This window comes from Pinus tabuliformis, chromosome 1_1 (genome assembly GCF_031772625.1).
Source record: "Pinus tabuliformis cultivar Carrire ecotype Pingquan chromosome 1_1, CPIR1, whole genome shotgun sequence".
Classification (NCBI taxonomy): Eukaryota; Viridiplantae; Streptophyta; class Pinopsida; order Pinales; family Pinaceae; genus Pinus; species Pinus tabuliformis.
This window is the reverse complement of record NC_142297.1, coordinates 808,812,985-808,957,163: the sequence shown is the minus strand read 5'-3', so window position 1 is coordinate 808,957,163 and position 144,179 is coordinate 808,812,985.

Here is a 144,179-nt window from a genome sequence, read left to right as displayed (position 1 = left end):
AAATGTTCAGGGTCATATGGTGACCAAAGAAAACTTTGTTTCAGCTTAAGTTTCTCTCTCAGAATATTGTCAACTTCCTTCCATGCTTCTTCCCTTTTATTGAAGATAAAAGGGCCCAATTAATGCCTTATCATGAGCTGTTCTTTTTTCCTAGCACAATAGAAATGAGTCAAATCTGAACTACTGAATTTCCGGTAGTATTCCAGGGTGAAGAGTCTCATAGGAACATACTTCGACAGCTTGTAGGGAGCTAATTGACAGCCATAGATCCTGATCACTGTGTGGTTTTGGTAAAAATACCAGTCACCAATACTGTATTCCTTTGAGAGATGTAGGATTTTCTGCATTTCAGCAGAGAGCGTGGCAGGAGGAGTCGTTGACAAAAAACAAGTGGCTGGATATATGAAAAGGTCAATAAACTCACAATATGTATATGGGGAGCTATGAACTTGATGGAATACTGAGGACCAAAATATTACAGAGCTTCGCTCCCCCTTAGCATCCAATTTTTTTAGGGAAACTGGGAAACTATTCGGTTGATAGTACAACAACAAATGATATATATATGAAGTGTACTTGGACACTCTTTCTCTGTCTAAATTCATGAATTGATCGTGAATTTTGTTAGCTATGAAGGTGGCATAAGCATACTTGACAGCAGGGGGCTGTCTTGGAGCAAACATGGACATCAAAGCAAAGACAGTCTCATCCAGAATTTCACTGTTCTGAATCCCAGGATGTAGGAAATCATGTCTATGAGCACTTTTCCAAGCTCATCAAACCAGGCATGGTGATAGGGAATTGTGTATCTGGAGTAGCAATCTGGTGGCATGAACATCTTGGCAATTCGGTCAACTTCTGCAGAGGACAACTTGGAGGCTTGATCCAGCAAATGTTTCATGGAGAGAGGGACCAAAGGCTGAGTTGGCTTGAAGTGCAACATCTCATTTATAGACTGAGGGGTAATGTGAAAGAGGACATTTCCAGAAGGGTCCATCACTGCCCTTTGAGAAGGCTCATAATTAGCACAACATTGATGGATGAGGTCAAGGAAGACATTCACTAAAGGCAGGTAATATATAGGCATATTAGACTCCCAGATTCTGAATATGTCAGCTTTGTTCCTGTAGCTATTCCTTATTTCACAAAAATCTTGAAGGTGAGGCTTGTCACCCTCCATGTCATCAATCTAGAAATCTCTATCAGCAAGAGGTAGCCACTCCAACTCCTTATGTGGTGCATTCAAGGGTGCAATATTCAGGGCCACTAGAGCCTCCATTTTCAGTTTGTTAAGTGACCTTTTAACTTGAAGTTAGAGCTTTTGGAGCAACAGACGATAGAACACTGGTTTTGGTTTTCCTCAGGAAATCACAGACTGAGTTATGTTTCTAGAAATTGCTGCTTTGGGTGAAATTCACAGTAACAACAGAGTTTGCAGAATTTGATCGGGAAGCTGGAAAAAAGCAGGGGAAAGGGCACTCCTTTTACAGGTGTCTTTGGGCAGAATTCGCTTAGTATTTGAGCTCTTTCGGTGATTTACAAGTAGAAATGGGTTTGAGTTTTAGTTTTTATGGTTAATTTGCAGAGGAGCAGAATTCACAGGACTTCTTTGAAAAAATGGGCAAACAGAGTGATTTACAATATAAGGTGCACAGGCCACAGCGTAATTCAACTGGAATTCTAACTGTTCGGGCGATTTTAGCAAAGAAAGTCGAAAAACAGGGCTTATTAGTGATTTTTTTGGTAAATACCTATTCTATGGGTGCCAGGTGCTAAATGCGGGTTGAGGAGCAAGGTGAGGGGCCGAGTTTGCGGACTGAACTCCTCAGGGTGGCGGACTGGAGCTATGGTGGCGAATTGGTCGTGCTTTGCATGCGTAGTCGTCATAAATCAACAGGAGGAAATAAACAAAACTATCGCTTTTGCGACCTTTTAACGAAATTTTGGGTTTTTTCGGGCTTTTTGGTGCTTTTTAGGGATGACATCAGCATGACGTAAATTTGTCCTGTAGCGGGGTACCGAAGGTGACGTGGCAGATGACGTGGTCCTGACATGGACAAATGACACGGTGGACATGGCGGATGAAACAGTACCGCGGGCGCTGGAGTGGGTGTAGACATGGTGGATGACGTGATCAGTGGAAACAGGAGGCGGTTTGTGGTTTCCATCGGACCGCTTTTTGTACGGGGGCGGTTTGCGTCAGAATGGGCCCGATGCAATAGAAAGGTGACACGTGTCCTAGGGTACAGCGGGAAAACCGCTTTCCATCGGGAGCTAACTCTTGTACGTCGGAGCGGCTCCGATATCAACAAGATCCATTGGATCTGGAGGGCGCAATCCAACGGTTGACGGGAGGCATAGATGGCGGAGGTTTAAAAGAAAGGGACTCGCGTTAATATTTTAACATTTTTCGAAATACATGCGGGTCAAAACTTTGGTTAAGAGGGTTTGTATGGTTTATGCAGGCGAGTTAGGTGTGGCTATTTATTTAACCGGGTGTTAAATAAATTCCAAATACGCGGAGGGTTATTATAATGTTTCTGGTAAATGTTACAATTCCCAAAACTTTTCTATAGGGCTATAGTTGCCAGGGGTAGGGATATTATATGTTTTTTGGGTTTCTTATGTATTTTTATGTATAATAGGGGAGGGGAAATATAAGTGGGAGTTATAGAGTTAACATGTTAATATGAATATGAGGGGAAGTGCTAGGTGCATGAAATTGAATCACCTAGGCTTGGGGGGTGTGGGGAGAAATAAAACTTTACACAAGAAATGTGGCTTTGAGCTTTTAAGTGAACCTAAAGTTTCACTTAAGTTTTTATGGAAATGGAGTGAAGTTAAGAGTTTGAGCAGATCCCAATCTCTTGGAGGGATGTTAGTGAATGATTATTGTGAGGGGAAAGAGAGGGAGTTAGACATTCAACATCTGATCACACCTTTTCCATGGCACTTGAGATATCCATGAAATAGATCATATTCAAAAAGATGACACTGTCGATAGACCTGTTTCTGCAACTTCAATCTACTTACCCATCCTACAATTCCTAACATTTTTTCCTCATTTTGATTGGGTGCACTTGAACTAGCAAACCTTGATTTTCCTCTTTTCTTTTGGCTGCCCTCCTATCTAAATCTATCCTTATTTCTTCCAAGGGCTCAGATTAAGCAGTTGGGCCCTTTATTTTTCTACCTATCTAGTGATCTGCCAAGCTTGAACTGTTTGGACAGACCTTCATTCTCTATTCTACAACATGAAATTTAAATATGGACTGGCCTAGATTGAGCTGTTGGGCGATCCATCAAGTGTGATAAGAAACATTGTTTGCATGTTGTGAACTTGCTTTGCACAAATAGGATAGTAGTGGCATTTTGACTGGCCACTTTCCTGGTATTTCTTTGGGGTTCATTTTCTTTATCTTTTGTTGACCAATTCATTTTTCTTGCCCTTTGATTTTTCTTTTAGGGCATACCCTCTTTACATTTTTAATTTTCTTTATTTGTTTACAAAAGATGGAACCTTTGCAGCATGGAAAGGATGATCATATTTGGCACTTCCATAGTCAATCATGAGAAATGACACCTATTGGTATAGGAACCTAACACGTAGCACATAAGAAATGAATTAAGGCGCAATATGATTGTAATTTCAAGCCCCACATACTCTCAGAAGGAGATTTGGTCTTGCTTTATGATCAGGAAGCTGATAAATTAGAAGTAGGAAAATTTGAACCACTATGGATGGGCCCCTATATTGTCAAGTGTGTTTTGGCAAAAGGTTCTTATGAGTTGGTTGATTATGATGGAATTCCATTGTCACAGCCCCGCAACAGGTTGTGCCTTAAACGTTACTATGCTTGATTGTGCATTGTAAAAAACACTATATATATGATTTGATTGCGTGTGTGTGTCACAGCGTGATTTTTAGAGTGTTTTTATGTGGTTAAGTAATCTGGTTTGCATTTGTTGCAGATGTCAGAATCTTTGGAACCATTTGTTGGTTATGCCAATATTGCTAGTCGTAGTACGCAGAACCTATCTTCTGTAGCATGGGTCATATTTGCTCCAAGTGGTGAGTTAGTGAGTTTTAAAGGGATTTGTATCGTCATTCTACGAAAAATATCACTGAGTATATCCCATTGATCGAACTCCTCTCTGATGCTATTTCACTTGGCATTCGTCAAATCATCATTAGGCTAGACTCACAGCTTGTCGTACTACAACTTACGAATGTTTATACCGTCCAAAATCCAACTATTTATCGTATGTTCCTTAGATTTCGTCTCTTGGAAAGACATTTTGATTACATTCAATATCAACACATTTCCAGGAACTTTAACACATTGTCTGACTCTTCAGCAAACTATGTGTTAAACATACATTTACGACATATGTAAAAAGTAAATTTTCAGTTCACATCAACAGTTGAATAGGATTACACATAACCATACAAAAACACTGAAAGTAAAATAGATAGATGTTTAAAGTCTTTACAAAAAATTGTGTCCAAGACATGTTGGTCATCTGACCTCAAAACCTCAAAATGAATACAGTAAATCATCCTAATTAGATCTAACGATGCTCATGATAACAGGTCACTGCCTGAGCTATCATGCGCAATAGCCTCATCCAACGACTAAGTACACCATTAGTCTGGCGCTGTAGTCTCATTGGTAACTCCTCGATCCGAACATCGATATACCGAGGTTTAAACCTTCTATATGATCCTACATCTCTGCTAGTGTCTCGGTCAGATCCAAATCCCGGAGAACTTCTCTTCTAAAATTTCTCCTCACTGGTTCACCCGCCTCCTGTTGATGACCCATTGGTCGAACAGTGCCAACATCTGTATGCATGAGAACATTTTTAGTTTATTCTTGGAAATATCAAAAAACATGAAAACATGTAAAAACCCAGAAAATAAAAACACATGGTCAAAACAATTTACCTATAGCACCCCATTGAGCACCCACTGGTAATCTCAAATCTGGATCTCCACGAAAATCCATCCCTGCATATGGATGCTCCTCGATGACAATGTGTTGTCGATGGAGCCAACTGAAGAATGTAGTAGGAAATGAGATTGATGACTGACCAACATGTCTAGCCATCAACTCGACCCATCTCTGCATCCGTGGATCTCTGACACATGCTGAGGTTGCATCAATGGAATTCTCTCCAAAGTAAAAGCAATCAAGATCGAACCATAGCCAAAATTTTTCGTCTTACCGCTCTTTACTTTAGTCAGCTGCTCTTTCATCGAAGAAAGTACTACCTCACACCAGTTGAATATAGTTGGCTCAAGACACTCAAGCACATACTGCATGTATGATCTATTCACCAAATGAAGTGTCGTACTACCCACTAACTTTGTGATAGTAAAGAGGATTATTTGCAAACATCCTTGTTGTTTATCTTCCCATCTTTACTAGGTTGTGTACCTGGCTGACAGAATTATTGAATGTAATCCCTCACTGATTCACCCCCACAGGTAGAACCTAAAAGAGAAATGGGGGAACCACGTCTCAAAAATCCTGTAAGGAAGTAAATATATCGATCAATATAAGGAGCACTTTGCCCCCTATGTAAAAAGCTTGTTCCATTGGATCCCATGTATGAACCAAGAACTGCAATAGTTCTAACTGTTTCCTCATCCTAGATAATCTGAAATATTTGATTAACCCACAATATCTGAGGGCCTCAATAGTACCAGGATAATTTAGGGCAACCATATCCTATTCTTCATGTTCTCTTTCACGCCAAGTAATAGCCATTCTGATTCGATCAAAGTCTGAAATCACACCATAGTCTTAGTTAGGATCCATTTCATGAAAAGAACTGGAGAGATTTTGGGTAAAACTTATGAAACAAATTTCTAAACTGTGCCCAGTGTAGCCTTGATCTTAAGACAGTGTACCGCAGAGAAGGTACCCTTCTTCTTGAATGCACCGCAGTGCAATTTTCGATGCATTGGGTTGTGTTGATCCCAGGGCGAGGTATATTTTCCCTAGGGACCCCAAAACCCTAAAATTTTTGCCTAAAATTGAAAAAGAATGACCTTAAATGAAAGAGAAGAGGTAGATCTCCTACCTAGTCCTGACAGCATGAAGAATGATCAATATAATCTCTCACAATCAGCTACTGAAGTTCGAGGTAAAAAACTAGTTCAGAGCACAAACCTGAATGGTAAATATCAAATGGTAAAAATGACTTGGTAAATTCTTGTTTTATGCTTATTTCATGTTCATTAAATGATTAAACTATAGCTTTTACCTATTTTTACCAATGAAATAGGTATGTTTAATCCTTTTGGTGGTTATTTGAGTAGGTTTCCAGCTGAGATAGTGAATTTGATGTGCATCATCGTGAATTGTACTTTTGACCACAGATATCTCTTTTTCGAGCTCTGTTAAAAATTGAAAAAGGAACCCTCTGGAGTCCTCTTTAAGCTCTTTTTAGACTCTCAAAATATGAAAAGGTTGCCGAGCGCTTGTCCTTTTCATCTCGTAAACGGATTGGAAATGACATCTACTCAATGTAAGTTTAACACTTTTTGAGACAGAGATAGATTACTTACGAAAAAGGAATACATTGATTGAACATTGTCAATAGGTTCTCTCTTGTATTATTTTATGCTTTTTCAAACTTGAGAGACAAATTTACGAAAAAGAACTTGTGGATTTTTCTTTTTTTTCCCTTTTCAAACTCTCTAAACATGAAAAGGACCGAGTTCTCATAGTTGTTAAACTCATTAAAACATCAAATAGCGAAAAACTTGTCCATCATGACAAGACCGAGTTTCACCTTTGCTAGACTTGTTAAAAAATCACATTAGCAATGGATTCACCTGAAGCGTAGAATTATAGAACAAACATATGTTATCCTCCTCAAGCTTGTTAAAAAATAAAGAGGTACTAGTCAGAAATGACTGGGGAAAATGGGAAAAGGGATAAATCACTTTATAGTAGCAAGTCTCTCTTGAACATGACACTTTCACTTCATCTTTGTGACTATTCAGTTTGGGTTATCTGCTTGATGGTTATCATACGTATGGTCTATCACACAATCCATGATTTTGGTTTTGGGTTAATGCTACCAATTCATTCAGTGTCACTGACATGTTCAAGAGAAGTCACTCAGTAAACTTCATCCTTTGCAATACTCATAAACCTTCATTTTCATGACCGCCATTCCTGAAAATTGTGTTGTCTGTCACATTCTGTCTTCAAAATCATGACACTCATTTCATGTTGTTGATGGGAGATACATCAAGGCCCTCTTGGGATGAGTCGCTTCTTGTCGACATCAGCACATTATCAGCGAAGTTGACTTAGAAACACCCTTCCAGTACCTTGAGGCTTGCATACATCAATGGCAAGTTTCTCGCTTCCGGTGATAGGTTGACATCACAGGCCTTTGAACGAAAGACTTTTTATGGTGTTCGACATCAAAACATCTATTCACACCATGCAGAATGTACTATAGTACCTTGAGAATCATTATCATTATTGGTGATTTCTCTCGCGTCTGTTAACAACTTACATCATTGGCTGGTAATCAGACGATGTCTTCCCATGTTCGACTTCAGATCACATTTTCACATGGTTAGAATCATACTTGAGTGAAATATTGGACGAGATAGAAGACCCCGAATCTAGTTTCATCCATCCAGGCTGCAATTTCAGGAGAGTACTAAATCATCTATATGATGGCTTTACACAGATGGTCATCCTATCATGGGTCTATATCTGTAGACGACTATCTGATTTATGTACATGTAATGAAAAGTTTATATGCTGAGCATGGGTATGCCTCCCTTCAACAATCCATGAAGAATTAAAATATATCATGATATTATGCATTGTAATTGATGTAGGTCACCGTCCGCTTTAGATCCTCCTCTTCACATCATAAAGCATATCACTCAACATTATCATTTTCAATTTCATGCTTTAGGGGGAAACTATTATAGGTCTATTTGGGAATATCACTTCCGACAATCAGATCAGTACAATTAGGGCTCATCAAACCCTAATTCAGTTGCTACATGCCCTAGACAAGTCATCAAATTGAATGCTTTCATCCATGAAATTTTCCTAGCTTGAAACCTTGCTGAAGTGCTTCCTTAGGACACTAGCGCAGCCTTGATGAGGGGAAACTGTGCTGCAGAGTAGGTAGGCCCATTCAGACCTACACTATAATGCACTGAGGCCCACTTATACCTGTTGGGCAAGAATGAGTGAAATTGGCATAGGATTCTGGGAATATTTCTTGATTTTAGAGCATTCTAGAAGGATGCCCAACTCTTATCTCATCATATGAGCTCGACTTTCGATAGGCAATGGATCAATTATCCCTCTATCCTCTCATCCATTTCTCCATTGAAACTAACTCCAATTATGGAAAACCATTCAATACCCTATTTATGACAAAACCACTTGCATTTCCCTATAAATTGACCACTCATCATAGTGATCAAGGGGGCTAGAATTTGGATATTGTAGTGAAATACTATTGGTTTGAGACTTGAAATCATTGTCAAGTAATGTTATGCTGATGGAATGATGTGATATTGTTGTGATGAGGGTTTGGACTAAGCCGGATGAGTGACATGGGATCGAACCACATTGGGTGTAACTCATCCTTCTATCAATCAATAAATTTGTTTTTTCCTTTTCCCATATTCTTGTTTATATCTATGATGAATATATGTTCAAATTTTTTCGATTCCATTTTTTTATAGTAGATAGGTCATATGCTTTGATTGTTGTTGTCTTCTGTTTATGTTGGCAGGTACCAATTGAGTGAATTTAGTTCGAGCGAGTGTGACGAGAATAATTCAAAGGAATTCAAAGGAAGTGAAAGATCACAAGTAAGTTCCTTCATCTCATCTATCTATTGTAGGAAAAGGTTAAACCACTTTCCTTTTGTTTTTTTTAGTGTAACTACCCACTTAGGGAAGATGTACTTATCCATAGGTATAAATTCCATATAACACAACCCAATCGACATCCATGTAGGCCTTCAAGTTGAATTCTTCACTCTTAGCATACCACAGTCCATACTATGTTGTTCCTTGAAGATATTTGAAAAAACTCTTGACAACAACAACATGAATCTCTTGTGCAAAAGCCTGAAACCTGGCCAAAATTACCACTTCTTGCATGATGTCTGGCCTTGGAGCTGTCAGATACAGTAAGCTTCCAATCATTGACCTGTATTCAGTCTAATTTACAGGGTGGTGTTCCATCTTCTTTGGACAATTTGCAGCATGTAGTCATGTGCGTATTGACTAGTTTGTAATATTCCAGTCCAAATTTCTTTAGGGTTTCCTTGAGATATTTTGATTGGGATATAAATACTCCTTTTGGATACTGAGTAATTTTTAGACCCAGAAACAAGGATAGTTCTCTGATAATGGACATTTCAAACTCTTTTTTCATACATTTTGCAAATTTATGCCCCAACTATTCCATATCGTTGCCAAATATTATGTCATCCACATACACAACTACTATCAGTAGATGGTCGCCTTCAGATTTTACATACAGGTTACTGTCAACTGTGCCTTTCTTAAACCCTTTTTTCTGAAGGTACTTATCTAGTCTTTGTACCAAGCTATGGGGGCTTATTTCAATCCATACATGGCCTTCTTTAGTTTGCATATGAGCCCTTCATCGGAGGTGAGTAGAAATCCTTTCGACTGCTCAATGTAAACTTCCTCTTCTAAATCTCCATTGAGAAATCTTGACTCCACGTCCATCGGATATATTTTTATATTATTATGGATGGCAAGAGCAAGAAAGATCCTTATAGCTTCTATTCGAGCTATTGGTGCAAAGGTTTCTTTGAAATCTACCCCTTCCATTTGGGCATACCCTTTGCAGATCAATCGAGCTTTGTTCCTGATTGCTTGACCTTTCTCATTCAGTTTGTTATGGAAAATTCATTTGGTTCCGATAAATTTTTTCTCTCTTGACTTTGGAAAAAGCTCCCATGTATCATTATCTTCAATTTGGTCAAGTTCTTTATTTATAGCTTTCACCCAAAACTTGTCTTCACTTGCTTGATAGAGGTTCTTGGTTTCTATTTGTGATAACAAAGCCTACATAACTTGTACCACCCACAAGTTTCCTTCTGGTTTGGACACCATGTCTTTGATTTCCAAGAATATGAATCTCAGGATGCTCCTTCTATACATACTTGGAGGTTGTCTTTGGCCTTGAAGACATGCTTGCTTCCTCACCCTCACTATTTGAATATGTTTCATTTAAATCAACGGACCTCAAATCTGAGCTTTCTTCATCATCTGAGTTCATATTACTTTTAGAGGATTCAGGTTGTGAACCTACTTCATCTACTATTATGTTAATGCAATCCTCAATCTTCCTTGTCCACTTGTTGTAACACTTATATCCTTTGCTTCGAATAGAGTATCCGAGCAATATTCCTTCGTCAGCACGTGAGTCAAAATTCCCAGGGTTCTTTTCATTCCTTTTAATGAATCACTTTCTCCCAAACACCTTAAGGTGTTTAAGTGATGCAGGTCTTCCCTTCCATAACTCATAGGGATTTTTATCACTATTAGGCCTGAGTTGAGTTATGTTTGACAGATATACTGCTTCTTGGGCTACTTCTCCCTAGAAGTTGTGAGACACTCCTGCTTCATCTAACATTACTCTGGCCATTTCCTGGATTGTTCTGTTATTCCTCTCTACTACTCCATTTTTTTAAGGAGTTATAGCCACTAATTATTTCCTCCTAATGTCATGCTCTTAACATAATTCCTCAAATTCTCTTGAGGTTTACTCTCCCCCTCTGTTTGATCTTAAGCATTTTATCTTTAAGTCTTTATCATTTTCTACTTGAGCTTTAAACTTTTTGAAATGCTTGAATGCTTCCGATTTTTCTTTTAAGAGAACAATCAAAGTAGTCCGGGTGAAATCATCAATGAGAAATATCAAATACTTCTCTCTTTTTGAGGTTTTTTCTCCAATTGGCCAACAAATGTCTGTGTGAATGATCTCCAGAGATTTGGATGAGGAGAACTCTTTAAATTTGAAATTAGTCATGGTCTTCTTGCCAAACTCACATGACTTTCATATTGTGTTATCAGTCTTTGAAAGTCTTTTTAATCCTATCACTACTCCCATCTTGCTTATTGTTATCAAACTATCAAAATTCATATGCCTAAGCCTCTTATGCCAAGTTGTGCTTCACTTGTTTTGCTCAAATAACAGTTGACCTTGGAATCCTTAAACACATATATATTATTGTGGTTCTAATTTCTTTTCCCACCAGTTTTCCATTCTTTGTGTTGGGGATCTCACATTCTTTAGATGGAAAGGTCACATCATAGCCATTATCACCCATCTAGCTAACACTGAGTAGATTGTGCTTGAGACCTTATACATATAGCACATTATGTTCTTCTGTATTTTTATCAAGTTTGACTACTCCTTTTCCCTCGATTATTGTTGGAGTATTGTTTCCAAAAGTTACATTGCTTCCTCTATCCTTTTCCTTAAGCGACATAAATTTTCTTTTATGCACTGCCATATATTTGGAACAACCATTATCCACATAACATTTGTTTTCTTGATTATGAGTTGATAAGGAGAGTCCACATTGCATGCTCTTTTTAGTCCTTGGTTTCCAGCTCCCTTTTTCCTTTTGGATAGCTGTATGTCTGACATTTTGGGACCTAGACATGTATTCAAACCTACTTCTACACTCATTGGATTTTTGCCCAAAATTATTTCATTTGAAGCATTCTACTTCACTTAGCAAGGGAGAGAAGACATTATGATTTCTGAGAGAAGATTTTTGAGACATAGAAATCCGATGCGTATTATATTTGGGATTTTCATCTCTTTCAACTTTGATCCTTTTACAATCAATGGATTTATGTCCAAAGATTTGACACTTATAGGAGTGACCATAAAAAAAAAGGCATGCCTATTGTTGGAAGCATTATGATATTGTGCAGGAAAATACCTTGGTTGTCTGATTTATTGCTTTGTTCTCCATTGACAATTTCCTCTTTTCCTAGCTGCTCTTTTGTATTCATTAATTCTTTGATGATGCTTCTTCTCATGGCTCTATGATTCTTTGAATCCCGTGAACCTGAATTGTATCTTCCCAATAGAAGATTCTTTTGTATTAGAGTATTCGAGACCGATTGTGATTCCTCAAGGCCTTTGACTATTCAAGATCTTATCTAGTATGCTTGTCCCTTTAACAAATTTTTCATTTAGACCCTTCTTGGTCTTTGTTTTCTCAATATCGGTTCTCAGAGAGACAATCTCTTCTTCAAGACTCTAACAGTTCTCTTCCCATTCTTCAATCAGGTCTTGAAGAACTTCTTCTTTTCATTTGCCCTCCTCTAGCTCAAGTTTAAAAGACATAATATGATATTTGGATATCTGTGAGATTGTTCCCCTTTTTAACTTGAGTATCTCTTGTTCAACTGCTTGTTCTCCTCTTCTAGTCTCTCACAGTTTCCTTGTTTTTCTTTCAGTAGAAGGAATAGACTGTCCTTACTCTTAATAGATTCTTCAAGATTTTCTTTTTGATAGGCAAACTCCTCATTATCATAGTTATACATACCATCCTCTTCACGCTGTAACTATTCCTTCAGTTGCTTAAGTTTCTTCCTTGCTTTCTTTAACTCATTGGGGGAACTGATGAGTTCCCCTTCAAGGTCTACTACTCCTTCTTATTATTCCTCTTCAGAGTCCATAATACACCATTTTTTGGAGTCTATTTCAAAACCCATAAGAATATACTTATCTGAGTCATTCTCTAATGAACCTTCACACTCTAATTCTGGTGCTGAGATATCCTCTTTGGAGTAGAACCCCTTCTTCTTATAGGGCTTTTTCTTCTGATGTGTCTGAGACTTGTTTCTAACTTCCAGATCCTCTTCCCTTTCAACCTTTTATTTATAAGGACATTTTGAAGAGAAATTTCCAACTCTTCCACAATCAAAACACTTAAAGGGAAACTCCACTTTATATTTCCTAATTCACGCTTCAGTTTTCTAGCTAGTTGAGCCAGCTCCTGATAAGATTCACAATTGGACTAGTCTTGATGATATTTTTTCCCCTTGCCTTTTCTAGATACTTTGAATGTTGTTTCGTTTGGTTTGAATTTTTCTATTCCTACTCTCATCTCATACGTTGTGAGAGTACCATGCAACTGATCCATCTTGAGATCCTTAAGTTAACCATTTCCTCAATAACTGAGATTTTGGCATTAAATCTCATGGGTAGAGGTCTTAATATTTTCTAAACAACCATCTCTTCCTTGAATTCTTCACCAAGTCCTCTAATCATATTAGTCACTTCATCAACTCTGAGGAAGCATTATTTTATGATTTCATTCTCATTCATTCTCATGCTTTCAAACCTCATTCTGAAAGTCTAAAGTTTCAATTTTTTGACTTTGTCATCTCCTTCATGACTTTGGTTAACCTTTAACCACACTTCCTTAACAGACTTACAATGCATAACTTTTACAAGTTTTGATTAACTAATAGCAAAAAGAATTTCATTATCCCTTTAGCATTGTTCCCATATAATGTTTTACCATCTGCATCAGTGGGAGGAATACTAGGGACATTGTAATCTGCTAGTACTGAAGTCCAAAACATATACTTCGAGGGATATAAGATATGCTTCCACTATCAATTTCCAAAAAACATAGTTGGTCCCATCAAAGACTGGTATTCTACTTAAGTATGCCTCTTGAATCTATTGCCTAGACATAATTCCTTATAGATCTACCTTCCATTGTTTAAACTGTTGCTGAAGGAACCTCACCCCGATACAAATTGTTGAAATAAGGAATTTTTGAGTGGGGGGGTGGATAAATAGTTAAGGAACTCTTTTATTTTTATTATTATTATTTTAGACCCTTCTTACATTATTTAACTCGTGAGAGAATTCATTCACAAAAAAAGTGAGCCAACGATATTTCAAACACACATGTTCAAACAACAATCACATGAACATAAGACATTTGACACCGTGTTTTTCACGTGGAAACCCAGATGGGAAAAACCACCAATTTTATTATTTGTTTGTGATGTAAATTAAGCACCCACTTAATTACATTTGTTTGTTTGTAAGCACCCATTCACAAGAGGCACCGACCCCCTTTTGTTAGCATTAACTAACTTGTCAAGAGGCACCAACCTCTTCGGTATGCAAGCACCAACCTGCTCTTTCCACTACTCTTATATTTCATACAATTTTCAAATTGAAAATAGAGGCATACAATTATACAAGTAAAATACAAACAATGGTTGTTCGTAGATTTGACTTCTACACTCTACCTTCTATGCTCACTTGCAGTATATCTCCTCTCACTGCTTACAACAACACTTTCTCTACGCTCTTCCTTCACTGCCAAGGGATCTACACCAACTTCAGTTCAACACTACCCTTACAATTCTTTACTCAATCCTTTCACTGCTCTTGTTTTTGTATTACATATTGTCCTCTCAGGTGCTTCAACCTTTCTGCTTCGATGCACATTATCACAACATTTCACTCTCACACATATGATCACATCCCCCTTCCTTTTCATTATCGGTGATGGTTTTATTCCATTGAGGCATTCTACACAAGGGAGTCTCTCCTCTCTATCCTCTAGCTTCCAATCTGTACTTAGGAATGGCTTCACTTTCGACTCTTGCGTCTTCTGATAGTTTCTTATCACAACCAAGAACATAGATGGACCTTATAGTTCTTCATAGTCTGACTGCACAAAGCTCTTGGGCTGAAATTAATTCTTAGGTGACCTACACACTCCTCAGAGAGTCCCATGCTTATTTATCATTCCACAAATCTTGACAGTCCACAAAGATGACTGTTCTATTCTTATTTACCACAACCATTCGTGCACACAAAGTAGTCGATTTCTTCCTTCACGCATTGAATTCATCTCTGCTACAAATGTTGTCCTTGGTTTCTTGTTACAGAGTCTTCCATACGATTAGCCCTTGTCAACTACTAACTCCTCTGTGCCTTTATTCGATTTCACAGTTGCCTTATCGGAGAAACTCCATATTGCAACTTCACAATGGTGCAATGTTGCGATACTCCTCAGTCTCAGTGTCTTTAGCTCCTTTTCCGCTTAGCTCCTTGAGAATTTCTCCTTCATGGGACTGAGAGTTGTGACCTATAGCTCAGCACTAAGGTGCTACGACACTTTGTTCGTGTTGGGACCAATCTTCCTTTGCTACTACTCTACGCCCTTGGCTCTTTGGATTTACATGACCAAGAGCCTACCCAATATCGTAAGCCCCCTCCATCGAAAATTTTCAATAACCAACTATTCTAGAGTTCTGATATCTTAATACTTCGACATGTCGAGATACGATATGATGTCATCACTCCACTTGGTGTCTTTATAGCAATGAAACATGTCACCTTGATTTGGCACACTAGGGCACCCAATATGATTGAGTCATCCTACTACATGTCCTGTTGTACTACTACGTCATGTTGATGTCATATGACATTATAGCTTGTCGGAACCCATCTCATCCCTCCATGTGTCCTGCCGGGATGCAAGAGAAAAAGACCTGTCAACCCTTGGATTTGAAACAAAACCCTTTGTTAATATTGTTTGGCATTACTCGATACTTTTAATAATATGAGAACTACTAGACATCAGGACTTCTTAAAGTGCCTCAGTTAAGAAGTTCCGATACTCCAATGTCCTGAACCTCTGATATTCTGATATTGCGATGTGCCACTGTCCTTATTTGCTGACCTCAAGGGTTTCGATATGCCAATATACCAATGTTATTACCTCCAGGGTTTTGATATCCAATGACTATTGTTCGGATCGCGAATATGCTAATGCATCGATATCCCAAACCTTCGATATGCCAATATTCATTCCTTCCTAAGGCTTCACAACCTCGTCCTTCAGCAAACCATATATTTTGATCCAGGAATCCATTTCTAAACTTCTGCATATCATAGGACAACTCTTCTAGAGAAATTTGCATTATATAGGGTTTGATGTAGGCTTTGAGTCCTTCTACTGCTTGGAATATAACTACAAACTTCTCTTCTTATTGACTCTTTGGACAACTGAACTCACAATCACCATGGTGATCATTTTATGGATTTTTCAGTAAGCCTACTACTATGATGATTCTCTACAAGAATCTTGCAACTACCATGGAGTTCCATTTGGCCCATCACTATAATCATCATTTTCTGGCTTCTTCAGTAAGCCAACTACTGTGATGAATTTCTACAAAGCACTTCAACAACCATGGGATTCCTCCCAAACACCCAATCATCATGTTGACCCTTGTTTGACATCAATGGAAACGCTTACACAACCACCCATACAACATCAAATGTCCAATAAGAACCTTCTATTTGAGTTGTGAATTATTGCATAAGTATAAGCAATATTGGTACCGCAATAAGTCATCCTTTAACATAATTTTTTATACTACAACGTGGTCCTCCCGTAGATGTTAAATGATCTTGCATACCTTCTCATCTTCCATTCTATCCTTTATTCTTCCACCCAATCAAATTGTGGAATGGAAATATCACATAGTAAACCCTCCATGCCTTCCTCTTTCCTTGAGAGTGCATTTGCCACAATATTTTGTTTTCCTCTGTTGTACTTAATTGAAAGTCATAACATAGAATTTTTGTAACTTAGCGCTCTACCTAGGTTGAATGATGTTAGTCTCTAAAATTTCTTGAGCCATACATTTAATCTCATTATCTTGTGCATATGGATAATTGTAAGGCCTAATATTAGGAGTTGCACTTCTAGATTGCAAATTAATAGCATGGTCATGATCCCAAGTAGGTGGAAGACCCCTAGGCATCTCTCCAAATATATTGGAATGATTTTTGATGAATTTCTGGAGATCCACTAGAGCATATGATAGAGATGTCTTAACATCTAATGAACACAATTACGAAATTACAACATAATGTCCCATTTTTAGATTTTTTTTAATGATATTATAGCTTATCGCTGAATGCTTTACCTTGGATACCTCTAAGATCAATTTCATTTCCTTCTAAGGAAAATATTATGAAACGATATTGAAAATTAAGGAACATTGTTCGAAATGATTGTAACCATTGGAACCCTAACACAAAATAAATACCACCTATTTGCATTGCAATCATGGAACTATCCAATAAATACTTCCCTCAACTTAATATTATGGAACTTCCTTAAATATTTTATGGTCCCTCCATCTACAATTATTACTTAAAATTTTGGTGTTGGATATACAAAGTTGTTAAGAAGTTTTGACAATTTGTAATTTGATGAAGTTATGGGTATTACTTGAAACAATTGAAACTATTTCCTTTTTCCTTTTTATATATCCTTCTATCCCGAGGGTTTGTGGAGCACTAATTCTGGTCAATGCATGGGTCAATTAATAATATCTTCATGATCCCAATTAGTTTAAAGAACCCTAGGCATCTCTCCAAATACATTAGAATGATTTTTGATGACTTTATGGAGATCCCCTAGAGCAGACGATAGAGATATCTTTACATCCAATGAACACAATTGTGAAATCATACCACACTGTCGCTTTTTTAGAATTTTTTTTATGATACTAGAGCTTATCACTTAATGGTTTACCTTGGATACCTCTAAGCTCAATTTCATTTCCTTTAAGGAAAATATTATGAAATGATCTTGAAAATTAAGGACCATTATTCCCATTGATTCTAATCATTTTAACACTAACACAAAATAAATACCACCTATTTGCATTGCAATCATGGAAATATCCAATAAATACTTCCCTCAACTTAATATTATGGCACTTCCTTAAATATTTTATGGTCTCTCCATCTACAATTGTTAAATTTTTGGTGTTGGATAAACAAAGTTGTTAAGAAGTTTTGATAATTTGTAATTTGATGAAGTTATGGGTATTACTTGAAACAATTGAAACTATTTCCTTTTTGTTTTTTATATATCATTCTATCCTAAGGGTTTGTGGAGTACTAATTCGGGTCAATGCATGACAACATATTTTCGGAGTAGTCTTTTCTAGCTCTATAACTATTGATGGTTCCAATTCTTTATCTTCTTCGTCTTCACAGTCATTTTAGAGTAATTTCTTCTCATCGCATTTATGCCCCTTAATACTAAACTTGTTTTCATATTTGAAACATAGTCCCTTTGCTCTTTCTTCGTCCATTTCCTAAGGTGCCAACTTTTTAAGTTTAAGAGGGGGAGGATGATTTTCTCTATTGTTACTAATGACAATTTTTATAGTAACCATATTTTTACTTTTAACTTTACTTACTAGACTAAAAACATGCTCTAGGGATTTAGATTTAAATAAACACAACTCATGTTGAATGTATTCCTTTAAACTTCCCATAAAGAGGTTTAACAAATTATCCTCTAAAATGTTATATACCCTAAGACTCAACTTTTGGAATTATTGAATGTGTTGTAATTGGACCTTTTCATCAAATATTTACCAATTGACTAAAGAATGTATTGCTCTTATTATCCCAATAAGGTGCTATCAACTCCTCTTTAAAAATTTACCAATATACAATAGAATCTTTTTTGCTTTCACAAAGTCATTGACACCATAAAAATTGATCTTATTATATATACATGGATGCAATATATTCCTTTTATAAGGAGTGCATGAACCCTTTTTGAAATACCAATTTATCAAGTAGCATTTGCTAACTAGAAGACAACCATGAAATCATGGTGGGGTATGCTCAAAATACTAAGAGGAAATTATGTAAGAATTCCCTCATTAAAAATCTAATATCTAGAAATGATATGAATGCATGAGTTGTTAGAAAAGTAGAAGATGGGACTTACTATGTTTTGGGTAGAAACATAAGGTTTCCCGATGATTCCATGTCACATGGAATGCTCATATAGAAAATGGGCAAGAGTGGTATTGTGATGATTTACTACCACATGAAATAGGGAAGCTTGTTGGTGTATATGCCTATGAGATTGGTCATGGGAATGAGTATACTACCTCACAAGATAAGATGACATTGAAATAAGATACAAATTAAATGATGACATGGAACATGTGCAAGTACTGCACTTGCATGACGATATGTATGTTTGAGTGCATGACTGAAGTCATTTTTTGAATGCATGGTTGGATGCATAGCCAAATGTTTGTGTATGATTTCATCTATGTCACTAACTCCTTATTTTCTTAATATAATGTTACATAACCTTAGGCTAGTGAGCTAGATCATATGGCCAAGGGCCAAAGCTTTGCATGATAAATAATGTACATAAATAAAATAATAAAATAACATCATGGGTTGTGTGAAAAAAGGGATAAAAATAATATGGGGAGTTATGACTACAGGAGAGGGGAACAAAAGGGGGAAAATCTAAATAATTATATTATTTCACCAAAGTACATTACCTTAGTCTAGGTAAATGACAAACCAACCTTGGGATTTGTATCCAAATAGTCGAGAAAATTATTACTAAATTTCAAAGAGGAAAGATGGTTGCATGCATGATTAACCTTTGCCATTTTTTCTAGGGTTAATTCTTAGTGATTAATTCCTATTCATTCACAAAATTCAACTTGTTTTTGAAGCTGAATAAGGGAAACATGACAAAGAGTTGAAATGCATCAGTAACTAGTGTAAAATTAACATAAAAGCATCTATGGTGTCCTAGTATAGAGAATTTATTGACTAGCCTACACTTGAGCCATGTCATAGGGAGTTAATTTGAGGGACTACAATGGTAGAGAAGGGTGATCCCCTCTTTGTTTGCATGGGTTGAGCGAGAAACAGAGCAAGTGTTAGAGATTGGTGATGAAGTGATCATCTTGTGAAACCAAGGGAGTTGGGTTGAGTAGCTAAGTGCTCTTATTAGCCCTTATCATGTCATAGGCTTATCTTAGGAGTGGCATGCTATTAAGAAACGTAGAGCAACAATGCCTAAGGTTGGGAGGAACATCCTTAGTCCAAAACCAATTAGTGATTTTCTTGAACATAAGTGTATTCTCTTCTATATGATTAACCTGGTCATTTATGTGTAATTTTGATGCAAAATATTGTTTTTATTATAATATGTATGTGATTTTATCTTTGGTAACTATGCTTTAATTATCCATGGTAGTGTATTTGGCTAGGCCTACATTCTAGTGCGTATACAAGGCATAATCATGAAATTGTGTTTGAATTACATTTATGGAAATTAAGATCCAAGTTACATGAAAGAATTCAAAATTAAATATTCAGAGCCAAATTTCAGAAGCACAACCCACCCTGGGGTTGGATGTGTATTTTACCAAGTGGTAGTAGAGTTTAATTGAACCATGATAAAGAGAAATTTTGGAATTGGGTTATGTAGAGTAGTAATTGTTGTACATAGTGTTACCATTGACGACAAGTGCCATTGATGTCAAAAGGGAATATATATGAAAGCAACAATGTCATCTATAAAACAATTTGACAACTTGATTCCTTGTTCACTCTCTTCTCTTGACATCCAATAAGTTGAAGACGATGAAGTTATTTATAAAGTTATTGTACCCTAATTAATCTATGGATAGCATGGTTGGATTGTTCTCGTTAAGACCTTTCCAAAGGCATATTATTCCTTGAAAAATACCCCTCAGACAAGAAGTTATGGTGGTTTCAAATGGAGGACCAAAATATGGGGCATTAAACCCAAAACACCAAATTTATTAAAAATGTGCATGGGTCATGGTTAGATGAAATTTCGAAAACATGTCCATATTCTAAACCCAATGTCAAGGGTGTTGGGAAATGTAACTAGTTTTAGTCTTCAAAATTGTTGTACTCATTTCAATATGTATCCTATATAACAAACAAGAAAAGAAGAAATAACAAATATTATTATTAAAATCATGGGTTTCATGCTCAATATTGATGGTCTTATAGGTAAAAGCATGTTATTTGTGATTCTATGGTTTGTTAGGTCCTAGAATTTATTTTCATGAGTCAAAGAAGTCAACATCATGTTTATAAGACCCTTCCAAGAAATTTGTAATTCTAAAAGAATTATTTTTTGAGTATAGAAAGTCCCAGAATCTCCAAAAGTAAAAGTCAGCCCTAGGATCATCAAGTCAGCCTAAAGGAGGGAATTTGACCCCTTGAGAAGGCTATATAAAGGAGAAGCTCGACTTCATTTGTGACACACTCACTCACAAGTTTGACCTATAAGAAAGAGTTTGATCTATAGCTGGGAAAGGCAGAAGAAGGAGAGCGAAGGTTTAGAAGAAGCTGGAAGGAAAAAATTTCTTATTTTTGGGCTTTATCTCTCTCACACATGTGAAATATTAGGGTTTTTTGGTTACATAAATATGTTGAATTTGCAGGTTTGAATTATAGAAGGATGAAGGGCAGACTTTGGTAGTTGGAAGAGGAAAAATCCTTATCTTGAACTCATTGAACTTGGGAGAGTGGTATTTCTCTAAGTAGGTCTTAAGAGGAGGCTATATTAGGGTTTCCAGGAAGCTTCTAGGATGATGTTGTTGGGTTGAAGTTGCAGGGGAAGTAGCAGTGTTGTCACTAGTAGGTTGAAGTTGCAGGGTGTAGCACTTTGGTGCATAATAAAGGAAGGCATTGAGAAAGGGCCTACTTGGTATTGGGAGAAGGACTTGGTCTAGGTATTGGGTTGTTGTATATCATTTGAAGTAGATTCTAAGAAGAGGAGAGTTTTTGGGTTTTCCCCCTGGAGGGTTTTTTTCCTGGATGAGAGCCTATATATGTGTCCTCTTTTGTTACTTTTATGGTTCTTGATATTGTTTGATGAAAGTTCTAACTAAAGACGATAAAGAATATAAATAAATACTCATAAGCACTATCGAGGTTAAGGAAAATAAGATATAATAGATGTGATTTTACATTTTCTAACATGGTATCAGAGTTAAGGTGAACAAGGAAGGCAACTGGAAGGGACACTAGAAAGGATTACTGATCAAAAGATAGGAAGCTCTCGAAGCCTAAAAGAATAAGAATACAAAATTGTCTTTTGAAGGGATTTGGTTAAAGACTCGTTGGTAGAAGACCATTCTAGGGTTTCCACATTAAAGAAGATAAAGACTACATCAATATCGCAAGGTGGGCATTGATATCAAGAAGTCTATTTGTAAGGCATCAATCTTGGAAGTTGTTAGAAGAGGAATCCTAGGGAACATCTTTCAAGGACATCATAAAGAAATCTCCAAAGGTCTTGAAAGAATCAAGAAGGTTGGAGACATCATCAAGGAGAATCTTGTTCATCAAGTAAGTAATGTATTATTACATCATGGTTGAATCTTTATGTCATATGGCTATTTCTGCAAAGAGAGAAACAAGATCACCAAGGCATCAAATTATCTAGCATGGAAGAGAAGAATTGACTTGATACTGACAGAACAAGAAATAATGGAATATGTTACTGGGGAAATTACTGAGCGTGAGAAAGATAAGACAAAAGAACTATAAAAAAACAAGAAATGGGAAGTAAGGGAATAGAGGATCATAGTGGAATCCATTAAATATTCTCTTGTTCCATTTGTTGTAAATTTGAAGACTTCCAAGGCCGTGTATAACAAGCTAGTGAACTTGTATGAGGTAAGTATAACAGGTCAAAAGATGTTGTTAAGAAAAAAGTTGTACAAAATTAAGAAGTCAAAGGGTGAGGATGTGGCATCCCTCCTCATGACAGTCTCTCAACTAAGAGACCATCTGTAAGGACTTGGGGAACCAATCAATGATTTTGAGGTAACCATCTATGTACTGAATGAATTTATACCAAAATGGAGAAACTTTGCAAAAAACATATACTTCAAGAAGGATTCAACTCCATTTGATGAATTGTGGGTGCAATGGATATTAGAAGAATCAAGGGTCAAGGTCAAGGATGATATTAGATCTCATGAGAAATCTCAAGCCTTTTTAGCCCGACTAAATAATCTGAAGAAAAGAAAGTTTGGTAACTCTAAGAAGAAAGACATGTCCAAAGTGCAATGTTTTGGATGCGATGAATTTGGAAACTTTAAGAGGGACTGTCCAAACAAGTAGAAAAATAAGATAAAGGAAAGGAGTGAAGCTCATGTAGTCGAAGTTGTGGGAGACCCTGAGAAGAAGGCGAAGAAGGAAGAAATTAAGGATCTTTTGTTGGAATTATGGTTAATGTGTTGTCCTTGATGGAAACCTACTTGCTAATGATTTACTTCATCTCAACATTTTGATAATATGGTTATTTTGGGATTCATGCAGATTGGCACAAATGTTATAGAGGACATGGATAGAGAAATGGAAGTTTAGTGACATATGGATAACAATAGTGATTTTTGAGAATGTATACGCGGGTCCTATGAAGAGGGCTCACGAACATATGCATTTCCTGTGAGCCAAAGTTGCGTACATAATTCTAACCATGGAAATATGGATACCAGGGGTCATTACCATGGTAATTATCCATAGTAATTGGGGCAACAACATTTATTTGATCCCGTCAATGAATACTAATGAAATTACCAAGGGATTTACCCAAGGTAGTGGCTAAGGAAAAACCTATATAAGGAGACATAGATCAAGGTTCTAGGTGTGAAAGTAATGGATTATTCATATGTAATATGATTTGGAACATGTGTGCACTAGGGAATAAGGATAAGAATTAGATTTACAATATTTGAAGATATGTTGAGATATATGCTTGATTTATTGGTTGCAAATGTATAAGTAGCTAACAATGATAGATCTATGGTTATAATGATGTTGTGATATGAATGTGTGGTAATGAAGTTTGTGGAATGCAAATTGTGATATGTAGAAAAGGTATGATTAAGTAATTTAAGATCTGTAAGCTAGCTTGATTTTGGATAGCTACGTACATATGCAGATATGGATCAACATTGTCGTGTATAAATCTTGTGATAAATTATTAAGTGTGTTGATATATATACACAGGTGTTGTGCATGGTGATCATGTACATATACTAATTTGTCTTATGGAATTTGTGTATATGTACTAGGGTTTGATTTGTTTCTTGATGTTAACATTTGACCATGTTTGTTCTATTTGATGTTGTTTGTCAATGATGTCTTGATCATGCTAATCTCTGTCAGGCAGTTTTGATTGGGTTGAATTAGTTGTGGGTTGAAATATTGATAAATTTTAATGCTGCGGAAGTGTGACAGGGTATGGTTCAATGAGCTGTGAATGGTTCAATACTTGATTTAGTTGTTGATTTAGAGTTACAATGATTCAGTGTTCAGTAATATGTTATATGTAAACAGGTGTTATATATAGGAAAAACGTACATACACTGGTATGCTAAAGAAAAATAGTGTATACATTATCAGGGTTTGCAGTAACAACACTTTGTTTCTGTGATGACTAACAATGTATGGCTTGGTATATTGATGAGTGTTTGTGCATTGGTATGATATGGTTATGGTGATTCAATATTATTTGTTTCAATATGGTATCTTGGTTTGTTCAGTGATTGGATGATTTGATTCAATATTTGGTTTGAGAGTTGTTGCGTGGTATTATTGTGTGCGGGTCCAGTTTGAAAATATGATGAAAGGTGGCCTGCATGTTTTGATGTGTTTTTGAGTTAGGTGGATCCAGTGTGAAACATTTTGAAACGTGGTCCATGAATAGATGCTGCGGTTTGGAGCCTTCAGTAAGGGAGTCATAGATTCTTTCTAGTGGTAGCCGGTAAACTTGTTTAGGGGGTAGGTGCTCCCTTTCGATAGGAGCCGATAAACGAGATGAGAGGGTTGTATCTCCCTTCCAGTGGGTGTTGGATAACGAGTGGGGGTTGTAGCCTCCCGAAGGTGGGTTCCTATGTGATGGTAAGAGTCTACACCAGTACAATATGTAATGGATTTTACTTTATAATAAAAGAAGAAGACAAAGACAATGACATCAGTGGTTTCTTCACACATTGGGTTTCCACCTAAAATTGTGGTGTTCCATGTGTGTTTCTTATGTGTTGTCATTTATCTTTTCTTTAATGCATTCTTGATGGTTAATGAATTAATTATGCAGTGGTTAAGTTAACTCACTGATGGAATTTATGTCAAATTAAGTTATCTAGATATACATTGTTTTCCTTCACTAGAGTTGCGTACAGGCGTTGGTTGCATTACAACCAATAAAGTACATAATTTAGAATATGAAATGAAAAGTTAAATCGAGATAAAAATATTGATTCACGCCCAACCCCCCACCTCCCCCCCCCCCCCCAAGTATTTTTCCTGATAATCAATATTAGAGCAGATCACTCCAACAAAAGCTTAATCGTGTGAGAGTGAATCAAGGACAATGCGAAAGAAGAAAAAAAAGAAGTAAACTCAAAGGAAGAAATTAGATCAAGAAAATTGTGGCAATGAAAGGGATATATCAAATGCAGATGTCAGCAAATATTCATATTCATGAACTCCCCATATTCTATTGATCAAGAATGAAGAAGATAGTAACAAATAATTGGCAAGTACTGGTTCTTGTTCTAATGGTGGTCCATTTCCCTATCTATGTAGTAGCGATGATAGTGAAGATGACAATGAATCAACTAAAATTTCTCTCATGGGTAGAACTGAAAATAGTCATTCTAAAGAGAAAACATAAATGGAAAATAAAGGTATGCTTATGCTTAGTGAAACTTACTATTGAGAATGGAATAAAAATATGAAGTCTAAGTTAATGAACCTTGGTTCTGATGTTTGGAGTTTAGTATGTAATGGTTGCACTAAAACTCCCTCATCTGGTGAAGAATTGCAAATAATCAGATAGTAAATGAAATCATTGGTAATAACACTAGACAAGGTTATGCATTGCGTAATTGCAAAGGAAGTATGGGATAATCTACAAGAAATCCATGAAGGAAGAAAAAAGGAATATTTTTCATCGAGAGAACCAACAGGTAATCTTTCTTCTAAAGGAAATAATGATGAGTATGATATGTTAGATGGAGCTACTGATCCAGAAGAATAAAGGTTAGAGAAAACACTTAATCTTAGAAGAAAACTTGTTTTTGCTTTAAAAAGGATTACCAATATTAAGAATAAGTTGCAAACATATGAGAATAGGGATCATGATAAATCGGAAAATACTGCAGTAGAATCTAAACAATATTGTGAAGGAGTTGAAGATGAGAGCGTCTCTTTAAGACCTGATCTTGAAAATTCAAACAAACAAATGAAGTGCTACTCCAAGTATTTGGAGAACAAGAGAATGGGATTAAGGAAGAGATTATCTAATTGAAAGAGAAATTTAAAGAAGGAAGAAAGGTTGAAGAAGGAATGAGGAAGAAATATTTGGAAAAGGAAGAACAATGTCAAAAACTGGAGGTTGAGGTAGACATTCTAAAAGGTAAATTAGAAGAAAAGGATAAAAACCTAAGATTTCAATATTGTACTAAGATTTTGGATAACATTCTTAGTATTCCGAGGTCTCCTTCTATTAAATTTGGTCTTGGTTTTCATGAAGTTGTAAAAGGAGAATCTAGCTCACAAGGTTGTGCAAACAAGTATGAGATTAATAAAGCAAACTCTGAAAGACCTAGTAAAGAATTAAGAATTCAACCAAACCAAAAACCAAGGAAAATGAATTTTCAAAGGAAATAATTTGCTCCCAATAATAGTAACATTAATCGATTCTCTCCTCTGATCAATGATGTTGAATGTTTTATATGTCATAATTATGGACACATTGTAGCCAATTGCAGAAGCATAATGTTTCATCTCAAGTAAATAGCCACTTCATGAGAAGATCATCAACTCGCAGGGATTCAAGTTTCTTTCTGGGTTACTGTTTTACATGCAATATATTTGGTCCTAAAGCTATTAATTGTAATAAGAGAAATGTGAAGCAAAAATATTATGATGTTTCCTTTTCTATTCATGTAAGATGTTATACTTGTAACAAGTTTGGGCATGTAGAAAATGAATGCGGAAACAATTCAATGGATTCACACAAACAACAAGTTGATTTTCTCCAAGGCAAGAAACCAAACAAGAATATTGTTACTAAAAAAGATGGATACACCAACACTTCTCATATTAAGAAAAATGAAGAAGAACAAGTTAAGTGTGGCCTTGCTCTATGTTCATTTGAAGATGAAAATGAATGGTACATAGGCAATGGATGCTCTCATCACATGTATGGAGATAGGAACAAGTTTGAATCTCTCAATAAAAATAAATATGGTAAATTTATTCCTGGAAATAGTGCTCTAGCAAAAGTTCTAGGAAAAGGTAGATCCAAACTTGATAAGTATACAAAACCAAAAGATGCATTGTTAGTTCAAGGGATAAAACAAAATATTCTAAGTGTAGGCCAAATAGTTGATAAAGGACATATAATTTTGTTTACATCAACTAAATGCAAAGTTATAGAAGAAGACACTGGAAAGGTTATAGAAAGAGGATTAAGAAATGTAGACAAATTATATATACTAGTAAAGAAGAATTCAAGAGAAATAAGAGGTATAGCTCCTCTTCTTCAAATTTAGAATAAAACAAGATCGTCCCCTTCGCAATCTATTTTTATCTTTTAACAGTGACTGTAGAAGTGAATGTGAGGTACATAAACTCATGGAGAACATGTGATGATTATCAGGTCCATAGGATCAGTGGTGTATGATCTTAGGTGTGGATATGCATGTGTATCTTGAGGATAATTTCCTACGATGTTTTCATATTCTTTTGGTGATGTGTACATTACTGACCTTACTTCTGATGAAGTAACAGTGAATATGAACTGACAAGACAAGTTCAAGGGTAGATGTGGCTATAAAGAATAAGTAGTTTAATTTCTATACATGGTTCTTATGAGAGACAATCGCATGTGTATGTGGGGTTTGATCTAGACAATTGCATATGCTTCTCAGTAATGAAAAAGAAGTGGCATAGATTTAGGGGGGAATTCTCATATGCTTACATCGGTTCATGATTATCATTCTCGTTCTAACATTGATTTATTATATTCTGTTGATAATTCCCATATGTTACATAGAATAATAATAGTTATGAAGTTGTTTCTACTATTGAAATGGTTCTTTGGTGCACTCGCTGATTGATGAGATGGATATGATCATATTTGATGATGAGGAATTGGCACAGTTTTAGGGGGAGCGTCTGGTATGCTTCTAATAGTTCATTGTTGGAATTATGGTTTCTTGAGAATTCCTTGTTGCATTATGATGAGTACATATCATTGCTCGTTATCAATATTTTCGAGTGAACTAAATTTTTTCGGCTCAAAAATTATTTCAGCCAAAAAATCGTTTATATATATGTGGGCCATGTGCTCATTGCAAAATTTTCACTTTATGTTTTCTACATCGTTTCCCACTGAAAAATTGCGACCACATAGTCATTTTCATTTGGTTTCGGTGTTAATGTAGAGGTCACGTTCACTAGAAAACTATGAACACTTTGATTTTCATTTGGCTTTAGTGTTTGGTTCTAGTGTTAGGGTGGAGGCCATTTCTAGCCTTTGGTTTCAATGTTAGGGTGGAGGCCATTTCTAGCCTTTGGTTTCAATGTTAGGGTGGAGGCCACGTTCACTAAAAAAATGTAAACATTTTTTTATTTTCATTTGGTTTTGGTGTTAGTGTGGAGCCAACATTTTTGTTGTCCACATTCAAGTCTTCAAGTTTTTGCAAGTCGACGTTATGCTAGTGTTTTTGTTTTCTACATTGGATTTTTTAATTTTTTGAAGGTCAACATTCTGTTAATTTTTTTGTCTTTGCAGGTTTGTTGGGATGGATAAGTTCAACGCTATAGGAGTTCAGCACAGGTTTGTTCGGCCCTGGGGTAATTCTATCAACCACTCCACAATAACTTACCTTTGTTGATGCATCCATCATTGAACAAACATGAAAAATATATTGTAATGTCATGTTCTTATGAAACATTGTAAAAAGGATATTAAAAAAATAGTAAAGATATCGCCACTCCATACAATTTGCTGGTCATGGTCTGTGTTTTTATAGGTGAAGATATTAACATGAAAAATAAATATATCACCACTCCATGCAATTTGTTGGTCACAGTCTGTGTTTTTTTAGGTGTACTTGGATAAGGAAATATTGAAAATGATCAATTGACCTTTTTTGTTACATAAAAATTAATAAATATAGTAAATTTCCAAAATACTATCATAGCTTTGAGTGGGTAATTAATCCCATATTGTCAAGATAGCCATTAATCCTTGATTTCATGAATATGAAAATTACTCCAACAATCTCAAACTCTTTGACTTGCTTCCATGCTTCTTAGTACATCACCTCTCTATTTTTTCAAAAGATCCTGTAACACTGGAGCAGATTACCACACCATAATCGCCATGACATATATTTTCTATTAATATGAAAGCTCAATGATTGAAAATGGGTCTACTAAGATTTGAACTAGACATTTAAAGTTTGATTATAAGATGATCTAATTAATTATGGGTGTTTATTTGTAGTTTTCGGGAATAATTTAATTCTACTTCTGTGAAACAAAAATTGTAGAAATTAATGTGTAGATTCAATACTACTCATGAAAGTTAATAAATCACAAGACTTGAAGCTAGTCTACTTATCTGTGGAAGTTAATTCACTATCTAAAATAAGAATCATAAGCATGAAAAATGAAATATCACACGTGCACAAAGATTTATCTAGGGGAAAGCAACTGCTCAAAACTCTTTACTATATATATTGCATTAATTAGAGAATAAAGATGAAATACATATGTTTGCTCAAGCCTGACCACACCGTGCAAGTCTATAGTATATCCCTATACCTAAATGGTTGACTCTGGCCAACACTTAGCCAATTTTCAAGCCTTCCAAGCTCCTATTTCTTTGCGTTGTTCCCTTGAGAAATTGCTCCTATTTTTTAGGAATTTCCCACCATGGAATTGTGCAATTACCTTAGGTCCTTCGTCTAACTACACGCACCACTTGTACACATTGGAATATGATACAACTGATAGTACACTACATTGGAATCTCCATCACCACTAGGTAACTTGAATTATCTACATGAAAAAATTATTTTGAGCTGATCAATCAGTTAACTGGTTGATCACTGAGTGTGGTTGAAGTTCCACTTCCACAACTTGACCTCCATTAGTTCTTCTAGTAGTTAGACCTAGTTAAACTGACAATAACTCAAATTAACTGAAATAGATTGCTACAAATTAGCAATCAAACATACTGAACTGAAATCAATCTTTCCCAACTTGAATTAACTGATTTAACTGAGTGACAAGTGCCATGTCACCTCAGTTACCTACCTCCAAGTATTCTGCTAAAACAAAAATTTAATTTTTCTCTAGTTTGATCAAGGAAAAGTCAAACTGAGAATTTCTTGCTGCATTTTCAACACTCCCTCTCAATAAGAAATGGATTATCAACAACCCCTATCATGTACCTGTGGAACTCGAACTTCCCTCTTGACAAGGCCTTCATTAAGATATCAACATCTTGTTCATCTGTCGGAATGTACTACAACAACATAATCCACCTCTACACACAATCCCGTAGATGGTGTTGCCATATATAAATATTCTTGGATCAATTGTGAAAAATAGGATTCTCAAAGAGTTTGATGCAACTCTGATCATCACAGTAAATCACAGTATGATCCATCATCTGACCAAACAAGCCAATGTCAAGTATCTTTCTCATACAGATCGCCTCACATGTTGCTTGACTTGCGACAATGTATTTTTCTTCTACTGAGCTAAGTGCCACTAATCTCTTCTTCCTGTTGTACCAAGAAACTGCAGCATACCCAACACTGAAAATTCCACTTGATGAACTCTTCGGTCTGATGGACTTTATGCCCAATTTTCATTTGTGAAGCCACACAGCTTCACTCCCTCTGTCCATCTATACCAAGGTACAAAATGGGTAGTACCGCTGAGGTACCGTAGAATATGATTTGCTGCTCTCTAAAATAGTTTGGTTGGCCTAATCATAGCTTGACTCATCTGGTTGATTGCATAGCACATATCTGAGTTAAGGCTTATGTGATCCATATATTGAATAACGAGAAATCTTACAGTGAAAATCACATCATAAGAGCTATGTTGACGTGTTTCGAACCATCTAGAGTGGTTCATCGTGAGGACAAGATGGAAAATCAGATCATGGCACCAAATTAAATAAAGAGGTAAATGTGGAGACCCTTAAAATTTTTAATGATTAAAATAAATAGCTAATTTTAAAAAAGGATTCTAAAATATTAAAAAGGACTTAAGTCAAATAATTAGATTAAGTCAAATATTTAGATTCTTACTATTTATTATTATTTTTAGATGAAAATATAGTTTAAATTAATATTTTAATATATAAAGCCAAACTTTAGATTAAAAATTAATTAAAGAAAATTATTAAATCATAGTCAAATGTTAAGAAGAGTACTAAATATAGATTGAGTTAAACCTTTAAATAAATAAATTGAATTTAAAATGATTTGAGTGAATTGTATTATAAAATAATTTTCTAATGTCTAAAGACAAAAATTAAGATATAAAAGAATAAGACTAATAATTAAGATAGGGACAAAAAGAGTAAATCAAATTCCTTATAAAGAAAAATAATAAATAATAAGAGATATAATAAATAAAGTAATAAGAATAACTATGAATATAAAAGAGAAAATATTATCTAAAATCAAGAATACAAACCAAAAGGATAGAAGTAACAAGAAATGATATAAGGTTACAATAATAATAAATAGATAAAAAATAATTTAAAAGTCATAATAAATAATAAATTAATTACTTAAAAAGTAAACAAGAAAGGGTGGGACCCAACAACTGGTGATCTTCTAGCCATCATCTCTATTTAGATTGCTTGACCTCCTTTCAATATCTAAGGCCTCCCTAAACTTACGGTGATGGAAAAAATCTATCTTAGCAATGACCCGAGCGTCTTCATTACATATGTGGTGTTTTTTCTTTCCCACATGTTTCGCTAGTGTTGAGGAGCAAGTCCTCCCATGTTTGATGTCGGCCGCATGCTCATGAATCCTTTGATTTATTGAGCGACAGGTCTCACCAATGTAGAGTGTCCCGCAAGAACAAGGGATTAAATAAATACCTTTAATATACTTAGGGTCTACCAGGACTTTTACAAATCTGTGTTCACAAGATACATGGGTGAACCCACCAACTACCAGTAAATAGTTGCATCCACTTCCTCACCTGAAGTGACATCCTATTTCCTCCAGTTAGTCGCTAGAGGAGTCTCCATGGGTTTGCACCTATCCATGTGGAACCTCTAAAGTAACTCATTGGCATACTTTCCTTGAGAGACAAATGATTCCCCATCACCTTTCCATACTTCTTGTTGGGTCGTGGAAAAGGTATGTTTTATCCTCATATTAGCTTAATTAATCATTTGTATTTATGTATTTATCTTCGTTTTAGGAATAAATATAGAAGGAACAATCGCAGAAGCTGGATGAAATTGATCATTAACAAATTGGGTAAATCTGGGCATGAAAAACTAACTTTCTCTATCTTTATATGTAGGGACATGAATGGAACGATTGTTGTTCAAATGATAGAAAAATAATGACCAAGAAAGGAAAAGGATAACATCTTAATTATGAAGGACAACAGAAGACTACGAGGATCAATTCTGTTCTGTGATGAAATCAGATCATCCGTTGTGAAAGAGATCCTGAGGATTCGCTTTCATCCATTTATCTTTCCAAAGTTATATAAAGCCACCAGGTGAATTGAACAGTTAGTTAGGAATTTTAATATTGTAACTATTCATTTTGGACACAGAGCACTTTCATTACTATGACGTTGTAACGCCATTATCAAGTTTAATGAAGAAGACTGTGTTTTTTTTTTTCTAAGTTATACTAATTCTATTAATGAAAAAAGGGTATCATACACCGAGGCCGAAGCCTGTACTTAACCATGCCAGAGGAAAGGCATCAACCAACAAAAATCTAGATTTGAACTGCCCAGAAGGGAAACCAGTTCGTAACCAAAGAAGTTCAGAAAATTAGCTTGCTGCCCACGCAGGGGAAACCAGCAAAGCATCCAGTTTTGTATCATTGTATCTAAGGAGACCAAAAAAAGTAAACCCAACTGAAGAGCCTAAAATTTTAAGTTTTTTCCCCAAAATCCCATTGAAAACAGAAAGCTAAAAAACATAGTCCCAATGAACCTGAGACACGTGGCATGCTGAGTGGCAGTCTACGAGGTAGGCACATGGCATGTTGAGTGGCAGCAAGGTGGCAGACCAAGAGGTTAACACACGGCATCGAGGTGGCAGGCTAGGGATGTGGTGGCGATGGAGGGTGCTCCTCCACGATGAAGCATCTGTACTCGTCCATGTCACCACTTGCCAGCGGCGAAGTCTCCGTGTCGCCAGCCTGCAACTCTGGGTGTTCTTCCTCGACGAGACAGTAGTATTCGTCCATTACCCAGTTAGTTTGTGGAGCCTCGTTCACTTCCTTCCCTGCGCGTCTGGTCTGCTGCTCCTGGCTCCGCTCCTCTATGCCTTGAATACTCGTCTGAGCCAGTTCTGATTTGGCTTTGGTGTGGCTTCCCCCCACTGTGGTGCGCCTGCCACTAGCAATGTTCGAAATCCCTATTGCTCTGGTTCGTCCACCTCCCATTGTTCCTTTCTCCTCAGTTGTCGTGATTTGTCCTCCAGCCTCAGTGTCTTGTGCCTCAGAGCTCTAATTTTTCTCGTGAAAGCTTATGGTTATGGTGGCTGTGATCAGGGGCTTGTTCAAGGTGGAGCGGAAGGTGAATTGGGCATTCTGGGAATGCAGCTAAGGAGCGAGAGAAGTGCCTTTGGGAGATGGGGCAGAAGTGGAGGGGAAGCTGCTGGGAGGCAAGGCAGAGGCCACCGAGTGGAAGCAACCTCTTCCACTTCACGTGTTTAGGTAACGACTTGTGTTTTGCTCAGCCAGAGAGGAAGTGGTCTTTGAAGCAGAAGAGCGCTGGGAGTGACTTAGGATCCCTCGGTTCACACTCCTACGGCTGCGCATCCTGTGTCACACCATGCTGTCTACAGGTGGATGCGAGTTTCGTTCAGAATTGGGCACAATGGGATGTAGCGTTATAGTGGAGCTAGCAGACAATTTAGTAGAGGGGTGAGCAACCAGGGCCGAAGGGATGATAAATTGATAATTCAGGCTGTGGGTGAAGTGGATGCCCAAGCCAAAACAATATAGCAAAAGAGATTGCAGCATCTCCCAGTGGTTGTGCGAGAGCTGGGTGCCATCACTACATGAGGGCAGAGGCATTGCAGGGGCCAAGGTTGCAGGGGTGGATAGGAAGGAGCAAAGGTGATATTTTCCCCAGAGTTCAGCCAAGGTTGATGGCGGTTATCAGAATGGTGGCAGTGCTCACTTAAGGTGCATTTATGGCGATGGTAAATGCCATTTTTGGACCACTATGCCGCCCTGCAGGAGGCCATGTGGTCTCGCTACACGCCAACCCAGTTGGCGGCCACCTCACTGTCCTCAATTGTCACCCGCATCCAGGAGAAGAAGACTGTGTTTTACCTATCATTGCATTATGAATATCTTTCAGCAGTGACTTCTGGAGACTTTGGGCCCAGTCGATAGGAGATTTACTGCTTTAATTGTGTCATATTCATTTATGCTTATTCTTATAATTGTTTATTACTATTAGTTCATGAAATTAGCATTATTTTGATTGTTGTGAGTATTGATGATTATGATTTTCTTTTGTTGTTCAAACTAGATTCTAGATCTTGCCGTGTTTTACATCCACATGTTAATCTTTATTGAATTGATTAGGTTCATTTAAGTTTTCAATTGTTGTTCATTCTAAAGTAATGTTACCAGAGATCTCAAGCTTACTAATGATTGTTTTCCATGAGATGTTTGCATAGTTACTTGTTGTTCAATTGTTGTAGCTTTCCTTCATGCTAAACGAATTAGTGTCAATACCAGTTAGATTGCTAAGAGTGATTCCTTTTACTTGCATTTCGATTCAATTCCTTGCATAATATATTAAAGTAGATTTAAACATGCTTTAAAGGTTTCTTTCATAATTGTTTTAGATTGAAATTTGAGAATTAGATATTAATCATTGCAACGACTCTAAATTATTTCATTATGAATTAGCCTCTGAATTCACTTGCATAGATAATGTTGAACACTCTTGAAATGAACAAACTTACCCTAGGTTGATGATTAATGTAGGTATTAAGGTTAATTATAATAGTCATGTTAGTGCACCAACATTTTGGCATCATTTCCAGGGAGAGTGTTTCAAAGTGATTATTATTTTTTTGCTGTAAAAGAATCGGGTTTTAAAAACGGGAGGTAAGAACCTGTGTAACCAGCAAGTAAAGTTCTTGCTCATCAACCCACTTTTCAACAATTGCATAGATGTTAAGTAGGAGTAGGGATTTTTTATGAATGAATAGGAATAAAAAGATAGAAAAGATCAGAACCCCCCACCTAAATCCAAAAAACTCAAGGGATCATTGAACTTTGGGAGATCAACTTATATAGAAAAAATCGTAAGAAAAGCAAAGTTTCAGGCATCAGTAGGACCCTAGACTATATCTAGAAAAATCCCTACTATAATCCCTTAGGCAACAGGCTCACCATCTGCAGCCTATGCTGAGATTCATATCCAAATTGGAGGGTCTGAACAAAGATTTCAGGTTACATAAATTTTACATTCTAATCCTTTACAAGAGGGAAAATTATGCAATTTAAGAGGAGAGGGAGAAACTAGTGGAGCTGCTAAGGAAAAGCCACAATTGTCTAAACTAGGATCTCCTATGATCCTAGATCTGGGCAGTGCTGCAAAGCCATCTCAGATTGAGAATACTCCACTTACTCAAATAGCACCCCCTGAAGTCCCTGAAGGATATTGGCACATTTTCAACCAAATGGTGAATCAACCACCTCAAGGTCAGACCTCGACATTGGAATACCCCATAGTAGACCTAATAGCCAATGCCCCTATGAAATCCATTCCCTTGCAAAACCTCCCAACCTTTCATGGGATGACCACAGAGGATCCATATGCCTTCTTATTCGAGTTTGACATCCTCTACAGAGGATATGATTATACCACCAACCCTCAAAAATTAAATTTGTTCCCTTCTACTCTAAAAGGAGAAACTTTGAGGTGGTTCATGGGTTTAGGTGGATGCACTATTAATTCTTGGGATGACATGAAAACTTCTTTTCTCACAAAATATCAGGACTATTGTAGGACTAGGGAATTAAAAGATGAAATCTTTAAGATGTTTGCAAAGGATAATGAAACTCTAGAAGAATATGTCGAACGGTTTCACTACAATTTGCAGAGATCCCCTCACTCCACATTACTAAAAGAAGTCCTGAAAGCCATCTTAATTAAAGGAATGAAATAAGAATGGATAGAAAATCTAAATTTGATGGGGAAGGGAGAAATTTCTCAAGAGGATTATGATGAAATCGTTCACTTGTGTATCAGGTGTTCACGAGGTAGTACACACACCGGGTCAGGAAGCCAAGATCTTGTGACTAGAGGAAGCAAACCACACAGTGGAGGCATAACAAGAATGGAAATCGGTAACCTCCTCGAGGACTTCAAGATGTATTTCCTGTTGGGCCGTGCAACAGGTATAAATTTACTCTTGATTACACTATATTTTTCCTCCTTTTTACGCATTTATGCCATGATGTAATAAGGTTTTAATAAAATCTCGATAGAAAGTTAACGAAACTGCTTTTAATGCGATTTGGCTGTCAAAAATAACTTTCATTCCTTTTTATGCAGAAATTGCCGAATGGAACAGTTGTTGTTCAAAATATTGAACAACAAAGGCTAAACAGAGAGAACAAAGTGCGTCTTGTGCGGTCAAATCAAGAAGCGAATCAAGAGGATCAACGTAAGATGAAAGATTGTCTGATAATAGCATTTGTTTGCAAATTCCTCAGGATCTCCTGATCCAGAGGAATCACATTTATCTCTTTGTCTCTTTGACTATAAAAAGGAAAAAATGAATAGAATTTGGAGACTTAACTTTTCGCTTTTCACCTCAGTTGTAATTTTAATGTACAGAGCGTTATTCTGAAGGAAACATTGTGCTGTAATGACATTTGGATTTGATGAATAATATATAATTCGTGTTGATGTTCAATCACAATAGTCTGAAGTAATCAAGAAGTCATCATTGGCGGCTTGGGCCTAGTCATTAGTGGATTTCACTATTGTTCCCTGTGTTATATTCTTACTTTTCTTTTACTGCAAGTTTAATTACTCTGTTTTATAGCTTTACGATCGATTTGCTTTCACTAGTGTTGAGTTGTGTATTCATTGAATTAATTCTTATTTCTGTTGAGTGGTTTCATCTATTTATGTCATGAGATGATTTAGTGATTAGATAAGAATCATTCCTTGTTAATTGAAAGTCAGAGTGTTAGATCAGGTTTATCACTTTTATTCAGAAGTTTAGATTCAGCTGAAAGAGCTCTTTTATCGCTACGGTGCACTCGATTGATGTAATTGCAATTAGAATCTCTTAATTCAGATTGAGTTTTGGTATGATTGAGTTTTTTTATTTGAATAGATTAATTTCCTTGAAGTTACAAGATTGATATTTATGGTTTGATTCGTTTACTCTTGTATTGTAATTAATAAGATATCTTAAAACATTACTCTCTATAGATATAACGATTTCCATCACCTGCACATATTGTGTACACTCTTGAAACAAAAAGACTTGCCCAGGTTGATAATTAATGTGAGGCATTTAGGAGTTCTAAAAGACACCTTATTTGTGCCCAAGGTAGTATTCTAGAGCAAGGTAGTGCTGTGAAAATCATTTTAAAAGTATCTTTTGACTCCCCCAGGAATAGATCTCTAGCTCCAGAAATCCTTGAAGAATATTGGCATATTTTTGACCAAATGGCTCATAATCAGCAACAACCTCAAACCTCTACATTACAATACTGTATTGTTGATACAACTGTCAATGCTCCCATGAAAGCTATACCATTACAAAATATTCCTACCTTTCATGGGTTAACTTCAAAGGATCCTGATGCATTCCTTTTCAAATTTGATGTTTTATGTAGGGGATATGATTACACTAGTGACCCCTAGAAACTAAAGTTGTTCCCCTCTACTCTTAAGGGAGCAGCTCTGCATTGGTTTATGGGGTTTGGTGGAGGTACCATTAATGACTGGAATCAAATGAAAACAACATTTCTAAAAAATACCAAGTCTTTTGCAAAACTAGAGAACTGAAGGATGGAATTTTTCAAATGGTAGCTAAGACTAATGAGACTCTTGAAGAATATGTAGAACATTTTCAATATAATATCCAAATATCTCCTTATGCAAATTTGCCTCCTAAAGTTCTTAAAACTACAATGATCAAAGGAATGAAAGACCAATGGGTAGAAACATTAAATTTAATGGGGAAGGGTGATATTTATCAAGAGGATTATAACAATATTGTACAATTGTGCATTAGGTGTTCTAGAGGCAGTACAAGGCTGAAACCAACCAGGTGTGATGCGATTACCAGATATAGCAAACCCTCAGAAGGAAGCATTACACGAGTGGAAATAGGCAATCTGCTAGAAGATTTCAAGACTGATATCTTGGGGACCTTGACGACACAATTGGACATCATGCAAGCCAAACAAAAATAGGTTGAAGCAGAACAAAACCTGACCATTTTCTATCCACGTTACAGAAAGAAACACAATCACAGAGAATGTCCGCTAGATCTGATACAAACATGTGCCATTTGCACTAAGGATCATGCTACAGAAGGTTGTCCATCGCTTCCTGGATTAAAATAAGTTTTCAAGGAAGTAGAAGAGGAAGTGGAACCAATATATCTAATGAACCAGTGCCATCAATGGCAAGCACGTTTGACAGGTATGCCTACAAAACCCTCTTCATTCTTTTCTTCCTCGCAATTTAATTCTTAGCAGTATTTAGGGGCAGCATGGCAGAACAAACAATATTTCTCTACTTGGCCACCTCAAGCATTCTCTATGCCATCATGGCCCAACCAATCAAATCCAAACAATAATTTGCCAAATCCCTCTTACCCCCCACCATTCTGGTAGAACAACCCATATTCCTCTCAATGGTCTCCTTTTACCTCACAAATCAGAATTGGCAATCGAATTGGAAACGATCCACAAGCTAGCCTATGGGAATAGTTCCTCTACCTCAACCAACCTTGCCAGCACCTTACATGTTGTAGAAAAATCCTCAACCTAATATACGACCGTAACTCCCAGCTCAACCAACTCCAAATCCTAACAACAGACCAATCCAGTCAGTACAAATTATGGAGAGTTTGGATCCTGAAGTTGAAATGAGAGAATGTAATGAACTTAAGTTAAGATCTAGACACTTAATTGCTCCAGATGAGGACCAAAATATACAACTTGAAGTTAAAGAAACATATTAGAATAATCCTTTGACTATAGATAACTAGCAAACAGATCAGGGAGAAGATGCAGTCAGGCAAAAATACCCTAAACAAATCATAACCACTTCTCCCCCATTCCCAGAAAGATTGATAATACCTCGACCCGAATATCTTGACTTTGATCTTCTGGGTGAACTCAAAAATCTCTGTATAAAAATACCCCTCTTCCAGTCCATTCAAGACATTCCGATATATGCTAAAAACATTAAAGAGTTGTGTGTAAAGAAGTCTGTGAGGAAAAAAAAAATAACACCAACTTTCCATGTCGTCGGGAATTTGTCTGATTTATTACTAGGCAAAGAGACACCTATAAAATATGAAGATCCGAGGAATCCCATTATCACAGTTGAAATAAATGGCTGCTCTTTTCCCAATGCTTTAGTCGACTTAGGGGTAGCCATTAACATTCTCACAGCAGAAACTTGCGAAATGCTTGGCATCACAGCCTTAGAACCAACCTCTACCTTGCTGGAACTTGTCGACCGATCAGTCATTAAGCTAGGAGGAACGTTATAGGATGTGATGGTTTCTGTGGACACCTAGGAATATCCGGCAGATTTCTTGATTATCAACCCTAGAAACCGGCTAGATGAACATCCCTTAATACTAGGAAGGCCTTGGCTAGCAATAGCTGATGCTTATATAGGCTGCTGAATAGGCAGTATGACCATAACCAGAGGAAGTGATGTAAAGAATATAGCTTTATATCCTCCTGCTCAGCCAAGCCTAACCATTGTAAGAACTAGGAAACAACTTGTAACATATTTAACAAAAAATATTCGTTCATCGTTGAGTGTGGAAAATGCGCTTGAGTTCAAAAACCAAACAAAAGATGATGCCATTAACACCTTTATCAATCACCCTGCTGCAGTATCTAATTTGAAATGTCATATGATTAAAGAACCCCTTGACAATGATAGTGAAGAAGATTCCTTGAGAGACATCAATGACCAACCAATACCAACAACCACTGTCTATAATAGTAAGCCTATTGAAATCGAGCCAGGGAAAATCCTGAACATTAACAGTAATTTAAGTGATGACCAACAACAGAGACTTATCCAAGTTCTTAGGAAATATAAAGGGGATTTTGCATGGGATTACCCAGACATGAAAGGGATTGACCCTCAGTTATGCATGCACCACATCTACACTGAGAAATATGCAAGACCCATTCGAGAGCCGCAGTGTAGGTTAAATCCTCACCTAAAGGATGTTGTGAAAGAAGAACTTCAAAAACTGTTAGATGTGAATTTTATATATCTTATATCTGATAGTAAATGGGTTTCTCCATTAGTAGTTGTCCCCAAAAAGAATGGAAAATGGCGGATATGTGTTGACTATAGAGAACTCAACAAAGAAATGAAAAAAGACCATTTTCCCCTTCCATTTATCGACCGAGTTCTTGATACATTAGCAGGAAAGAAGTTATTCTCTTTCCTGGATGGCTTCAATTGCTACAACCAAATTCAAATTGCCCTTGAAGACTAGGATAAAACTACTTCCACCTGCCCTTGGGGAACATTTGCTTACAGGGTATTGCCTTTTGGATTGTGCAATGCACTTGCTACATTCCAAAGAGCCATACTCAGTAATTTTGCAGACTTGATAAATGAGGGATTGAAAGTGTATGTGGACGATTTTACACCCTATTGGGATGACTTTGATAAGGCATTACAGACATTGGAGAAAGTCCTAGAATGGTGTATTGCTACTAGACTATGCCTAAGTCATGAGAAATACCATATGATGATGACAGAAGGCATGATTCTGGGTCATTATTCAACAACTGGAATTCAGGTAGACCTAGAAAATATATAGGTAATCCTCTTATTAGCTACCCCCTGCACTCAAACAGAGGTACGTAGTTTTCTGGGATTTGCTAGATATTAGCGTAGATTTATAAAGAACTTTTCACAAATTGTTGCACCATTATATGCCTTGACAAGAAATGTTGATTTTATATGGACTGATAAATGTGATATTGCCTTCACATATATGAAATGGTTAGTATTGATATCACCAGTATTACAAGGCCCTAATTGGGATATACCTTTCCAGATTTCATCAGATACATCAGATACAACTATTGTAGTGGTTCTTGGCCAAGAATAAGATAAGAAACCCTACGCTATATATTATATCAGCAAAAATCTAACTCCTTCTGAGTTGAATTACACTGTAACAGAAAAGGTGTTTTTAGCTGTTATTTATGATATCAACAAATTTAGACACTATATAACTAGATACCCTGTAGTTCTGTATACTGATTAATCTGCTATTAAATACTTAGGCAATAAACCCATTACAAATGGAAAAGTGACTTGTTGGATACTACTTTTGCAGGAATTTGACACAACTATAAGGGATCAACTAGGGAAGGAGAACCTCATGGCATAATTCCTCTCTCAAGTACCAAGAACAGACGATACAGTAGTGATGGAGGATCAATTCCCAGATGAACATTTGTTTGTTGTGGCTATAAAAACGCCATGGTATGCGGATGTGGCAAATTACTTAGTAGTTGGAAAATTGCCCAAACATCTAACACCTAGAGAAAGGAAATTGATTGTGCAGCATAAAACTCGTTTCTCCTGGATTGGAGGATACCTTTTCTACATGGGAGCCGATATGCACATCCACAGGTGCATCAATGAGGACGAAATTTATGATATCTTAAAAGCTTGTCATGATGGATCTTGCTGTGGACACTTTGCAGATCATAGGACTGGACATAAAATTCTATAGATGGGCTACTACTGGCCTACTATTTTTAAAGATGCAAAGAAATTTGTCCATGCATGTGATAGTTGCCAAAGGATGGGCCGCCCTGGCCAATTTGATGAAATGCCCTTGCATCCATAGCTGGTGATAGAACCCTTTGAGCGTTGGGCATTAGATTTTGTTGGGCCGATCAAACCATCATCCAACCAGAAATTGTATATATTGGTTGCAACATAATACGTAACTAAGTGGGTCGAAGCAATAGCGTTACCATGAGCAACCAAGGAAACTGTTATTAATTTTCTTTTCAAAATTTTTGTGCGGTATGGCTTACCTAGAGAAGTAATTACTGATGGGGGGCCACAATTCGGGGGTCACAAGATCGCTACTACACTAAAGAATCATCACATCAGACACAAAATTACTTCTCCGTATCACTCACAGGCGAACAGGCATGTGGAGTGCACCAACAAAGTTATCGAAGCTATTCTAACAAAGATAGTCTCATCACATTGACAAGGCTAGACTACTTGATTGCTAGAGGCCTTGTGGGCGTCCCACACAACTTGGAGAAACACTATTGGATACTCTCCGTATCAACTAGTATTTGGTAAGGAACACATTTTTCCCATAGAATTTGAAATACAAACACTAAGGACAGCCCAGGAAGTGGGATTGGATTTAACTGAAGCCCAGGTTAACAGGTTACAACAAATGAATGAATTAGATGAAATTCGACTACTGGCTCTACAACATACTACACTCATTCAATAGCAAAGAGCCAAATGGCACAATGCCTTGATTAAGAAAAAGGCATTTCATGAGGGTGACTGGTTACTTCTTTATGACTCCAGTTTTCAAGACTTCCTTGGCAAACTGCAGACTAGGTTGTTAGGCCCCTATGAAATAAAGAATGTGCATGACAATGGGACTCTTACGCTGGCCACCATCGATGGGTCTGGTTCTTCTTTTAAAGCAAACGGGCGTCAGGTGCGCCTCTACCAAAAACCACTTAGTAGAGAATATTTCTATCAGCAGATACGTGAGGACCTCACCATGTAAGTTTTAGCTGCAAAAGGAAATCCTTCGGTAGCTTCATCTTTATAAAATTTATTTCTTCTTTGTAAAATATGTAAATATGATTGCTGATTTGATTTTTTTTTTCGTGCATTTTTTGCTGTTCAATTTACTGAATAACACTTTCTTTCTTTTTGTCGTTTTTCTATTCAATTCATTGAACAACTGCTATTCAATCTATTGAACAACACTTTCTTTCTTTTCGTTGTTTTGTTGTTCAATCTTTTGAACAACTGCTGTTCAATTTATTGAACAACACTTTCTTTTCGTGGTTTTGTTGTTCAATTTATTGAACAACTGCTGTTCAATCTATTGAACAACACTTTCTTTCTTCATGTGTTTGCTGTTCATTTAATTGAATAACTGCTGTTCAATATATCGAACAGCTGTTGTTCAATCTATTGAACAACACTTCTTTTTGTTTTACGTGTTTGCTATTCATTTAACTGAAAAACTGCTGTTCAATCTATTGAACAACATTTCTTTTCTTTTTGCGTGTTTGCTGTTCATTTAATTGAATAGCCGTTGTTCAACCCAATTGAATAAATGTTGTTCAATCTATTGAACAACACTTATTTTCTTTTTGTGTGTTTGCTGTTCTTTTAATTGAACAGTTGTTGTTCAATCTATTGAACAACTGCTGTTCAATCTGTTGAACAACACTTCTTTTCGTTTTGCATGTTTTCTCTTCATTTAATTGAACAGCTGTTGTTCAATCTATTGAACAACACTTCTTTTCTTTTTACGTGTTTTCTGTTCATTTAATTGAACAACTGTTATTCAATCTATTGAACAACTGTTGTTCAATCTATTGAAAATCACTTCTTTTCTTTTTGCGTGTTTGTTGTTCATTTAATTGAACAGCTGTTGTTCAATATATTGAACAACACTTCTTTTCGTTTTGCATGATTGCTGTTCATTTAATTGAACAACTGCTGTTCAATCTATTGAACAAAACTTCTTTTCTTTTTGCGTGTTTTTGTTGTTCATTTAATTGAACAGCTGTTGTTCAATCTATTGAAAATCTGTCGTTCAATCTATTGAACAACACCTCTTTTTCTTTTCGCATTGCTTGCTGACCATTTAATCGAACAACTGATGTTCAATCTTTTGAACAGTCGTTGTTCGACCCAATTGAACAACAAAAATTTTCTTTTGTGTGATTGCTCTTCGCTTATCTCAGCCCCATTTTTCTTTTGTTTTTCATTTTTCTTTTCTTTTCATGGTACGAAGTACACTACTTTTATGAGGACAAGAATTTATGAATTCTATTGAAGGGTGTTAATATCATTAATGTTATGATATTTAACAAGGCAACTTCTTGATGATAGATCATTTTCAAGAAAAGGGACACAGTTATTTATATACTACTTTACTGCATCGTTTTCTGCTGTACATGATACTGATTGATCATATTAATACCATGATGGTTCCACCCTTCTTGGTTATAATCTTTTTTGTCTATAACAAATAAGACTATGGGTATACTTTTTCTATTGACATATTCAAGTTCTTCCACCATCCCTGCTCTTCAGGAGTATTGAGCCTCCCTCTATTTATCATAAAAATGTGTAATAACAACAAAATTTTTCTTTTAGATGGAGGATAGGGGGTCTCATTATGAGCCAGCCTACCATGCTCAAAAGGCTGTAGAAAAGTGACATTCCCATTATGGACACCACACCAGGGTTATGATCCATTGGATAGCCAAATTGTCCTTGGAAAAGGAGGTCTCATCACGAGCCGAACTGATCACTTTTTCTACATCCTAGTGAATGGCAGTGTGGTTATCTGGTTACCACGCCAGCACACTGATCTTTTCTGTAGAACAACACTGGAACTCTCTATCTATAAATTGAGGATTCTAGCTCATATGGGTTAAAAAGCAACCCTACCGAGGCTATGGATGCCTGCTGGCAGCAGAGGCTCAGCTTATGGTATTGAAGTTACATTTTATTGTCAATTATTACTATAATACCCTCCTCTTATTATTTCTTTTATAGGAGAAATTATTTCCTTAATTTTTCCCTGTTTAGAACCTTTACGCATGAGATACTGTCTTTTGATCAATCGTATCATTCTCGACTAGAATACCATCAGTAGAGTATCATTTTTGCATATTGCTATCCTTTTCTTTCTCGCATAACTTATCATCAATTCAAAGCGTCCTATCTCTTATTCATAACTACCTTTACACACTCCACTCTCATTATAACCATACCTCTTTCCGTCCTATCATTGACATGCGTACTCTGTTTCATTTACTACCGTACTGTTCACTCCCTTGCCTTGCCGTCAGAACAACTCTTTCCTTGTCTACTCAGTCGTAGGAAACCTCTCTTTTTAAGGAGGGGGTGGATTCCCATTACACCTTTTCATGCGTTGTATTTATTCCTCTTATTTGATATGTTGTTGAGATATCCCACGATCAAATGGCATGTGGCAGCATGATAGTCCTTAAATTAATATTATTAATTCTCATGGAAATTCCACTTAACATTATGAAATTTAGTTGCTACATCTACTTGCTATTCTATTGTACCAAAACAATTGCTGTTCTTTGTTGTGTTTTTCTGCTCTGTTAATATTTGAAATTGTAGAGTGAATATTGGAAGAATTCGAGCATTATGGGTGGAAAATCAGTTCACCGAGAACACTTAGTGTTGGAGATTTCTGACAGAGCCAGGGAAATTCTAGTGCATGCAAGATGGATATCATATTTCACCAGACTTCAGGCCCCTAGCGAAGAAATCACTATCGAGTTTTTACAGCACTTACAAGATGGGCAATCCACAGTAAAAGGTGTAAGGATAGCAGTATCGGAGGCTGTGATAGCTGAAGTTACCAGGTTGTCGGCAGGAGTAGTATGGCATAAAAATCACATCATTTTTCATGAGGTGGTGGAGATTTTCAGAGACGCAAGCAAGGAATTAACAAAAAAAGGCAAGGGCATTCAACTGTCCTCTCTTGGAGAACCATGGTGCGAATTGGCAAGCATCGTCGAGAAGTAAATCACCTGTGATGGTCGATGGGATGTGGTAAAACCACGAAAACTTAAACTCTTAGCCATTTTAATGCAGAAGCTTACTGTAAATTTACCATTTTTCTTAAATTCATTATTGCATGACACAGCTGATAGAATAAGACGAGCTAGACATCCTGAGACTATAGTTAGTCATCATGGTTTGATCAAACTGATTGTTAGTCACAGTCTTGCCCAACAAAATTTAATTTGGGATAATTTTATAGTGCCGCTAGAGATAGGGACAAACCCTGTAGTCCAAACCCCTGCAACCGTGGAAATTGAACAGCAGAACCATATTCCAAAGAGGAAATGAACTACTCATACAGCAATAGGACCCCATAAGCGCAGGCGTTTAGTGAGGCTAAACCCAGTTCAGAGGAATTTTGTAGATCCTCAGGGTAGCGCCGAACGATTGATAGAACCATCTAGTCCAATTAATGTACATGACTCTGAACCAGAACTAGAGGAAGAAGGTAATTCTGAAGCAGAACAAGAGGAAGAACCTAATTCTGAACAGGAACAGGAGAAGGAACACAACTCTAAACCTGAATAGGAGGAGGAACCCAATTCTGAACCTAAACAGGGGGAAAAACCTAATTCTGAATCAGAACCCAAGGAAGAATGCAATTCTGACCCAGAACAAGGGGAAACACAACATTATTTTCAAAATGATGATGAACCAGAAAATGAAGCAGGGCCTTCTCAAACACCACCTATGAGCCCCCAAGATAATTTCTTGCAGGAATTTGAGGAAGGGATGGCCTAGGTTCTTGTAAATTTGAATGCATATATGCAACCTGGAGGATCACTTGACTAGAATTTGAACAAAGCTCAATCCTCAGAAGATTCTGGTCACACAGAAATTTTTCCTTCCCCAGAAGCTGCACACTGGGAAGAGGAAGTAGACACAGAAATGATTCATGAATCTAATAACTAGTCAGGTGACATGGTTATCGTGGAACATAGCCAAGACGAGCACCAAGAACCCTTAGATACAAAGGGTATTGATCAACCTGTTTCTACAAAGGATGCTCCTCAGAAGAAGCGAGTAGCCGAAACAAAGTTAAGGAAGCTGAGAAAGAAATATCGAAAGCTTCAGAAGACGATTAAGCGGCTATGTTGGAAATTGAAAGCAACTGCAAATAGGGAAGCTCAAAGCACTACTCTTGAGTTAGTCACTGTCGCCACTCAAACAGAAATATGTGAAGGTAGGGAAATAGGAACCCAAACCGAACCTATTTCTACTCAGACAGTGGTCACACAAACAAGCTTTCATATAGATTTCATAGATAGGTTTACTCATACCAAGGGTTTACCCTCTCAACACAAAAGCACCCAGACTAAAGAAATAGTCAATAATTTTCCATCATGCAGTGGCCCTATTCTTTCAGAGTTACAAGAGGAGTTGGTACAAGCCCATCTTGCTTTAGAGTAATACAGGAAGGAGACAGTTCCTCTGCAAAAGTATCAGGAGTTATAGAAGCAATACAGAGAATTGACCATAACTGAAAATGAAACTTTTGATAAGTTCAGGCAGGAGGAATAAAAGCAAAGGAAAGTAAAATCCAAGCTAGATAAGGCCGTGGGTCAGATCGATGCTATTTTCTCTTTATACTCTGATGTCTTATCTTGCAGGTCTCTTGCTACAAATTATGCTCTGTTTTTATTGGAAAGATATTTGCTATTGAAAATTAAAGCTGTTAAGGCCGGAAGGTCAGTTGAGTTGAAGACAATCGAAGAATTTATAAACTGTTGTAAGGAGCATGAAATAAAAGTCCAACGTCTTCTCTGTGAATTTTATTTGCTCAATTTTGTATTAGAAGGGGAGGTAGATAATAATCCTAGCCCTTTTGTTGGGGACATTCAGTTCCAGGCCTTTATTTCTTTTGTAGAAAACCAACTCAAGTGGTCCAAGGCTTACAACACATTTCAAAGGAAAGAAGATGGACTGGCTTTTTGGGTAAGGAGTGAAACTACTCACCCCTTGCAAATTTTTCCTAGACACAAGAGGCTCATGACATAGGAGGGCGTAACCAAGATTTTGGGGCCTATGCATAAAGAAATTGTGCAAATAGAAAGGGAATATTTCTTATCCATTCAGGAAAGGTCCTTGATTGCATCCAAACAGAGATGGACAGTCTCAACCAATAATGTCAAGAACAGAGAACCATTTAACTACAGGAATTTCAAAGTTGTCGCGGGCTGTTTTGTCACATACATTAATATTATCTTGAAGGAAGGACCGTATTGGCTAGGGTGTCGATTTAGGAGCCCTATTATTTGGTACCCTCCTAAAGGATATCGTCCTGATTATGAGTTGTTGCAAGGTAATGAAGAGACAACCTTTGAAATTTTAATACAAAAGCACGGTTTTAGGAAGGATAATGAAGAAGTCTTTCCTGCTTACTCTTTAACTGCATTACATAATAACTACTTATTTTTCATGAGGACATGAAACAAGCTAAGCAAGGGAGTATATTGGGCTGTGCAACAGGTACAAATTTACTGTTGATTACACTATTTTTCTCCTCCTTTTTACTCATTTATGCCATGATGTAATAAGGTTTTAATAAGATCTCGATAACGAAACTACCTTTGATGTGATTTGGTTGTGAAAACTAACTTTCGTTGCTTTTTATGCAGAAATTGGTGAATGGAACAGCTGTTGTTCAAAAGATTGAACAACAAAGGCTAAACAGAGAGAACAACACACACCTTGTGCAGCCAAATCGAGAAGTGAATCAAGATGATCAACACAAGATGAAAGATTATTTGATAATAGCATTTGGTTGTGAATTCATCAGGATCTCCTGATCCTAAGGAATCACATTTATCTCTTTGTCTCTTTGACTATAAAAAGGGAAATATGAATAGAACTTGGAGACTTAACTTTTTTCTTTTCACCTCAGTTGTAATTTTAATTTAAAGAGCGTTATTATGAAGAAAACATCGTGTTGTAATGACATTTGGATTTGATGAATAATATATGATTCCTATTGTTGTTCAATTGCAATAGTATGAAGTAATCAAGCAGTAATCATTGGCAGCTTAGGTCTGGTCATTGGTGGATTTCACTGCTATTCCTTGTGTTATATTCTTACTTTTCTTTTACTGCAAGTTTAATTACTCTGTTTTATAGCTTTATGATTGATTTTCTTTCACTAGTGTTGAGTTGTGTATTCATTTCATTAATTCTTATTTTTGTTGAGTGGTTTCATCTATTTATGTTGTGAGATGATTTAATGATTAGGGAAGAATCATTCCTTGTTAATTGAAAGTCACAGTGTTAGATCAGGTTTATCACTTTTATGCAGAAGTTTAGATTCATCTGAAAGAGCTCTGTTATTGCAACAATGCACTCAGTTGATGTAATTGCAATTAGAATCTCTTAATTCAGATTGAGTTTTCGTTTTGATCAAAGAATGAGTTTTGGTATTTGAATAGATTAATTTCCTTGAAGTTACAAGGTTGATATTTATAATTTGATTTATTAGCACCATCAAATTCGAATTCATGGAGTTATAGGTGCCAAATAATGCTTTAAATGTTTAGATAAGGTTGTTGTAATCATAATAAGGAGTTACACTCCTAGTTGTATTAGGTCTCTAGGACTCCTAGTTAGCTGTCTTTTGTATTAATTAGTTAGTTTTAAGTGTCAATAGGTGTCAAATTAGGAGGAATTCGAATTCCCCTCATGCTGGAGGAAGGAATCTACTTGAACTCTATATATGGGAGAAGAACTAATGTATTAAGGGTTGAAGATTTTTCAAAGAAACTCTCTTATTGTGCTTTGGTGTAATACTTTGTTTCTATTAATACAGTACTTGGCTTTGCTTCTTAGGAATCAAAAGGGATTCAATGTTCAAAATGTCTTGTGTTTTTCTTCTCTTTTTATCTACAGTGGTATGAATGTGTGATTACTCAGAAATCACTAACAGTGCTCTAATTTCCTTCATGCATTCGTAAACTGTGTTGGTCCTTTGTATTTCTGGTGTTTTCTACATGCATTGAGTTCTAAATGCCCTGACTTCTATGTAGAGCTAACCTTATTGTTAATACTGAAGCATATCTGACTCCATAAGCCCAATGGATACTTTCTAATTGTGTTTCCACCACTTACATTTTTATCTTTGTTTCATAAGAGTTAGCCATCTTAATCATAATCAAAAATCATTAATCCTTTGAGAGAGCCCTCTCAGGTTGGGGAGGCTAAGCCTCAACCTAAAGTAGGTTTGAAATAGTTACTTAAGGTCTTCCTGGTCAACAGCCTTCCAGGGTCTGATTTTGAGATAACAGATTCATTAACTCGAGCCTTCATGTGGAGTTGCTGGAGAGCGAAATGTAGCTAAGCAGAAGTCCCCTGAGTCGGCTCCAGATCAAGTCCTGCACATAAAAAATACAAGCGTAATAATAGCATAAAACCTTGATAATGAATACATAAACATACAAAAGGCATCTAGTTGCACATAACTAAGCCACTCATGCTAAAATACATTGAATAAACATATAAATGAATTATAGTACCAACATCATGGAGTGGACAATACAACTACAATTCTATATTAGTGTCGAAAGAGTGATTACAACCATTAGTTGCATCAGTCTTCCCTTACCCCTCCAGCTCCACTCTCTCTCTCCCTTTTTACCAACTTCTTATGCTCAAGTTTGAGACTCTACTCAACAATCAAGTAAGCTATCCTTTCAAATGATATGACCTCTTTTACAATAGCCCTAGCTCTACTTATGTAGCATGTGAGGTTAGGGTTGCCAAGTTTCTCCATGAGTTTCTTTAGGTAAAATCAATGATGTTGCCATTCTTTTTGAGCTCTTTCCCATTTTCATACTCCATCAGGATTAGTAATCCCCCAAATAGGTCGAACTTTTATGTTTCCTTTCTTTTCTAAGTTGATTTAGGAGAGAATATAGGGATATTTCTTAGTCAATCCGCTCCTTTGACCCTTGGAAACTCACTAGGGTTTACTAAAGTTGTTCCCGAGGTAAAAAGTAGAGTTACTTAGGTCACTAACGCACCCTTAGGCTTGTTGAGAAGCTTTATAAAGTAGGTTGCTAGTGTATAGGCAGCATTAGCTTGGAAACAAGGCTTGTGAACTTGGTCATTGCTTCAATCATCATGTCTTTGCCCTCTGAGCTGATGAGGAGGTCATTTTCCTATATAACCGATTGTACATGGCAATAAAAGTAATCCATAGTTGTATTCTCTAAACCATTTAAATATAAACGATTCAAAGACTCATGTACAATCCAACATATTGTATTAAATGGTTGTTAGAAAAAAACCCTCAAAAGAAAAGAAGACAAAGATCTTTTTGCAATAGGAAGCTTTATGCCTTCCTATAACTTCAAACTAGGAAGAATCTATAATCATAGTTTCATTATAAAAAAAAACAAAAAAACAAAAAAAAAAAAACATAGCGGAGTCAGAGAAGCTGGCATAGGAAGCACGAACACATGAACTAGGAGCTAGATGTCTAACCTAGTGAGTGAAAATGAACTCCATTGTCGAGGATAAACAATATTCAGAAACATCGAAGAAAAAAATAAATTGAAGGGAACAAATAACAATACCTAGAATGAAACAATACAATATTTAAATTAGTAATAATTTTTTATATTGGAAATTTTTTAGAACAAAAACATGAATCAGACGAATTCATGTTTGGGGCTAAATATTACCTATGAATAATTAGAAAAAGCTCAGTTATTTCCTTCACTTGCACACAAATGAAAAGGAATTATTAAAATGAGTGGGAAAAAGAATATTATATAATTTTTTAGTACAAAAAGCAAGATTAATTAAAATAGACATAGTACACCCTACAATAGCGAAATATTTCGAAATCCACAGGTATTCATAAGGTACTATTCTACTCCTATCGAACTAAGAAGATGGGAAGTATCGTAAAAAATGTACAAAAGAAATTGTGAGGGAAATCAATAATAGGTTTTACATACATGTGAAAGTACTCAGAGGTATGAAAAATGTTGAAAAAATATAGTTATTACATGGTATTCAAGGTTCGAAAAAAAAAACCCCAAAATATCACAAGTTACAACATTTTAATTTGATAAGTTAAGTGCCAAATGAAAAAACTTGTTAGAGTACGAAATAAATTGTTATGCAACCAGCTCACAAAATAGAAGAAGAGATAGATCAACGACTTCAAAATTAGCCTCTTCGAGGGGGAAACCTCCTTTGCATTACACAAATGAACAATTCTTGGATGAGGCAAATGACAAAAGCTCCTTTCTATATATAGGAGTCTAAGATCTCATAATATAATCAGAGTCGACATATCAATAATAATGTAAGGGCACAACAATAACAATAGTGGGCTTCTATGGGGAATACTATGGGTACTACATGGCCAACAAAATAATAATAAGGGGGATACACTAACAATAACAATGAGAGAATACATTAGTATTATAGGGACCTAACATGCCCCTCTCCTTCAAAAATGTGTTGTCCTCAACCCTTGACTAGTTTTGGATGCTTTTGTATAAAATTATCATCCTCCCATGAGGAATCTTCAGTGGGTAAGTTCTTCCACTTGATGAGATACTCTGAAATTGATCAATTTCATAGTTGTTGAGTTTTTGTTTCCATGACTGCTTCAGGTTCCAATAAGAATTTTCCTTCCTTATCAAGTTTTATCAATATTATTTGAACTGGGAGCTTGTCACCTATAGCCTTATTTAAGCATGAAACAAGGAAAATTGGGTACACTCGAGAAGATGCAGGAAGCTCCAATTTGTATCCCATAGTACCAATCTTTTTCAAAATCTTGTAAGGACCATAATAATTTGGTGATAATTTATTATCCTTCTTAGATTACTTGAGGGACATTTGTTTGTATGGTTGTAGCTGTAAAAATACTCAATCGCCTACATCAAAACTTCTTTCACTGCGATGTTGATCTGCCTGTTGTTTCATTCTATTTTGCACCAAAGTGAGGTTATCATTTAAGAGTTGGAGAACTTGTTGTTGATGCTTGATGTGATCTTCCATTGCTTGAACCTTAGAATTTTATCTTAAAGATGAAGTGATGGATGGTGGATGATATCTATAAAGTGCCATAAATGGGGTCATTTTTGTTGTAGTATGGAAGGAAGTGTTATACCACCATTCAGCTAGAGGTAACCATTTGACCCATTGTGTCTGTTTATCATAAACAAAGCAACAAAGATATCCTTCCAAACATTTGTTCACTATCTCAATTTTCTTATTAGATTGAGGATGATAAGATGAGTTATGAGCTAATTTAGTACCCAAACAAGAAAATAATTTCATCCAAAAATTTCCAATGAAAATGGGATCTCTGCTAGTTACAATAATCTTTGGGTTTCCATGTAGATTTTGAATTGTTTCCATAAATGCAATAACAATTGTACTAGATTTAAATGGATGAGATAATGCAAAAAAATGTGCATACTTGGTAAGTCTATCCACTACCACCATGATGATGTTGTTTCCTTCAGAGTTGGGTAAAATTGTGATAAAATCCTTTGAAACCTCCTCCTAGAATGGATAAAGGTTGTTCATTCTTTCATTCATCCCTTGCTTCAGTTATCCAATCTGGTTGGAAAATACAAATGAAACAAATCAATGCTTCCACATCCTCATCCTTTCTTGAGAGTGCATCTGCAACAAAATTTTTCTTCCCTTTTTTGTAGATGATTTCAAATTCATAACCCAACATCTTTGTGACCCAATTTTGCTACTCTTTTGAAGATAATATTTGTCCTAAAAAATATTTAAGACTATCATGATTCATTTTTACCTTGAAGTGTCTTCCCATTAGGTAAGGTCACCATTTCTTAAGTGCATGTAGTATTGCCAACATTCCTTCTCATAAATATCTTTGTGTGAATACTTTTCTTTGATTGGACCACTTTCAAAAGTAATGGGTCTTCCTTCTTGCTTTAAAACAACACCAATTCCATTTCCTACGGCATCACATTTCACAATAATTTTTTTGTGAAGTTTGGCATAGCTAAGACCGATGCTTGGCACATTCTCTTTAAGATTTTCAAAAGCCTTAGCTTCTTCTGGAGTCGAAGAAAATGCATATTTCTTCAGTAATGTTGTTAGAGGTGTAGTTATTCTCCCATAATTTTTTACAAACTTGGGTTAATACCCTGTCAACTCGAGAAGTCCTCGTAGATGCTTTATGGATGTGGGGATTTTCCATTCCTTAATGGATTTAATTTTATTAGGGTCTACTTTAACACCCTCATGAGATACAATATGACCTAGATATTCCACCTCATGTACTCTAAAGATACATTTCAAGGTTTTTGCATATAATTGTTTCTCCTCCAAAAGGTAGAACACCTTGTCAACATGTTGAACATGATCCTTCCAAGACTTGTTGTAGATTAGTATATCATCAAAAAATAATAACACAAATTTTCTAAGGGTGGGTTTGAAAATGGAATTCATCAAACCTTGAAATGTAGAAGGTGCATTGGTAAGGCCAAAAGGCATGACCAAAAATTCATAATGACCCTCATGAGTTCTAAATGTTGTTTTCAGAATGTATTTAGTCTTCATTCTTATTTGATGTATCCTAAACGAAGATCCAACTTGGTGAAGTAAATTGCTCCATGTAATTCATCGAATAATTCATCAATGACAGGAATGGGAAATTTATCTTCAATAGTGATCTTATTGAGCTCCCTATAATCCATAAACATGCACCATGATCCATCCTTCTTATGAACCAATACTACTAGAGCAGAGAAAGAATTTTGACTAGGTTAAATTATTCCAGCCTCTAACATTTCTACAACCATACATTCAATTTCACTCTTTTGGGCATAGGGATAGATGTTTGGAGGAACACTTCCTAGAATCAAATGAATAGCATGATCATGATCATGAATAGGTGGGAGGCCTTTGGGAGTCTCAAAAACCTTGGAATGATTGTCCAAGACTTTTTGGACATCTGGGGAAATATATGATTTCACTGTTTGAACCTCTAGTGAACATAATTGTGCAATTACGCCCTATTGTTCTTTCTTTAGAAGATTTTTCATGCCATTAGAACTAATTATATTTCCTGGTTTCCCTATGATACCCATTAATTCAACTTCATTTCCTTCCCCAAAAAAATCAAGAAAAGTTCTTGAAAATTAAAAGCTATTGTACCCAAATATTGTAACCATTGGACTCCTAGTACAACATTAGTACCCCCCATTGGAATGGAAATCATTGGTCTATTAAATACATATTCTCCCATGGATAGCTTGATATTATGATACTTTTCATAGAAATTTATGGTTCCTCCATTTGCAACTATCACTTGACACTCTGGCGCTAGATATAGGAAGCAATTCAATTCCTTGTTTATCTTACAATGAATAAAATTATGGGTACTACCTGAATCAATCAACAATATTAATTTTTTCTTCTTGATATGTCCTTCTATATTGAGAGTTTGAGGAGTGTTACTCCCCACCAATGCATTACAAGATATGGTCGGATTCATTTGTTCTTTCTCTGGGGTTGGTTCCTGGTGTATATCCTCCTATTTTGATGCTTCTTGTTCCTTTTCTTCCTCCTCTTCACAATCTATGTAGAATAATTTCTTCTCAGCACAATTATGACCTTTAGTGTATTTTCTATCACAATTGTAACAAAACCATTTTTCTCTTTTTCCCTCCAATTGTTGTAGTATCAACCTTGTAGGTTATTGAAGACTATGACCAGCAACACTTCCATCTTTATAGTTGTGAGTGGTAGACTTCTTTTTTGCCATAATTTTTCTTTCAAATTTTCTTGCCACCCTGAATGCCTTCTCCAATGAATCGGGTTCCCAAAGGCAAACCTCATGTTGGATTTTATCTTTTAAAGTCACTATGAAGACATCAATCCTATTCCATACCATAATATTCAATTTTTGGAAGTCTTCAATGTGCTCCACCAATAAACCCTTTTGTTTGAGATTTATCAATTGGCTAAAGAACGTGTTTCTCTTTGTATATTCATAATGTGCTATCATTTCCTCTATAAAAATTGACTAGGTGACAAGCGGTTTACGAGAACAAAGCTATCTATACCATACAAACAGATTGGATTCTAAATATAAAGATGCAATACATACGTTTTGTGAGGGTTTCACATCATGTAGATCAAAATATTGCTTCATCTGTAGTATCCAAGTTACCAGATCTTTGTCATAAAACTTCCTCATATCTATCTTTGGAATGTGGTGGTCGTTAACCCCCACATTGGAGTCTCTAAAATCATAATTGATATTCCTTTTGTCTTCGTCATGATTTTCATGGATTGCTTTGTCACCACTAGGACACCTTTCTTTTAGAAACTTTGCCAAACCTTCCTTCAACCCCTCTATATTGACATTCATCATTGATTCCATGTCTTCTTTTAAACCATGATTCAAAACTCCCGTGTCCCTTTTTATATCATCTATCTTAATATTCATTATGGCTTCCAATTCATTTTTCGTTACTTTTTGTGAGAGCGAAATTTATTTCACTTGGTCTCGTAAATTTGATATATCATGTTGCATTTCTCCCTCTTCTTCATGTGTCATAGTAGAGATTTTGGGTTTCTTACTAGGTGTTTCCATTTTCTTTCTTTGGGTCATCAATTAATGATACTTATGCTTCACTATGCCCTTTGAATTACTTCAAACTAATTTTTTAAACAAAACTTATGCAAATTTTAAAACTACACACCTTTTTTTCACTTTGTGGGAGCTCGTTATTGAATCTGTTCTATATCTGTAATTTCATACCTCCAAGGTATGAAATTTCATCTTTTGGTACCCCTCTGAGTGCTTTTTCCAACTGCACAATTCTGATCGAGATTCGATTCTTCAAGAAAGAGTTATGCTTAATCTCCCATGATGACCTGATTATAGACTAGTTCAGTAGAGAGAAATTGTACGAAGTGCCACGTGTCATTGTTTCAACCATCAGCCCTGAAAATATTTCCCAAAAAACTACGTTCCATCCTATTTCTGTCACTATTTATGAAATTTAAATCTGATGCTAAGAGAAAAGGTTATGGCGATGTTCCCAAGGTCACATGTTTGAGATGGAATTTTGGAGCCTGTAAAAACCCTAACTTCCTTGGATCATATTTCTGAAAATATAGCAAGACAAGATCTCAAATTCATACATGAGGTTCACCAAGATTTTATATCCATGTAGTTTCAATTTAAGCTTCATAGAAAAAACGTTATAGCAAAAATTCCACGATGACCTGTTTGAAGCAATTAAAGCCTAGAATCCAAAGCTCTGATTCCAAATGTTATGCAACGAGCTCACAAAATCGAAGAAGATATAGATAAACGACTTTAAAAATAGCATTTTCAAGGGGGAAAACTCCTTTACATTACACAATGAACAATTCTTGGATGATTCAAATGGCAAAACCTCCTTTCTATCTATAGGATTCTAAGGGCTCACAACATAATCAGAGTCGACATAACAATAGTAATGTAAGGGCATGTTATGGTAAAAACACAACCCCCCCATTTTTCACTTAATTCTCATTATGGGGACCCTTTAATTGAATGGTTGGTCATATTATTGTTTGATTTTGAGAGTTTAGATTGCTTCAATGAGTTTGATATATTCTTATCTTCCTATTATAACTCATTTGATCTCATTTGGACATTTGGTTTGTAAATGGCGCCTAATTGTCGATTGAATATTTTTCACTACCTTGGCCTAATGATATGTATATAATGTATTTTACCTTTTTTTTATAGGTTTTATTTCTTTATTTTTACTTTTATTTGTAAAATATTTATTTATATTTGTAAATAGTATTTTTATTTTTATCCCTTACATAGCCCCCGAGACCAAGAATCATACCTAGGCTTTAAGCCTAAATCATAAAACAAGTGGCATATATATTAATACCATATATCAGAGCTATGGGTGATTAGGATTTTGATATCGGAAGAATCCCTTTAAGAATCCTCGAAATCAAAGTCTGAGCCATTTTATAGAGGGGTTTAATAAAACAAATTACCAAAGTTCGAACCATATTAAAATTGAAATTATTAAGTGGTTTGAACTTCGTATAACCCAAAGCCCGACCATATTATAATATAGCCGATGGGAGGACCCACCTACCACATCATTACTTCTACTCCCGAGTATCGACGATCGGATATTTTCAACTCAACAAGATTTTAAAAACTCGGAAATCTGATAAGCTATATTCGTATCCCATCGATATCTCGATATGTTACTCCATTTATTTTTCGATAACCAATTTTTCCAACCTCTGATAATCATCTCCCTCAGATCTCCGATAATCATACCCCTCTGACTTCCGAATTCCGTTATTCCACTCACCTCCAATATCTGGACCCGATATACTATTTAAAATGATTTCAAGAAGATATCGCATCCACTCCATAGCACAGCCTCCTAATATCAGTGAATCGACGTTTTTCTTGTTTGTGCACATTGTAAAAAGTTTTGATGTGCTTACCTCTGATACCACTCAACTCTTGCCATGTGTATCATCCTCTGACCACTATTATAGCCACTGAATTAAAATTAAAAGGTCTTGGGGCATAATTAAAAGTCATGTGTATTGAGTTTTCAGTCATTTTAAATGGCTAATTTTGATTTATTTTTTACAGGGAAACGCCTGGGCCAAATCAAATAGTTCATTCAATCAACATCCACTCAACCATGTGTCAAGATCCAAACCAAAATAGACAGAGGAGGTTAAAACAAAAGCTTAAACGAGGACTAATACCATGAAGAGCATGATCTTGTCAGACAATCTTCTTAGTGGTAATCAACAAAAAATATATCGAACTCAATAGCAAGCTAAAATGGACACTTTATCAAACATAAGCAATCTACATGTGGCTTGTGATTCAACAGAAGAAAAAACCAGCTGATTTAATTTCTTTTATTATCTCGTTTGCTGAGAAATACATGAAGTTGTTGTTATTTTCATGATTTCACCTTAAGCTCTGTATAAATACAATCTCCTTAACAGAGATAGAGGGAAAGGAAATGCATGAGATAGAGCAGAGAGTATATTAGAGAGACATTATTAGAATAGGCAATTCTTTCATAGATCTGTGAATTATGTGATTGGGATTTTGTCTCTTTCAATTCTAAGTTGTGTAAAGTGGAGCCCGGTTTGCACTATTCTAACTATTTTTCTATCAGTAGAGTTTGCGACTTGGAGGAGGCTTGTTGAGGATTAAATATTGTATTGATTAGGAGAGGGGTTTGATTATTTTTTCTAAAGATACTATTGTTTTTAATAACGGATTGCATTCCTTTTTGGTAGCAGAATTATGTATATGGAATTTATATTGTGTACTACTATCAAAATTGATTCTTATATTGTAGATTAGCTATCTGATCTTCAGTAAATAAATCTGTTATCATTTATCTCCTTCCATTACTTATTAAGATCAGATTTATGAGTAACTATTTACTAAAAAATATGTTATAGTTTCCTTATTTAATAACCAGTAACGTTATGTGAAATAATTCCTAATGTTATTGGCTCATAATTTTTATTTTCATTAACATTATGTGAACTACTTCCTAATGTTAGTGATTCAGTAGTTATGATTAATTGGTCTCTTAAACATAGAATGATAAGTAATTACAATGTTAGTTAAATGAACTATTTCTTTAACTAGATATTCATCATAAGCTTTTCATGTTAAAATCCCAATTATTATTAGTCTTGCTCTTCGTTGCATGGAGGACTAATCCTTCATCCAATCGAGATAGTCTTAGGGAATATAGAGTTATATTTGCATTTAGTTTAAAGACCACATTTCTTGAAGTCCTCTTCTTAAGGAGGCAAATCATTAGAAGTGGTTCGACTAAGCCTCAAATCAGCTTAAGGAATTACTTTCTTACCAAGCTAGTAGCAAAAGAGTCATCTTGATTTCTCTTTCTCTATTCGTGAGAGAATAGAGATATTATAAGCGAGAAAATATATAGAGAAACGGTAACTGAACCCAATAAAACTAGCTGGAACCACCATTCAACGGATATAGATCTAGGTTACATATCTTAACCGGGTGGTATCCTTAAAATGTTGATTAGGCCATTTTTGGCGATCAACAGGGCACAACAATAACAATAGCGAGCTTCTATGGGGCACAACAATAACAATATGGGTACTACATGGGCACAACAATAACAATAAGGGGGCTACACTAACAATAAAAATGAGGGAGTACACTAGTATTATAGGGACCTAACAAAAACTTAAGAAATAATAGATGGAAGTATCAAAACCCTATTGTAAATCTTCAAAAAATAATACAACAAAAATGAACTAGTGGAGAAGTGGCTTCTTACAACCATATTTTTCTATATAGAAATTTGTATTGAAGTTGTTATGACTTAGGTTGTCCCTTGGCTCCTTAAGGGATACGGCCGAGGTAACCACAAACCAATCTTTGGGCTGCAGGTCCTAGCCTACCTGCAGTCAGAGAGGGTTCTCTCTTTATGATTTAAATTTGCTTTGGGTTGATTTTAGGCTAGTTATGGTGTACATGGGTTTTGTTTTGATTTTGGTGGGAAGGATGATGTTTTCAAGTAGAGTTGGGATGTGTAGTGTGAGAAGTTCAAACCATTGGGCATGGAGTCATGGATTAGGGATTGCTATTGCGTTTTCTTGGTCACAAGAGGAATACGGAGCAGGATAGCTACACATAGAACAATATCAGGCTGGAATAAAGATGGAATGAAGGTCAGAGATGAAAGGCAACTAAGAATCTTTCATTAGCTAACAGAGAGGGAAGGTGAATGACAGTTTCTCTAGGAGCAGTCAAGAATTCCTAAATAACAGTCATATGTGAAAGAAACAGGGTAAACATGATCATTTAAGTATGCATATTCATAACCATTTATGAAGAAAACATATAGAAATAACAGGAACTGAGCATAGGGTGCAGTCAAGCAAAACCTAAGCTATTCTTTTTTCTTGCTATTTAGATGGTAACACAATGGTGCATAAACATATGTAAACTGTAAACAGAGGTAGGAAAACACTTATTGAGCCATGTAGTAGCACAGGAATTCCACAGTCACTCTTTGGCCATTAAATAACACAACAGTCAGTTCTTCATCCAAAGCATTCCAGCAGTCTTTGATTACAGAGCTTCTCAAAAAATACAGCGCAAGTCCAGAATGAGGATTATCAACCAACCAACCCTTTAAACAATGAATTAGGGTGGTTTATATAAAGAAAATATCCAAAAATATCTATTACAGAAGACCTTTAAACAAGTCTGAGGGAAATGAGTTTTTTAACCTAATCTTGTCCTGAAATTAATGCAAGAAAATATCTTTTTGAGCTGCGCTGGAGGTAGCTGTATCAAAATGAGTTAATATCTGTCCTTATGGCTCTGTGCTGTTCATTTAGCCATAACTGTGCTTTGGGCTTTGATCCCCTGCACTTGAGTGGCTTTGATGTGCATTAATTGTGATCTGAGAGCCTTAAATGGCTTCACCGCTTTCTTTGACTTTGCTTGGGGGTCTTTAATGTTCACCTGCTTTGGTATTGCCAATCTGATACTCTTTGCCACTTCACTGATACTCTTCAATTTAATTTGGGCTTCATCTTTCCTCTGATACTCTTTTACAGTTGAATTAGGCCACTTTCTCTCTATTGATGTGCTTGAAACTGTCAAATCGTCCCTTTAGGCAAAAAGTAACTGCTGCAAATGTTTTTTGTGGCCTCTCAGAGTGCTATTGACACTGGCCGATGGAATAGGAACATACATGAAGAAATCCTGTGAAATTGTGAATTTTTGGGTTTTGCAGGTAGCCGAGCAGATAGGCAGCCTTCCATTTTGATCATTTTTTCTTAGCGATGCGCGATTAGCGCTAATCGCGCATCGAAAACTGCCTTAGTTTTTCATTCCGGGCATCCTTTGCTGCGAATTTCACCTCTTCGCGCCTTTTTCGGTGATGACATCAGCATGACGTCAGCGGTGGGTCCCGGTACGACAGTGACGTGGCAGGGTGACATGGCAGTACGGCAAGGTGATGTGGTAGGGGGGGTCGATGCAGAGGTGACGTAGCGCTGATGTGGTGCTGACGTCAGGGGTGGGGAGACAAAAGGCGTTTTGCGGTTTCATCGGACCGCCTTCTGTACAAGGGCGGTAATTGTCAGAGGGGCTCCGATACAATCAAAGGTGGACATGCGTCCTTCTGTACGATGGCAAAACCGCCGTGCTATCGGATGCTAACTGTCGAGTGACGGGGCGGCCCCGAAATCGCTGAGAGCCGTCGGATCTAGGCGGGCGGATCGGAGGGCTGACGGAGTGCGGAGCTGGTGGTAGGTTTATGTGCGGGGGCCCGCCCGAATATTAAATTAATATTGCGACGGGGCTTTCGAACTTTGGGTTTGTGGGTAATGTGGGTTTTTACATGGTTTGTGCACCGGGGGTACAGTTTAATCAAAATATTTAAACCAAACCCGAAAATGTGAGCGCGCAGGGTAAAACATCAAGGTTTATGGGTAAGAGAGGGGAAGGGAATGGTTATTAGTTTAACCAGAGGTTAAGCTAACTCCTGGCTAAGACGCGGATGGGTTAATAGTAGCCCCAGGTGGACTATCATTTCCCAAAACCATATATACATAGCTATAATGCTATAAGGTGGGATATGTATTATTTTTGGAATTTTATATAGTTTTTTGTATAATAGGGGATAAGGAAATGATCTAGGGAGCTAAATAATAGAGTTAGGAGTTAATATGAATTTTTGAGGTGAAGTGTAGGGGAGAGGCTAAGTTTGTGAACTAAAACTCAGACATAGGAAGTGAATGGACTGCGAAGACATGATTTTTACATAAGGAATGTGGCTTCTTTTCACTGAATAAAGTCAAAGCTTGACTTAGTATTTTACAAAAATGAAGTGATAACAGGACTGGTTGGGCAGATCCCAAGGTCCTCAAGGGGATGTTAGTGAGTGATTTGGGGAATAAGAAGAAGGGGGAGTTAGACATGCCTCGCTTGAGCTCCTCCAAATGAAAAGGTGCCTCATATTTGTGATTTGAATAGATATAACACTTGAAAACATGAAATGGATCACATAGCTTGATTCTGTAACCACAAAACTACTTACCCAGCCTACTTACCTAGCATTTTTTCTTCTTTTTGCATGGGTGCACTTAGACTTGCAGACTGTGATTATCTTCTTTTCTTTTGACTACCCTCCTATCTAAGTGTACCCTTATTTCTTCCAAGGGCCCAGATTAAGCAGTTGGGCTCCTTCATTTCTCTACCTAGCTACTGATCTGCCAATCTTAAGCTGTTTGGACAGATATTCATTCTGTATCTTCTAAAACAAGCAATTTAAACCTAGGGAAGCCAAGATTAAGCTTTTTGGCTTTCCCTTATCTGTAAAACTCTTCAAAAATGGTATAATTCTTCAAAATGGAACTTCTTGGAAATATGGAACCTTGTAGCATGACAAGATGACATATTTGGCATGTAAAACAGTCAATCATGAAATATGAAACCTATTGCAATAGGAAGCTAACAGTGGCTCCATTTGGGAATGGTTTTTCAGGATGAAAAGCCAAGAACAGCAAGTCAGAATGCCTTGATCTTCACTTGTTGCTATAAACTAAAATTCTCCTTCTTGTCAATGCCTTTAACTGAATTAAGCTGATATGCAGTATCCTTTTGAGCTGAATTGCAGAAAAATTACAGCTCTACTTCTTGCCTTTGGTGCTTGTAAACATATTGCAATCTGCTTGAGCACTTTTTTGTAATTATTTCAAAAACAGAGATCTGAAATAGAACTTTCTTTGATATTTCCTTCAAAATTTGTTGCGTTGTTCCCTCTTATTGGCCTGCTTATAAGAAAAACTGCTGAAAATACAAATATTAATGTACAGATAATATACAGAGCTGTGTTGTGTTCAACAAAAGGGATCATGATAATGCTTTAGCATTCGGCCATTGACAAGGCCTTCTTCAGCTGTGCTGCCATCCAAATTTTTCAGAAAATATGTGTTGTTGCTTTGAACAGCAGAAATAATAAAGGGGCCTTTCCACAGGAAATCAAACTTGCCATGCTTTCCTTTGTCCTCTCTTCTTGAATGCCATCTTAAGACTTTGTTACCTATGCAGAAATCTTCAACCTTGGTTCTTTTGTCAAACATTTTCTTGAGCTTCTCTTGTAAGATCTGAGCTCTGTCGTACACTTGCTCTCTTGTTTGTTGCAAATGGATGGTTTGATTTATTCTTCTTTGGATATCATTTTGCTCTGCCTAAATCTCTTGCAGCAATTTGATAACAGGGATACCCAAAGAAGAAGGGAACTTGGCCTCCATACCATAGACTAACTCATATGGGCTCATCCCAATGGATCTCTTGGTTGACACTCTGTCTTCCCATAAGGCATTTACAAGCTTTTTGTGCCAGTTCTTCTTGTTCTCCTCCAAGACTTTCTTAATGATGTTAATCAGACTCTTGTTCGATGATTCAGCCAAGCCATTACCTTGAGGGTAATAGGCTGTGGAATGACCTAAGGTAATGTGGAATTTGTGGCAAAAACTGATCATTTTCTTGGATTTGAAGGTAGCATCTTTATCTGTAATGATCTTCTCAGGACAGCCAAATCTGGTCAAAATGTTGGTTTCAAGGAATTGGATGATGGTGGAGTCATTTGCCTACACGGGATGGCTTCAATCCACTTGGTAAAGTAATCTGTGGCTGTTAGAATCCACTTATGCTGGCCAGAAGAGGATGGATGGATTTCTCCAATGAAGTCAAGACCCCATTGTTGAAAAGGCTTCTCGGTTGAAATGGGCTTAAGGGGCAAGGGCAGAAGCTTTCTTTTGCCTTCAAAGATTTGGCATTTGTGGCATGAAACAGCAAACTTTCTCACATCAGCAAACAAAGAGGGCCAATAGAAACCAGCCCTTAGTATCTTATCAGCAGTGGACTTCCAATATAAGTGCCCTCCATAGTCCCCTGCATGGAATTCTTTCATGACACTGTCAGTTTCATTCATAGTTAGACAATTCAGCAATATTCCTTCATGATTTTTCCAAAACAGGGCACTATCTAAGACACAAAACTTTGATGCTTTCATCTTTAAAAATCTCTTTTTGGTTCTGGACAACCCTGGAGGAGCACACAGGTTTAACAATATAAAACATATATCAGCATACCATGGGGATTGCAAAAAAGCTTGACTGATCTGTGGAGTCGCCAGCTCTTGTTCATTGTCCAGTTGATTAATGTCTAAGGCTTGAAAATTGGTTTCAGACATCAGTTTGGCTAAACCTTGTCCCTTTATCAGCTTGGTGGGTTTTATCTCAATGTCATACTCAAGGATATTGCCAATCCATTTGTCTCTTTTGCCTTCTATGCCCTCTTGAGTTAATATGTCTTTTACAACAACATTTGGTACATAAGCAATCACATGTGAATATAAAATGTAAATCCTGAAATCTTTGATTGCTTTAACAAGGGCATATGCTTGCTTCTCCATGATTTGGTAATTCAAGGGTGCATCTCTAAGGGCTCGGCTGAAAAATGCAATTGGCTTTTCATTTCCCTGATCATCTTTCTGCAAAAGGACAGCAGCAATGGTGTGTTCAGATGCAAATGAAAAAATGATGAAATCCTTATCAAATTGAGGACTTGTGAGGACTGGGGCTTGGGTTAAGGCGGATTTTACGCCCTCAAAGCCTTGCTTGGCCTCTAAAGTCCATTTTACCTTGGAATCCTTCTTTAACATGTTATTTAGCATTCTTATCAGCTCAGCCAAGTTTGGGATAAACCTCCTTAGGAAATTGATCATTCCTAGGAATGCTTGCAATTCTTTCATGTTTCTTGGATAAGGGATTTGCAAAATGGCTTGGATTCTTTCCGGATCTATTCTAATTCCATCTTTTGAAATGATATGGCCTAGCAATTTGCCTTCTTCAAGGCCAAATAAAGACTTTTTGGGGTTCAAGGAAATACCATATTTCCTACAGGTTAGGAACACTTGTCTCAAATGTTTTAGGTGCTCTCGATCAGATTTTGAGAAAGGAGTAAGGTCATCAAGGTAAACCACTAGGAAATCATGGATTTCCTTAGCAAATGCAATGTACATGGCCCTTTGAATGGTAGCACCTGCATTCTTTAGTCCAAAGGGCATTTTCACATATTTAAATGTTCCCCACAGTGTTGTAAAGGTTGTCTTGTCTTGGTCATCCGGGTGAACAAGTATTTGATTAAAACCTGAAAAGCCATCTAGCAAAGAAATTCTTGAAGACCCCACTACTCTTTGTAGAATGTGGTCCATATTTGGCAAAGGGTAGTGGTCTTTAAGGGAGACTTGGTTCAGATTTCTTAAGTCCACACATAGTCTAATCTCCCCTGTTTTCTTCCTTGTGGGAACAAGATTGGATACCCATTCTGAAAATCTAATGGGTGCTATGATACCAGCTTCAAACATTCTTTTCACTTCTTTCTCAATCAAAGGGAGAAGCACAGGATTGATTCTCCTTAGTTTATGTTTGAAGGGCTTTTGATTTGGCTTTAAGGGAATGGTATGTTGAATAACGGAGGTGTCATAGGACTTAAGGTCCTCATAAATCCAGGCAAATACATCTTGAAACTCTTTAAATAAATCAACATATTTTGGTTTTTGATTGGGAGGCAAAGACTTGGACAGTTTAATGATTTTGAGCTTCTCTGCTGTCCCAATATTACAGTCTTCCACAACAGCGTTTAAGGGCTGCATCTTTGGCCTTTTGGGGACATCGTTTGAATCAAATATGTTTTCTAATGGAGTGAGGCCAGCAGGTAAAAAATTGTCTTTTAAATCAATGACTTCAGCCTCTTCTTCAGCTATTTCATCTAAATGCATTTGCTTCAGCTCTTGCATATTTTTCTCATAAAAAATGGTTGGGTGCAGCATTTGATTTGCTGCTTCAGCTGTTATAGTTTGCTAATTTTGGCTCATTTGTTGTTGTGTGTCATCCATGGCATCTTCATCAATGTTTGAGCTTGAGAATTCTTGCTGTAAGGTAAGAAAATTTCTGATTTGAGCGTCATCCTCAAACACTTGCCAATCTTTAATATTGTTAGGGACAGTATGCCTGTGCTTTATCTCAGTAGTAAAGTGGTAATTGGGCTCAAAGGGTAGCTTGCAAGTGCTAGCAAAAGTAGCTAGACTATGAGCATGCATGTTATGGTTTCTAGAAATCTTAGCAATCTTAGATTCGGTGAAGGAATTGAGTATTTCTGTGGCAGCAGACCTATAAGCTCTTAGTCTATTGTCATTCGCAACGAAGTTACCTTTCATCTGTTGAATGATCAAATCGGAGTCACCTAGAATGGACACTTTTGCAGCTCCTAGATCTTTGAGCAGTTTAAGGCCTAAAAAGAGAGCCTCACACTCTGCCATGTTGTTGGTGCATTTGAAGTTCAGTCTGTAAGAATGACCCTCTGCATGGCTGTTATGTGTATTGTGAATCCATATTCCTGCCCCTTCCCCTAGCTTATTAACAGAACCATCAAACTCTAAATACCATGTGATTTCTTGCTTGTGGTTAGTATTAAGAGTTTCAGTCATTTTAGGATTGGGTAGACCTAGGTTTTGTGCTTCATGTGGTTCTTCTAGTATGCTGGTTGCACTAATTGTTTTAACAGTTTCACAGGTATGGGCAACCGACTCTTGATTGATGCATGTTTCTTGTTCTAAAGGCAAAGGCTTCTCATCAGTGGGAGGGCCGCTATCATCATTGAACAATATAAAGGAATCCATATCAGAATGGATTGAGAAAATGGGAAAGTTTTGGGGTTTTTCCTCACTACTTACCACATACTTCATCAGTGTTTCTCTATACAGTCTCTTTGGTTGCCCAAAGACTGAAATAGTGGCATAGGAGAGGTCTATTTGGAGAGATCCTTGGAGTTTTGCTCCCCAAGATCTTGATAAGAGCATGCAATACTTTGGTGGAATGTCAGCAACCACCACGTCCATTAGAATCGTTTTGTTGGGAAATTGGACTAAAGACACACAAATGTTTTTGATTAAGCCTAAACACTTGACCTAACTAGAATCAAATGAGAATAATTCTTTGTAGGGTCTAGTTACATCAAGGTTTAGCTTCTCCATTACAGCTTTGGGCATTAAATTGTGTGAAGCACCTGAATCAAACATAGCATTGTGCAACACTTTATCATGAATGTGCAAACTGACATAAAAGGGTAGAACAACCCCATGTCCTGATTCACCATTGACTTCAGGACCAAAAAGTAATTCAGGTTGATTATCTAAGACATTAACATCATCCCTGTTCTCTGGTATTTGCAGTGATCTTTTGATTTGTTGTCTGTACACATCATGTTTGGCAAGCTCAGAGAGAGGAATAGATATCTTTAGTTTACCAATTTCTGTTTCTAAATCAAATGGTTTTTTTGACTGCGTTTTAGTATTGTGACTGGCAGATTTTCCCTTTTCAATTGTATCTTCAGTGATCTTCTCTTGGTTATCAGTGATTTCTTGAGATTGTTCTGTTTTGGGAAGGCTTTGAGGAGTGCTATTTACATTGTCTTTTGAGGGAAAAGGATACAAAAGGCAGGTTATTAGAGGGCTGCATGTCAGATACATCCTCTATGGTCACTTCTTTTAATTTTAGGTCTGTTTTATCAGCAGGTTCTGTGATAGCGGCCTTGTCCTTTACTTTTTTAGCTTGCTTGGCATCCTTTGGCTTGATGGGACTAGACACATCAATGATTCTTGTTCTCAATTTTTATTGTTTATGGACTTCGTAGACAGCTAAATCATAGCCTTGTTTGAAGTCAAAAGACTCTCCAGACTTGGTCTGAAATTGATTTATATCATGGTCATCTTAGTCTTCTTGGGTTAGAAATACTTGTTGTTCACTTTTCAAACCCATCAAGTTTATGTGAGTGTACTCTATCTGATCACTAGATGTGTATGCTTCAGCATAATTTTCATGAAAAGGAGGTCTTATATCATGGTTAGGACTTGCCCTTCCAACGTTTGGGTTCTGATTTTTTTCTAAAGTTTGGATTTCTGATAGGATTGTTTTGATGTCCTTCCAACGTTTGGGTTCTGGTTTTTTCTAAAGTTTGGATTTCTGATAGGATTGTTTTGTTGTCTTTCCCATGAGGCTTTTCTTTCAATAGTTCCCATTCTATTTTCAAAGCTATCCATACCTTTGATGATTGTGTCCAATTTTTTCTCAAAGGCTGAAGGTTCATCTTTAAAAGTGGTTCTTCTCTCAGCTCTTGCTCTATTTCACTTGGCAATCAGATTTGCCTCCACACTAACAGCTACATTCTGCATGTCTGCTAAGGTTTGAGGGGCTCTTTCCCTTAACTGATAAGCCATGTCTGAATCAAATCCATCAAGGAATTTGTATAAAGCAAGATCAGGTGGAGGCCTAAGGTTTTGTGGAATAGCGTTGTAAACATTGTTAAACCTGGCACAATATTCTAAGACAGCTTCTTGAGGGCCTCTTTTGATAGTGTCATACTCAGATAATATGTGCAGAGGGTCCTTCTTCTTCTCCCATCTGTTAAGAAATGTTTGGTAAAGGGCCTCTGGGTCAGCTATGGAATTTGCTGCAAGAGCTCTAAACCAGGGCCTTACATCTCCTGTTAAACTTTGGACAAAAATCTTCATTCTTACACTATCATCATCTATTTCATAACTCTCAAAATAGTCCTGCATTTTCTTGGTTTGTTGCAGGGTTGTGCCAGAACTAGTAGCATCAAAATATGTGATTTTGGCTTGATAATCCTGAGGCATAGCCCTTGGATTTGCAGGTAACTGTAAAGGTGCATATCTGTTAGCCATATTTACAGGGATAAGTGGAACAACTGGAACAGCTGTAATAACAGTGGTGGTAGTGGTAGTATGCGCAGTGAATGGAGGTGTGGAAAAGGTGCTTGGAGAGGTGGATGATGAATAAGGGGAAGTGGGGTTTGAACGAAACAAAACTTTAACAGGGGTTGGAAAACAGCTTGGCTGAACTGTTTTAGGACTAGAATCAACAAACACTTCTTGTTTTTGCTTGCTAAGGTTTCTAGAGATTAAATTTGGATTTTCAAAAACAGCTGGTGGATTTGGGTCTGGATTTGACCTAGTATTACGTGCTTTCTTCTTGGGAGCCAGCTTCTAACTTGTTTTTTGGAATTTTCTGAATAAGTCCCCAGTGGAGTCACCAATTATGTTATCACTCAGGTTGTCCCTTGGCTCCTTAAGGGATACGGCCGAGGTAACCACAGACCAATCTTTGGGTTGCAGGTCCTAGCCTACCTGCAATCAGAGAGGGCTCTCGCTTTAAAATTTAACTTTGTTTTGGGTTGATTTTAGGCTAGTTATGGTGTACATGGGTTTTGCTTTGATTTTGGTGGGAAGGATGATGTTTTCAAGCAGAGTTGGGATGCATAGTGTGAGAAGTTCAAACCATTGGGCATGGAGTCATGGATTAGGGCTTGTTGTTGCGTTTTCTTGGTCACAAGAGGAATACGGAGCAGGATAGCTACACATAGAACAATATCAGGCTGGAATAAAGATGGAATGAAGGTCAGAGATGAACGACAACTAAGAATCTTTCATTAGCTAACAGAGAGGGGAGGTGAATGAAAGTTTCTCTAGGAGCAGTCAAGAATTCCTAAATAACAGTCATATGTGAAAGAAACAGGGTAAACATGATCATTTAAGTATGCATATTCATAACCATTTCTGAAGAAAACATATAGAAATAACAAGAACTGAGCATAGGGTGCAGTCAAGCAAAACCTAAGCTATTCTTTTTTCTTGCTATTTAGATGGTAACACAATGGTGCATAAACATATGTAAACTGTAAACAGAGGTAGGAAAACACTTATTGAGCCATGTAGTAGCACAGGAATTCCACAGTCACTCTTTGGCCATTAAATAACACAACAGTCAGTTCTTCATCCAAAGCATTCCAGCAGTCTTTGATTACAGAGCTTCTCAAAAAATACAGCGCAAGTCCAGAATGAGGATTATCAACCAACCAACCCTTTAAAAAATGAATTAGGGTGGTTTATATAGAGAAAATATCCAAAAATATCTATTACAGCAGACCTTTAAACAGGTCTGAGGGAAATGAGTTTTTTAACCTAATCTTGTCCTGAAATTAATGCAAGAAAATATCTTTTTGAGTTGCGCTCGAGGCAGCTATATCAAAATGAGTTAATAGCTGTCCTTATGGCTCTGTGTTGTTGATTTAGCCATAACTGTGCTTTGGGCTTTGATCCCCTACACTTGAGTGGCTTTGATGTGCATTAATTGTGATCTGAGAGCCTTGAATGGCTTCACCGCTTTCTTTGACTTTGCTTGGGGGTCTTTAATGTTCACCTGCTTTGGTATTGCCAATCTGATACTCTTTGCCACTTCACTCATACTCTTCAATTTAATCTGGGCTTCATCTTTCCTCTGATACTCTTTTACAGTTGAATCGGGCCACTTTCTCTCTATTGATGCGCTTGAAACTGTCAAATCGTCCCTTTAGGCAAAAAGTAACTGCTACAAATGTTTTTCATGGCCTCTCAGAGTGCTATTGGTGCTGGCCGATGGAATAGGAACATACATGAAGAAATCCTGTGAAATTGCGAATCTTTGGGTTTTTCAGGTAGCCAAGCAGATAGGCAGCCTTCCATTTTGATCATTTTTTTTTAGCGATGCGCGATTAGCGCTAAGTGCTAATCGTGCATCGAAAACTGCCTCAGTTTTTCATTCCGGGCATCCTTTGCTGCGATTTTCGCCTCTTCGCACCTTTTTCGATGATGACGTCAGCATGACGTCAGCGGTGGGTCCCGGTACGGCAGTGACGTGGCAGGGTGACATGGCAGTACAGCAAGGTGACGTGGAATGGGGGGTCGACGCAGAGGTGATGTAGCGCTGACATGGTGCTGACGTCAGGGGTGGGGAGACAGAAGGCGGTTTGTGGTTTCATCGGACCGCCTTCTATACGAGGGCAGTAATTGTCAAAGGGGCTCTGATAAAATCAAAGGCGGACACGCGTCCTTCTGTACGACGGGAAAACCGCCGTGCTATCGGATGCTAACTGTCGAGTGACGGGGCGGCCTCGAAATCACCGAGAGCCGTCGGATCTGGGAGGGCAGATCGGAGGGCTGACGAAGTGCGGAGCTGGCGGTAGGTTTATGTGCGGGGGCCCGCCCGAATATTAAATTAATATTGTGATGGGGCTTTCGAACTTTGGGTTTGTGGGTAATGTGGGTTTTTACATGGTTTGTGCGCCGAGGGTACAGTTTAATCAAAATATTTAAACCAAACCAGAAAATGTGAGCACGCAGGGTAAAACACCAAGGTTTATGGGTAAGAGAGGGGAAGGGAATGGTTATTAGTTTAACCAGAGGTTAAGCTAACTCCTGGCTAAGATGCGGATGGGTTAATAGTAGCCCCAGGTGGACTATCATTTCCCAAAACCATATATACATAGCTATAATGGTATAAGGTGGGATATGTATTATTTTTGGAATTTTGTATAGTTTTTTGTATAATAGGGGATAAGGAAATGATCTAGGGAGCTAGATAATAGAGTTAGGAGTTAATATGAATTTTTGAGGTGAAGTGTAGGGGAGAGGCTAAGTTTGTGCACTGAAACTCAAACATAGGAAGTGAATGGACTGTGGAGACATGATTTTTACACAAGGAATGTGGCTTCTTTTCACTGAAGAAATTCAAAGCTTGACTTATTATTTTACAAAAATGAAGTGATAACAGGACTGGTTGGGCAGATCCCAAGGTCCTCAAGGGGATGTTAGTGAGTGATTTGGGGAATAAGAAGAAGAGGGAGTTAGACATGCCTCGCTTGAGCTCCTCCAAATGAAAAAGTGCCTCATATTTGTGTTCTTAATAGATATAATACTTGAAAACATGAAATGGATCACATAGCTTGATTCTGCAACCACAAAACTACTTACCCAACCTACTTACCTAGCATTTTTTCTTCTTTTTGCATGGGTGCACTTAGACTTGCAGACCCTGATTATCTTATTTTCTTTTGACTGCCCTCCTATCTAAGTGTACCCTTATTTCTTCCAAGGGCCCAGATTAAGCAGTTGGGCTCCTTCATTTCTCTACCTAGCTACCGATCTGCCAAGCTTAAGATGTTTGGACAGATATTCATTCTGTATCTTCTAAAACAAGAAATTTAAACCTAGGGAAGCCAAGATTAAGCTGTTTGGCTTTCCCTTATCTGTAAAACTCTTCAAAAATGGTATAATTCTTCAAAATGGAACTTCTTGGAAATATGGAACCTTGCAGCATGACAAGATGACATATTTGGCATGTAAAACAGTCAATCATGAAATATGAAACCTATTGCAATAGGAGGCTAACAGAAGTGAACAACAAAGTAGATTTAAAAATTATAAACCCTAATAAAGTGACTACTAAAATGAAGTTACAAAGAACGCCATCGAGACTACTCGCACATATCAGTGCTTTGTTGAGAGTTGCATAAAACAAAAGAAACTCATAATTAATAAACTGGAAAAATCGAGTAGCATATTATTCAAAGACCTTGAAGCCAACAAGGCTTTCTTCATTTAAAATTAATCAATAAAGATCCTAAATGGGTTTGGAATAAATTGAGCTAGTAACAAAGAAAATATACCACTAAGGGTTACAAGACCCCTTTACATTTGCAACAACATGCTTATATAATTCCTGAACATCTAAATCGAGAATTTGAAATTAAAAGCAATAGGAAGTAAATATTTAACATCCTCACAACCTCCTTTATAATTGACAAAAGGAATAAACCTACTGTATAAATAATGAACAGTGAAATGGTTATACATCATTGGCACCTTGAAACATTGAGATCGATTTGTTTCAATAAGTAAAACAAGTTGATTAGTGGAATTCTACCTGAAGATTGTTGGCGCATGGGGATTTCATAGTATTGTAACTCTATAGCCAAATTCCATTCAAATTAGAGCATAAAATTATCTATAACAAAAACCTACTTCTAGGGTTTTGAGTAACGTTGAACAGGATTTTCAAAATAGGGAGAAGTCTTTGCTACCTTGTTAGCACAAATGAAGAAAATGTCAAAGATTGCCAAAGCGACATAACATATAAATTGTAACTAATGTATTGTAAGTGACAGATGAAACATAAAAAGAAATGGGTTTCAACCCCAATTACAATTGTTGAAGTAATTGAAAATCCAGAAAGTGTTCCTTTCTCAATAGTGAAAGGAGCAAGGACCATGATGCTAAATTTAGACTCTCATAGCGATACAAGTGATCTATATGAGGACACCAAATAAAACTAACCCTAAAAGAACTAGTTTGAGAGCACTGAAAGTGGAAGAAGAAACAATGGAATTGAATGGACTTTGGTAAACACAAACATAATCATTTAGATTTCAAAAATCCCTAAGTTGTTTTCCATCGTTGATTATGAGAGCTTTAATCTCAAGCATTGAGTTGGTAGGTAAAACATTCTACATATGGATACACTGACAAGCACCACTCATAGAATAATCTAGAGGGTTCATGAATAAATGCATAGAATTTACCACAAACAGTGAGCCAAACCTCAAATTTAATACCACATTTAAAATAAGGGAATGGGGTGAACCATTTATATGGTAAAGTATTGGTTAATCTATGCAAATAAATTTTGGTTATGATACAATTTCATCACTATAGTTTTGTTAATAGTTAAAAAAAAGTGATAATAATGGCAGGAAGGAGATTTATATGCTAATACCAATTATGAAACACAATAAAAACCATATTTGATTGAAAATGAATTAGTTTATATACATTGGTTTAGTAATATGCTAGTGTAATGAGTTACAAACTATATAGTGAGTAGTTCCAATATTATGTAAATAGTGGACAATACATACAAGTCCTTTTGAAAAAGCATAATGGTTAAATGTTAGATTGAAGAAGAATCACCTATATGGAACATGTAAAATAGGGAATAGTACATTTGATCTATAATTCAAATGGAATTAGAACAATAATATATGAATAACCTAGAATGCTCAGTTCCGTCAATTATAAAGAGAAGGAGTTATTAAGAAAAGAAGAAATTTCTTAGCCAAATTTTTATTATTATTTATTAATTAAACGAAAAAAAATGAGTGTGTGTGTTAGGTACATTACAGAAGAACAAGGACATTCATTTCTCCATATTTCTCTTCAAAGTCTAATTATTCAAAGAGAAATGCCTCCCTCTCTCAAAAAAATCCATCACTTCCCAACACTAAAATTGTGATAAAAAATAAAAACAACTGGTCATTCTTTGATGGAGTCGCTCAACATACCCCACTAAAAGGAGAAATAAGTGGTCAAATATTCATAACCAATTCACATTTATTCACTCTCTATGGAAACATGGGCTCAACCAACAACAATTATGAAAAACTATTCACTTTGAAAATCCTTCTAAAAGTTACAAAATATTTGAGCATATCCACCATTCATATCTATGGAGACTCCAAAGTTGTTATAGACTAGTTGAATATCACATTTTGATTGGGGAATAAAGAATTACTACCTTTATATCAAAGAATTATTACAAATCTTATGCACTTCACTCATATCACATTTTATCCCATTAACATAGACATGAATCAATGCAACAATGACCTCTCAAAGAATGGACTAGAAATGGATGAGGGTAGTGCAATTCTCATCAAACAAAAGGATTACCACATCATAAAACATGTTCTCAACCTATGGCGATGATTAAATTAAGATATCTCAATAATTTCAGCTTCTTTTTTGCTATGAGAACTCATTTGGGAAGTATTTTGTTTTTCTCATTCGAGAGGCAGAATGCATGTGAGAAACTTAGAAAACAAAATATATATTATGATACACACCCGTGGGAAATTTTAGGATTCTACCCTTCGTTTACATTTTGTGACTATTTAGTTATCTTCACCAATATCATATTGGAAATGTATAAAAAATGGAAGGAACTACAAAAGCTTATTGTAAGGCAATGGTAAGATCCATTTTTGTATACAATGAACAATGGATGTTATTTGAGCAACATTTTGGGCTACAATATCTTCCCGAATGCTACAAGCATATACAGATGTAAAGTATTTTATATAATTAATATTACTGCCTTTTTCCTTAGAAAAGGGGGAAAATATAATATTATTATATTGTATTATAATATAATATTATATTATATTATTAAATCTCTCTAGCCTCATGTATTAATATGTATTATAATATATTAAAGTTAATATTATATCAATCCAGAGTTATTCAATCTAATAATTTTGTTCATAGACATGTCTATTTTAGAATAGGCTTTCCAAAATTTTAATTTAATTATAAATAATTATTAAATTGGATGATAGGGATTTGACCTCTATGGAATAGGCCAAAATATTCATAGTCATATTGGAAAATCAATGGTTAAATTTTATCTCAAATTTAATTATGCTGTTATAATGAATTTAAGTGAAATTAATTAATTTAAAAATATCATATCAACACGTGTCATATTAGGCGTGTAGTATCGATAAGTCTTGGTATTGACCCATCATATTGTAACAAACACTATTTATAACTTTAGAATTTCCATGGTAGATTGTGGGTGAATTACCATGGCTAAGAATATTGTTTAACTCATATATTAATGATTAATTATTTTTATAATTGATAAGATTAATAATCGTTTAAAATAAAGTTATAATTTAGTTAATTTTTATGATTTTTTTTTATCTAGGTAATGTGAAATGTATAGTGGAGTAAGTGTTCATGGATTGATGGTTATTAGCATTTACTATGCATTTAATTTATATGGTTGTGCTTGTATTAATATAAAAATATATTAATATTAATAATTTAATATTAATATTTCATTTAATATTAATATTAAACCCAATGTTATATTAAAACCCTTTATATAAAATTGCAATCATCTCTCAAGTTACAGTAAAGGAAAATTGTATAGAAATGTCCAAATAGATCCTCCATGACAGGCTTCACTTCTATTTCTATCATTTTGAAGTTTATTCCACAAACTCTTCATGAATTCTATTAGAGAAGCATCACCTTCATCTCCAAAACATACAAAAATTTTATATCAATTAAATAACTTAGTAGAATGTAAAATATTTAACTTATATTAAATTTATTATCATAATATTATAAATAATTATAATATGATAATAGTTATAAAATGATATATATATATATATATATATATATATATATATATATATATATATATATATATATATATATATATATATATGAGTGTGAATCATCATTTTTATGCATTTTTATTATATAAATTAGTAAATAATCAATAATTATTATGTTATCCTATATGCATTTTATATATGAAATTTTTATTGTTAAAATATATATTAAGTGAAGTAATCATTAAATTTTTACTTTTATTGCACTGAGAGACACTCTCTACTCTAGTGTGACAACAATGTTATAATGTCAACCTAAACATTTTGACTTAGTCAAAACTAAAATAAAATAAAAAAATAAATTCTTAAATCTCTCCATAATTAAAATTACAAAAATAAAAAATTAAATTAATAATTTTAATTTTAACTATAAAATTGTAAATTTAAATTAATCTATAAAATTATCGTGGTTTACAAGCCCATGGTATTTATCCATAGTATTTGTTGTGATGAAGCTTATTTAAAGTCTTGAGGAAATCCATTATGGAATGTAAGAGTACCAACTTAGATCCATCTTAACTCCAAAATTGATCTTCTTAGTGCTTGGTAGATCGAAATTTAAGATGGATTTAGGCTAGTCTATTTTTCTGATAGGAAATGCATAAATAATAGTGGATAGAAACTCATGGTAAGTTACATATGAATGCATGCCAAATATAATATATTGGATGTTAATGAGCTTTGCAAGCGTGCTCCTCCTCCCTCCCTGGCCACAAATAACCCCACCCCTTCAGCTCTCCGATCTCCCTCTTGTGCTCCCTAAACCCCTTTGGAGTTGAGATCTCACAATCATGACGCCCCCTAGGGAAGGAGCCACCAAATCCTCTGCTCCCCAACATCATGTGGATACCTCTGTAGCCTATGACTCAAAACCCTATGACCCCTCTGCAAAACCTACCAAAATCAGATTGCAAATCGAAAATATATTGATGCGGTTATTTTGGAACCTCGAGCTCACCCCAAATCTGAACAAAGGAACTCCAACACATGCAAGGCTAAATCAAAGAATATCCCAAGGTTTCACAATCCCCAAGCAAGGTTAAATAACAACATTCAATTCATGCAAGATCATAAACTATTATGTAAGTTCGTTGGATTTTAACCAACAAAATAAGGAACTCCTACATTGGATCACACCATTATGGAAGCCAAAATCCCATTATGATTATGATGTCAAGCTCAGCTCCAAGGGCTTATTCACAATGATCTTCACACATCATGATGACGTCAAATCAATTCTAGAGGGTGGTCCTTACTTCCTCTACTTTGCAGGTCTTTACATGCGTTAGTGGACGTCGTGCTTCATCCCAGAAAAGGAGGAATTATCTTGGGCACCTATATGGATCTGACTCTATTCCTTCCCCTACTAGTATTGGGATCTTGACACACTTAGCAACATATGAAATAACCTGGGTAATTTTTTCTACCTCTTAGAACAGACACACCAAGGTTTCTACACAGCCTACGCACAAATGTGTGTCTACATGGACATATTTGGCTATCTCCCTGAAGCCATAGCTCTTGAATCAAAAGATAAGGATTGGTTCCAAATGCCTGATTATGAGAATGTCCCTTTTAGATGCACAAAGTGCCACCAACCTGGCCACTTATTTAGGGATTGTCCCCTCAATGACCCTAAGCCAAAGGCCTCCAAATCTAGTCCCATTAATGCAGAGGGATTTACAAAGATGCCTTCAAAGTGAAATCACACAAAGAAGCGTGATCCCTCATCGCAACCCAAGCATCTCATATCCAGCAATAGATTTGAAGTTCTAGAGAATCTCTTGGATGAAACCCCAAAAAACTTAGAGAAACAAGCTGAAGCGGTGCCTAGCTCAATAGAAGACCAACCAGTGGCAATGGAAAAATGTAAAGGCCTGGTATCCATGGAACACCCAGACTAGAAGGACTCGCAGCCCCAAAAATAATATTCCCCCATGTTGAAGAAAATGTAACTAGGTTCGGTCTTCATAATGACATAATCTTTATATTTGATGTAATAAAAGAGAATAAATTGTTTTTGTAATCTTGCTGCATGGGTTTCATGAGCAAGAAGTGTCACTAGGTAAAATACTTCTTCTTGATGTATTTAGGATTTATTTATATGTCAAAGAGTCATGTCATGTATATAGAAAGTCCTCATGAGTTCATGTAAATATGTACAAGTCTTCAACAACCCTCCAAGACCAAGATCAATGCCTCAAAAGCAAGCCTTCCAAAGTTTGCAAGCAAAACATTAAAGGATCTTCATGTCGGCTCAAAAATGAATTAAGTAAATAAATACAAGTCATGTCGGCTTGGAAAAATAGACATGTCGGTTCATAAACATACGTTGGCTTATATAGATGGCTCACTACTATAAATACCCATGAAGGGTCAGCGCAATTACACCAAGAAGGACTTCGCATTCCTCTCTGAAATTCCACATGAATGTTAGGTGCAGGAGTACGCTATACAGGAGGGGAAAATCTCACATAAAGAGCAGAACAGAACTCATGTTTTTATCTCTGAATGTTTCGTGGAGTACAGGTGTAGGGATCCGCAATTAAGAAGGAACAAACCTTACATCATCTTTCTGAAATTTTCACATATATGAGAAGCAGATCCATAATTGTATTAGGTCACCTTGGGGTCTAAGGGTTTTACTGCACCTTGGATGGGTATAAGGTGCAGTTAACCTATGTCTCGAATAGATGGAATGGAAAGAACCATGGATGGATGGACAGTCATGGCATAAAAGATGTCACTACTCTTTTTGAAGGAACGACATTGCCATCCTACAATCTTAGTCTCGGTTTGATGGTGATCCTTAAGGAAGCATGCCTGTAGCAGCCTCGATATTATGAACAACAATGGTTAGGTGGATCTACTCTCTCGGAAGGCTATCTCAGTAGAACCATGGGTTTTGATGGTGATCCTTAAGGAAGCATCCCTGTAGCAGCCTCGATATTATGAACAACAGTGGTTAGGTGGATCTACTCTCTCGGAAGGCTATCTGAGTAGAACCATGTTAATGTCATAGGGTTCCATGATGATGGTGATTCTCGACATACTTGAGTAGGCACAGTATTCAGATCTGTGATCTCAAACTGAATATATATATATATATATATATATATATATATATATATATATATATATATATATATATATATATATATATATATATATATATATCAGTATGGTACACCTTTTCGGTGTTAGGATATTCCGACACATAGGAAATAGTTAAGTATAACTTGGTCTAGTGTAGAGTTAGGTAAAGTGTGTTTCTTTACTATGTACTTTTGTAACTTACAATCTAACAATCACGATATGTTCTAGACATGAAGTAATCTGACGGTTCATTCTCTCCTCGATATTAACGACACTTGATCCATGGCTTAACACCCGATTGGTCCATGGTCTCTATTTAAAGAGCATGGAGGGTCTTTTGTAGAGTAACTATTCATGAGAGAAGCTTATGTAAATTTTCATTTTTTTATCAATAAATTGCTTGAAGTGGCCGCGTTGGCTCAGGCTATGGACTTTTTCCCTCTTTGAGGGTTTTAACCACATCAAGAATACTAGTGTATTGATATGTGATCTGTTTGTAAGCAGTGTCCTTTGGTGTTCCGTCTGAGGAACTTACCCTGTAAATTCCTACATGGTATCAAAGTTATTTGAGGGACGCATCCGTTGGTGATCCAAATCTGAAGCTGGTACAGCTGCATTCGGCTATAATTTCCTAGATCTACTATTGTTGACTGCTTTTGGGCCGATAGGACTACTTTATTGTGTTAGAATCATATGTTCTAGTGAGGAATCCCTTTCTTTTCATGCGAAAAGGTTTTTGGTAGCCCTAGCTATGTCATTTCTAAGATCTAGAGGTATACAGTCTTTATTTGAAATTTTAGCTATTCATCTTTCTGTTTATTTCGGTTTATTTAGCTCTCTGTTTTTTATTACCAGATTTATACCTTTCATTTTTGTGTATGCTCTTTGCCCTGTGACTTTGTGCGATCTGGGAAAATCAGAAATAGAAAGGAAGGATTTTTCTCATGTGTATGCTCTTTTATGTCGCGCCTTAGTGTGATCTCGGAAAATCAGAAACATCGAGGAAAATATTTAGTTTCCAGCTAAAGCTAAGTTCAAGCCTTTCTTAGTATGTCCATGTTGGGTTTTGTGGTTTTTGTTTTGTAGGAAAAAAAGAGCTTTTTCAAGTAAGCACGCACCCCAAAGCTTCAGTGACTAAAAAAAAAACCCTTCCTCTTTTCCAAAAATTACTAACCTTTTAAACTAGCTCACTTGGTCCAAAATTACTTTATGAGAATAGAGGTCTTGAGTTCAAGTCTTTCTTTTTGTTGAGTTACTTTTTCAAAAAGCACATGTAACTTATGTTTTAAAGTTACTTTATGTAAAAGTGTTCTCACCCATTATAAAAAGTGAGTCACTTATAATTCTAAAGTCTCTTTATCTTTTATTTAAGTTACAATTTAGTGGGTAGCTCATAAAGTACCATTGTAAAAGTGACTTTCACTTATTTATAAAAGTGAGTCACATAAAATCTTCTTTTTTAAGTGAGCTAATTAGATTAAGTTTGGAAGGGGGTTGGCGGGGAGGGGGTGGTTATATATAACATTATCATTCATTTCCGCACATTCACGCACTTCGTCGGCATCTTCAACAACTTTTCTTCAAAAATCCATAACTTCTTCATCCGGAAGCCGTTTTTTTTTTTTAATTAGCCTAATTTTTCAAGATCTTTCCATTGGAACACTTAGTTTCAGCATCTACAGCTTCAGTTTCTGTTAAAATGGAAAGTCCATTACAAGTTATTCTTGACAACACCAACTACTTCCAATGGTGGTCTTACATTGTGGATTTACTTAGAAATAAAGGTCTTTACAAAATAGCCTCAGGCCAAGAAACCAAACCTCAAGATGAAGATAAGGCAGCCTAATGGAAAAATAGGCAAGATCAAGCACGTGGGTTGATAGGGATGTCTATTTCTTCAGACCTTAGATTCCATATCACATAACTTGATACTCCTAATGAAGCAATGAAACAACTCACTAAAGTTTTTGGAATTAAAAATGAAATTAGAGCCTATTAACTCGAAAATGAGTTGCTTACATTGGACCCCAATAATTTTTCTTCCATTGAAGATTTTTTGTCCAAGTTCAAGGCCCTTAGACTTCTCTTGGAAGGTGTTAAGGTTAAGAAAGAAGATGGTAGCCTTATCTATTCCATTCTTACTAAGTTGGGACCAGCCTACTCTGTGTTTGTTTCCACCTTCCATTCTACTAGAGAAGCCTTTATTTCTCAAGGAAAAGACTACAAGTCCCCCTCTTTTGATGCCTTTTGTGATTCTTTAATAAGAGAACAAGAAAAACTATTATATCTTGGTCTTCTTAATCTTGGAACCTCTTGTAAGAAAGCCTTAGCTGCCCCGCAGCAACCAAATTCAAAGAATCCTAAGAAGCAGTATCCTAAAAAGAATGGTCCTAAACCAAACAAGGGTCCTAAGCAATTTTAGTATGGATCCAAACTTTCAGTCACTTGTACTTCCCCTGAAGTTGATGCTACCTTATACCATCAACTTGTAGGAAAACCTTTGTATCTGACCCATACTCATCCTGACCTTTCCTTTTTTGTTGGCCTTATTGCTCGGTTTATGCAAAACCCACATGAAAGTCATTGGAAAGCAACTAAAAGAATACTTCTTTTTGTTCTAGATACAATTCAGTTTGGGATTCATTACAGTGCAAAAGCATCTCCTCTATTGGTTGGTTTCACTGATTCTGATTGGGCCAGTGACCCTGATGATTGGAATTCTACTACAGGTTATGTGTTCACTCTTGGTTCAGGAACTATTACATGGGCTTGCAAGAAACAAAGTGCCATTTCTCTTTCTTCAGCAGAAGCAGAGTATCATGGTGCCGTAGAAGCTAGTAAGGAAGCCTTGTGGCTTTGTCAGCTTTCAGCAGCAGCATCTGACTACACTTTGGTGTGATAATCAAAGTGCCATTCCACTATGCAAATATCCAGTCCAACATTAGCGCAACAAACACATTGAACTGCACATGCACTTCATCAGAAAGCTCATTCATGACAACGTTCTTGAAGTGCAATATTGTTCAACAGATGATCAAGTTGCAGACATATTTACAAAGGCTCTCACAAAGGCGAAGTTTACTAAACTTCAATTTATGGTTGGAGTTTAGGAAGTTGTCACTAAGGGGGGATAGGCTCTACTACCTCCTTCCTTCTCCTATTGTGTCATATTTGTACATCCTTCAATCCTATCCCAAGTTGTTCTTAAGGGGGGATGTTAGGATATTCTGACACATAGGAAATAGTTAAGTATATCATGGTCTAGTGTAGAGTTAGGTAAAGTGTGTTTCTTTACTATGTACTTTTATAACTTACAATCCGACGATCACGATATGTTCTAGACATGAAGTGATCTGATGGTTCATTGGTATTACAGACACTTGATCTGTGGCTTAACACTCGATTGGTCCATGATCTCTATTTAAAGAGCATGGAGGGTCATTTGTCGAGTAACTGTTCATGAGAGAAGCTTATGTAAATTTTCATTCTTTTATTAATAAATTGCCTGAAGTGGCCGCATTGGCTCAGGTGATGGACTGTTTCCCTCTTTAAGGGTTTTAACCACGTCAAGAATATTGGTGTATTGATCTGTGATCCATTTGTGAGTGGTGTCCTTTGGTGTTCTATCTGAGGAACTTACCCTGTAAATTCCTACATTTTGGAGAAGCAATAGTCATGATAGTTACAATATCAATGAGATTGATAAGGCTCAGATAATGATGTTACACAAGGCTTGATCTTGTTCTTAAAGTTCATGATATCAAATAATGAATAAAAATCACCTCGATAGCCATCTCTAGGATCATTCATGGTGCAGACGCTATAAAGAAGCAATAATGAAGATCTTAGTAAAGCAGTGATGCAGCAATGAGGATGATCTCAGCAGTGAAAGAAGGGAGGACTGATTTCTTGGTCTTGGAGAGGCAGAGTGTGTCAAGGGTCATGGTCTTGGTATTCGTCAATGGAATTTCTATAAGAAGAATTTATGCATGGGTTTTCCTCTCCAAGAGGGAGAGGTTTTGGCCCTGGTAGAGAGCCAAACAATTGTGTTCTTGTCTCTTTTTTTTTATCGCAATTTGATGAAGCTAACTCACATATGTTAATAATGAAGTAACATCAATCTAAGATAAAAATGTATAAATGTTTCATAAATTGTTAACATGTCAAAGAAGAATAACTTTAACATGCATGCCTTAAGATTATTCAACATGGCATCAGAGGGTTTGGTTCAATAGTCAAGGAAAGGGGTAGAAAAGAGACATTCAGAGGTCAAGGCATCAATCTAGCTGAAGGATCTACAATCAAAGGATGAGACCTAGATTCAAGAAGCAGTCTATATCATCAAATCTACAGCAGTAAGGGTTGTTGAATAACAACAGTTTTCAGATCTCACAGCTACACCTTCAGCATCTCAGTGATAGTTACTATCTTAGTCTAAATACCTTTCAAATTGATTCGAGAGCATATGGACAGTACTCAAATCAGATGCTGCACTATCCAGTTACATCATGGTGAGCAACCTCTAGTCGATGCTGCAAGGATCAGATATTCAGGTCAATCATTTTGAAGGTTTGAAGATAAGCTTCAGCAAGGATCCTATCCAAGCATCAATGCATCTACCTTAATCAAGGTGAAGATCTCATCTTCACGTATCAAGTAAGTATCTTTTATTTTATAATCAAGTTTGGTTTAATGACTTCATCATTGCAAGAAGATCTATGGGTTAGATAGGTCATCAAAAGGTCTTGCAGTAGGATTGACAAAAATCCTTATGAAGTAGTGAAGTCAGTACATCAAGGTCTCCTTTGAAGACATGAGAACTCTTAAGGTTCTATAAAGTAAGAAAGGAGACATAAGAAGGTTACATGAAATGCTGGAGGATATACTCTCTGAAATGAAGTATAGAAGGTGCCAAAGAATGAAGAAATATCTTCATGAGATCTCTCAGTTACGAGATCTAGGAAAAATGGTGAGAAAATAATCATCATTGATATAGATATTGATAAGCAAGGTAACAAATGTCCATGAACAAAGAGGGTTACCTCAATCAATAGTCTATGGTCTCTATGTCAGATAGAGAAAGGCGAAATGATGAGTCACATATAAGTGCAGATAAGTAAAGGTAAGGTTGATAAGACAAAACAGTACTATGGAAGAAAAACTCATATCATTGGAAGGATGGAGGAAGCTGAAGAAAGGATCAGGGAAAGAGGGAGTAATAGATCTCCATTATGAATGAGATATTATCCCTCTCAAAAGGAATCCTATTAGAAGTCCTTGCAGATATGAACATAGTAAGAAGATGCATCATGGCATCATGGAAGTAAGAGCTCGTATGAAATCATGAAGAACATAGCTCTTGGGAATCTCGTTGTACATTGCAGGAGAGGAAGAGTTCATCCAGGTCAAAGGAAACATTTTCCAGATGGGGATATACTAAAGGATCTCTGATAGAGATTTCAGCGGAGGATCTCCGAGTCTGGAAAGGCAAAAAATGTTTTAGCAGAAATTCCAACTCTTAGATCTCATGAGATGGTGGTTCAATGACATGAAGAATGAAGCACATCAAGGGATTGAAGAACCGTTCAATCAAGGAAGCTACTGAAAGATACCTAAAGAAAAATAAGGTATGTATGATTGTATTTGTATTTGCATTTGATATTGTAATGTCATGGTATATGGTTGCAGATAAAATGGATCGAGCATGATCAAAAGGGAAAGGATCTCCTCCTCTGAAAGGATGCAGAAAGACATAAGTCCAACTAGATGAAATCAACATAATATGTCCTCATATGAAGTATGAGGTAGTTGAGTACAATTGAAGAACTCTGAGAGCTCCTGGAAATGAAAGACATGAGGATGAAAGAGATCATAAAACATGCAACCATGATGAGGGCAGTCAACATCCAAAGGATCAGGAAGACATGACCAGGAAACCTCCCAGAATGATGTGAAGGCTCTAATGGAAATCTGAAAGGATGAGGACCCTTAACAACATAATCATTGGGAGATGTGTCAACATGTATGCAGGATGAATGGTTCCTACAAGAAGATGTCACTGGAAGAATGACATCACCAAAAGGTAATATGTGATTTGTTTTTGGTGTCTGGCCTCTTGGAAAAGTCTGGGTATCTGTGCAAGATCAAGGAAATAAGAGTTGTGAAGGATGTCACAACTATGTACCTTGTGATCCAGAGAAATCATTGTTGAAGGAAAGTGAAGACAGGTGATCTTATGAAGGAAGCCCCAGATATGTAGCCAAGGAGGATACTTTCCAAAAAAGAAGGAATGACACGACAAAGGAAAGTAATGGATGGTTGGACCTACATGTGAAGAAATTAATGACATCGAAGTCTTGAATCACCAGTCAACTAGAGGACCCTATAAAGCACTAATGATAGAGTCTCTAGGTAAGAGGGAGCTATGAGAAGTTCCTATGAGCAAAGGAACTCGATCAAGTTTCTGAGTAAAGAGAAACTTGGAACTCGTCCCTAGTTAAGAGGGAGAGTTAGACATGACATTCTTGTCTTCAGTTTGGAAGAAAGAATGGAGGATTGTGTAATCATATGGCATCTGACACTCTTTGAGGGTGTGGTAGGGCATACAAGATGAGAGTGGGCAAGAGGACCAATATTCTTGAGGGCTGGGAACCCAAGATGAGAATAGTCCTAGTAGGGCATACTCGGAGAACACCCGAGTGGGTATGACCCTAAGAGAGACAATGATGATGTGTGTCTATCAGTCATTGGTCTCGCCAACATTGTGCACTCTGATCTAATGACAGATAGATTTTTTAGTCAATGCCTTGCTAAATGGAAACAATGTTGGTTGAAATGATGCCATAGGATTGCAAATCCAATTCTTCTTATGAGAAATTCTTCAGATTGAGAATGACCAAGTACCATTATGAATACCTCCCTAGTTAAGAGGGAGTGTTGAAGAAAGTGTAACTAGGTTCGATATTCATAATGACATGATCTTTATATTTGATGTAATAAAAGAGAATAAATTACTTTTGTAATCTTGCTACATGGGTTTCATGAGCAAGAAGTGTCACTAGGTAAAAGACTTCTTCTTGATGTCCTTATGATTTATTTATATGACAAAGAGTCATGTCATGTATATAGAAACTCATCATGAGTTCATGTAAATATGTACAAGTCTTCAACAACCCTCCAATACCAAGATCAATGCCTCAAAAGCAAGCGTTCCAAAGTCTGCAAGCAAAACATTAAAGGATCTTCATATCGGCTCAAAAATGAATTAAGTAAATAAATACAAGTCATGTCAGCTTGGAAAAATGGACATGTCGGTTCATAAGCATACATCGGCTTATATATATGGCTCACTACTATAAATACCCATGAAGGGTCATCACAATTACACCAAGAAGAACTTCGCATTCCTCTCTGAAATTCCGCATGAATGTTAGGTGCAGGAGTATGCTATACAGGAGGGACAGATCTCGCATAAAGGGAGGAACAGATCTCGTGTTTTTATCTCTAAATTTTTTGTGGAGTATAGGTGCAGGGATCCACAATTAAGAAGGAACAAACCTTACATCATCTCTCTGAAATTTTCGCATATATAAGAAGCAGATCCGCAATTGTATTAGGGCACCTTGGGGTCTAAGGGTTTGACTGCACCTCGGATGGGTATAAGGTGCAATCAACCTATGTCTTGGATAGATGGAATGGAAAGAACCGTGGATGGATGGACAGTCGTGGCATAAAATATGTCTCTACTCTTTTCGAAGGAACAACATTGGCATCCTACAATCTCAGTCTCAGTTTGATGGTGATCCTAAAGGAAGCATCCCTGTAGCAGCCTCAATGTTATGAAAAAAATTGGTTAGGTGGATCTACTCTCTAAGAAGGTTATCTCAGTGGAACCATGTTAATGTCATAGGGTTCCATGATGATGGTGATTCTCGGCATACTTGAGTAAGCACAGTATTCAGATCTGTGATCTCAAACTGAATATATATATATATATATATATATATATATATCAGTACAGTACACCTTTTCGGCAGAAGCAATAGTCATGATAGTTACAATCTCAATGAGATTGATAAGGCTCAGATCATGATGTTACACAAGTCTTGATCTTGTTCTTAAAGTTCATGATATCAAAGAATGTATAGAGATCACCTCGATAGCCATCTCTAGGAGCAGTCATGGTGCAGATGCTATAAAGAAGCAATAATGAAGATCTCAGTAAAGCAGTGGTGCAACAATGAGGATGATCTCAACGGCGAAATAAAGGAGGATTGATTTCTTGGTCTTGGAGAGGGAGAGTGTGTCAAGGGTCATGGTATTGGTATTCGTCAATGGAATTTCTATAAGAATAATTTACACATGGGTTTACCTCTCCAAGAGGGAGAGGTTTTGGCCTTGGAAGAGAGCCAAACGATTGGGTTCTTGTCTCTTTTGTTTTGATAGCAGTTTGATGAAGTTAACTCACATATGTTAATAATGAAGTAACATCAAACTAAGATAAAAATGTATAAATGTTTCACAAATTGTTATCATTTCAAAGAAGAATCACCTTAACATGCATGCCCTAAGATTATTCAACACCCCATGGAATAAGATGATGACTTCACTGACCTAGAAGGTTTAGACCTCATTGCCATGGAAGATTACTATTGTCGAAATGAAAATAGATCCATCTTCTTGTTTCCACACTCCATAAAGTGAAATCCAAGATGCGGCTAGGGGTTCAAACTATAACAACCAAATATGGGAAGAAAAGTAGCATAGAATTCAATAAGAGATGAAGAAACTCCATGCTTCAAAGATTGGAAACCCTAAGTCACAAGTTGGTGGAATCCAAACAATACAAGAAAATCTCATAGATTTACTCCTCCCAATATAGAATCTCCCCATGAATATCATCTCCTAGAACATAAGGGGCTCGAAGAACTCGCCAAAGCATCACATCCTTCATATAAAGATCCAACAATATCTTCCTACAGTCTTGCTCATTCAAGAAAATGGGTGCTCTAGTATTGATTTTGCTTCTATCATATCAAAAATATAGAAATCAGCCAAAAGTATTACAATGGAAGCTGAAGGAGCCTAGGCAGCCTGGGAATCACTTGGAACCCTTCTCAAATAGGTATGGAACCTATCTCCCTCAACCATGTTGTCCTTACTTCCTCATTTCAACTCCTGGGAACCTATTTCCATGATTTGCTCTCTAATGTCTATGTACCCCAAGCCCCTTCCAAGAAACATGCCATGTTATATCATATTTCATCTCTAAGGAGCTAACTAGATCCTACCAAATGGATCATTGGGGGTGACCTCAACATCATCACTTCTCTCGAGAAAAAAAAGAAAGGACGAAGATAGTTGGACCATGACTCAAAACGTTTAAGCATTTTCATAGAAGAAACTAGCCTAGTCAACAAAAAAACCACTAATGGCCTCTACACATGGAACAACAAAAGAGGTGTATTAGCCCAGATATCCTCTCATCTAGAGGTTTTTGAAACCCTCTTAGTCAATGGGCATGATCTCTTTATAGAAATCATGCCCTCATATGGCTCAGACCATTGGCTTATTACCCTCTCTTGGAGAACCTTTAGGAAACCAATGAAGAAACCTTTCAGATTCGAGAAATTTTGGTTTTTAGACCCTAACCTCATCTCCAAGATAGAAGGTTGGTGGAAAGCGATCAGCCATCATACAGGATCCAAAATGTACACAATTCAGTAAAAACTCAAACAAATCAAACTCCTCATCAAGAAATGGAACAAAGAGGAGTTTAGAAACATCTTTTAAGAGAAGGAATCTTTTAAGAAAGCTATGGCATCCCTTCAATAAGAAATCATCCTACATGGATAGCCTGAGGAAGCTAATGCATGAGAGACATATATTTCAAAGTAGTTGGAGGAATGCTACAAGCAGGAAGAAATCAATTGGAAGAAAAAACTGAGAGTGCACTAGCTCAAAGAAGGAGAATGCAACACCTCATTCTTCCAAAAATCCATTATTCAATAGAGAGCCAACAACTGGATCTCCCTTCTAAGAATGGAATCGTGTACAGTGGTTGAGACTCGGGAAGGCATAGAACAAGAGTTGGCCTAATATTTCTCTAGCATCCTTCAGGAACCTCCCTTCTAGCACAGGGGAGTTATCATCCAAATCACAACTAACATCCTACACCTAGTCTTAACTGAAAAAAATGTATCCCTTATGAGACCAGTAGTTAAATCCAATATTTTGGAAGCTCTCACTCAGATGGCAGTTGACAAAGCCCCGTGTCCTAATGGCTTCATTGTCTCCTTTTTCAAATGATGTTGGCACTTCCTAGGTAGCGAGGTACATGACATAGTGGAGAATTCTAGAGGCACCATATCAATCCTTCGGGCTTTTAATGCCACCTTCCTATCCCTCATCCTTAAGAAGGACAGCACTGTATCTCCAAGTAAATACAAACCCATAGCCCTTTGCAATGTTATTTTACAAAATTATCACCAAATCACTGCAAACAAGCTCAAACCTCTCGTCGACCTCCTCATTTACCTTGAGAAATATGGCTATATAGAAGGAAAGAAAGCATCAACCTTTCCCATGATACCATCCAATCTCTCAAAAATCTCAAGAATCTTGGCATGCTCCTCAAGTTAGACATGTCGAAAGCCTTTGATAAACTAAGATGGGACTACATTGAAAGCACCTTAAAAGATTTTGGGTTTTTTGCTCACTAGGTTCAATGGGTTATGTCTCTCATCTCAACTTCCTTCTTCTCCATCTTAGTCAATGGATTCCCCTCTAATACTTTCCTCCCTTCCAAAGGTATAATACAAGGATACCCCCTCTCCCCGTTCCTATTTATTCTCATGGCAGAAGTCCTTGGTCGAACCACAAAATCTTCCAAATATAAATGATTAGGCATACCCATCCATAGTGACTTAGGTCACACCAACCAATAGTTTGTGGATGACACCCTCCTTATGAATTATCCCTTTATTCAAGAAGCTAGAGAAATCAAATCCATCCTTAACCTCTTTTCCACGGCCTCTAAAACCAAAAATAACCTAGATAAAGCCCAAATCTTCTTCTTCAACACCCCCACCACCACTTAAAAGAAAATTCAGTACATCCTTGGATTTTTTATTTCCTCCCTCCCCTCTAAATACCAAGGGTCCCCCCTTATAAACTTAGTCATCAAGCACTCCTCCTAGTGGGATCTCATTAACAAAATCTCCTCCAAACTCAATTGTTGGATTCAATGAGCCCTAAATATTTCTAGTAAACTTTTCCTTCTCAAATTCGCCCTCCAAACTATGTCCCTCTATCTGTTCTGAATTATAGTCGGCCCCAAATGGGTTCTCAAGAGCATCAGTAATGTCCAACGCTCCTTTTTCTATGGAGGAGAAGATCTAAAGCACAAATGGCCCTTGGTCAAGTGGGACACTCTCTGCCTCCCAAAAGCTCATGGAGGACTTGGTCTTCAAGATCTGAAAGCAATCAACAAGGTCATGGGAGCCAAATTTTGGTGGAAATATTAAATATAAACAGAAACCATGGGCTCATCTATGGCATGCCAAATATGCTGTAAATATTCCCCATCAAGACCTCATTTTTTTGTCTTCTACCCCCCCAGCTCTCTCATCTGGAATCTGGCTAGTTAGGGCCAGTAACTGGTTCACTCTCATAGTTTTTAGGAGGTCAGGGATGGGTGCTCAACTGACTTTTGGAACGATTCATGGTAGCAGCAACTGAGCCTAGCAACCATTCTTCCCACCCCTATAATCCAGGCTCAAGCTCTTAGCACAAGGCACATCTTAATTCAACAATTTTAGACGAATTTATGGATGACACCCTCCTTATGAGTTATCCATCTGCTCAAGAAGCCATATAAATCAAATCCATCATTAACATCTTCTTCATGGCCTCTGGAATCAAAATCAACCTAGATAAATCCCAACAATTATTCTTCAACACGCCCAACACCACTCAAATGAACATTCAATGCATCTTTGGCTTTGTTATTTCCTCCCTCCCCTCTTGTTATGTAGAAAAATCCCTCTTACAAACAAGAGAAAATTCCTTAGAATTCAAAGAACCCTAGTAACAAACAAAAAGGAACTGCTACCTTTTCCCTAAACTCTGATTGACTGAAAGAAAATAGTATGATAGAGACCTCTTACCGATTTAATGAAATGGTTGATGAAGGCCCTCAATGATTTCAACCACTCGCTCCTCGATACTCTAGATGTCCTCTCATTTCTCCTCGTAGCTTCTCCATAATATCCTGAAAGTGATCTACATGGACAAAGACAAATAAGAGATTGATGGAATAATTAAAAAATTATATATCATAAATTTATCAATATGCAACCAAAACCCATGTAGGTGATCAAGGAATCCTACAAATTAAATACATGAAGATATAAATCAGAAAGAATAGTTACTTGTATATTTAAAATTTGCAAGGTAATGCTTTGGGACACATTTGTGGATAGCGAAGGATCCAAACCGATGGTCATTTGCCTAATGTAACAAAATGACATGTAACATATTTCCCCCTAAAGAGCAAAGTCATAAGAAATATTTGAATGACTGAAGTGCTTTATCATGTGAAGGTTTGGGTTAAAGACTATAGTCAAAGACCTCAAACAACAAAAGAAATGTTACAATGCAATATAATATCATTGCTAAGGTAGGAATTCCCATAATCAGAACGTAAATGTCTCAAAGCATAGTCCATAAATGCATCTGAAGATCCATGTCAATAGACAACACAGTATGGACGCACCCATCAATGGATCCATATTTACAATCATGAATATTTAATAACTCCATGCAACCTGGATGGATGAAAATAGATCTAGGGTCTTCATCTCCATCTCTCGATTCATAGTATGAATCTAACCATGAGAGTGAATGTCTCTTAGTCGAACATGGTAGAAACCACTTGGTTATCGGTCAATGATGTGAACCATTAACAATTGCAAGAAAAAGCACCAATAATGACAATGGCTCTGAAGGTACTTCTAGTATAATCTATGAAGTGAAAATAAATGATTTGATGTCGAACACTCATAGAATCATTCGATCGAAGACCAATGATGAGAACCTATCGTCGAAGGTGATAAACCTACCATTAAGGCATGCAGACCTCAAGGTACTGAAGGTTTCTAGATGAACTTCTAGATAATGAGTTGAAGTCGATAGGAAGTGATCCATCGAAGGAAGGCCTACGACACGAAACTCATGTCAAGTTTTGAAGAACAACAATTTGGAGTAATCCATGACCGACTCAAGGATGGTCTATGCAACTGAAGGCTTAAGACTAACAACGTAATTTTGACTGAGGTTAAACTTCTCTTAAACATATTAAATACACGACATGATGACTTGGAAGCATTTGACTCAAAAATAAAACCTAAACCAACTGAAGACTTTCAATGAGGTATGGTCAACTTAGTAGCAAATGTATTTCCCAACCCAGACAAGAAAATGTGATGGAGTGTCATGTTCAAGGGTGACTAATTCCTTTTACAAATACAAAACAAATATTCTTTCTCACTTTTCCCCCATCATTACTGGCAAGTACCTATTTATTTTTTACAATACTGAGGAGCATAACATGTGCTTGTGCTGTAATCTCATCCTCCAGACAATTCCTCCAACGTATTTTTAATGAACCATAAGGAGTGGTTTGGTCTCGTCATTCTTAACTAGTCCTGTACTGTTTAGATTTTACGAGTGTTGTAAATGGGGTAACTCGATGTCATTTTCATGCTTAAAGGGTTTGAAAAGACACAAAAAAAAACTCCTTCAGCTCTTTCAAGACAAATTTTAATGAGCTCAGAGAAAGTAAAGCTCGATGTTTTTTCAGTTTTATGAAGTTAGGAGAAAAGCATAAGTAAACTCCATAATGTTCTTTTTCATAAATTTAGTCCCTCAAGCCCAAAAACGGATAAAATAATGTAGGAGAGAACTCTATTGACCATGATTAGTCAACGTATACCCTTTTCATGAATATTTGGGTTCAGTCCGTAAAAGGGGTAAACTTATACTGAATAGACGGTTGTTCATTTACTTTTATGAGTTCGAACGATCAAGTACTCGGAAATATTTCCATTTTTAAGGAGTCTGAAAAAGGCGTAAAGAGAGCTCCATGGTTTCGCTTTTTCGTAAGTTTTATCGATTTCAAAAAAGTGATAAAAATATACTTAGTACCAAAATGATATGTTTCAAAAATTATCCTGTAACCTGCACACTTAAACTCGAAATAATTATCTTTGCTCAAAAATAAAATGAAAATATTTATGAAATTCGGACTTTAAAAAAGTTAATAGGAAAAAAATATTATTTAATTAACCCTAAAAACTTATAAAAAAGCCCAAAAAGTAAAAAAAAATCACGATTTTCATTTTTACCCTTTTGAGAGTGATAGAAGTCAATTTTTACTAGAAAGTTCCGAAGTTGATCCCGAGCAAACCATTGGACAAAATCGCGAGCCACCTTCTCCAAGTAAATGGTATATTCGAGCTCTTCATTTTCATGTCATTTATTTAGCTTTTCACTGTAGATTTAGGTTTTTGGGGGAATGGTTTTCAAAATGTTTTTTTCACTCGATGTGCGCAGGTACCCTTTATTGGGCATGTGCACATCAACTTATTTTTTAACATAGTTTCTAGGAAAGAAACCATGAACATGTGCACTGTCTAAAATAGTCAGTTGCGCACAACTTCAAGGGAAAGAAAAATAAGATGGAAAACGCCCAATTTTTTTTCTAAATCTCTCCATTATTTATCCTAATGATATTTTATGTTTAATTACATTCTTTTGAGCCGTAAACATGGAATGGAGAGAGCGTGAGCAGGAATAGGAAGATATAGTTTCTCTAAATGATCCACCAACCATGCAAGCCCTGACAAATTGTGGCTTATACAATTTTTTCACCATTTTGGGCAAGAAGACCCAATTGGACTTCCTTGAATGGATGCTAGGAAAGTGGAACATTCAGGAATAATTTTTCATAGTCAGAGACCATAGACTTGTCATTGATATTGATGACATTTACTTCCTGAGTAGACTTCCACGCCGTGGAGTGGAAATCTACCTATATGGCCATAGGCACAATGGCGAAACTAATGCTACCTATTTGATACAATATTGTGCTAATGGGGCCACTCTCAAAGATGGTCGGATTGATATCAAGACCATAGCACAAATTCCTTTGAAAGCCATCAGGTTTACTGTTGCACGGTTTTGTGGTAGTGAAACTTTACATTTTCTCATGAAGGCTCAGATGCATACTGCTGTGGATTATTTTTAGGGTACCATATTTAACTGGAGTGAGGTTGTAGTTACCAATCTGAAAGGTTAAATAAACAAGGTCAGAATGGAAAAACTCAAAAAAATTGAGTATGGTGCCTTCATTATTTCATTTGCTTTCAAGCAGATTCCTCTTCTGGCTGCCAAGTGGTTGTAGAGAGCAGAGGGCCTTATGACCCTCACATGCTAAAATGGGGTACACTTATGGCATGCCATGGAGGTCATGAATGACCAATAGTTAGATTTACTCCTGACTTCTTCAAGTGGTTGGAAAGCCAGATCATCATGATCGAAGACTTTCCATATGCAGGGATGGACTACATAGGAGATTCATACATGCCACTGCCTCCTGGGATACAGTTGGGTGCTATAGGTAAAACTTCACATTTTGGTTGTTTTTTTTTGGTTATTTTTAACATCCAAAACTAATTATCTGAAATGATCATGCAGATGTGGCCCCAGCGAGACCAATTGGATTACGTATATATGATCGTCATGGTGAGACGACAATTTCTCCTATAGTACAAATATCAGATGCAATAGAGACACTGGCAGAGGTAGAGCACAACCTTAAGAGGTTGACTTTGGACATTCTAGATGCCACTATAGATGATTTGCCTCTCCACTACCATACGCATACTACAGGGATTCCTGGACCTATTAGCCATTTTCTACTATGGTTGGGTAAAAAATGGGGATTTATAAGTAGTTGAGCATGGAGACATCTATAAATCACATGATGCAAAATGGTTGTAAAAGTGACGAAGTGTTTTCCATCACTTATGAAAGAAAAATAGTGATATTTTTTTCCCTTTTAGTTAATAGTTTGGGATTGATTTTTGTTATGATTTTGATGTAAACTTGACCATGAGTGTGTTATAAAATCCTAGAAATTATGAGGTTTGTTTGGGTCATGATGGGACTTGTAATTGAACATGTATTAGCAGTTATGGGTTTGCATATGATACAGGTGTTGGTTTCATCATTATGAGTTTCGAAGTACAAAGGTGAAGAAAAGGGAAGGTGGCCTATTAGAGGCAGTTGTTATGTAAATTGACATTGTAGTAATGTTTATGGTTTTGGAGTACCAAAATATCCTCAGTGGGGAGGAATGATCTAAGTGGCTCTGGAGGGGCTCAAAAATAAAATTTCTTATAATTCAATGGAAACATCTCCAATGCTTAGAGCTCATCATTATGATTCCAGTGGCGCAAATGATACTCAAATCTGAGTTTGTATGATCAACTTATCGTAGTTTGAAGTTGATAGGACTAGAACGAAAAGAGTGGCCCACAGTGTACCACATGGAATCCTAATAAGCAAAATAAGAGGGGCCCAAAGTAATACATGGCAACAAACTGGCCAACTAGTCCTTAACACTTGGTTCCAAATCACTGGCTCCTCATCCCTGCAAAGAGATAAAAATAAATATTATTAAAATCTAAAATAAAACAAAAAATAATATATCAAAATATGGCTATATTTTAAAAACAAAATATATTAAAAAAATAACCATTAAAAAACTAACATGGTTATGAAAACAAAAAAATGGTGAATGGTGGTTAAATATATATGATAACCATAATATTTGTCCCATTCATGAATTTGGGAAGTCACATGGGAATATGTTTTATTGGTATATGCAATGAATGGTTTTCCAAAAGATGGGTCCGCAAATTTGACATCAGGACCTTTCCCCCACACTTAATGTCTTAACATGGATTGCACTTAGCCAATAGGCTAACTACACCATTATTATGATGTTTGTGTAGTAACAAATTTTAAACATTGTTTTTTCATTCACCCAGATAGAGGACTGAGCAGTTGAACCGAGAGCAGGGTGGAATCGCGGCTAGATCCGGCATGACTTTCGAAGAGAGAATATTCGAACGATATTTTTTGGAATATTTTAAAGAATATTTTTATGTATAATCTTGGACATTCTCTGGGGCAGAATTTTGACACTGATCTAAACATGTCAAGTTTATACTCGTTTGAATCGTTTTCACTAGGAGTCTGATGGTATAGTCTATTTCTTCATCTAAGTAGTGAATTTTTCGCCCGTGTCCAGGAGAGAATATTGTGAGGAATCTAAAAGATCCTTGGGGAGCCCATATTTGACTGTGAAAAAAAGGGGTCGTGTTTATACTCATATTTCACGATTTTTCACAAGGAATGCAATGGCGCATGTCGTTTATTCATCCAAATAGCCTATTTTCAGGTCATCATGCGTAGTCACTAGTCTAAGGGCTATATTTTTTTTTTGTTGATGTATCAGCATGTTCAGAGAATAAAGGCCATGGGGCCTCATGTCTTTGGATGACAATTTTTGTAAAAGACACACTATTTACAGACTTTTATATAATGAAAACTACTACATCTATTTTTGTCTATCTTGTACACTATGCGAATGAATATTGCCTTGATTTATTTACAAATGTTTTACAAGTTCCAATTTGACACATGATTAGCTAATTAATCTATTAATGTGTTTAAATTTCTCAGAATATGTTGATATTCAATATAATCAAATTCCCTTTCCAAGAGACGAACCTGCAAAAACATCCTTAGCATGGCAACACTTCTAACTGAATAAACACCATTTAAATGTAATACCACTAGTTGCGAATATAACCTAACGATCAATTGAAGAATGCCAAATGCAATGGCATCATATAATAGCTCAATCATTGCGTTATATTCTGCAATATTTTTTGTTGTTCGACCAACACATATCCCATGAATAGAAACTAACTCATTTGTGGGCGAATAAATGACCCAAGTTGTGCAAAACAAATTCTGAGTACTATGACTAGCACCATCAGTGACATCAATGTAAGTCTAAGGGAATGTCGACATCTGCAAATCAAGTGTAACACAATATGAGCAAGATAAGTAGTGAAAAATCGTAAAAAGATGCTAAAAAATTTCACACATAATCTATGGTACAGTAATATATAATGTTTCACCAAACAATCTAATCATAATATTTCTTTAGGTAAAGACCATTTATGGGCTTTCCCAATGGAATCTCGTCATAATCCACTAGTTCATAGGCCCCTTTTTCTAGTGAATGTTTTACAATATAAAGACAATGCCACATAGGCTCAAATTTGCTAGCGCCTAACTTATCATGCTCTTTATCATAGACCAAGACTAAATCACCTTCTTTGTACGAACGTGTTTTGACATTTTGATCACACTTTTCTTTAACTCATTTCTTTTGGGCCTTGCTAGCTAATGAAACATCACAGTGAGTCTCATCGAGACATGCTAAGTACAAAAAACGTTCTTCTTTAGTAGAAGTGGTAACTTGGTAATAACTCAATTTCCAGCTTCAAAGACAATATCTCGCATTTAATCAGTAGAACTTATTCCATGCCGTAGACGATCTAGAAAGGAGTAAAACCAGTTGAATTTTTTGTCGTGGTACGATATGCACACAAGGTTGGATAAAGCATTAGATGCTACTCTCATTTATGAATCCCAATAATCCATTTAATCATGGTGGTTAAGACCTTATTAACAGCTGCCACTTGGCCATTTTCCTATGGGTAATATGGAGTAGAATTGTCATGACGCGGGCCTAACTTCATGGTGGTGAGCCATGGTATTGCACCAAGAGTGCTGCAATTTCCAGAGGCTCTTCAACTTTACTTTATCAACCCGGGGTTTCGTAAAAGCTTAGAGGTGACAATGCTATATACACAGTAGATGCATCATCCTACTCATGCCACCCTCAACTAGGTCACTTGATTATTAGGGTTATAGTCCATTCCTCTACTAAATCGAAAGGAGTCTAACAACTAAAAGAAAAATGTAAAGGCTAGTCCTAGTGCAAAGAACATAAATGTTTTTCAACTCAAAAAATGAAAGTCGTCAACATGTAAATGCTATGAAAGGACACAAATATTATGCTAATTTTCATAAAGGAAACTATTCTAACTTGCACTCAATCATCTAGCTATTCGGGTTGGTTGAAAACAATAGGTTATTCTACCATTTCATAATTCAATAATGCATGCATTGACTATCTAATTCACACTTGTAGAGTAAATAAAGTTCTAATTGTGAAATTCGGAAATGAAAGAACTAATGCTATTTGAGCTTGCATGAAAGGAAAAGGAGTGAAGGGAATAGTCTAGGTGGAACTTATGGTCATGGAATCTAATTTGAGGGGTCAAACTACTCATGAACTAAGCTAGGCTATCATTACAGGTCAAAACAGGTTGCTATAACTGTGCTACAGGATGTTGTTACAGGATTCCTGTACTACTATAGGATGTCTTGAAATTCTACAGGAAGTTGGTTGAGAGGGTTTGGAGGGTAAGAATGGTGAGATGATGTGTTGGAAGGTTGTATGAAGGTTCTGGGAAATGTAGGAAAGGTAATAAACACCCTTATAGAAGTTGAGTACTTCAAGAAGGTCAGATTTGGGCTAAGATGGCTGCTCATGGTGATCGAAAACCAAAGATCTAGAAAATGGGTTGGCATGCATCAAAAAGAATGTGGATAAGACCTAAATGGAGTCGGTGAAAGGGTTCCTTAGCTGCAGATGCAATAGCTCTGCAATAACACATGCACATGTTTCTCTTTTCATTTGCAAATGATTACAAGTCAATGTGGAAAAGGTGAGTTGAATTTGGAAAAGCTTATATAACTAATGCCAAGAACTTGATCTATGAAATGAACTACCTCCTAAGCTAAAAAAATCATAAGAAGCAAAATAACAAATGTAAATCTTTCCAAGAAATCATAAACAACTATCTAACTAATAATAAAACTTGATCTATGCAATGAACGCAAAATCACACTCTGTTTTTGGGCTATGATAGTGGGGTCCTCTAATCATGATCCCATGAGGGAGATGAGCTAGGTGTCACTATCAGAGGCCTTTTGATGGATTTTCCCTACTAAAATGTAACAACTAATTTACCTTCTAAGTTAAAATAAACATGAATAAGAAACAACTTAATCAATCTTCTAAGCTAAAAGAAACATGAATAAACTTCAGCAATTAATCAACATTCTAGACTAAGGATATAGATACAAGAGAGGAACTTTTGCTGCTAGGGTTGGGCCCTAACCCAAGATCTTCATCCCTCTGAGTCAACTCAGTGCTGGATAAAAATAGAACTTCTCATTATCATTCAAAAAGTGTCAAATACATCATCAAAATTACAGTAAAATATGCTTCATCTCAATGGCCTCTTGGCTACAATATAACTTGAAATCATAATCAATCCCTTCGCTTGTTTATTTATAAAAAGGTGGAGCTACCAATATCTCCCTAGAAAATAGGGATATTTGACTCCCTAACTCGAGAATAGGTGAATCTAACTCTTCTTTGACTTGCATTGGCTCAGCTATCAATGAAATCATCCTGCTTGGCTGCCAATGAATACTAAGTTGATGAGATAGAGTGGGGGATCTTCAACTAATTAGAGGAGTTATGGAGGTGTGCCACCTCCTAGAATCTCTCTTGCTTGTCTACTCCAAGTTCCTGCACTCAAATCAAATCAAAATTGCTCCAATTGCTGCATTTAACACAATTAGGCCACAAGACATAGAAACACATCTTTTATTCTCACATTAAGCATAATATAATGAAATTTGTAGATAAATGTGAGAAAATGATAATTTAATAAGCTGGAGAATGGCATTGTGACCCATATAATATACCTATTGATGAGCCTCATTGTGTGGTAATATCAATCATCATATAGTTTCGAAAATGACTACCATGGTTCATGATAATGGATTGTGGAACTTTGAATCAAGAAATTATATGATTGAAAACGAAAATGGATGTTCTTTCATCATCATCCTTATATGTAGGCATTTCCTTGGCCCATTTTATATCATAATGTACTCTAAGGATGATATAGCCATGCCCCCCGGCTGAGTGAGGGTTACATGTAAGAAATTCAATGTCCTATTTAGTGAAAGGACCGACAACAATGATTGGGTGAAGAGGAGTTGGATGCGAACACATTTTCCGATCATAGATTTGAAAATTATGGCATTTTTGGACCGTATTTATACAATCTTTAAACATAGAACACCATAAATACCCTATGCGCGGGATCTTTTGAGCAGTGGCAAACCCTGACATATGACAACCATAAGCTCCAGAATGACAGACATTTAATGCCTTTTCAGCTTCTTCATTAGTTTAACATAGTTGGAAAATAGGATCGGCACCATGACGATAAAGTGTATCGCCAACAATATTGTATTGTTGGGATTGATACCAGATTCTATGACGATCAGTTCGACTCAATTCTAGCTAAAATGTTTGGGTCTGAAGATAAATGATGATATCTCCATACTAGGGATCTAAAGTATTGATTAGATTGAGATATTCATCTAGAAGAGAATCCTCTACCACTTTTTCAGTTTCAATACAGGGAAAGTCACACAATAGTTCAAAAAATACTAACAATTTCTTAGATTTGGATTTAATGAATTCCAAATCGAATTCCTGCAGAATGAATATCCACTTGGAATACTTGCCCCCAAGCAATTGTCTAGTAAGAATGTAAACCATGGGGTTACCATCATAACTCACAATAGTGTTACATAATAAAATGTAGTGACAGAAACGTTGGACAGCTTGAACAACTGCCAAGGCCAATTTCTCCACATGTGCATATTTTACTTCAGTTTTCATCAAATTTTGACTTAAGTAATATATCACATGCTCTTCGTTTGATTTGTCTTCCTGAACTAGAACCATGCCAATGGTGGCATCAGACGCCGCTAAGTATAAAAAGTAGTATCTGTGATAATCGAGAGGATGCAACAATAGTGTATGCATCAACGCATATTTAAGTGCGTAAAGTGCCTTTTGAGCCACTTCATCCTAGATAAATGGGATTCCCTTTTTCAAAAGTCAAGTAAAACCTTTATTCAACTTGGCATAGTTCTAGATAAATCGAAATAGAAAGTTTTCTTTCCCCTGCAAACATTGGAATTGGCAAATATTGGAAGGAGGAAGATTCAAAATAGCATCAATCTTTAATGGATCAACATGAATTCCTTCCGTTGAAATGAGAAATACTAGAAATCGGCCAAATTTCATTCAGAAAACACACTTATGTGGATTCAAGAGGATATTGTAATGACAGCATCTGATAAATATTACTCTCAAATGTATTGGATGATCTTCATGTCTTAGTGAATGAGATGGAAAGTCATCCAAATAAGGTTCCACAATATGTTTGATATCGTGAAATGCATAAAACATATCCATTTGAAAATTTGCACCTGCATTCTTTAAACTGAATGGGAGTTTTCGATCGACAAATCTCCCCCATGGGTAAATGAACACAGCTTTGCGTTGATCAACTAGGAGTATGTTGATTTGATTGTAATTAGAAAATCTCTCCATAAATGAGAACATCTCATTTCTGTCACACTCGTGAATGATTTTATCGATATAGGGAGTAGGATAATTTCCTTTTCAACAAGCCTTATTGATATCCCTGCAATTGACGCATATTCTAATGGTTCCTTCTTTCTTGTTAACAAGTACAATATCGAACACCTAATCAGTTAAGGGAACCGGGTAGATGAATCATGATTTGAGTAGTTTCTCGACCTCAACTTTAATACCAAAAAATTTTCATCAATGCACCAGACGTAATCATTTTCTGATAGGTTTGGCATCCGAGTAAGTCTTAATTTCATGTATTACAATGCTTGGATCAATTCCTGGCAAACTAGGCAAAAATGTCATGGAATTCTTGAAATAGGGCCTTATAGGTCTGAAATTATTCAATTGAACATGAGGAACCTATGTGAATATTTTCAATAATTGATGTTTTAATTGAGACGCTGATGCTAATTGTTGCAGATATATTCTCCAAATTCCTTTCGGATTCAGCTTGAAACACTGAAATGGGTGATTCTGGACTATTTACTATCTCAGGTGAAAACATATTTGAAAAATCATTCTCAATTTTGTGAGGGTCAGGTAGAAAAGATGAACAATCATGGTAATCATTCCATGGAATTTCATCTGAATTCATGACCTCCATGATACTCTCATCTGTAGAAAGCATATAATTGAAAGAATCAGAGAGTGAAACTAGTTATAACCAAGGCAAAGGAAAATAATCATCATTGATCATATCCACTCGATCAATATCAGAATATGCAGGGTCGGAAAATGATTCTACTACCTGATAAGCCAATTCAAAAGGGCTCAAAGGCATCTCATTTCCATAGGAAGCTAACTCATACTCTAAAGGCACTATCCATGGATCAAAAGATGACATAGTTCTTGATATAATCATGTTTACCTCGGAAAAATTAGAAAGAAAATTTGGTGGAGGCATCGCAAAGGTTCCCATAAACGATGAGTCTTTGAGTAAAACAACACTAATATCTTCATAAAGAGAATTCATTTTTCTAACAAAAGGTATGATACCCATAGGGTTAGGGTCTGAAGTGTAATAAGACAACTAGTCTACTTTGACAATTTTTCCCTTGTGAGGAAATTTTAATATTCGAAATAGTGATGAGACTACTGCTAACATAGCATAGGTCCAATTTCAACCAAGCAAAAGGTTGTAATCAATTTGAGCATCAACAACTTCAACTTCAATCGCGATTGTTTTTCCCTCTAACTCTATGGGTAAATCGTTTAGGGTCTCATATGGATGAAAACATCTTCCATCAAAGGATTTCGGAGTGGTAGGTGTCTGATTGATGGTTGGAGGACCTAAAGCATTCTAACAAGCAATTGACATAATGCATGTATAATCTCCTTCATCAACAATTGTGTGAAATACTCGTCTAGTTTTGAAAAAAATCGAAATCTGGAATGCCAGTTAATGAGGGAGTCTCGGGATATGACTCTCAATATCAAAGATAATTAGGTTAGAATCCTATGGATCAATAGCTCTTGTGGCTGACAATAAAATATTTCGTTGTGTAGAGAATGTTTGCAACACTTCCAGAGCTGACATTATGGAAGGAGACATAGCCAGGTCCTCAACAATGTTGTAATTTTGTGCAGCTCTAGCATGCGGATTGAAAACTGATTTCCGAAGCACACCTTTGGGAGGTGGTCGGATCATCATGTCAGGATTCAACTTCTTGATCTGTAATGTTTTAGAAGGAGAAGGATGAATTGAATTGGAAGGTTGACCAGATAAACGAGCCCCATTTCCATTCTCAATAGGACGTTTAGACCCATAATCTTTAGAACGCATAGCTACCATAACTTCTTGGGAAGAAATCATCATGATATCTTGCGATGTGGAAGAGGAAGATGTGTTATGAGAAACCATTTTGTTATCTTGAGAAGGAAATGGATCCTTCAAAACATCGGCAGTTAGAGAACCTTTAATAAATTTTCAAACCTTTGCCCGATGTGGGAATTCCTTTGTATAGTGATCCTCATTGCAAATAAGGTAAGGATAGTGAGTTTTTCATTTTTCGTTAGTAGATTTGGTTTTAGCAGGTTTCTCTTTCGAAGAAGAATTTTGATTCGATTTACCTTTTCCTTTCTTTTTACCTCTGCTTGATTTTGTCTTGTCGGTAGATGATTCTACAACATTAATCTCGGAAGTAGCTTCCAGAGAAAGGCTTTCATATGGTGTATCTTGTATGACCAAAGTCTGAGTAGTTTTAGAATTTTTCCTTTTCCCATTAGACTGTTGTCTAACAAAACCTATAATACCATCAGTGGCATTAGATCCTGTAGGAGACGTAATAATTGGTTCACCTGTAGGGCATGGTAAATTTGGTATTTTTTTAGTACAAAGTGCCAGATTGAGTGTAGACTAAGTCTAAGTACTGGGCAAAAGCAATTACCTTCTCTTTCATGATGAAACCTCCCTTGGGAACATCTTCTGTGATAATGGGAATAAGTGACTTTGTAAACCACTCAGCTAAAATTGGATCTGGAATGAAAACCCTGACTAAGAAACATCTATTTCTCCATTCATGAACATGATCGAGGATGTGAGTCGATTTCAATTGTTTTAAAGACGTCAATAGTTCAGTAGCAGTGTCATAACAGATTGGTAACTTAAAATGGGTTAAAAATTTTATTTCCAGGGAGTTAAAGTTATGGAAAAAGGCGTGAAGTAGCTCAATGTACCATTAAGTTGTCGAATCGGTTAAAGTTCGTTGAAAAAGGAAAGTATGGATGGAATCATTGATTAAATAATTATATGCACACCAAATATGATATATCATCACATGATTGGATGGATCTTCTCCCGATTTTCCTTCAAATTTGGGTATGCCACTTGATAACTTCATAGGAATCGTCGGCCAAAAATGATAATAATAAATAGGATCGTTGGTTAACTGGGATAAATTTGGTAAATCTAACGTTGCAATAAATGGTAACTACCGGTTAGGGTCTTGTAATAAATTTTGATAACCTTGTGGGTTAAGACCAACCCCTGGAGGCAGATATCCAAGATATCCTAGAATAGCCTGAGCAGTTGGAATTGGAATTCCACCAAGGTAACCAGGGTGAACCATACCAGGTTGAGGTTGAACAGGGACTTGATAAGTATGATCGGGGTACGGTTGACTCTAAAAAGGTTGAGCTTGACCCATTTGAACTAAGTAATATTTCCCCTATATAGACTTCACTTGAAAATGTTGGCCTTGAACAAATTGACTTTGAACAGGTTGACTTTGAATGAATTGACCTTGAAAAGGTGGGTTTTGGAAAGTTTGACCTTGGAAAGGTGGACTTTGAAAAACTTGTCCTTGAAAAGGTGGAACCTGGTAAGCTTGACCTTGAAAAGGCATTTGCACTATTCCGACAATGGCTTGTTCGATAGGAATCTGCAGTATAGACTGAACCATAGGAATAGTTTGATAAGCAGAAGCCTGCGGGATTTCCTGAGTAGTCTGAGGAACAAATATTTGAGGGGTTACTAGAATGGTCATTTGTGATACTCCTGGAATAGGTGTCTGAGGAGAACTTGGAACTAGCTACGAAACAAGTGTTTGAATAGGGGTCTATGGTGAACTCTGAATAGGTCATTGAATCGGTTGTTGAACAAGTGTTTGAGGAATTCCTTGGATAGGTTGTTGAATAATTGTTTGAGGAATTCCTTGAATAGGCTGTTGGACATGTACAACAATACAGGGAACATATATTTGAGGAATAGTTTTTCCAACAAGCTAAACAGGTTGATAAAGTGGTACTTGTGGAGCACCTGGACCATATCATTGGTTAAAATCAGGATTCCAAATAGTGTTTGTCCCAGTATAATGATCCCAGATCTAATCTTTTATTGAAATGTGATTTATTAGCTTTTGAAAAGTGTTAATGCATGACTTTTAAAAACACCATTAAAACTGTTGTTAAACTTGAAATTGAGAATAAGAACTTGAAAATAGAAATTGCAGCAATTCAGAAAATATAATAGCAAGCACATTAACACAATGACACCAAAATTTTGTTAATGGAGTTCATATATCTTCAAGCCTACATTTCTGCGCCCCGATCTTCAACGGGGAGGCCTTTATATTAAATCTTCAAAACCATAACTACATAAAAGAAAATTGTTTAATATAGAATCTTGAATAATCCTACTGCTATCTACTCTGTCTTAGGATCATGTATCAACTCTCGGTTCTAAAAAATGCTTCTCGGATCTCCCAAAAAGTCCCTTCAAAGTTTCGCCTCCAAATCTTCAAAACTGCTCCAAATCTCTTCTCTCACTTATATCCCCTACTTGAAATTACATATATACATACATACATATATAGATATATATATATATATATATATATATATATATATATATATATATATATATTAATTATGGTGATAAAAATCGGTTATAAAAACATGGCAATACATAGAAATTGTTTTAATTGTATTGATTTAATGTAGTGCAATCATATGGTATCATTGGAACCGACATTTTAATATAGCACATTTTATTAATATGTTATAACCATATAACATATATGATGGCTAAGGGTTGGACCGGAAGCAATGCATATCTACCCAATATAATCATATAGTTCGAATTTAAATGACGGAAATACCAATACTAACCTGTGGCATATAATTTCCAAACTTCGATGGTCTAAACATTAATACACCCATGGCATAAGTTGTTAACTTCATGGCATGTGAACTTTGTTATATGGTTGCGTTGTATTCGAGACCTCGTTATGTCATTTGAATGTGCGCTATAACATATTTAGAGTGCCTATAATTTGGCTCGAGTTTGGTAGAGCTGCTGAATATGGCGAGCTCCGCCAACCCTACCCGCTTTACACCTTTACCAACCATAAATAAATAATATTGCGCCAATGTTTAATGAGACACATGCATATGCCATTGGTAAGGTTTTGTGATAATGTAAAGGAGGTCATGGGTTCGACTTCGATCCATTCCAGTTGCCCTGTACCTATGTTGACTTTGACCACTTGCGTTGACTTTAACCTACCACATGTCATGTTGAGACACTACCACTTGGCCTGCAAAGGCCCAATTTTTTACCTGTTTGCCACAAACTTCGATGTGCATTTTCTTGTACCATTTTTTCCCAGCAATGGTGTTGCTTTCACTTGAATCCAACAACTTTGAATTTTGGCCTTTTCTAGATCCTTGATCATCCATTGATCAATTTTCAGATCATTTCCTCCCCACTAAGACCTTTTCGACCACCAAAAGTCTTAAATTACATAAAATAAATGTGGGTATTGTTTTCCCATTTGGACGGTATCTGCCCATCCTATTTTTAATCTGTACACTTTACTCATCCATACAACTGTCAGTAAAACACACAAACTACAAAGTATATTGAGTCCTTTTTCACCCACATCTACATTCATGTTTGTTGTTAATATCGAGGCACCACTAAACAGTTATAAACCCATTAACAACATTGAAAGTATTGACATAGATGAAACCATACCTTGCTTTTTATTCATAGCTAAAACAAAACTCAACTTATCATGATGCAACTCTTATCGATGTGCAATTTTAGATTCCTTAAGCATGTCCCTTTGTTTGTGATTAACTTTAATGATCTCATGCTTAGGTAATTTAGGTTGTACAACAAAATTTTTACTAGCATAAGATTCTTTCTTTGATCGTTTCATTGTGAAAAGAGATTTATCTGCTTTTATGGGGTGAGAATGTACAATATATTCAATTCCTTTTTTGAACAAGCGATATTGATTTTGTTCCTTGAAAAATATCACTTTTCGATCATATAAATATGGGCTACCCAAGACCATCCCGCATGTATCTAGTTTTACCACATCACACATCACCTTATCCTTAAATTGAGAAGTTATTGCAAATGGTAACATACATTGCTTTGTCACTCGCAATTTATGGTTTTTTCTCATCCAAATTAAAGTATAATGTTTACAATGCTTTATGGTTTTCAATCCCAATTTCTTAACCACTTTTTCGGAAATTAGGTTAGGTTGAAATCCACTATCTAGTAATGTGTCAATCTTTGTATGTTTCATAACAACCCTTATATGAAATAACTTGCGTCTGGAACTGTTAGAATTATTAACTTCATCAGATTTACTGGTCATAATCAATGATGTGATCTGTGTCTTGTTTCCTGAATTTGACCCTAGGTCCATCAGTTTCACTGCTACCACAACCGTCTTCTTCCCTTTTCTGATCCACTTTGATTTCATTTTAGGATGCAATTGCCAATAGTGGTCTTCATCATGGCCCTCTTTCTTTCAATGTTTACAAGAAATATTTTCAACTTCCTTCTTACTATAGTTTTCTTTCTTCGATTTTCCTTTTCCCTTGCTCTCCTTTTTAGCTATCGATTTCGATGATACCCCAACTCCTACTTTACCTGCTTCAATGTACGTTTCTTGTACTTCCACTTCATCAAGGTTAGTAGGACTGAACATAAAAATAGTATTACGAATATACTTAGGTAATCCTCCTATGTATTTCATTAGAGTTTCTTGAGTATACAAAGGAATATCTAACACCAACGCCTTCTTACAAAACTCATAGGTATATTCCTGCACTGAATTACGTTTCCTAACTTTTATTCCTTGCCATTCTATTAAATCTTTTTCCTTATATCCCAATGGATAGAATTGCTTTCTAAGTGTAGTAATAAAATCAGACCATGATGGAAAAATGTTACCGATAAGCTGAGTACCTCTCTGTAACTTACTCTGCCACCAGATCAATTTTGTCACTTCTAAACGAAGCGATGCTAACCTGATTTTGACTTCATCTTCAGTGATCTGTTGCACGCTATAGTAAACCTTCATTTTCCCAACCTAGTTGTCAAGCTTCTCAGTATTAACTTCTCCATTGTACATGGGTAACTCGAACTTAACATCAAATTTCAACAGTGGTTTCAAAGTTTCATATGAAGTCAAGAGAGAAGTGATATGATCTTTTTGATTTCTTTCATCTTCTTCTCCAGATTGTGATGGCTATCCCTCTTCGTCTTTAGGTTTTGCGTCTTCATCTTTTTCTTTCTTAAACTCTCGATACATTTATTTGACCATGGATCGTAAGGTCATGAAAGCATCCACAAAGCCTGCATTAGATCCAAAAGGATGATCACCACTTTCTTCTTCAGTCATCTCTTCTCCTCGAGTTGTCCTTCTTCTCGAGCCAACTTTTAGATCTCCTTCAACAAGTTATCCTTCACCAAGCTTTGATTTTCTCTTGGTGATCATGCACACTTATAAATCATAATTATCAATTAAGTTTTGATACCAAATGATCCCAGATATGATATTTTATTGAAATGTGTTTTATTAACTTTTAAAAATTGTTAATGCATGACTTTTAAAAACACCATTAAACCTGCTTTTAAACTTGAAATTGAGAATAAGAACTTGAAAATAGAAATTGCAGCAATTCAGAAAATATAACAGCAAGAACATTAATGCAATGACACCAAAAGTTTGTTAACAGAGTTTAGCTATCTTCAAGCCTACATCTCTAGGCCCTGATCTTCAGCAAGGAGGCCTTTATATTAAATCTTCAAAATCATAAATACATAAAACAAAATTGCTTCAAATATAATCCTGAATAATCTCGTTGCAATCAGATCTGTCTTAGGATCTTGTAGCAACTCTCGGTTCTGAAAAAGGCTTCTTGGATCTCCCAAAAAGTTCCTTCAAAGTTTTGCCTCCAAATCTTCAAAACTTCTCCAAAGCTCTTCTCTCACTTATATCCCCTCCTTGGCATTACATTACCATATATATATATATATATATATATATATATATATATATATATATATATATATATATATATATATATATATATATATATTATGGTTATAAAAATTGGTTATAACAACATGGCAATACATAGAAATTGTTATAATTATATTGATTTAATGTGGCGCAACCATATACTATCATTGCAACCAACATTTTAATATTGTGCATGTTATTAATATGTTATAACCATATAACATATATGGTGGCTAAGGGTTGGACAGGAGGAAATGCATATCTAACCAATATAATCATATAGTTCGAATTTAAATTGCGGCAATACCAATACTAACCTGTGGCATACAGTGTCCAACGTCCGTCAGTCTAAACATTACTAAACCCGTGGCATAAGTTGTTAACTTCGTAGCATGTGAACTTTGGTATATGTTGCGCTATATTCAAGACTCTGTTATGTCATTTGAATGTGTGCTATAACATATTTGGAGTGCCGATAATTTGACTCGGGATTGGCGGAGCCACTGAATATGGTGGGATCCGCCAACCTTTCCCCCTTTCCACCTTTACAAACCATAAATAAATAATATTCCGCCAATATTAAATAAAACACATGCATAAACCATTGGTAAGGTTTTGTGATAATGCAACGATGATCGTGGGTTCAACTCTGACCCATTCAATTTAATCTATACCTACATTTACTTTGACCTACCATGTGTCATGCTGAGACACTGCCACTTGGCTTGCAAAGGCCCAATTTTTTACTTGTTTTCCACAAACTTCGGAGTGCGTTTTTTCCTTCATACAGAGACCATTTTCACCCATTCAAGTTGCGTTGGGATCATTTCTGCGAGCTCTATGCGATGGCGTTGCTTTCGCTTGAATCCAACAACTTTGAATTTTGGCCTTTTCTAGATCCTTCATCATCCATTCATCAGTTTTCAGATCAGATAAGGAGTACCAAGTAAAGTTTGATTTACAACAGGTTGACCTAGACCTGGATAAGGTATCTAACCATAAGTTCTGGTAAAAGTGTGACCCCCAGCAATATATTTTCCTCTGGGTGGAGGATAAGGTAGTTGCCCCCTAGGCTAGTAATAAACCCAGTTGGGGTTACTTGAGGGTCAATTGAATTGGCAAAAACCATGTGAATTTATTGTTTTGATGTCATAATCACTTCAGCCATGGAATTCATGCTATGAAAAGCGGATGTAGATGAACTAGATGACTAAGTAAAAGGTTGGGGAGAAGAGGATACTGCTAAAAGGGTCCTAGTAAGTGATTGGTATCTAGGAGGAACTGATGGACCACCATACAATAGTGATTATAGGGAGCTAGTAAACATAGATGAATCAATGGGTTGGCCACCAATAGGAATTTATGAAATAGTTCTTTCTGGTGAATAAAAAGGAATGTGTGGCGGTGACAAGTTCTGACCTAAAATCCTCAAAGTTGTAGAATACCAAGGGTCATGTTGAAAATGAGAGAAAGGAACTCTTGGGTCAAAAGTTTCAGTACCGGTAAATGGAGAATGAGGTGTCTTTGTTTCTTCAGTAACATCTTTAATGCTAATTAACCTAGGAGGTAATTCAATCATGACTATCATATTCCTTCGAGGTGAAGGCCTTGGCATAGGAGTAGGAGCTAGAATAGCCAAAGGTGATTCAAGTTGACAAACTTCAGAATCAGGATGTTCTACCTCTGGTTTAGTTAGTTCAGTATCCAAAACTTCACCAGTGTCGGATCCATTGTGAACTACTTCAATAATTTTTGGATAAGAGTAAAATAAGCTTGATTCCACTTCTTGCATTGGATTCACTTCAGTTTCTACTATCTCAGATTGTAAAATTGTTGATGTTTCATGTTCTTCTGAGCCTTTTGATCCTGTTGACTTTGACCTTTCAGTTTTTATCTTTTCCAACTGACTTGTTTTATATTCAGGAGGTTGACCTCACATTCTACGTCATTGTCTTGGTGATTCATCTAGGATGAAAATTTATCAAAAAATTAAATAATATTCACAATCTAATCCTAAGGTCACTAAAAAGTAAAAACAAACAATTAACACACGCTAAAAAATCTAAGGATTCAAACCATGCAAACAAGCTTTTCACAATGAAATCACTAGTTGGTAATGAAATCCAATGTCGCAGAAATCAAAGTAAAAAGTGGTTGTAGATAGAGCGAGTGGAACCAGTTACACTGACAACCTGCTTAATGAAACAATCTGGTGCAAGTAACTTCACTTATGCCATCTCGAGCGAAGATTACCCTCCAAAAAGTCCAAGTGAGTCTAGTCAACGTCTATTCCAGGTACAGCAGGACCTTCCCTCTATCGTCACCTCGGGTAATAGCCCTAGGATTATGGTCACTAAGGTTACCAACTACAACAATTCTACCTAGGGGAACAGTTGTAGATCGAACATACACACAAGGGAAAAATAACAAAGCTCAATCCCCTTAAAAGCTCCTCAACATGGTTAATTGGCGGTTTGCTTTCAAGTGATCCCAAGTACCTTTCGATACCATTGTAACACCTGTATATCATTATACCATAGACAATGAAGTGGGTATGATCACTTCACCAGGTCTGCTATGACCTCGTGCTTGACTCCTTTGTAAGGGGAGCTTCCCATAGCAAAATTGAAATAACTAGATTTATCTCCTTATTGCAAGATTCTATTTTTTGTTTGCAGCTGATCCAGGTGGATATTGGTGGCCACCCACCTATTCCACTTGGAACCTCACCATTTTTTCTTTTATCTTTTCAGTTTCTTGAATTGTAGCACAGTTTAGTATTTTTGGCAGTTTTTTCAGGTCCTAAACTTCCGGAGCCGTTTTTTAGGCCCTAAACAATGGTTTTTTGGCCAAAATTTCTCAAAGATTCCTAAGGTGATCGTGTTGGTTGTTGTATTCCTCGGAGATATCTTTCCAAAAAGGTATCATACACATCAAACAAAGATAATATGACCAAGTTATGACCCTGGGAAGTTGGTTGCCCAACTAACCCCAATGGGGCCCATAAACTCTTGGTGTTACATCTCCTCAGGTTAGGGTTTTGGTTTTTTAGGGTTTTCTCTTATTGTTCAACAATAAAAAGGTCCTTGAGCCTCATTGTAACTCAGTTTAGAGGCATGTAGCCGCAACATCTCTTCTTAGAGATAAGCTACCATCGCCCGAGCTAGTCTTATTTCCATTCTATTTGTAAGCATATTTTAGTATTTGATATTAATGAAACGAAGTGTTATTTCTACTGCATCTTTGTATTTATGGTTATATCTGTAATTTTTTGCGTTCCTGTTTAAATATGGATCAGTGGTATCAAAGCAGTCTACTCTTTCTATGTTTTTCATTGCATGTCCCCAACGAGGTTAGGATATAGGGAGTTAGGGCTTGAACTGGTTGAGCCTTTGCAAGATCATCCTCGCAAATCCTGATGGCCTCCCATGGCGAATGAAAAGAAAGATGAGGGCGCAGGAGATCCTATAAAAATCTTGCTCGAAGAAGCCCTCGAGCAACAAAGGAATGTGATGATGGACAAATTTGCCCAGATCCTTCTGCGGCTACCCAGGGGTGGTGCATCTACTTCCAGCAGCTACTTTGGATGCGCCACACCATTTAGGGTACAAATTAACTTTGACATTCCCATATTTGAGGGTCATATAGATGTGGATGCCATAATAAATGGTTAAATATGCTAGGAGGTTATTTTTTGTTCATGATTTTTCCAGCCAGGAAAAGATCACTTTTTCACTTCTCAAAGCCGCCCCCCACATCAAGTATTGGTGGGAAACCTACTGCGAGTAGAAGGATGACAGTATGACCTCACTGTTTTCAGCTGCACCCACTTGAAATTCATTCCAGGATGCCATTAAGGAGCAGTACTACCCTGTCAAAAGCTATGAGGATAAATACATAAAGAGGACCATGCTGCAGCAGGGAAGGGTCCAAGACATGCCAGAGTTTACCAATATTTTTCATACCCCTCGTACAAAGTTGGATATCATGGATTTTGAGCGGAATTTGGTACTCAAACACCGTGGTTGCCTACACAGGTACATCTAGGATGAGATGTAGTTCCTAGACATCTCCTCACTTGGCACGATGTACCGATACGCTATCAAGATCAAGTAGAAGTTTAAATAAAAGAAGTGAGACTTTGGATCTGCGAATCCGAAGAAAAAAGGACAAAGCCAAGGTGGGGTGACCCAAGACAACCCGTCAAAGCAAGAAGAAAATAACACCACCACGAAGTCAAAGAAGGACACAGGAAATTGGTGTGAGTTCCATAAGAGCCCCACTCACAACACAAGTGAGTGTTGGACCAAGCAGTCTCTGGTGGCCAAGTTGAAGGCTTCATAATCATATACATGTTTCGACCCTGAGTCAGAACCTGACAAGGGGAATGACAAAGGGAATCAGATTATTGATGCGGAGCCCAGCACCACTATTGCCACCGCCAAGATCCAGAAGAATGAGATTGAAGATCCAGAGGAGAGGAATCACCTTTTCCACTCACAAATGTGGGTGAAGAGTTTTCCTACTGAAATTCATTGTCAATAGTGGTAGCCAAAAGAACCTCATTTCAGAAGAGGTCGTGAAGCGATTGGGCCTACTGACCATACCACACTCGTAGCCATATAGCATTGAGTGGCTTCACCAAGGATGAGATCTCCGATTCAGCCAGCAGTGTCACCTTCCCTACAGCATCAAGCCCTTCACAGATGAGGTATTGTGTGATGGTACTCCTCTCTATGTTTCTATTGTATTATTAGGACAACCATACTTTTGGAAGCAACATGTTGTATATGAGTCTAGACCTCGCTTTGTGATTATTTCTTTGGGTAATATGTTATACAGGATACCGAAGGTAGCCCCACCTACCACCACCTCTTTGATCTCTTCTAAGAAATTCAATAAGATCATCTCCTAGACTAGGAAATCTATTTTCTTTCTATTTCACTCTCAAAGTAAAGGGAAGATTGTAGCCACATCCATGGCCCGCGAGAAGGGTTCCTCCACGTAGCAGAAGTAGGTGGATACAGTCATGAAAGAATGCAAGGACATCTTCTCCTCACCCATAGGGGTTGTTGGCTTGATGGGCCCTGACCCAGGTTCAGCGTTAGTCAGCCAAGCAAATCCCTACACTATTGGCCCTTTCGGCATCAACCCGTGGAGCGCGAACCGAAGTCTCACCCGAAGCAGTATGGGGGGATGCAGGAACCAATTTTCCGCACCCTAAGATGGTCATGATGTCGGTCTATACTTCCTGATCTTGCCTTCGTGCAGATCAACAAGCCTTTAGGGCTTATCGATGTTCCTCCTCTTCCGTCCTTTAGTACCTCCGCAAAGGTACTCAGCTGACCTTCGCGCAATCTTAACCTAAGGTCCAGGCACTTACGCACCTCTATGATTGCATTACTGTATAAGTTCCCAAGTAATCTTATGTGTTTCCCTAATATACCATGCATTTATAGTTACCTTCGCATAAACCTTTACTTTTTCTTGTGTTCAATTAACAGATATTATCAAATACATTCGCGCATCAAATAAGAATTATAATGTAAACCCAGATCGTAACATAATATAGTCATATGCATTAAATAGATACAAAATACACAGTGGTTGCGGAATACTTCTCTTTATTGATATCTCAAGTTCAGTACAGACTCTATCTGCCCTGCGCACACAGCTGCAGGGGTTCACACACTCAGTTGTGGACTTCCAGCCTAGGCCTTTGGACACTCAACTATAGAGCCTCTACCTACACTAAGACTCGAGAGCACTTAGAACTTCTTACCCAAAATCCCTCTTCTTGTTACTACTCCCTTCTTAGAGTCTTCTAAGATCCCTTTTTATACAATCCCATGGTCCGCGAACCATGGGTAGATCTTATAGCTGACATGATACTTCACAAAACAAGGGTGGACAACCCTTTGACCTCTTTGCGCTCCGCGACCACAAAGTGCTGATACTTTACGTCTTTATTACAAAATTTGGGCCTTCTGCCCCACACATGTGCTTTTAGCCCCAAAACTAGCTCTTGGGGGAACCAGTTCCCAATAAGGATACTGTTGCATTGCCAGGTCAAGCATTCATTCGATTTGACTCCCGGAGCACCTCTACCCAACGGGCTGATATATCACTGCTCCATTGTGGAAAATGCCAATTACAAACAACGACGTGATAAACATCAGGTGCCACACAAGTTTCAAGTGGGCGACAAAGTCTGGTTGCATTTACAAAAACAACACCTTACAAGAGCCCATCGAAAGCTCATACCACTCCGATATGGTCCTTACACCATTACCAAGGTTGTGGGAAAGAATGGTTTGGAGCACAACATTCCCCCATTCCTTGTCTTACGCCTAATCTTCAATGTAGATCGCCTTTGGCCATATTGTCCACCATTGTTGGACACATATGACATTGTAGAACAACTCACACCAACAGAGCTCAACCCAGATTGCATGGAACAAGCCACAATTGATCAGATCATGGACACACAGATCAAGGGCACTCGACAACAGAGGATATAGTTATATCGAGTTGTTAAATCAGGCCAACTCCTTCACCAAGGCAAATGGCTCAACAAGGACCAAGTTCAACAAAAGTTTCCTCATCTCATGGAGGAACTCAACACAATGGGGCCCATTGATTCCTAAGGGGGGAGGACTGATCCAGGTGGATATTGGTGGCCACCCACCTATTCCACTTGGACCCTCACCATTGTTTCTTTCAGTTTTTCGGTTTCCTTAATTGTAGCATAATCTACTATTTTTCACAGTTTTTTGGGTCCTTAACTTCCAAAGCCATTTTGAGGCCCTAAACAACGTTTTTTTTTGCCAAAATTGCTCAATAATTTCTAACACAATTGTGTTGGCTATTGTAGTCCTCAGAGAGATCTTTCCAACGAGGTATCATACGCGTCAAATGGAGATAATATGGCCAAGTTATGACCCTGGGAATTTGGCGGCCCAACTAACCCCAACAGGGCCCATAAACTCTTGGTGTTACATCTCCTTGGGTTAGGATTTTGGTTGTTTAGGATTTTCTCTTATTTTCAATAATAAAAAGGCCTTTGAGGCTCATTTTAACTCAGTTCATGGGCCTTTATCTGCCATGTCTCTTCTAAGAGATAAGCTACCATCGCCCGAGCTAGTCTTATTTCCATTCTGTTTGTAAGCAATTTCCAATATTTGATATTAATGAAATGAAGTTTTATTTCTGATGCATGTTTGTACTTATGGTTATATCTATAATTGTTGCATTCCTGTTTAAATCTGGATCAGCAGCTTTGGAAATTTTACTCACTTTCCTATTCCAAATCCCTACAACTTAATCTAATGTAGGTGGAAAAGAGCCCTAAGAATAAAACTTTCTAGATTGATTTTAATTAGCGTTTATTTTAGTAGTTGTTATTACACAAAGGTAATTTATGTGAAAATTGATGAAATTATGACTTGACACAATCTTAATGCAATAAAAAATAATGATATGATCTTTTTGTTTCAATGAAAATCTATCTAAAGTAAGGAAAGAGTTTTCACTTTTTCAACTGAAATATAAACAAAAACTCTAAACCCCACTACAACCCTTCTCTTAAAATGCAAATATCTAATTGCAAATTACCCAAATATTGAAAACAATTTCAAAATTTTACTTTGCCCAATAATACAAGCAAACAAGAAATCTCTCTTTTCATACATCACTCGAAAATTCGAATGATGCAACAAGAAACAAATAATCACTAAAAATGTATTTTCCCTAATACAATGTTATAACTTTGCTTGGAGTAACTAAATTCAATTCATGAACACTTCAGAAAATAAAAAGGAAAATGATTTTCATTTCAACACAAGTATAAGAATTATTTTCAAAAACAAAACCTAATCTTGTAAATTATTCACCTTGATATCCAAAATAAACTTTTACAAAAGAGAAATTGGACATACAACCTAGTATGATCGATAAAATAAATATAGACAACCAACTCAATAGGACCAACAAATCTCTCCTTTGATAGGTCAATCATTCATCACTAGTAGAAAATGAGAAATTAGTGACTAGGTGACTAAAAACGTTAGTCATTGTAGCTTTTCCACATGAAATACTACCAAAAATGAGCAATCTTAAGTGACACAACTAAAAATGACTAACATAAATGACTAATATAGTCAAAGGTTACAATATATGACTAGCTAATAAGTAATACAAGTAAAAACCACTAACATGAATGACTAAGTTAGTCTGGGAACAAAAATATGACTATCTAAGAAGTACTACAATAATATAAATCAGTTGTTTATGTTAGTCATTTTAATTTTGTCACTTCAACAATCTAAACTTACAAGTGAATGTACCTCATTTGCACACTAATTTTTTTCCCACTGACATAAATATAGTTTAACAATGTCAATTTCTCTCCATCTTGACATATCTCTTCATGATGTAATCAAAATACTATTCATATTCCTCCTTTAAATTTATGAGTATTATGTTGACACTTAACACCTTTACAATGAACTCTCCTAGTTTCATATACACAATTAGAGCTCCATTACTTTAAGCTCATTCATTGTATATCTGTGTCTATGTTCTAATTAGAGACATAATTAATAGGGAATGTCCTAGTTAAGACCACTTCGTCCCCTCTTGTTCACCCAACTCCTACCTCTACATACTACACCACAATAATATTATGCCACTTAAAATTATTGGTGTCATTTACATTATGTACACATTAGACTTTATAATATATGTATCTTATGTTTTATATATACTACACCATAGGATTGTTGTCTCCCTTCAATCATATCACAAGATATATATATGGCATATATTTATTTAAACATTTGAACTATACATATGCCCACATGGGCTTGAGGTTGTTGGTTTGTTTTGATACCCATGTGACTGTTACCACTTGGCAACTTATCAATGGGCCAATTCACCTTGTTTACTTGTCATCCATGTTCTACGGTGGTGTTGAACCGAGGTGATTTGATTAATGTGATTAAAGGAGGGTTATACGACTATGGTATGGTCATTTTACCTCTGTTTATTTGTGTTTTTTATGTTTCTTTCACCATCGCCATGATTTTTCTCTATAGAGGTCCAAATGATGTTTCAAACCTTCGCATTTCACTCATGACAGGTGTTATTTATCACTTTTAGCCATTTGGGGTTCAGATTGTTCCTTTCTGGTTCAACATTTTTCTCCCCACAAGGCCAAATGCATGGCATTCAAAGGCAATGTCATATCCATTCTTTTCATTTCGGCATGGTTTATATTTGATGTTTTCTTCTATCCCAATTAATTTGTCTAACTTGTTCTAATGTTCTTCATTTGTAGACTCTACAAGGGTTCATGTATTTGGCCCCAATAAATGCCAATCCCGAGGATTCTATTCATTTTCATAGAGAAATATTGTCTAATACTTTGATGGAATCTCAAGTTTTTGCATAGTCATGCACCTTTAGGTATTACTCTCCTAATTTTTTTCCTAATTTCCTGAACCTCACCATTTAAGTTGTCATGTTTTCATTATTTTTTCTTTCCAAAGTTATGGTTAAGTTTCTCACATATGGATATATAATAACACCATAAAATATCTTTATCAAACTCATAATTGAGAATAAGAAACATAAAAAAAAATATTTATATCTATAATAATTCATATAATTTATATTTTTAAAATAAAATCACATTTATTAAAGTATAATATGATATACTAATATAAGATTAAATAAAAAAAAGAGACCATTAATTTTAATATATTCTTCGAAATATAAATTAATCGATTGGGTCTAGAGTATTCCCTAAAATAGCTTGTTGTTGCTTGGCTAAGAGCTTGTCTTCCTCAAAAGTAAGGAAACTGGCTAACGAACCAAGACACATAGGCATCTAGTTGGAGTGAAAGCCTTCCCATTTACAGACCACCATGGTTCATTCCATGTTGCCTGGTTTTCCTTGAATAATGGTGATGAGACAAATTGCATTTGTGGACAAGAACTAGAGAGGGTTTTCCTCACTACTAGTTTAATAACCGAATTATGAGAAGTTTTTCTACTATTAAAAAAATATAAATTAATCAATTTGCACATATTTAGTTTTTATTAAAATTAAATTTCTCTTGGTTTTTATTAATATTAAATTTCTCAAAGAGAAATTGAAGATGGAAATCAAATTGAAAGAGTACATGTTTCAAAATAAAAATTTACAAAAAAACTATTGTTAATACATTTTTTAAATTATACGATTTTAATTTTAATGATGAGATAAGTTCATCCCGCGAAAATGTAATCCCTCCAAAAGAATCATCCATGTTAACTTTGGACTCCCACTTGGACAACGCTTCCTTCTGAGTTCAGTTTTCCTCTTTTTTCCCAAAACCCCATTGATCTGTTTTTCAAGGTCTGCAATGGCTTCAATCTGTGAGTCAGTCTGAGTCTTCCGAAAGAAGTGGTATTCATTAATCTAATTAAGCATTATGGCACTGCCTAGAAGAGGCAGGAAACCCATTTCACCTGTAGGTGGGAAACACCAACAACATCAGCAGGGCAGGGCAGACATTGTTTGTGGTTTTGAGAATGGTCGTCTTCTGGTACTTCGCCATGTAGATGATCTCCTTGAAGAAGCCCGTTGATCTGGTGCTTCATATGTCAAATCTATTTTCTAAGGGTGAAAACCTTGTAAGTACATCGTAAAGCTTGGCCATGCTCAGGGTTTGATTCTATGTTCGTGCCCTATTTTTATGCCCTTTAGATTTTTAATCATATATAACCATAGGAGTTTTGAACCTTGGTGAAATTCATCAAGTTTTAGACACTTTAACAATATTGCAAGGAAATTAAAAGGTAAAATGATTACTGGGTTTCCTTTGGGTTCAGAGTTAATATGACTTTTTTATTGGTACATTTCACTTTTTTATTGATCAGTGATACGCAAGAAAGCTTTCACATGGTCGAAGATATTTTTGAACTTGCACTTCTTCATAGCATTCATTAACAATGTGTTTTCCAATAAACTATTAGATCATCCATCGGTTTAGGGTGTGTGGAAGACAATTTGGGTATCTGGATAAGTCTTTCAATACATGCTTTGGATGCAAATGATACTCTGTGTTTTCCTCTCCTCCTATGCGACTGTCACAATGCCTAGCTAATTTATTGGTAGCTATGAACACCAAAATCCACTTTATCATGGAGGGAGAGAGTTTGAACCATGTATCTCCCTCGAATTAATAAGGCCTCATCAATACACCAGGGTTATCCTTGAATTTAGGGTTCATACAAAGAAGTTTTCCAATAAATCCTTTCGCAAGGAAATGCCATTGCTAGTATTTTTTTCTCTTTTTTTTATTTGAAATTTTTTTGGTTTTAAAATTCGATGGCCAACAATCAACTGCCCAAATCAGTGGAAAGTTGTCCATTCGGCAAAGGGGGTCTGCTATCGCAGTTCCACCTCCTGGTTCTGGGCCTCAAATCAACACAAAACTAAGCCTTTTGCATCATTTATCAGACACAACTAAGCCTCTCCAAATGTTTACTGTGCACACAACTAAGCCTTGTTATGCTAACTGCATTTTTTTTTGTCGGTCAAAAATTCTTTCATTATATTTTCAATAAAATACAGCTTACAAAGATCATCATGGCAGCCTCTGCTCTCTCATTCTGACCAGAATTTTTGAGCGCAGGGGCTGGGACATACCAAAAAGAACAACTAACATACACTATTTCTAGAGGGCATTCAAGCTTAGACATAACTGACATAAACTAAAAAAAAATCATAACTAATAGTTGCATATCAGGGTGGCAGGTGAGGAGGAAGTACAAGAGGACCCATGAAGAAATTGACACGATCATGGATATGGAAGTCAATATGCTCCACCCTCGCTCCTAGACGTAGTTGTTTGTATTGCGTTGCTGACACTGGAGACTGTCCAGCTGCTTCAATATCTCATTCTGGCAATACTAGATGTCCTTGGAATAGGCCATAATCTCATTCCTATCTTCATACATGTGATCTTGGAGAATATCCATATTGATTTAGATTTGACGAAGTTGCGCTGCAAGAGATTCCAAAGTGATCGGAGCTACCACTTGGCCATGCGAATGAACTGGAGATACAATATATGTTTCCTCAGTGTCTCGGCTACTAGAATTGGCTGAGGATGCACTATGTCCAAGCTCATGATGCCTCTTTGGCTGCTGCTACCCACCCCCACGGCGAGGCCAACCCTGTTGAGTGGGAATTGAGAGAAGAGGCAAATTAACCAGAGAGAAGGGGAAGGCTCCCCGAAAAGAAGGACACCTGCAATAACAATAACCGATACTTGGGTTGTTGAACCACCCCCGAGGAGACTGTTGCACCAGACCAGTCACCACCCTCCTGCAAGGTCGGATAAACAAGCCACTAACCACATCAGGTGGCTTGCACCCCCCTCCGTCACAACCACCCCGAGCGCACTTCAACCCATCAAGGCACACATTATGCACCCCAGTCACACCGAGGTCAACTTTACACCACACAATTCTAGAGGATAGCCACACGAATCCCACAAATTCACACCTGAGCACCACCAAATGGGCGAGGTTTTGAGCAAACCACCCTACAGAAATGGGAGGCTCAAACTCCTTAACCCACACACCATTCATCACCCTTTGACAGGAATAAGACAAACAAGTCGTAGTCCACACTGTATGGCCTTCACTTCTTTTACCGCAGACACCCTAGGCGCAATTCAATCCACTAAGAACCCACTAATTTCCACCTGTGAACCACCAGATGGGCATATTTTTGGACTAACCACCATACAAAGAATCGAAGAGACTCGCACTCCTTATCCCACACGTAAGCAAGAAGGCCCGGCAAGACAAAATTCCTTCTAGTCAAACCAAAGATGCGCCAGAGCTTAGTGGCAGCTCATCTCCGCACCTGTTCGTGTCCCTGGGCCCCAAGGAAAAATCAAGCCATGAACCCCAAACCACACCACAAGGCCTTTATCCCCCACAATGCCTCTAAGCCAAGGTCGAAACGTCAGGGAGCCACCATGGATACAGACCCACACTCCCTACTTACCAAAATTCATCTCCCAAGCTTCCACACTAAACATCCTCCATGACTAGCCTGCAATTATAAACACGGTAGGAGCCTCCCACGTACCTGTGTATTGAATGCATTGAGTTTGCATGAGTGTGAAGTTATGAAGCACATGGAGCTGGAGCAAGTCTCGAGGGCCGCTCTGGTGCCACTTGTACCACCATCCAATCACCTCCATCGGGGGGAGGAGAGCCTTTTTCTATGAGGTCTATTACAGGGAAAAGTGTCTATTTAGAATTGCTCTATCCCACTAAGGTGTGACAACTGCCTTATAAACAAATAGAGAAAAACTACTTTTGTATTTCCTTTATGAATTATAGATAGAGAGGAATAGAAAGAACCAACCTGTGTCTTGCGCTAATCCTTTGACCCAATCTCTCTCTTCTTTGATAGTCTCCAGCTACCTGCTCCCTTGCATGCCCAGCTTCACAAAGTACCTGTAAGATCACAGAAGAAGAGCACTATACAAATACATGGATCTATATTCATAAACAACTTAGGATCAGATTTAAGTTAACCATACAAATGTAACAAGCATCAATGATACAAAAGCATGGAGGAGAACTCAAATAGTTTTTATTGATAAACAAGAAAATATCCAGGAGGAGTTACAACCAGTGGTTCCAACCCAGCATCAACCTCCCAGCAAAGAAGCCCCTCTTCACCTCAAACAAAGCATAAATCACCCAACAATCTGATGTTTGTCTCTAGAAACCAACAGCAATTCCTTACAATATGAAAAATTCCAGCCTCTAGATCTCTGGGATGAGGGATCCATATATAGATATCTGTAAGGAGGATGAGTCAGCTTGTGATTTGATTAGTGTCTTCTCTCTGTCAGTTCTTGCTTCCACTTGGAGACTGAGGGCCTCTTACTCATCCTTGGTCGAATTCAGTGAGGCAAGTGTCACAGGAGAAGATTCTGGAAGCTTCCATTGCCTCTCCACCTCGCGGAATGACACTGCCATTTGTCATTTCTCGCCCATCGCACCCTACAGAAGGGAGTTTTGAAATGAAACACACCCTCACAGTGCATTTGGGTGAGATGCAACGCACCTAGCCAGTGGAGCAGCTGCAATGATCCTGTTTTGACCAATTCTGAGCAGTTTCTGGTGGAGAACTTCTGGGAGAAGTTGTAAGCTGTTGACCTTGTTCCTTAAGGGGTTAGAACAACACTTTTAGGGACTTAGGAGCCCTTGGTTTATGTACATTTCATGCTTGGAGTTGTAGGGCACAAAAATGTCTATAACAGTTGCCCCCTAAAGTATGAGGCCGTTAACCTTTTGGTGTCGGGTGAAATTCTTTATTATGAGGATCCGAAGTTCTCTCAATGCTGGGAGGAGACCTGTAATAAGATACAATACAATACATTATCTTCATACTGTTTTCATGATCTAGCTGAGGCGGGCATTCCCATGCTCAACTTTATAAATTCATTTTCATGTACATAGGACAGACAATTGTCTGAGTGTAGACTGATGATTCTAATAGAGCCATCATCCTTTTGGTAGGATGATTATTTGTGCTGCAATGCTGTACATTAAATGTCTTTATTTCCCTGAATATATATCGCAGCCCAGACGGATGAAACTAGATCTGGGGTCTTCAATCTCGTCTGATCTTCACTCGAAGTACAAGTCGATCCATGTGAGAAATGTTCTGAAGTCGAACATGAAAAGACATCGCTTGATTACCAGTCAATGATGTAAACTGTTAACAAGCGCGAGAGGAATCACCGATAATGATAATGATCCTCAAGGTACCGCAGTACAATTCACGTGGTGTGAATAAAGGACTTGGCGTCGAACACCACGCAAAATCTTTCGGTCAAAGGCCATTGATGTAAACCTATCGCCGGAAGTGAGAAACTTGCCATTGAGGCATGCAAGCTTCAAAGTACTGAATGGAGTGTTCCTAGATCAACTTCTTGGATAATGAGATGATGTCGACAAGAAGTGATCCGTCACAGGAGGGCCTTAATGAATCCCACATCAATGACACGGAACGGAGCAAATGATTTTGATGGAGGTGAAAACGATCTGGTGATATAAGGTTCAGGGTGGCGGTCATGAAAGAATGGAGTATAATGTATGGTAGTGGGTGAGACACAGGTGACTTCTCTGGATGACTTCTCTTGAACATATCGGCAACACTGATGTGATGGATTGGTAGCATTAACCCCAAATGTGGATGGTATGGCGTGACCATGGTGATGTGACCGGTGAATGAAACAACCCAACCCGACTCGGACACGGAGTGGAAGTGTCATGTTCAAGAGCGACTTGCTACCAACAAAATTTCTTTGAGTTTTCTTCCCAATTTTTCCCTAGTCACTGCTGACCAGTAACTCTTTATTTTTTTCAAGCTTGAGGAGGATAACATATGCTTGTTCTATAATTTTCCCTTCGGGAAAACCCATCGCTATGTTTTAACGAGCCTAGCGATAGTGAAACTCGTTCTCGTCTAAAGACAAGTTTGTCGCTATTAATCTTTTTAACGAGTTTAACGACAAAGATAACTCGGTCCTTTTCAATTTTAGAGAGTCTGAAAAGGAACATAAAGGTAACTCCAAAATTCCTTTTTCGTCATCTAATCCCTTAAGTCCGAAAAAGTATAAAACAATAAAAAAGGGATGAATTTTCGATAGTTTTAACGAGCCGAACAAAACAAGCGCTCGATATTTTTGTGTAATAATCCTTGAGGTCCAAAAAGATTAAAATCTAGAGGAGGGATAGCACTTCTTGTCCCTTTAACGAGCTGGAGAGGCCAATGGCTCGGCAATCTTTTCATATTTTACGAGTCAGTTGAAAAGAGCTTAAAGGAGACTCGTCTTTTGAGGAACGAGTGATAAAACGGGTAGCAGCTGATTCCAGGTAAGGTTTGGAATTTTCCAATCACGGCAGTGTCACAAGGATGGCTAGTGAAATCACTCTTCGTAGATGTTCCTCAAAATGGGTAAACAATCAAATGGAGGTGAATGATCGGCCAATGAAAAGTGGAGGTGACGGTGCAAACATGACCAAGGCTTTAACGGCTGAAGTACTACATTCACGATGGTTATTTACCGGGGAATAGTTCATTTTTTAATGAGCTTAAACACGGGTGGAAACATTTGCTCATGTCTTATGTTTATTTTTTAACGAGCTTGAACTATGTGCTAAAACTGCTCGATTAATCCAGTCTTGTGATAAGAATGTCCCATATAAAAACGGCAACTTTTAGAGTTTTGCCCCACATCCTTTCTTTATGCAAGTTAGGAAACGACCAATCCAAAAAACAGATAAATGATCGCTCTTTGTTTGCACTCCAAAAGGTTTGCATGCCCCCAGGTATAAAACAGAGTTTCAAGGTTACCACTTCTTTAGTCCGTTAAAACATTTGTTTTACCGAGAGAGGCCTACCTCTTACAGGTTACCAAAGATTGTTCTATTTACGGCATAAACAAAACACTTCTTCGGCGATGTCTACCGAAATAAACAAAGGTGAGCGGCGATGCCCGCCAACTCACATAACTTTGACAAGAGAATCTTGTTCTAGAATAACCCCCTCTTCCAATCACGGATGGGGGTATAGACTAGTCATATTCTCTCGCGGAAACCTACCCTATACCCGAAGTTTTCCTGCCGGAGCAGACCAGGGTGCATGCCCCCTGGGTTTCAGTCATATCCCTCCGAATCACTCGCGCTCATCGGGAGGACAGACTGGAGATTGAGACATTTCTTGCGTGAAAAGATCATTCAGGGATGGTATATGACTATTTGCTCTGTATGATCCAGGAAATGAAAGCCGGTCCACGAGCTTGACCACTCTTCCTTCGTGCGGAAAACACATTACTCTAAAGAGTGAGGAGACAATTGCTCCCATGCAATAAATATAGTCTCGTCCAAGGAGTAGATTGTAATCCAGGGGTCCTTGAACTACCATTACATTCATGTGAACGGTTTTCCCTCTCAATGTTATGGGCACATTGGGAAGGATCCCTAACGGTCGACTGGTTCCTTTATCAAAGCCTATCAGATTTCTCATCTCAGGCAAAAGCGATGGCGAACCAAGCGCTTTCCAAGCAATTGAGGAAAAGATACTCATAGAAGCCCCCTCATCTATGATGGTACCAGCCATAACCATTCTATATATTTGAACAATAATTCGGAATGATACACTAGCTGGTAAACGGGGTCTGCCTAGTTGATTCCAGTCGAAGGAGACAACTAGGTTGCTTGGAGGTGGGACCGAATAGACGGCCGGGTACGACTCTGACGAACTTCCTTCCTGTGGTAAAGGAATGGGTAAATTGCCCCCACGTTCGTTGGAGTCTGTGCTTATGAAAAGAATTTGGACGGTGTCATCCTTGTTCTCTTCAGTGATTGTATCATCTGAAGATGGAACCTCTGAAGGAAAAACCGGGTCAACTGCCGCCTAGACCTTTTGACTTTCGTCTGGTATGGATTCAGATGGTTTATCTTCAATGACAGATGCTTTGGCCGACCACCTAAGCGGGCCAGCCAGATTTTCAACTAGTGACGGACTCGGCAAGAGTTTTTTATATCCAGGAGGAAGTCGTAACGGTGAAACCGGACGATCATCCAAAAATCTTTTAGCTTCGTCTAAGAAGGGACAATGGTGGACGGCATGATCCCCTTCGCACAGTTTACAAGGAAATCTATATTTTCCTTTTTGTCCTGGGGCTTCACTTTCACTAGTTGACGGTGTGTTTTCAGCATGATCATCAGAGGTTGACGACACCGGGTTGTGCAAATGAGGAGACCAGTCCCTTAAGATCCGAGGGATGCAAGGACAATCTCTGTGAAAGTGGTCTCCTTTGTAAATGACACATGGCGATTTAGGCCTGGTCGGTGCAGTGTGTGGATTTTCGTTAGACGACACTCGTTTGCCCCCATTCGCTTTTGGCTCCTTCTTCTTCTTCTCTTTCTTCTTCTTTTCCTTCTTCTCCTTAGGAACTTGACTTTTGGCTTTACCAGCCCCATCAAGCGAAGAGGAAGGAGGAGAGGAAGAATTAGAGGAAGTAGAAGGTTGGTGGGTAACTCTAGACTCGTCTAATTGCTGATTCGATTGTTCAGGAATAGTGGTGTTCTAAACGACAGAGGTTGAGAAGAGCCATACAGGCAAACCAATTGTCAGTCCTGGAAGCGATAATGTGGCCATATGGGGTGCACCAACATCTCCCCAAGAGGAGAAGGGACTAGGATTTCCTCCAAGGGGAATTCCTTGGTTGGTGGACTCCATTTTCTCAACCCAAGATCAACGTAGGAAAGGGGTAATGGATATTCTGTTTAAAATAAATTTTTAGACGCTTTGACACAACTTGTTTTTTCAGTTTTTAAGAGTCGAGAAAAAACAAAAGATGACTCTAGTCGCCTTCGATTTGTAATGAGCCTGAAGTGACAAGTGCTCAGATGGACCTTTTCCGTTAAGGATTCTGAAAAGGAACGAAAGGGACTACTCTGGAGATGTAGGTAGAGGGAGTACCAAACCAATCGCAAAACTGCAGAATACTTTTTATGGTACGGCAGTCAATCTTCCCGAATGCTGTGTTTAGTGCATTGCGATCGATAGGGCGGCAGACACGGCTTCCTAAGGATAAAGGATTTAAGCCTATAGGGGTCTCCCAAAATATACTCGATGGTACGTGGGAGCAAAAGTCCGTACTGGCACTTATCGTCTCAAAGTGGAGGAATCACCCAACCATCAGTGAGGACAACGGTTACCAGGCTTTACGACGCCGGAATATGTCTCTAGCCTAGACCTCTAAATGTTGTGCGTTAAGTTCCAAAGCGTTGTTAGATTCATTGAATTTATTTTAAGTTGATCTTGTTTATGAAGTTTGCCTTTCGGGTTCACCACGAGATGTAGATGTAATTCCTAAAATGCAATCTAAAGATGATAAACAAACTTTTATCTCTTTTGTGCAATGAAAATCCTAGCTACTAGGGGAAAAGAAAGACAGAATCTTTTCACGAAGAGCAAAGAGCACACTGTAAATGCACTTTCCTAAATCATGCCAAACCGATTGTTTATATGCAAATGCACATGCATGTATTTGTTTTCGACTTTCTTAGTATTGATGCTAAAAATAAAGTTGATGTACAAATCTGAATTTATTTTCAAGCGACAAATGTAAACAAGCTCTTTTTCGACATCAAAAACAGAGATGATTACGACACCTTACGATTTTGAAATGAACACTCGTTCTTGACACTAGAAAATTACAAATTCAGACCAAAGGCAATAGTAACAGTATAATCGACCATCAACAGCAATCAAACTTTCTCCTATGATCGAAATCGACAGTTGCGACAGATTCAAATCAAAGGATGACAGTACGACTATTCTACTTTTGCAATGGAAAACTGTAAACGACTCAATAGACACACAAAAACATCTACAGTTCTTTTGTACAAAGGAGGCGGAATAACAACAAGGAAAAGAGGTTTCAAACAGACATATACTGATCACAGGCAGCAAAATTCAGGGATAGAACTGGAAAGAATGAAGCACAAGAACCACAACTGCACAGAGCTAGTCTGATCAGTGCACCTGTAACACAGAGAATCTGAAATGCAGCGCAGGTTGCCCCTTTGGGAAGTGCACTGAAATTCAGGATCTCTGAACAGTACCTATGCTGGGCCAGAAACGAGACTCTGTCCAGGTTCCGGGTCACAGTTTGCAGTTCAGTCCTTGGTTTTTGGTCGAGTAAAAAGCAATCAGTAATGCAACAATCAGGGGTAGATCTAAGGAGGATCTAAGAGCTATCACAAGGGAAATCAGATAGTTTGTGAATCAGCTGTTTAAATCATAAACAAATCCAGTGAATGGATTGAAGCAGCAGTTATCTACTTTGCATTTGTTATGGCAAATGCAGTTCGAAAGCTACTTATAAGTTTATGAAACAAACAACAAAGAATGATACACAAACAAACTAATTAGACATTCCCCAGTGGAGTCGCCATTTTGTTACAGGGAAAAGTGTCTATTTAGAACTTCTCTATCCCACTAAGGTGTGACAACTGCCTTAGAAACAAACAGAGAAAAACTACTTTTGTATTTCCTTTATGAATTATAGATAGAGAGGAATAGAAAGAACCAACCTGTGTCTTGCGCTAATCCTTTGACCCAATCTCTCTCTTCTTTGATAGTCTCCAGCTACCTGCTCCCTTGCATGCCCAGCTTCACAAAGTACCTGTAAGATCACAGAAGAAGAGCACTATACAAAGACATGGATCTATATTCATAAACAACTTAGGATCAGATTTAAGTTAACCATACAAATGTAACAAGCATCAATGATACAAAAGCATGGAGGAGAACTCAAATAGTTTTTATTGATAAACAAGAAAAGATCTAGGAGGAGTTACAACTAGTGGTTCCGAACCAGCATCAACCTCCCAGCAAAGAAGCCCCTCTTCACCTCAAACAAAGCATAAATCACCCAACAATCTGATGTTTGTCTCTAGAAACCAACAACAATTCCTTACAATATGCAAAATTCCAGCCTCTGGATCTCTGGGATGAGGGATCCATATATAGATATCTGTAAGGAGGATGAGTCAGCCTGTGATTTGATTAGTGTCTTCTCTCTGTCAGTTCTTGCTTCCACTTGGAGACTGAGGGTCTCTTACTCATCCTTGGTCGAATTCAGTGAGGCAAGTGTCATAGGAGAAGATTCTGGAAGCTTCCATTGCCTCTCCACCTCGCGGAATGACACTGCCATTTGTCATTTCTCGCCCATCACACCCTACAGAAGGGAGTTTTGAAATGCAACGCACCCTCACAGTGCATTTGGGTGAGATGCAACGCACCTAGCCAGTGGAGCAGCTGCAATGATCCTGTCTTGACCAATTCTGAGCAGTTTCTGGTGGAGAACTTCTAGGAGAAGCTGTAATCTGTTGACCTTGTTCCTTTAGGGGTTAGAACAACACTTTTAGGGAATTAGGAGCCCTTGGTTTATGGACATTTCATGCTTGGAGTTGTAGGGCACAAAAATGTCTATAACAAGGTCCCGAAGTAGCCGAGCATTCCCAGGGTCTAAGTTAGCCACATGGAGCACTTCGTGCCAAGAGGAGGAAGAATAATGATACCGATGTGATTCTCTCTTGTTAGCCAACCAATCTGCCACTTTGTTACCAGCCCAAAGAAATGATTAGTAGTGACATAATCAAATCTTTCCAAGATATGTCTTATGTGTTTGAGCTGAGCCTCTAGCCACCCACTCTTGGCAATTATAGTGGTAGGAGAACCATTAATGAGCTTTTAGGCCATCTGGATGATCGAGTCTCCTACGATATGAACTTTGTGACAATCCAGATTTCAGCCAAGGGAGAGGCCTTTCTCAAGAGTCATCAATTCTGCTACATTTTTTTTCATGGAGCCACAGAAACTAGCATAGATCCCAAAGGGAGAGTCATTATAGGATCTCAAGATACCCCTGTATGAAGTAAGGCATGCGTTCCCTTTAGAGGCTCTATCAAAATTGATTTGAACGAATCCTTCTGGGGGCAGTTCAACTAGATATGGGTAAGATACAGGGGGGTCTTTTATAGAATGGTTGTCTCATGTGGGTTGGCCTTCCAATCATCAGATCCCATCTCTCCGATAGGATTGTCTCCCTTGTGTTTTCTTTCACAAGACCCCAAGTAGAGGCGCTAGAAGAGGGTTGGTCTTGAAATATAGCTTTGTTACCTTTTTTCCATACATTCCAAAGGATAAATCCTAGGATGAGGCTCCAAGCTCAATTAATAATGGGGTTTTTGAAATGGTTGTTGGGCCAATGCTCAATCATAGCCAGAAGATCCTCCTGATGATGATATGCGGTTCCAAAGAGATCAATAGCAAGATCCCACACTTCCCTAGCAAAGGGGAAAATGAGCAGAAGGTTCTCCATAGTTTCCCCATAAACTCGGAAAAAAGGGCACTGAGATGGACCGACAAAGTCGTGTTTCAGTAAGGGGTCCCAAGTAAGGATCTGCTTGTGCCCTATCAACCATAAGAAATGAGCGAATTTGGGCCATACGTTTCCCCCCCAAACCCTGCTCCATATTTTTCGTCTTGACGTGTTGTGGGTCCAAGTCTTCAAAATGTAAGCCTCTTTAAGGAAGAAACATCTCATAGATGAGTATTCCTAACGCAATTTTTCATGTTCCATGGAGAAGGGGATGTGTCTCTATTGCATCTGCTGCATAAAGTGTTTCCAATCAGCATAAGGGACCTCTATATTCCAATCTAATTCAGATTTCCATTGTCGCCATTCCTGCAGAACCTCGTTCTCAATCCAGTAATCAACTATACAACCCTCAGAATGAGGAAGAAGCGAGAGGTGAAGAGCCTATAGAGAGGCTTCTTGAGCCAGGTGGGGTAAATGTTGCCACGATTCCTCCCAATAGAGTGTTGTTTTTCCATTTTTATTTCCTAGAAGAAATGGTCCCTAATGAGGTGGTTATTTTGGTTAGCCAAGCTCCAAATGGCAGAGCCTTGTGGGTAGGAGTGATCTCTTAGCAGCATACTCTACGTTTTTCTTTGAACATACTTCTAAGTCCAAATTTGTTTCCATTTCTCTATTTCACCCCGTATCCAACTGCCACCATAGCTTCACCCCCAGTGTCGTGTTAAGATCTCCAGGATCTCTCAAACCAAGACCCCCTTGGTCCTTGGGAAGACAAAGTTTTTCCCAAGCAACGAGGGGCCATTTTCATTCTGGGTTTTCACCTTGCCATAGAAACTTCTTGAAGATAGAGACCATTTCTTGGTATATTCCCTTGGGGGTAGGGAGAATACAAAGTTGATAAATAGGGATCACTTACAGGACTTACTTTAAGAGTGTAACTCAACCGGCAAGATTCATAATTCTAAAGGTCCAATTTGACATTTTTTTCATTATTTTGGCGCATAGCTCTTTCCAGTGGCTAATACACATAGGATTTTCCAAAAATGGAACTCTCAGATACTTTGACAGAAGGGCCCCAATAGGGAATCCCAGAATACCAGCCAGAAACACCTGAGTGGGCTAAGGAGTATTGAAAAATAGACATTAGACTTTTCCTTGTTCAAAAGCATACCTGGGGCAGCTTGGAATTTTGCTATGATTCCATCATACATTAAGGCTTCTTGAACCTTCACCACCCCATCCAACAAGTTATCATCCACAAATTTTTGGTGGGTCATTAAGATGTTAGTGCCTAGGATTTGGATGCCCTTCATATCATTCTGTGATTTTTCTGCCTTAATTGTAAGACTCAAGCCCTCAGCGGCTATAATAATATCAATGGAGAGATAGGATCTCCTTTCCTGAGTCCTCAAGAGGATCAGAAGGTAGGGGAAGAGCCCCATTGACCAATATAAAGAAGAAGGGGGTAGAGATCATTGAGTAAATCCAGTGCAACCATATATCTGCAAATCCAAAAGCTCTCATCACTGAGATGAGGTAAGACCAACTGAGCCGATCATAGTCATTAAGAGGTCCACTTTAAGCCACATCCCCCTTTTATTTTGGCTCGTGAGAGAATGGATGACTTCATGAGTGAAGACTATTCCATCTAGAATTTGTCGCCCCTTGATAAACCCAAATTTCTCTTGGATGATGATGTGGTGAAGGATGGGCTTCAATCTTCAAACCAAAACAAAGGACATGATTTTATGGATCACATTGCAGAGGGCGATCGATCTTAAACCACCTGGGGTTTTTTCCTCTTTGGTCTTAGGGATAAGGGTGCAGAAAGTAGCATTGATACCTAACCAGATTTGACAACTTTGGCGAGAGTCCTCCATAAGATCTACAACCTCAGGGCCTAGGAAAGACCAACATGCTTTGAATAATTTCAAAGTGAAGCCATCTAGATCAAGAGCCTTATTAGAGGGCATATCCTTCACCACCACTTCCACCTATTCATATGATACAAATCACATAAGAGCATCATTCCAATCCTTAGTCACAAGTTGGATAATATGGTAGGTGATTCTCTATATATCTTTGGCGCTATTGATATATGCTTCAGTTAAGAGAGAAGATCTGTAGGAAATCAATTCTCTCTCCATATCCTGGTGGTTTTCCAGGCAATCCCCCTCCTTTGTAGTGATAGAGATCATTTGATTATGTTAGCGATGACTGATCATCGAGTGGTGGAATAATTTTGAGTCCCACTCTCCCTCTCGGAGCCATTGGATTTGAGATTTTTGATGCCATAGTGTTTCCTCCTGGATTCGCCTTTCCTATATCTAGGCTAGTATGTGTCCTTATTGCACTGCTAAGTCCTCATATCGACCATCACATACGATCTGCATTTGTATCTCCTCCATTTGTCGCTCAAGCTTATGCTTCTTGTTTAGGATATCCCCAAACTCCTCTCAGTTCCAAGCCTTGATGTTTAATTTTAGAGCTTGGAATTTTTCTAAAACTATTACATGCGTGTCTCTGGAGGAGCTTCTAGGGTGTTCCACCAAGCTGAAATATTCTCAATAAATCCATGATGCCTCAGCCAGAAACTTTTGAAATGAAACAAAAAAAAAATTAGGGGAGAGAGGGTCGTCATCTTTAGGCAAATTGGTCAGTGGTCCAAGCCTAGAGATGGTAAAATAGAAGCCTCAATGAGAGGGCCTTGTTAGAGCATATCTTTTGATAAGAGGAAGTGTTCAAGTCAGTAGGTGATCTGGTGTGTTCCTTCTCTTTGGTTGTTCCAAGTGTGTATCCCTGTCTTCGTTTGCATGTCTTCTAGGTGGAGATCATCAATGAGATCGTTGAAGGAAATGGAGCTTGAATTGAGCCTTATGACACCTCCCCTTCTCTCTTCTAGGTTCCAACTAAGATTGAAATCCCCTCCCAGGATCTAGAGGGAGGAGGATATTTAAGGGTGTAGCAAATAAATGTCTATGATGAAGCACTCCTTGGAATGAGGGGTGGAAGGTCCATAAACTGCCGCCAAGCTGAGTCAAACATCAAATCCAATGGGCTGACATGATCTGATGAGAGAGTAGTGTATTTTGATCCAGTATTCGAAGATTACTTGCTAGGGATTCCATAATACCGCAATTCTACCAGCCATTTCTATGGTGTATATGATCATAACTTCGCTGAAATTCCAGTTGTATTGACCTGCTTCCAACAATTGATCCACTGTCATTTTGGTTTCTTGTAACAATACAATATTCGGTTTGACTTTATTGATTTTATCTTTCAGATATTAGAGCTTACCTTTTCTATTGTAGCCCCGAATGTTCCAAGATATGATTTTCATTGAAATGGTTGGACGAATCTAGGGAAATAATCTGTCAATTGCCCCATTTGTCCCGAATTGAGAAAAAGTTAGCATTCTTCTCTAATCACCTCCTTTTTCGTCTTGTGAACCTTCTTTCCTTTGTCTGGAGCTACAGAGTTGAGAAGAGTTATGGCCAGCAAGCTCTCTTCACTGCCAGAGCCAAAAGCTTTGGTGTCACTTGACATGGGTATCAAAGTGTCCGACACATAAACATAGATCCCCCAAAACAGGATACAGAGGACACACACATACATATTTTTTTATTAAATTATAGAAACAATATATAGACCGAGATGTAAGTCATGTTTTTTAACTAAAACATAAATGTAACAATTTCCATTAAATTCATGGGTATTAATGTTTAATTTAAATGCCTTCACAGTTACTCCCATAAAGGAGTTCCTCCACTGATGGTTGATTGTATCCTCTAGCTAATATGCTATATTTTTAAGTTTTATGTGCATGAAAATGTACTATTGAAATTGATCTTCTTGTATTTGAAACCTGAGAAATAATTTTGATTTGATTAGCATATACAGTATGGAACTTCATGCTTTGATTGTAAATGATTTTTATTATCATCTTCAAGAAGAGTTAAAAGGTCGAAAAATATCCCCAAGGTTCCTTTCAGACAATTTCAAAGTACCTCATAAAGTTGGAGATATATTCAATTTTGCAAACTAATAAACCGTTATGTGTAAAGGAGCTTCATCCATTGTGCGAAGATAAGTATATTTACGATACCAAATCCCTTGAAACAGAATTGAGTATAGAGTGGTGGCCTCACTCTGATGACAAAGGATTCACAACAGCAGAAGAAAAGACATTAGAAATCTTTAGTTGTGTAAACAAGGCCTCTTGTCTTGCAGATTTGCAGTTGAATGCATTAAAAACGTGGATGATTGTGTTAGCCTTGTCAATATTCGACAAAAATGTTGTAAGTTCATTCATGCTTGAGAACTATCATACTTATCCAAAACAATTTTTGTGCTTGTTATGTCTCTAGACTCTACCTATATTCCTTGTTTCTGGTATAACATTTATGGATCAGTCGGTTTTGGTGCTTATCCTTCTATTTATAGGACCTCATATTGTGTCTTTGTAAATATGGGACAAAGTTGGTATCAATAAACCTAAATGCAGCCTTGCCAAAAGAATCAATAGCGTTGTGTGTTGAAGATATTTTCAATTATCTATTGGCATCAATGCAGTTGTTAGGCCTTGCGATCCAACAAATTGCATGCTAAATTTTCTCTTAAAACTGTTTTTTGCTTATTTCTGTGAGATGGATGTCTAGCTGTATAATATCAACAAAAATAGGATTCAAACTTGGACACTTTATGCAAAGGAGATCAAAACAATGATCACAAGTTTAAGATCATTGACATATATCAAGCCATTTATTCCAGATGGATTTGAAACAATGCTTAGATGTCTCATGGAATTGCTTCTAACATTAATAGAGCTTATTTATTCTCAACATAAAATATACCAAGAAAATGGAGAATCAAAGACAGATAAGAAGAATGTGGGAGATGTCCTTTCTGATGTTTCTCTTATGGGTTTTGGATTTTTGCATGTTATTTGCAGTTGCGTTGAAAAAACAACGTTACAAACTTATTTTTAGCTGTAATTGATATGTTCTTAAAAGGTTTCCTAGCACCTAATACCTAGATGCATGTTTTTCAAAATCATTATCCCACACAATGTGTAATTATTCGGTTTCGACATGATAGTTGGAGAGATTCAGCTCCTGTAATCTTGAATTTTTGTTTATCTTTAGCATGTGTTAGAGGAGGTGCTGAGATGTTGCAGTCTGCTAGGATTTTTTCAAGCTTGTCAAAATTTATCCACTTCCTATGGGATGAACTTTCATCAAGCTCCAGAGACCGATAGGGTCCATTCTCTGTGTGGCATAAAGATAGACAGTGTGATGGGTTATGGGGTATAGGGCTAGCAGTTGTAACAATGATGGTGAATTATCTTGGAGAAAATGCTACTGGTGATTCAATTACTCATGGAAGTTAGAATGTAACAATGGTTATCTTTTTAATTTTAAGAAACATCTTATATATATTTTTAGTTGAGGCATGTGGACACAAATGTTTTGGATACAAGTTGCAACACATTCTTTTATAAGTACTTTGAGGCAATCACCTTTGTAGAGAAACATGATTATTATGAAAGAAACATTGCACATTTTTAATATTTGAAGTTTGAACCCTACACATAGTTGGAGATTTTATCCATTAGTCAGAATTTTAGTTGGTGTTAAACCAATATGTATAACTCCATTGGATGTTTGATGATTTCCATTAATGTGAAATCGAATTTATATAGACTAAATGACTCTTCACTTCATTTTCCCTCAAAATGATAAAAATTGGACCCCTATTTAGCATAAAGTCCCTGCAGTAATGGTGGCATAGTAAAATACCCATCTGTGATACCCTGTTCATACCCATTTAATAGGACATCACCAAGGTATTTAATGCAGCCAAATGGGTGTCTGGATGTGGTTAAGCATCTCATAAACTGGACTACTCCCATTACCAACACACTTGGATATTCTCATGATGTAAGGAATCCCTAAACTATAGTCCATTCATGTGTATACATTTTTTGGGAGGGCACTTCACTGCCAGATTATCCCATTGTGAAATATGAAACTACTTCTCTAGCCATGTTCATTTTCTTTCAATGCATTTTCACCAACCATGATGTACCATGCCACATCCTCTATAGTATTTCACCTTGCATGTCATTGATCCTTCCAACTCCACCTTTCTTTGTGGGACAATCTTAGCATTAATATCTCTGCCCTTCCCTCGGCATCTGGAACTGATCTAGATTAGAAAGTGCCTTATTTTCATGTAGGCATAGTTGGTCTTGGCCATGATAGATGGATGAAGGTTGTAACCTTTTCGACATCCACATATGTTATTTCTCCTTGGTTTCCTCTATTCAGTCCTTCATTTACTTAGGAGTAGTATCTGAAGGCTCAACAGAGATGGATCACTCTACTGAGGTCTAGAGAGATCTGCTTTGATGTGTCTTCTGCTCAGATATATATAAGACAAAATTCAAAGAAACATCAATATGCTATTTCAACATTGTCCACACACTTTTTGCTATTTTGGATGATAGTTTCATTGAATTTCGTATGGTTCTTAGAGCTATGTAGAAGGTTGGTATGTTTACATTCTTATTCAAGAGAGAAGATGTGTTGTTTCCATCTATGGGGTGTCCAAAAAATGATTGTCTTGATGTGAGCTGCCATGGCCCCTATGGTAAAAAAATTTCCATCTTACCTCAAAGAGGACAAAACCATCTTGAAAATTTTAATTATACATGTTCAAAACATCGAAAGAATAAGCTTTACTACATGGTTTCTAGAAGATCAAAGGATTATTGACATCAATTAAAACTAGTTGCTTCTAAAGCTCTAGAGTATCAATGAGAGAATAGTGAGATTAGAGACCAAAAGGGCTAAGTTATGATTCTATGAATAATTGTACGACTAGAAAGCCTCCTTCATATCTTCTACTTTTCTCCTTACTTAAAATAAATTAAAAAGTTAGGTTATTTTGTTACCTCCTTTTAGAGGACATTGAAATAGTTTAGAAAATTGTATATCTTGAAATCATTACAATTATAAATTGTGTTGACCAACTATCCAAAAGATGAAATATAGCTGGTATTTTGACTAATCATGCAATAACTTATATGGATGGCATCTCCTCTTCAATAGAACAACCCAGGACCACTGGTAGCATGTCATTGTTCTCCTTCAAAAACCAGTAAAGGCCAATTCACAATTTGGAAGGATGATATTTCTACTATCTGTATCAATCCAATTACATCAGAAGGATACTCAGATTGTTTTATGACTTTTTATGGTCTGTGAATATGGCGAAAATTGTTTCTTCAAAAGTTGAGACAATTTCACTGAGTAGGGACTCAAAATATCATGGATGTTTTAATCTAAATTATAAGAATTTTTTGGGCCCATTACTATCTCCTTTCATAGGGATATGTCTTTTAATATGTTTTATCCTCTAATGTGTCCAAGTTGTTTTGTAAATTCCATTTAGTAATTAGAGTTTTGTCTCTCTTGGTAGTGGGAAGTTACATTATTTGTCGAAAATATGGAAGGAAATTTTTCTCTATTTAAAGAACCAACTTCTCTAGGTACATGTATTTTAGAATGATTTTTCCTCTAATGTGTCCGAGTATTTTTGTAACTCTCATTTAGTAATTAGAGTTTTGTCCTTCAAGGTAATGGGAAGTTATGCTAGTAAAAAAAATGGAAATCTTTTTTGAGAGCGAAGACTAGGATATGTGCTACATGGTCTAATAATCTTTCCTAAACATTGCTTGCCCCTTTCCTATGAAATGGCCCTTCTCCAACAAATCAGATACGAATTTATTGAGAACATTAAAGGAATGGAACACTAGTGGTGGCTTAGCATTCCATCGACCTCACTAATGAACTTCCATCCTGTTGGCTACTATCATATGCTTTTTAAGTGGACAAAGTACTTCAACCTATGACTATGTTCTATCATTTGATATAATTTTAGTTAGAATATGAGTCGTAAAACCATGAACTATGGTGTCATATTTGTGGTACTGGATTGATTGCAACTTCTTTATAGAATCAAGTGGTGGTACAATATCATTGCAGGACAATTTGGGTTGGGAAGAATGGATAGCTACCATATATATGCTTTTAAGGTCTGTGTTTCACCATACAAAACACAATTCAATAGTAAAACATTTCCACTTAATGTGATTCTTGCCACTGAGAATCAAGAAGTGCATATGGTATTGGGAAATGGTACATGTTTAAAAATGTCACTTATAAATTTCTAGTAAAATGGGAAATGGCATGACACGATAATTAATGTGTAAATGAAAAGCTGTTATAAATGCATTGCAAAGTAACTATTCTGACAAAGGGGTATAGGAATAAAAAAAAATTGAAACTAGGAACAAATACGATAGCCCAGATTTACTATGCAAACAAGTTTTGAATCAACTTTTGTATTACAAAAGACTCCACATATATTGTGAGGACTTAGCCAACATGTCAATTATTGGAGCTAAAACCTCTTTTATTGTGGATTTCTAGGAATCTTCTTAGGAATGAGTATATATAGGCATTGATATTGTCTTGATAGAAAGCTATTTTTGTAGTATAGCACATGAAATTCCATCAAGGCATAAATAATCTAGGCTTATTTAATTGAGCATATATGGATGATCATCATTAACTCCAAGTTTCCATTAATTCATGCATATTCTTTTGGTACCCTGAAATTATGTTTGACATTTTCCTATGTGACATTATGTTTGACATCTTCCACTTCTTTTCTTTCCACTTTGCTATTTGCTAATACTCGAAGGTTGGACTTAATAGGATCCCCTTCTTCATTATCTAATGGTTTTTCGCTGTAAATAATCTGGACATAACCAGTCCAGGATAGATTAGATTCCTTAGTCTACAATTTTTTATGTATTGACCTTTTGATCGCAAGTACAATAGTGCCATCAACATTCTGTACAGGCGGGTTGTCAATGCTTGCAGGGGTTTCTGAGAGGGGGGAGGCATTATTCCCTACAGAAAATGAGTGATTTCATTTTTTTATCTCAAGTGCATCATTTGCAGTGAGCACTGGCCTAACATACATGTATTGGTGTGCAACTAATGCCAACGAGAGCATGCAGTCCATCTCCCCAACGAACTTCGATGTCATATGAAAATGCATTGAGAAAGGTTAAAGCTGCAATTCCAAATCTCTTATTATGGCTCTTTTCATATCTAACATTTTAAGATATACATATCCTAGAAGAAGATCCAACTCTTTTGTCTTTGAAGTATGCTAAAAGTACGCTTCATGATGATCCTTTTCACCTACACAAGCAAAGTCTATGTCTTTAAGATTTTTCATTTCAATATCATAGAGTTTTAGTCCAGAAAGGCAGAATTGATAAACGATTTGAGGTATCTACAAAATGGACCCATGTTTGTGATTATTAGCTTGGCATGATATGCATTTTAGCTCAAGTCTTGAAATCTACTCAAACAAGCCCTCATATATTTCCTTCAATTCATCCAACTCTAGATAAATCCGGATGCAATCATCATTGTGTATTTGTTTCTATTGCTTTGATTAAATTCAAAGACTCCCTTTATCAATTAAAACTTCATATATATGGACAAGATCAATTGTAATGCATGTAAAATCTTGTCTTACAATATTCAAATTGAACATTCCTACATGCTCATGTTGTCTTTCTGAAATCCCAATTTCAAAAAATTTCCTTGTATGTAAAATGGAACTCATACTCTTTGGCATTATTGTCCAATCATCCAATGTTGACAAATAACCTCAACACTTAAATCTTGAGTAGACGTGGAATATCTTTCAGATTTTTCAAAGTGTTGTGCAGGGCTAGCATCATTTCATCACAATGATGGCGTAGTGGTATAGTGTTGAGATGACCATTCAAAATGTTGAGATCTAATATAGGCCTTAAGAACCAAGTCCTTAAAATACATCAGCCCATGACAATGACACACTTGCTAAACATGCCAAATAAAAAGAAACTCCTTTCCTGGCTTTATCAATGCCCATGTTGCTTGGATGCTTATCAACTTGAAATATTTGCAAGTCAACATAACCTATAGCATCAACTTTCAGAAATTTGTTCAATGAGATCTCTGAAACCTTGTCAAATTTTATTAGTGTGGTGTTATATTCCTTCATTTCAATAGTGTTGACAAGCATCTCTTGTTGTAGCCTAGCAAGAAGGTCCCTAGTAGCACGAACTTGCACATCACTTTCAGTATTCATCATGGAACTGAGTTGTTAATGAGAACATGCACAAATAGCCAAATGCTCTTGTTCATTCAAAAATTCCAAACTCTTGTTCAAAAGCTTAGCATGCTTCAACTTGTTGTTTGGGACCTTTGAAAGTAACAACCTGTGAACCAGCCAATAATCAAGGCTATTAGAGTTATCATTTCAAAAAAAATTGGAGTACATACAAAGTCCAGGTGCAATAAATAAAAATATTTCATTGTTTATGTGATCATCTAGAGAAAAATTTAGAACCTGTTCCAAGATTGATAAGACTATAGTGACCTTCCCATATAAGCATCTACAAGAGTTATCATTTCAAAAAAAATTGGAGTACATACAAAGTCCAGGTGCAATAAATAAAAATATTTCATTGTTTATGTGATCATCTAGAGAAAACTTGAGAACTTGTTCCAAGATTGATAATACTACAATGACCTTCCCATATAAGCATCTACAAGAGCTCTAGACAAAATTTGCAGGCAAGCATCTCTTTGTCATAAAAGTATTGTTTTGAGAGCAACATGGAGTCTACATTTGTATGGAGGATGGTAATGATTTTTCATGATATTTCTCACAGAAGATCAATATTACAAGGCCCTAAAGAAAACAAAAATCGTGTATTCCCAATTAAACCATGATGCAACCAAATGTGTTGGTATCTAGTGAATTCATTTCTTTGGTATTTTGGGTGTAAGTGTTTCAATAGCCAAACTTCGTTGGGGCTACATCCAAAGCTCTAGATTGAAGAATAATTGGTCTGAATTCATGTAGACATGGTAGAACAATTGATTCAATGGCTATTTATTGAGTGCCATCCAAAAA